At 38.9% G+C, this 144,179-nt stretch overlaps 2 protein-coding genes and 1 non-coding gene across 14 annotated transcripts in view; all 3 read left to right on the forward strand.

Moving 5' to 3' along the window:
- Window positions 1-12,287, forward strand: part of ZNF436 (zinc finger protein 436) — a 13,420-nt gene extending 1,133 nt beyond the window's left edge. The window contains exons 2-4 of the mRNA XM_051988275.1: window positions 2,561-2,645; window positions 5,451-5,577; window positions 7,734-12,287. Coding sequence (XP_051844235.1) covers window positions 2,613-2,645; window positions 5,451-5,577; window positions 7,734-8,983 — 1,410 coding nt within the window. The 5' untranslated portion in view covers window positions 2,561-2,612 and the 3' untranslated portion in view covers window positions 8,984-12,287. The remainder of the gene's footprint in view (window positions 1-2,560; window positions 2,646-5,450; window positions 5,578-7,733) is intronic.
- Window positions 12,288-31,770: 19,483 nt separating this feature from the next.
- Window positions 31,771-94,503, forward strand: HNRNPR (heterogeneous nuclear ribonucleoprotein R). 12 transcript variants are annotated; one of them, XR_007952266.1, is made up of 16 exons: window positions 31,772-31,883; window positions 34,732-34,897; window positions 37,234-37,352; window positions 37,870-37,977; window positions 42,003-42,116; window positions 46,588-46,764; window positions 48,586-48,721; window positions 52,205-52,410; window positions 55,351-55,500; window positions 58,289-58,410; window positions 58,551-59,095; window positions 63,316-65,034; window positions 84,844-84,890; window positions 87,005-87,125; window positions 92,227-92,536; window positions 92,932-94,503. XR_007952266.1 is itself a non-coding variant. In XM_051988279.1 (12 exons), the coding sequence occupies exons 2-12, from the start codon at window positions 34,741-34,743 to the stop codon at window positions 63,327-63,329; spliced, it is 1,848 nt and encodes a 615-aa protein (XP_051844239.1). In that variant the 5' UTR covers window positions 31,772-31,883; window positions 34,732-34,740; the 3' UTR covers window positions 63,330-66,294. The 12 variants fall into 12 exon arrangements, 4 of the variants coding, with proteins under 4 accessions (XP_051844240.1, XP_051844239.1, XP_051844237.1 ...); XR_007952265.1 differs by having other exon boundaries at window positions 93,000-94,503; XR_007952268.1 differs by lacking the exon at window positions 84,844-84,890 and having other exon boundaries at window positions 93,000-94,503.
- On the forward strand, window positions 47,667-47,772 carry LOC127558459 (U6 spliceosomal RNA). Its single transcript, XR_007952846.1, has one exon. It is a non-coding gene; the product is annotated as a U6 spliceosomal RNA (small nuclear RNA).
- Window positions 94,504-144,179: the final 49,676 nt, after the last annotated feature.

Raw genomic sequence — 144,179 nt, forward strand, 5'->3', positions numbered from 1 at the left:
ATTTACTGGAAAAAAGATGGGGGGGGGGAACTGCAGGGGAAAGGAGGGACCAGAGACAGGAGACCAGGGCAAAAAGGACATTATTGGGCAACTGATTAGATGTGAGGGGCAAAGGAATCAGAAATGACTTAGAAATGACAAGTCTGGGCCACTGGGGAGGGAGGAGCAGGTCTCAGCAGCAGAGAGGGTCTAAATGGGAGGTCAGACCATAGAGGGGGTTGCGAAGTCCAGAATGGGGGACCTCAGAGTGGTCTAGGGCTTCCTCATCTTATAGATTAAAAAACAGAGACTCAGAGAGATGGACTAAGAAACCAAAGGCAGCCCAGTGACCCCGGAGCAGGGAGAGACTGGGTTTGACTTTGAGGTGCTGGAGAGAGAACTCATGGTTCTTTGTCTCTTTGTCTCTTTCCCCACCTGTCTCTATCTCTTTCCTTCCCTTCATCTGTCTGTCTCTATCTCTTTCTCTGGAAATCTCCATCTTCTCTCTTTCTCTCTGTGTCTGCATCTGTCTGTCTTTCCATCTCTCTGTCTCTGTTCACCTCTGTGTGTGTGTGTGTGGGGGGGTCTCTTCATCTGTCTCCCTCTTTTCCCTTTGCTATTTCTTTCTTTCTCTCTTCCTCTCTCTCTCTCATCTCTCTCTTCCTCTGTCTCTCCATCTCTCTCTCTCACTGTCTCATTTCTCTTCCTCTGTCTTTATCTGTCTGTCCATCACTGTCTCCATATCTCTCCATCTGTCTCTCTTTGTCTTTGCCTCATCTCTCTCTCCATCTCTGTCCATCCCTGTCTCCCTGTGTCTCTCCATCTCTCACATCTGTCTCTCCATCACTGTCTGTCTGTCTGTCTCTGTCTCTCTCTGTGTCTCTCTCACATCTCTCTCTCCATCAGTTTGTCTCTGTTTCTGTCTGTCTGTCTCTCTCACATCTGTCTCTCCATCACTGTCTGTCTGTCTGTCTCTGTCTCTCTCTGTGTCTCTCTCACATCTCTCTCTCCATCAGTTTGTCTCTGTTTCTGTCTGTCTGTCTCTCTCACATCTGTCTCTCCATCACTGTCTGTCTCTGTCTGTCTCTCACATCTCTGTCTCTCCACAGTCTGTCTGTCTGTCTGTCTCTCTCTGTGTCTCTCTCACATCTCTGTCTCTCCATCACTGTTTGTCTCTGTTTCTGTCTGTCTGTCTCTCCACCACTGTCTGTCTGTCTGTCTATCTCTCTCCTTTCTGTCTCTCCATCTCTGATTTCCATCCCTGTCTCCCTGTGTCTCTCCATCGGTCTCTCATCTTTCTCTCTCCATCTCTCTCTCTCTCTGTCTCTCCAACACTGTATCTCTCTCCTTTCTCTCTCTCCATCCCTGTCTCCCTGTGTCTCTCCATCGGTCTCTCATCTTTCTCTCTCCCTCTCTCTCCCTCTCTCCGTCTCTCCATTTCTGTGTCTCCGCGTGTCTCCCCCCCTCTCTAATCTCTCACTCTCGTCCCTTTTCTCTCCACCTCCCTTTTCTCGCCCCTCCCCCAGCCCCGCCCCGCCACTCCCCTCCCACGGCCGCCCAGAAGATTTAAGGCTTGGGGCAGGTTCAGGGTTTCTCTGTACAGACTCGGGGCACTCAGGCTATTATTGTTTCTGCCGCGCTGCCCCAGCGGCCCCACCACTCCCCGAGGCCTCTCCCTTCCGGCCAGGCTCCGCCTCCTCAGGTCAGTCGCCCTCCCCAACACGCCCCCGGCCCTCAATCTCCGGCTTGACAGCGAAGCGGGAACTCCTGGGATGTGTAGTCGGGGGAGGGGATCGTAGGGGTAGCCGGGATCTGTAGTACGGAGGCGGAGCTCCTAGCCCCAGCAAGTGGCCTCCGGCTTGGCAGAGCGGGTGAGTGGGCGTTGGCCCTAGTAGCTGTCCCTCTTTTCTGCGGTCCCTTCGCTGGGCCGGTGGCTGAGAAACGGGCTCACTTGGGTAAATAAGGGTGCCCGCCATAGTGCTGTAGGCACATACCTAGGGCGGCTAAGCCTGGGCAGAACGAGAGGAAAGCCTCGGCACCTTGGGACGTCCAAGAGTTGAAGCATCTGAAATTATTAGCTAACCAGCTGCAACCTATCCTTTAGGGGCACTTGGCCTCAAGTCGGCCTTGGCTTATCGCTGAACTACCGTTCCCGGCTGGCCCCGGGACTCAGCGCAGGCGCAGGTTTCTTTTTAGCCGCACTGGCTGAGGGGGATGGAAAAGACCTTTGATCCAGGCTATGATTGGTCAAAATTTCCTAAGTCTCGATCTATGATTAGCTGGATTTGGAAGCCGGAAGGGGCCGAGCCGTGGGGGACAGCGGCCGGGCGGAGGCTTTGGGAGCTATTGGGGCGGGGACTACTTTTGAGACTGTCGGAGCCCTGTGAGAGCCGGAGCAGCCTCTACCGTGGAGGACTAGCCTCGGTACGTGTCTCTGGACGCCCGGGGCGGGGCCGGTGCGCTGGCTTCACTGGGGCGGGGATGTTTGGGCGCTGCCCCCGCCCCGCCCGGCCGCGTCACCCCAGGGAGTGGGCAGGGCCTGCTTTTCTGTAGCTCCCAGCTGTCTCCTTGTTTCTCCTAGAGCGCTGCCTGTGTCTGCCCGCTCCGAACGGCCCAGAGCCCGAGCCGCCGCCATGGCGGCCACCCTCCTCATGGCTGGCTCCCAGGTAAGTTGAGAGGGAACGACTCCAAGCCCGGTCAGACCCAGAGGCCCAACGGGGTGGGCCCCGAATCGGGGACCCGTGGGGAAGGGTGAGAACCGAGGATGGCCAGGCGGGGGAGGGGGTGTGTGTCCTAGAACCCGGGATGTCAGAGCCGGGAGGGGCCTTAGAACACGGGATGTCAGAGATAGGAAGGATCCTTAGAACCCAGGATGTCAGAGCTGGGAGGGCCCTTAGAACCTGGGATGTCAGAGCTGGAAGGGCCCTTAGAACCTGGGATGTCAGAGCTGGAAGGGCCCTTAGAACCTGGGATGTCAGAGCTGAGAGGACCCTTAGAACCCGGGATGTCAGAGCTGGGAGGGCCCTTAGAACCCAGGAGGTCAGAGCTGGGAGGGTCCTTAGAACCCAGGATGTCAGAGCTGAGAGGACCCTTAGAACCCGGGATGTCAGAGCTGGGAGGGCCCTTAGAACCCAGGAGGTCAGGGCTGGGAGGGCCCTTAGAACATGGAATGTCAGAGCTGGAAGGGCCCTTAGAACCTGGGATGTCAGAGCTGGGAGGGCCCTTAGAACCTGGGATGTCAGAGCTAGGAGGGCCCTTAGAACCCGGGATGTCAGAGCTGGGAGGGCCCTTAGAACCCAGGAGGTCAGGGCTGGGAGGGCCCTTAGAACCCAGGAGGTCAGAGCTGGAAGGGCCCTTAGAACCTGGGATGTCAGAGCTAGGAGGGCCCTTAGAACCCAGGATGTCAGAGCTGGGAGGGCCTTAGAACCCAGGATGTCAGAGCCAGGAGGGCCCTTAGAACTCAGGATGTCAGAGCTGGGAGGGCCCTTAGAACCCAGGAGGTCAGAGCCGGGAGGGCCCTTAGAACCCAGGATGTCAGAGCCAGGAGGGCCCTTAGAACCCGGGATGTCAGAGCTAGGAGGGCCCTTAGAACCCGAGATGTCAGAGCCAGGAGGGCCCTTAGAACCCGAGATGTCAGAGCCAGGAGGGCCCTTAGAACCCAGGAGGTCAGAGCTGGGAGGGCCCTTAGAACCTGGGATGTCAGAGCTGAGAGGACCCTTAGAACCCAATGTCTAATTGGACTGGGAGGAATATTACAATAGGAAATATAAGAGCACAAAGAAAGCAGATCTGGAAAGGCCTTTAGAACTTACTACAACTTGGAGGGACTTTTCAACTTAAGTTGTCCCCTCATTCTTCTGAAAGGGCTTCTTTGGGCCCCAGAATGTCAGGGCTAGACTGAGCCATTCAATTTAGGTATGTTATTTGTCCTTCATTCTCAAAGAGGACCTTTACATTAAAGAGGTGATGCCATAACAAACAAGTGAATTGGATTTAAGTGAGGGAGGGCTGTGCAGGGCCATCTGCCTCACTTTCCCCTCCAGAACCATCTGGGTACAGTGGCCAGAAAGAGATCAGGACAGTTGGAAATGGCCCTGGTTTCAATGGGAGATCTTGACTTTTAAGCCAAGATCTTCAACTAGTCTCAGTTTGACTGAGGCCACACCTATTCAGTGATTAAGGCTAGGTAAGAATTGAGGCAAAGAATCTCTTTCACCAAGTAGAGCAAATTTTGAATATTGGCCCAGCAAAGTAATGTGCCTGTCTGTAATTCACCAGCCTAGCCAAGAATTTGAGACTTTTCACCACAAGTTTGGTGACTGACTGACAGGAAGACAAAAACAGTCCTCTTCAAAGAGCTTCTAGTCTATTGGAAGTGTGTGTGCAAATCATGCACAAATTATAAATAAGTGCAAACCAATTTGGAGACAGAAGTAGCTGGGGAAGCCAGGGGACGGTTCCACAGAAAACTGGCACCTATGCAGCTCATGAAACCAATCCTAGTAAGGCTTGGAAAGGTCTTTATATGTCAAGAAGATTGGGTGGGATGGAGTGGGGTATGGGGAATGACAACAAAAATCAAAGTTCTTTTCATTTCATGGAAGCAAGACAACTTTTACACTATTCATTAAATATAGCAGCTTCCCTAGTTCTCTAATAGGTAAACCATTTTGATAGTTTTACAGTTTCTCTTTTTAATAGATCTTTTATTTCTGACCAAGAAGTGTATAGCAGAGAGGGGAAGAAGGAAGGAAAGATTAAAGATCTTTCACTTATTTCTTGTATAAATATTAAAGTTATAAAATACATCAGTGCAAATTACCTCAACAGCTTTATGAACAAAGTGATATTAAGAATAAACCAAAAGCAAAGAATTAATCCTCATTAGATTTCTGTTTCTCAGAAAAAGCTGAATCAATCAAAGCAGATGTGTCATGTCTTATTTTAAAATGGCAAACCCAACTCTGTTTGGCAAACATGAAGCCCACCAAACCTTCCAGTTTTCCAGCATCCATTGTCTTCTTGAGTCTCTGGCCCACCTCTGAGCGGGAAGCTATCATAACTCTCAGCATGTCCCCTGTAGCCAAATGGCAACAGCTGAGGAAACTATCCCAGCATGGGAAAGTGACTTGATTATACTCTATGAATAAGTAACTCAGCTAAAGCTGAAACCTACATTTTCTGCCTTCCCATGTCATGGTTCTTTCTTCCACATTAGGCTCTTTCCTTTCCTGTTCTGGATTTGTACCATTTTGTCCAGCAAAGGTATTCATTGATTGGTAATTTCTAGGACATCAATTATCAACATCGGTGATGATTTCCTCACAAGTTATTTACAGCTTTACTTATAACCTTCTTCTTGGCTTTAGCTGTACCATACATATATCCTTTCTCATTTTTTATTATTTTCTACATATAGCATGGTATTGTCCTTCAGATAGCAAGTAACAGTAGGGTATGTTTCATTTCAGGGGCCTATGACATTTGAAGATATGGCTATGTATCTCACTCGGGAAGAATGGAGGCCTCTGGACCCAACACAAAGGGACCTTTATCGGGATGTTATGCAGGAGAATTATGGAAATGTAGTTTCCTTAGGTAAGAATTCTGACTTGGTTCCATTTCCAGATTTATAACTTAGATCTTTTGAGCTGCAAGGGACTCTGGAGCTCACTTAGTCTATCCTATCATTATCATGAGGCTTAAGGAGAACAAATGACCCACCTTGGTGAGCACAGCTGAACTCTGCCCAGATTCTCTATTCCAAATACTTCTTCACAGCTGATCCCATCTCCATTCTCAGCCCTTGGTAAGTGTGTGACTGGTGGAGTCCTCCCTGGGACTTTGTCTCTCGTGGACTCACAAAGCTTGGAGAGTGCATATATCCAGCCTCATTTCAGCACAAGAGAAGGAACTGCTTCTGTAGATTCCAAAATTTATTTAGAATTTTGTGCCATCATCAGTCCTTTCTTCTTCCCACAGGGTTTTTTTTACAGACTGAAGACAAACTATATCCCTAATAGTTTGAATGAATGTAGCACTTTAAAGTTTTCAGAATGTTTTCTTTTTTCTTGTTCTTATTATTACAAGTGAACTTGTCCCCATTTATATATATGGATATTAAGAATCTGAGGAAAGGTGACTTATCCAAGGTCCCACAGCTAGTAAATAATTTGTTAATGCCAAAACATGAATCTCAGTTTTCTGACTCCAAATCACAAGCTCTTTCCATGATAGTAGAATGTTTTAGAGTTTGTTTTCATAGTAATGAAGACCACAGTATAAAATATTCTAGCAAATGGTGTCCCTTTATTTTTATACTAGAATGTAACTGTCTTTTTCTACAAGGAAACCTGTGGTCAGAACCATGTTGCTAAGGTATAAATCTAGGATTCATAACATTCATTTTCTCCTTGCTTCTGTTCCAAGAACTCAGAATGGCCCCAGTATGCTTCTTATTAGAGCATCTCCAAGATTGGAAACTTATAGAATCTTTTATTTATAAGCAGAGGCAGGGAAGGGATAGAAAAGATTCTTCAGTGGAATCTTGAACTAAAATACTTGAGAAAGAGGATATGTGTAATGTGAAGTTCAGTGGGTTGTTTCACAGGATTTCTACATATGGAAAGCACCCTTTTTTACCTTGGATGCTTAAGTTATGGCTTTTTGGTAGTCATATGTTCTGTAAATCACTCCCTCATAAAATCATTCATGATTAAATGGAGACAGGCTCATCAACTCTTAGTGATCTAAAGGCCTTTAGTGATCATTTGGCCCAATCTTTTCCTTTTTACAGATGAGAATATTGAGGCCTGAGAGAGGGAAAATTATTTAATTGAGATTGCAAAGTCATCAAGAGGGTTGACTGGAAAACAGATTTCCTAGCTCCCTAGTTTGTCAATCCTTTCACTATATTTTGCTCTTCCCCAATGATAATAGTTGACATAGAGTATTAAATGTCTGTGTATATTGCTTCATTTGAGTCTCATAACAGCTCTATGAGGAAAGTACAAGTATTTCTTTTACTTTATAAATGCTTAAGTTCAGTCAGTGAGGTAGTGACTTCTCCAGAATCATTCAAATTATGTCAGTGGTTTGATTTGAAATCCAGTGCCCAGTACATTTTTCATGAGATCAGTTGGTCTTCATGAAGACCCTTTAAGAGAAAGTGTGGAAAGATGCAACAGTAGAGATCCTTGGCCAGGTTTAGGAACTGATCAGATGGTTGTTGTGAGAACAAAGAAAAGACCTAGTGCAGTTAATGAGAGAAATCTTTCAGAAAGGTCATCAGTCTCTTCAGACTCTAGAAGTGTCTTGGGATAGCAACTATGTATTTGGTATAATCTTTATAGCGGTTTGGCATTGAATAGGCCAATATTGTGAGAGATGCCATACTGTGCATTTTCTCTGACTTCCTCTTTTCATAAACTTAATTTTAAAAAATAAGCTGAGAAGGAATAGGGAATCTTTGACAGCTATTTTTCATGGTCTTATCTTTGACTGACTTGTAAGAGAAGTTAGCTGACAACAAAAAAATCTATTTTCTTCTTTGCCTGGTTAGTTCAACACATAATTGATCTTCCATAAATATGTACTGATTGTGATGAGAATAGTATAGACTCAAAACTTAAAATATATAAAACATTAACCATTATGTTTTGACTTCTAAGGATTTTATCTTTATTTTTCTTTAACTCTTTTCTTCCTTCCTAGCATGGAGCCTGTATGATATCTACATTTACCTTTTATTTCAGATTTTGATATCAGAAGTGAGAATGAAGCGAATCCAAAGGGGCTATCTGAAGATATAGAATTTGGGGACATATCAGGAAGGCCAATTGAGAGTGTTCATCAGAATCCTGAATGCGAAGAAGGCTTTGAAAGTGGGGACAAGTCAGAAGAACAGTGGGGAGATTTAACTGGAGATGAGTGGGTAAATTATCCTCTTCAACAAGTTACAGATCTCCTGGTCCACAAGGAAGTCCATGGAGATATAAGATTCCATATATGCTCTCAGTGTGGAAAGGCTTTCAATCAAATCTCAGACCTGAATCGACATCAGAGAACTCATACTGGAGAAAGACCTTATAAATGTTATGATTGTGGAAAGAGCTTTAGCCGAAGCTCCCATCTCATTCAGCATCAGAGAACACACACTGGGGAGAAACCCTATGATTGCAGTGAATGTGGGAAAAGCTTTGGTCGAAGCTCACACCTCATTCAACATCAGACAATTCATACTGGAGAGAAACCCCACAAATGTAATGAATGTGGCAAAAGTTTCTGCCGGGTCTCACACCTTATTCAGCACCAGAGGACCCACAGTGGAGAGAAGCCTTATGAGTGTGAGGAATGTGGGAAAAGCTTCAGCCGAAGCTCTCACCTGGCTCAACACCAGAGGACACATACTGGTGAGAAACCCTATGAATGTAATGAATGTGGGAGAAGCTTCAGTGAAAGATCAGATCTTATCAAGCACTACAGAGTCCACACAGGAGAAAGACCCTACAAATGTGATGAATGTGGGAAAAACTTTAGTCAGAATTCAGATCTCATTCGCCATCGCAGAGCCCATACAGGAGAGAAACCATATAGATGTAATGAATGTGGGGAAAATTTCAGCCGGATCTCACACTTGGTTCAACATCAGAGAACCCACACTGGTGAAAAGCCCTATGAATGCAATGAGTGTGGTAAAAGCTTTAGCCGGAGTTCCCATCTCATTACGCATCAGAAAATTCACACTGGAGAGAAGCCCTATGAATGTAATGAATGTTGGAGAAGCTTTGGTGAGAGATCAGATCTTATTAAACACCAGAGAACACATACTGGAGAAAAGCCCTATGAATGTGTGGAATGTGGAAAAGGTTTTACCCAGAGCTCAAACCTTATCACACATCAGCGAGTTCATACTGGAGAGAAACCATATGAATGCACCGAATGTGACAAAAGTTTCAGTCGGAGTTCAGCTCTTATTAAACATAAGAGAGTTCATACAGACTGAGTCCCTTACTTGAGATTACATGGGATTGAATTTAGCAAAGAACAAAAAATTTGAAAGTAGTGAGCTCCCTTTGAGTCAAGCTCCTTTCACTATATTGAATTTTCTAGTTGTGAGTCATAGTTTAAATTTCTAAGAAGATGAAGTCATTTGGAGCTCTGATCTAAGGCTTTGGAATCTTGATTTCTTCCTTAGAAATAACCAATCATAATCCTTTTAAATTCAACATTAATGAATTGCTCAGTTAAAAGTACAAACCAAGTGACTGAAGATCTGTAGTCCCAGGAAGAAACACTAGCTACCATGGCTATTGGGACCAGGGACTGCAATGACAGTGTTTCAGCAGCTCTTTGTCTCACTCCTCTGGCTCACATTTATGCCCGAAGGAAAGCGTGGAATTGTAATAGGTGTTGAACTGCCTTAGAAGAAGGCGATCAGAAACTCTTCCCTGAATAACCATGCCTATACAAGCCTTGTTAATTCAGCATACTCATCCTCTCCTATCAAGGGCTTTGTTCTTGAATTGCCCATATAGCCATACATAAGGAGTTTTTCTTCTGCTTTCCTGAGAGCAGGACTCTGCGCAATGGATGCAATTATTGCAGCATTTGTCCTTCCTGTTTTCATTTCTATTTATTCATTGTAATATTTTAACTTTTGTTAAAACACTTTTAAGGAAAAAAAGATCAAAAGGGAAAGTGAGCAATAGGGTTCAGGAAAGATCATCTCTTTCCTGCTCCCATTAAGTGACTCTGCCAAAATTTGCTCTGTGTTGTTATCATCATTAATCACAATTTGCTAATTATCTTTTGGGATGACTATAGGGTATAGTTATGGGGGCGGGGCATCATCTTCAAGGAAGACAGGGCAATGGAATCTAACCACAGTCGCCCTAAGAGGTGAAAATGGACCCTTGAGGAAAAAGGAAGGAAGGTGTCTGCCTTCTCCTGTGAAGTACTGGTGTTTTCTGCTTTATTTCTTCCACCCTTTCAGATTCCTGACTGTTGATTGATCTAAGAAGTAAGGAGCCTGGATTCCCAATGTCCTCAGTACTAACTAGACCTTGAGAGGGATGGTTTCTAGTACTTCTTACATAAGGCCTTATAGGCATACCATCAACTATCTATGTGGGTATGATTCTACAAGATAATTGAGACGTCAGGATCACACAGTATCAGCATGGTTTGAAACCAACATGCTTTCATGTGATGGATATCTGAATTTAATCCACAGGGGTGAGAAATTTTATGGATTTTTTTTTTTTAAACACTGGTGCCCTAGGACTCACTCTTATGTAAGAGGCTAGCATATATTTTTGTTTGTGTAGCTAGATTGTTGGGGGGATGACTACCTGAACAGATTGATAAAGTACTGTAATTGAAAACAGAACAGGAAGCTGGAAACATCGTTCTGGTAGAGAAAAACAGGTAAATCAAGGCAGGCCTTTTTTATCTGTTACTGTCTTAAATGAAAAGCAAATACAGATGGATAGAAGAATTCTATAACAGGTGGTGTGAGTTTCCCTCTCTCTCAGGGTGAGATTTTAGAGCCATTCCTAAATCTCAGGCATGGCACTGGGGGAGAGGTAGGAACTGAGAAAAGGAAAGATTTGGATTCTTTTTCAGGAATCCCCCTAACTTTTTATGTTGTTCTATATTGTGACCGTTGTACTGTTTTTTAAAACTTCTTTCTGTTCTATTTGGAGTATTCTAGGGGCAAGTAAGCCCTTTGGAAATGAAATGCTCAACTGAATCATTGTGACCTTGAGCTTTAAGGGCCTGGGGATTCTGTTGCTTACAGCCACATATAGCCTAGCTTCATTAAGCATAAGTTCCTAAAAGGTCAGGAATCCCATTTTATGGGTTGGTTTTGTTGTTTTGTTTTGTTTTGTTTTCAAGAAACACCTAGGTTGTTTGGGGTGCCACTCAAGTATTTTAATTATTCTGGGAGATCTCTGGTTCTGACACTAAAGCTAATACATTTTGTCCCATATCAGTGTTCCTGATAATTGTAATGAAAATCAAGAATTCTACTCCCCCCCACCGATCATTTTGGGGGTGACCAGAATCTTCACTTCTACATCTTTCCCTCCTCCTGCTGCTGCTACTGGCTTCTTGCTGGAGGTGAGGGGCTTGGAAGGCTCCAGTCATTTCGCATAGTTTGTGCATGCCTGCTGGTGAGGTTTTGGTTTGGGGGAAAGGGGTAGGGCAAGGAATAAGAGGACAGGCCACTCAAACTCTGTCCCCTACCACACCTCCCTCTGCCAGGTGCTGCTCCCACCATTGTCGTCATCTGCTTTCTTGAGTAGAAGTTTTGCATTAAATTTCTTCTGTGGTGACTTCTGCATGCCCTGTGCTCCCCAAGCTCCTAACTGCCTCTGCCCACACTCTGAACACTTTGTGCCTGTTTTCTCTAGTTGTGGAGAATAAGTGAGCCAGTAAGTAGGGCAGTTTTTGCTTTTAAGGTATTGGTAAAAAGTTATCCTAGTGTTTATCTACATTTGTATTATTCTAACAATACTCTATAATGGAAAATATACTTTTTAAATGCAGAAGATGTTGAAAATCATTTTAGTAACTCAGCCCTGGTTAGTATTATCTGCTTCAAATACATTAAAGCTCAGCATGAACACATCCAGATGCTAGGAACTTCAAAGATTAGACCTGAAGAACCTTAGAGGCTGTGGTCCAAACCCTTTATTCTACATATGAGGAAACAGGACTAAGAAGGTGAAATGATTTGTCCAAATTCACATAGCCAGTAAGTAGCCAAGTCCAGGATTTGGATTAAGGACCTTTGATTCCAAATCTGCTGCTCTTAATAATACACTAAGTGATTGGCTGTTCTACAGAGGTGCAATGTGGACACCAATTTTGTGGAGATTTCCAGAGAATACTATCTTTGGATGAATTACTTTTTAAACTTGGGAAACTATTGCCTTTTCTCAGGCAGCTTGCAAAACCTGATAAGATTTTGTAAGGCTGTGCTAGTGGCAAAATCAACTGGAAGAGTTGGGTATTGGAGATTCACCATTTAGGGGGAAAGGGGAGGAAATGATTAAATTTGCAAAAGAAAGGTGTTGCTGTTTCAGGAAGATGCCTAGGAATACCAGCCTCCAGCACTAAAACCTAGGATGTATGCAAGTAGGACCCTTGAGCACTAAGACTGAGATGGTTCATGCAAGTGGGAAGGGCACTGTGCACATCCAGAGATATGCAGGCATAAGGTAATGCCCAATCCTAGCTGTGCAGCACCAGGGACTTGACATTTTCAAAATATTTTTTAAAATTAAAATTGTCATATGAAACTTCCTGTTTGCTTGCCTTTTTTCCCCTCCCTTTTTGGTGTGGATAGGAAACAAAAGATATATTCAACTCTCAGGTTGGTAGTGTGATTTGGCACTTTGAAAAAAAGCCTACGGAACACAGTACCTATCAACACTATGGGCTCATTTAATCCAACTTTCTCATTTCGTCCATGCAGCAAATGAGACCTATGGAAATGATGTGTCTGGGTTTAAATGTGATTCAAACACAGCTCTGACCTGCCCCATCTCCAAATACAGAGACCCAGAAAGGTGGTCATTTGTAGAATTTGTAGTCATAGACCTTTAAATCAAGGGGCAATCAAGGTTTTATTATACTACAAAAGAGCAGGCTACATCCTTAATAGTCTATAACAAGGAAAGGGTGTTTTAGCAATTAAGGGAAAAGACAAGTTCCCTAGAGGAAGACCCAAGCCGGAGGGAGATCCTATTAAATCATAGCAAGTGGGAGATTATGGGTAACCCGAAAAGGAATTAGGGTCCTAATATGCATTAGCTATTAGCAGGGGGATTAACCCCTAAATGGAGTTAGCTTTATCCAGGGGAAAAGTCCTAAAGCGGAGTATGCCATTGACTGACCAGCTAGCCCTAGAAAGAAGTTAGTAACTTAGTAAGGTAAAGTCAAGTTCTTTTATAGGAGAAATATAGCCGGGGGTGGGGTGGTAAATTGACTTTCTGATTGGATGGAGTAAGGATGAGAGTTTCCAGTGATCTCCACCTGGGCTGGGACTCTTAACTAAAAGGCCCACTTAAGACTGAGGAGTTCCTGTCTCAAAGCCTCCCGACTTGCCTCAGGGAGTAGCCAGTAATTCAGGCTCTCTGTCAACACCTCTCTAGCTACCCAGGACCTCATCAGTTTCACCAAAACAAATTTGAAAATACTCCTATTTGTATGTAGTAACCCCGTTTTGCACATGCGGAAAGAGTCTGTGATTTACCAACGTTCTACACTACTGATCATGAAACCCATCAGATCAAGACATTTGATTTCTTGGACTCAGTGCTCTCCATTACTGGACCCATTCCTTTCTCCAGAATGAAAAGCTTTGATTCTAGTGGGGTGAAAGTGGAGAGAGTCTGGGAGAGGGGGAAATAGCTAATTAAAAGTCTGCAGTCAAAAGCCTATTTGATGTGTTAATTTTTGGTTGTTTGTAAATGTTGTTAGTTAGGAGCATTCAGTCTAATCCTTTGGGCCATTAGAGACCCATTTACTGTTAGAGGAGTGGTAATTGGCTAATGATACCCTAGGCAGGAAAGGGGGAGTGTGGCTCTCAAAGAGTTTTTCTTAAAGCCTAGGAGAAAGTGAGCTATTCTTATATTCCTAAAACACAAGGAGGAATGTTCAGTTAACCTCTGCCACTGAATATAACACTCCTGCCATTCTCCATGTTTTTGTTGTTGAAGAAAGGTTTCAAAGTCAACCTAAGAAAACCAATAGAAATGATCTTACTCTAAACTGCAGAGCTGAAGAAACCTCAGGCTTCATTAAGTCAAATGCCTTCATTTTGTAAATGAGATGAGGAGAGAAAGTAATTTGGCCAAAGTCACACAGCTAGTAAATGGCAGAGCCAGAGGTTGAACCTGAATCTGACTCTTAAGTTCCATAACAATACCATCCAGGCCAGCAGTTTCTCTGGTTAGTTTTTTGTTTGTTTGTTTGTTTGTTTTTGGGGGGGGGGAGATGCTAGAAATGGGGGCCTGATTCAGACTTGGGATTTTATCAATTTAGGGAACCTCCCAGTGATGGAACTTCCTCTCAATGCAGATTAGTAATTTACCTATAGTTAATAGTCATGTAGAGCTGCCATGGTCACTGCCTTGTCCAGCATCAGTCAGGAAACACTAAGTGCCTTCTACAGGCCAGGCATTGTGCTAAGAGCTAAGGCTCCTCAAGCCAGACTTTGTCAGTGACATGAACTTTCCTAATTTTAGCATGACATTGCCTATATCAGGCTGCTTTATATGACCAAGGCATTTATGAGGCTTTAAAGTTAGTGAGGAATCTGAAGCAGAAAGGTCGTATAGCTCAGGTATTCCCCATTTATTTACTTATCTAGTATCTCCCAGCAAACATCCCTCTATCATTTTTTCAAAGGTACCACGAAATAAGAATTCAAAAGGACCACTGGAGACACTCCACACTACTCAACTAAGGTGTGGCAAGCATTTCAAAATAATTCAAATGAAAAACTTCACCCATGTATCTGAGAAAGTTTTAGATGCATTGGCTATTTAACAGCACTCCCTCACCAAACAAAGAACAACGACAAAATAAAAATAAACTATTGAAATTGTGTTTACTGCTGTAAAAATGACATTTATGCTTATATTTATAGATATTTACTTCTCTGAAATGAACTGGGTACTGTGTTAGGTGTTGGGGGTGGAGGAAGGACGGAAGTGACAGAAACATAAGGTGGACCCACAGAATCCCTTATCTTCTGGGAATTTACTCATAGCCAGGAATGGGTGTGGATAGGACTCTCCCCTTTCCCAAAGGTCTTCTGATTCCAAGGTTTGACTTGTGCTCTTTTCCCCATTAGGATGGATTTCTGCAATATTTGGCTTTTGTTATATACTTACTGAAAATAAGATTTTAGGAATCCACTATGTTGGGTCACAGCAAGGATACCTAAAAAATACAGCAGAAAACCTGAGGGGAACATATTTTCCAATCACCAAGAAAATGACCTCTGAGTATCAATAATAATTCATAATTTCGATAAGAGATTAAGTTCTATAAATCTTTTTTTCCTCATAAAGAGCTTGTTGTTTTTTCCCCCAGAAATATCACGACAAATATGGTTTTTTTAAAGACCTCTTTGGCTTTACATTCGATCAGCTGTTACTTCCCTCTGCTAACTGTGATAGCCTCTTCTTCACCCTCATCCTCCTTGGCCACGGCCGCCTCTGACACCCCCAACTCCCCAGAGCTCTCCCTTAGTTGCTGCAACTCCATTTTCTCCTACTTGTCTAATGGCTCCTTTGATCAACTGTTGTCCACCCTCCCTCCCCATCTCTTCCCTGTAGAAGTGCCTCCAGGTTAGCCCCGGACCCTCTCTGCTCTAGTCATCTGGTCTTTGAGAACTTTTTTACTACACAGGATTACCTCCACAGAAATTATTTCTAAATCTATAGATCAGGACCTACTCATTCTCCTAAATTCCCATCTCACTCCTTTATCAATATCTCACCATCCATATGAATGTTCCATTATTAACTCAAACTTGGTATGTAATACAAAACTCTATCTCTGCAGTGTTTCCTTTCCAGTTTCACCAAGAACTTTCCTGATGAAGCACTGCCATTTTCTCAGTTACCCTGGTTTATAACCTTTGAGTTATTTGCCACAAAGCAGACTTTAAATTGGTGGTTCTTTTTTTTTAAATTTAAATTTTATTTTAATTAATAATAACTTTGTATTGACAGAATCCATGCCAGGGTAATTTTTTACAACATTATCCCTTGCACTCGCTTATGTTTTGTTTTTTTCCCCTCCCTCCCTCCACCCCCCCCCAAGATGGCAAGCAGTCCTATATATGTTAAATATGTTGCAGTATATCCTAGATACAATACATATTTGCAGAACCGAACAGTTCTCCTGTTGCACAGGGAGAATTGGATTCAGAAGGTAAAAATAACTCGGGAAGAAAATCAAAAATGCAAATAGTTCACATTCGTTTCCCAGTGTTCCTTCTTTGGGTGTAGCTGTTTCTGTCCATTATTTATCCATTGAAACTCAGTTAGGTCTCTTTGTCATAGAAATCCACTTCCATCAGAATACATCCTCATACCATATCGTTGTCAAAGTGTATAATGATCTCCTGGTTCTGCTCATCTCACTTAGCATCAGTCCATGTAGGTCTCTCCAAGCCTCTCTGTATTCATCCTGCTGGTCATTCCTTACAGAGCAATAATATTCCATAACATTCATATACCACAATTTACCCAGCCATTCTCCAATTGATGGACATCCATTCATTTTCCAGTTTCTAGCCACTACAAACAGGGCTGCCACAAACATTTTGGCACATACTGGTCCCTTTCCCTTTTTTAGTATCTCTTTGGGGTATAAGCCCAATAGAAACACTGCTGGATCAAAGGTTTTGCACCATTTGATAATTTTTTGGGCATAATTCCAGATTGCTCTCCAGAATGGTTGGATTCGTTCACAACTCCACCAACAATGCATCAGTGTCCCCGTTTTCCCACATCCCCTCCAACATTCATCATTATTTTTCCCTGTCATCTTAGCCAATCTGACAGGTGTGTAGTGATTAAATTGGTGGTCCTTAACTCTTCTGTGTGTCATAGACCTCATTGGCAGTTTGGAAAACCTGTGGAGCCCTTCTCATAACACTGTTTTGTTGTCTACATTCATTTCAGGAGATTAGTGAAAATAAAGATGTAATTTTTCCCATCCAAGTTCATGGCGCTCCCTATAACCATGGACTCTTGGAATCTATCTGTGAACCATTGTTTATTTTTAAAAAATAATATTAAAATATATACAAAGTAAATACATACAAGTAAACATATACAAAATATATACAAAAGTAAATACAAACAAAGATAATTCACAACATTCACCTTTGCAAAACCTTGTGTTCCAAATCTTTCTCCCTCACCTCCTCATTTCCCCCTCCCCAAGACAGCAAGCAATCCAATATAGGTTGAATATGTATAATTCTTCTAAACATGTTTCCATATTCACCAGGCTACCCCCAAACAAATCAGATTCAAAAAGGAAGAAAAAAAACAACAAGCAAACAGACAACACCAGAAACAGGTGAAAATACTATGCTTTGAGCCACATTCTGTTTCTATAGTTCTCTCTCTGGATATGGATGGTGCTTTCCATTACAAATGTATTGGAATTGCCTCAAATCACCTTGTAGTTTAAAAGGGGCTGTTCTAAACTGTCTCAGGCAACAATCTCAGACACCAGAGGGATAGATGACTTTCTCAAATAAAGGCCTTAAACTCACAATTATCCCAGTCTTCAGCAAACCAAAGGTAATGTAGCTGCTTCCTGAGAGATTAGGAGGTGAATGCTTTGTGCCTTGTATAGGCTAGTTTTGGGGATGGCAGGTATCACAGTGGGTAGATCACTGAGTCTGTGTGACCCTGCGCAAGTCACTTCACCCTTTTGCCTCAGTTTTCTCATCTGTAAAATGAACTGGAGAAGGAAATGGTAAACCATAGCAGTATCTTTGCCAAGAAAACCCCAAGGGTCACGGAAAGTCAGACAGGACTGAAAAACGACTTAATAACAATAAACTTAATGTCCTCCAACATCTTTTGATACTCTGGGAACTTGAAATTCAGCTCAGTCTCCCTGAAGTGAATCATCCTCACTTGACCTCCAATTTCCCACAATACACAGTTCTTTCCCAGGCTCTCTCCTTTATATTGTAGATATTTCCCTGACAAGCCTCAGCCCAGATTTGTGACATCATCCACTGCCTTTGCTCTTTCACACATGTTATTGAACTAAGCTGGAGAAAACCATGACCCCAAGCTGTCTCACATAAAGAGGCGACTCTTCTTTACCAAAGCAAACCCATCTACGTCTACAAGGGCTCCCACTCCATTCCAGCAGATTGTCTCCTCTGTCATTCCCACTCTGTCAACCCACTCTCTCAGGTTAAATCCACCAAACTGTGCAGCAGAAATGTCAAATAAAAGGTCAATAAAACAACTTAAATTGCAATTGGGAAACATTTAACAAAATCAATAAAAACATAATCAAACATAGATAATGTTCATAGTGATTATCTAAGTCAATATGTAGTCCACAGGGATCTTTACATATGGTTTAATAGAAATTGGATCTCTGTGGCTGCATAATTAGAAAACCACAAATTAATGTTATCTATGCTGTATGCTATTTTTATTTATTTTTTAATGTATTTATTTGTTTAAAACTTAAATTCAAAATAAGAAAAAACAAAGACAAAAAAAGAAAACATTGTCATGAGCCCAGCAGAACATAAGAAGGATTCAAAATATTTAACAATAAATTTCCATTTCAAGAGAGCATATATAATAACAGAAGATATTGTATTCATAACTGCCCATCTTTGCTGCTTCCTTGTAGATTTTCTTTTGTTTTCTGCTGTGCACTTTTTTCTTCTCCCCTCTCCCCCCCAACAGGCTATAGTTAAACATGGATATATTTATGTATATAGTCACATATATGTCACTTATCTACATACCATATCCATGCATATACACAAACATACACATAGATCTAAAACAATATTAATATGGCTGATATATAATGTAAATTTCTCTTGATTGAATCTTTTTTAAGTTTGACTTTGTAATCAGTTATTACTACCCCTATTTTTTTCTCATAAATTCTACTCTTGATCATTGTTGTTTGTGTGTATCTCTTTTTTCCTCCCTGCTAACTCTTCTATTTTACTTCCACACTTGTTAAGCTATTAGCTTCCCTACTTAACTTCTCTACTATACCCCCTCTAAGCATCTCTCCCTTATCTTCTCTCCCCACCCTTTCCCTCTCTCTTTATTCCATTACCATTAATCTCCACACCTTATTTTACTTCCATTAATCTACACACCTTTCTATACCCTACCACATCCCATCCCAACTTTTTCCTCCCTCTTTATCTCCCACTAATCTATGTACTTTCACTCCCAGTAATCAAAACACCTTTCAATAGACCCTTCCTTATCCTATTACCTCCCCCACCTATTTCTTTGTAGATTTTGGAGGATGTTAATCCTTTGTGGATATATAGGTATTGTTCCCTCTTTAATCCACTCCACAAATGAGTAGGATTTCAGAACTACCAGCTCTCCTCCCCCATCTAATTCCTCTGTATCTTTGCTTTCCCTTCTCATTCATATAACATAATTACATTTTTTATATTTTCCTACACATTTTTGTTTTTTACAGTGACTTCATACTCAGCTCTTCCCAGTCTTTCTTTTGGATTACCCAATTATTAATGACAGTTTTAGACATGTGGTTTACATTTCCATGTGTAAAACATAAATGGTTTATTCTTATTGAGTTCCTTGAAATTAGTCTTTGATATTGGCTCTCATGTGTTAAATTTTCTATTGAATTCAGATTTATTTGAGACAAAATCCAGAAAATCTGATAGTTTTTTGAATGTTCATTTTAAATATATATACTTAATTTTGCTGGACATAATATTTTTGGCCATGGCCCTAGTTCTTTTGATTGTTAATATATAGCATTTAAGAATCTGTGGTCTTTTATTGTAGTCACTGATATGTCCTATGCAATTCTAATTGTAGCTTTGGCATACTTAAGTTGTTTTGTTTATTTTATTACTTGTAAAAGTTTCTCTTTGATCTGGGGATTTCCAAATTTAGTAATAATATTCCTGTATGTTTTCCCTGTCAGTTCTTTTTGAGGTGGTGATTGGTGGATTTTTTCTATTTTCCCCTCTTGTTCCATCACTTTAGGACAATTTTTCTTTTCCTTCCTTCCTTCCTTCCTTCCTTCCTTCCTTCCTTCCTTCTTCCTTCCTTCCTTCCTTCCTTCCTTCCTTCCTTCCTTCCTTCCTTCCTTCCTTCCTTCCTTCCTTCCTTCCTTCTTCCTTCCTTCCTTCCTTCCTTCCTTCCTTCCTTCCTTCCTTCTTCCTTCCTTCTTCTTTCTTTCTTTCTTTCTTTCTTTCTTTCTTTCTTTCTTTCTTTCTTTCTTTCTTTCTTTCTTTCTTTCTTCTTTCTTTCTTTTCTTCTTTGTTTTTTTTCTATCTTTCTTCTCTCTCTCTATCATATTTTTTCAAATACATGCAAAGATAGTTTTCAACTTTCATCTCTGCAAAATCTTATGTTCCACTATATTCAAAGGACTAACAAACTGTATATGCCCTTTGATCCAGCAGTACCTCTACTGTATTCCAAAGAGATCCAAAAAAGGGAAAAGGACCCACATATCCAAAAATGTTTGTATCAGCCCTTTTTATAGTGGCAAGAAACTGGAAACTGAGTGCATGCCCATTAATTGGAAATGGTTGAATAAGTTATGTTATATGAATGTAATGGAATATTATTGTTCTGTAAGAAATGATCAGCAGAATGATATCAGTGAGGCCTGGAGAGTCTTACATGATCTGATGCTGAGTGAAGTGAGTAGAACCAAGAGAACATTGTACACAACAGCAAAGTTATATGATCTATTCTGTGCAAGAAAAATCAGATCAAAGAGAAAAACATTATGAAAAATAACAAAAAAAGCAAGCAAACAAAACAACAAAAGGTGAAAATACTATGCTTTGATCCACATTCGATCTATAGTTCTGTCTCGGGATGTAAATGGCACTTTCCATCACAAGTCATTTGGGATTGCCTTGAATCACCTTGTTGAAAAGAGCCAAGTTTCAGGACAATTTCTTAAAATTATTTCTTGTATTATTGTGTCAAGGTTCTTTTTTGGTCATATTTTTCAGGTAGACCAATTATTCTTATGTTTTTTCTTCTTGATTTATCCTCTAGATCTGTTGTTTTACTTGAGATATCTTATAGTCTCTTCTATTTTCTTCATTTTATTTTATTATTTCTTGATCTCTTCTAACTTTATTGGCTTCCTCTTTCCTAGTTCTAATTTTCAAAGAGTTATTTTCTTCTTTAAGACTCTGTGTTAGGATTCTTACAAAGTGATAAGTCAGTTGCCTAATTTTAGCATCATGCTTAGCAGTTCTCTAGTTCAGAGTTCACATCCTTCACACCTTTAAGAGTTCACACATTAGTTCACACATTAGCAGTTCGAGAATCACACAAGTCAGGATCCCACAATCCCACTCTTGGAGGAGGAGTCAGCCTTTGAGTTCTCACCTCTAAAAGAGCATATAAAAGAACGCACTAGAGACTTTTAAGAGATTGAGAAAGAGGAGTGAGTTGGGGAGATTGAGAGCCATTCATTGGAGGAGATTCAGAGGCAGGATTTAGAAAGAGCTGGAGGCTGAAGCTGGCAGAGGCAAAGGATAGCAACTCTCGGATCCAAGTAAAGCTAACTAGGCTATTTTGGAAGAGACAATAAAGGATTTGAACTTTTAACAGCTGGCTGCATTTGAGGTGATTATTACTTTGAACTGAAACTTAGGCTGCCTCCAGAAGCCCCACAGGAAACCTGCTCCCAGAGAACGATCGTATTTTAGAAAAGAATATTGCAACTCTGGATCTTCTTTTCTAGTTAGTTGATTTTCTTTTCATAATCTTGTGTTTCTTGTGATGTTCTTATAGATTTTTTTTTTTTAAGTTTTCAATCTCTCATTAGATTTTTGAAGTCTTTTTTGTTTTTCTCTAAATTCTTTTTGGGCAATAACTTTAACAATTGGGTTAGGAGAGACTTTTTTTTTTTAATTTCAGTCAATTTTATTGTAATATGGTTTGGTAAAAGTGTGTCACTTGCAGGCTATCTTTGCTGAAGAAGATATCACCATTTTCCCAATCACCCAGGCCTGTAATTTAGGTGTCATCTTTGACTCAAAATATCTCTTGTATTCCTTTTCTTCTCTAACATTATTTTTATTTTGGGGTAGGAAGGAAGGAAATAAGCACTTAAATGCCTACCTATGTGCTAGACTGTGATTAGTGCTCTTAAATTTCACAAATATTATCTTTTTTGATCATAATAAACCAGGAAATTGTTACTATTATCCTTGTTTGACAGTTGAGAAAATTGAGGCAAACAGAGGTTTATTTTGTTTTGTTGTTCTGTTTAATTTTGATCATTTGCCTAGGATCAGACAGGTTTTCCTAAATTCAGGTCCAACTCTCTGTTTTGTCACCTAGCTGCCTCCATCACCTCCATCATTCACTATTGGAATAATCTGCTAGATGATCTCTTTGCTGTAAATCTCCTTTCATTACACTTCATTTTCTACTCATTCATTTAAACTTACCTTTTTAAAGTACAGTTCTGACTCTATCACTCCTCTAATCATTAGATACCAATGGCTCCCTATCATCTTTAAGATCAAATATAAAATCCTGTGGCTTACAAAGCCTTTTTTAACTGGCCTCTTCCCCTATCACTTCAGCCTTTTTATCCCTCAATTCTCTCTCTCTTTCATGTTCTCTGTGATCCAACAACTATAACCTTTTTGCTGTTCTTTAAACTCCATCTCAGAATCCAGGTAATTTCCTTGGCTTCTCCCACTTTAATGAGAAGTGTTTCCTGATTTCTTTTAATGCTAGTGCATTATTCCTTTTTTGTATTGACTATTTCCAAATTATCCTGTATACATTTTATTTGTACATAATTATTTTCATCTTTTCTCCTTTATTAGACTGTGAGTTCCTTGAAAGCAGGGATTATGTTTTCATCTTTTTTTAAATTTTGTTTTTTGGGAGGGAGTTGATTTTACTTTGTATTTCCAAGGCTTCAAGTAGTGCCTGGCACAAAGTAGGTGCTTAATAAAATGACTCAGCAGAAAAAGACATACTTTTTTTGGGGACATGGCCAATATGGTCATTTGTTTAGATTTAGATTGTGTAGGCAAATTGGTTATAGGAGTTTGGGTTTTCTTTTTTCCCTTTTTTTTAAATGAGAGAAGAGGCGGGAGGAAAGGGTGTGTATTAAGGACACAAAATAGGAAAGAAAAGAAAATAATTGGAGCATTTTAAAAAAATGCACAGAAGAAAAACAAGGCCACAGAATAACAGACAAGCTAAATAATTTTGAGCATTGCATATTAAATTTATTACATAATTAAAAAGACAAGCAAGCTCTACATACATAACAGAAATCCTTTTCTGTTTCACTACGTATATAGAAATGTACATTTTGTTTGCCATTAAGTTTAAAATTTTTTAAATGAAAAAATTTATCATTTAACCTATATACTATAAATTAATCTAAAGTGGGCTTTCACTACTATAGGGCAATCTTTTTGTTTTTCCCTGGTTGACTTTCTTTCACACACTCTCTACAGCAGCTACTCTAAATTGCTTCTCTTCTCAATCAACATCACTCTTCTACTAGCCTTCTTATCAAAGGACTTTGTCTTCTACTTCATTGAAAAAAAAATTAGAAGAGCATCTGTCAGAGTTCATTGTTCTCTCCTACTCCATGTCTCAAAAGCTCTCTTCATCATTCTCTATTCTGTCTTTGTTTCAGTCTCTGGGTAAGAAGTGGTCCTTCTCTTTGCCATCTTATTTAACCTCCTTGTCCCCATCTTCTCTATAAACTTGCTCCTTCTAGTTTTCTTTCTTTCATTTTCAATCTCTCAGCTACTGACTCCTTTTTTCCTTGCCCAGGTCTCCCCACAATGACTAAAAAAATTATCTTTATTTTATCTTTTCATCTCTATCACCTCCCTCTCTCCTCTTCATAGAAAGGGCAATTTACAAATTTCCATTTTCTCATTCTCTTCTTAGTCCCTTACAATCTGGTTTCTAGCCCCCACCATTGGATGGAAATGGCTATTTCTCAGTTTACCCACCAGCTCAACTGCTCTGCCCAATGACTTTTTCTCCTTTCACATTCTACTTTCCCACTCTGAAGTTTCCAGCACTAGGACATTATCCTACTTCTGTGATACTGCTCTCTCCTAGTTCTCCTCCTCTCAGTCTGACATTCCTTGATTAGATTGTCATTTGCCTCCCGCTTCTTGGGCCTTTTTCTCTTTCACACTATTGCCTTTGGTCATCTTATTGTTCCCATTGTTTCTGTAGATGTATGCATAGATCTGTATGAGTTTGTGATCTCCTGTTCATTCAAGGGCAGGTCTAGACGTAATGATTTTATTGGTGTAGGTAACATTTGGTGAGGAACCTCCCTCCACCAATAAAAACAGGTACTAATATTTAATATGTTTTTTTTTAAGAGGTTAAGTGACTTGGTTAAGGTCACACAGTGTTTCTAAACTTGAACTAAGTAAAGTCTTCCTATCTCTGATGTTAGCTCTTTAGCTCCTATACTACACTGCTTTTATAAAAGAGTTTGGATATATCGATCCCTAGTTTGGATATATCGATATATTTTGGATATATGGAATCCCTGAATTCCAGCCCTATCTGTCCCTTGGATATTGAGGTTATTGTTTATCCTTTGTTCTTGACCTGTGTGGAAATTGGTTTTAAGGGATCTGGATGTCATCATAGGCATCTCACATTCAACATGTTCAAAACAGAACTCATTGTATTTTACCTCAAACCTACCCCTTTCCAATTTCTGTTGTAGGAATCCCCTTTTTGTAGTTCCTTATATTCATAACTCTGAAGTCATTTTAAAATTTCCCCTTCTCCCTCACTCTTCATATCCATTCAAATCCTATATTTTTTAGCTGTCACAACATTTTACACATTGAGGAGGGAAGGGATATGTTAAGTTTATGTCATAGATTCCTTAGACTAGTGAAATTCTTCTCAAAATAAGGTTTTAAAATGCAGGTTTAAAATAAAATCTATAGAATTACAAAGGAAACTAGTTATATTGAAATAAAGTTATCAGAATATTAATTGTTGGTATTTACATAGAGCTTTAAGTTTTGTAGAGTACTTTGCAAGTATTATCTTATTTAATCCTCATAAGTTTGGTACCATTATTTCCACTTTTATAGATGAGGAAGCTGAGGCAGAAAGAAATTAATTGTCCAAGGCAGGATTTGAGTTCAGGTTTTCCTGAGTCTGGGTCCAACATGAGCCATTGTACCACCCAGCTGCCCACAGATGCCTTGAAATCTATCTATGGACCTCAGGTTAAGATCTCTGTTGTACAGGGCAAGGTGACACATATCTGGAATCTCTGCTAAGTAGAGAATAGTGAAAGAGGCAAATTATAAAAGATTTTAAGTGTCAGACTGAGGATTTTAAATTTGATCTTAGAAGCATCAGGAAGCCACTGAAGTTTATTAAACAGGATGGAAACATGATACAAATTGAACCTTTAAAAGATCACTATGACACAAGTGGACGATGGACTGAAACAGGGAGAGGTTGGAGGCAGGCAGACCCACAAATAGTCCTGGTGGGAGATAACAAGGGCTTGCCCCAGGGTGTTGATAGTGTTGGAGAGAGAAGGGGGCATATATGAGAGCTGTTGCTAAGGTAGAAGTGGTAGACCTTGACAACTGATTGTATATGGTCAGTAAATCAGTCAATAAGCATTATTAAGTATGTCCTCTGAGTTAGGCACAGTGCATAGCACTGGGAATATGAAGCATGGCAAAAGACAGTACCAAGATTGGCTGAGTAGTAGGAACTAGTTTAGTGGGGTTTCCCTCCACAAACTCCTTAAAACAGATTTAAAAAATGAATACTAGAATTTAGCCCAGACAGCCAAGAAACAAACCAGGCAGGAATCCTAGAGTAGAAAAACCTATGAGAATGCTACTCTGAACTGTGACCTTTCAGAACTTTCCAGCCAATGATAGGACTAGAGTTCAGTAACAGTCTACTCTTGTTTAGTCCCAAATCCAGGATAGGTTTGAGATAGAGCTCAAACCAGAGGGTCAGCAATCAGACTCTGGTCTGACTCAGATCACTTTAGAACCATTGAAAAGTCTGTAAGATCTTGAAATAACACAACACCTAGTAGCCCAAGAAAGCAGCAACAGGACCAGCCCAGACCTTCCCTAAAGTGGTGCTCAGGGCTCAGTCCTGATGTCAAGTCTGAAGACAAGAAATAGGCTGGATGAATACACAAATAAAAAAAGAATCCCATCATAAATAATTTTTGTGGTGGCAGAGAAGCTCAAGACACAAAACCAGAAGGAAAGGATGACTAAAACATCTAGGAGCAAAGCCCCAAAGAAGACCACAGTTTGAGCAAAAATTCAATTAGAATTCATAGAAAAGATGAAGCAAGAGTTCAAAAAAAGTTTAAACATATTTTATAAAGTTAAAAAAATTAAAAATATTTTTATAAGTGAAATGAGAGCACTTGAGGGTAAAATTGGAAAAGAAATGAGAGTTATAGGAAAAAGAATTGAAAAGGTAATCATCAGCTTGGCATAAGAGGCATAAAACTTTGTACCAGCTATAAATTCCTTGAAAATTAGAATGAACCAAATAGAAAATATTCTGCAAATAGAGAAAAATGTAACATATCTCAGAACAAAAACAAGTAAGCTACAAAAAAGATTGAGAAGAAAAAATTGAAGAATACTTGATTATTCACTTCAAAATGAAGAATTCAATAAGATCCAGGGTCAGAGATAGTAATCTAAAAGTAAATCAGACATGTGTATCTTTATTTTTAAAAAGAAATATAATTTTAGAATGTAGAAAATAAGGTAATGGTACTCCATAGTAGCCATATATCTTTTGGATAAAAGGGTAAATGATGAGCTATTCCTTTTTAAAATAGTATTTTATTTTTCCAAATATATGCAAAGATAGTTTTCATCTTTCACCTTTGTAAAATCTTGTGCTCCAAATTTTTCTTCCTTTCTTTCCTCTTCCCCTCCCCAAGACAGCAAGCAATCTGATATATGTTAAACATGTGCAATTCTTCTAAACATTTCCATATTCATCATGCTGCACACACACAAAAATCTGATCAAAAGGGGAAAAAAAACCATTAAGAAAGGAGGAAAAAACCAAGCAAACAAAGAACAACAACAAAAATGGTGAAAATACTATGCTTTGATCCACAGTCAGTCTCCATAGTGCTCTTTCTGGATGTGGATGGCTCTTTCCATCACAAACCTTTTAGAATTGCCTTGAATCATTTAATTGTTGAAAAGAGCCAAGTTCATCAGAATGGATCATCCCAATCTTGTTGCTGTATACAATGTTCTCTTGGCTCTGTTTATTTCATTCAGTATCAGTTCATGGAAATCTTTCCAGGTCTTTCTGAAATCATCCTGCTGATCATTTCTTACAGAACAATAATATTCCAATACATATTCCAATTCATATACCATAACTTATTCAGCCATTCCCCAATTGATGGGTATCCATTCAGTTTCCAGTTCCTTGACGCTACAAAAAGGGATGCCACAAACATTTTTGTGCATGTGGGTCCTTTTCTCTTTTCTACAATCTCTTCAGGATACAGACACTGCTGGATCAAAGGGTGTGCAATTTGACAGCCTTTTGGACATAGCTCCAAATTGTTCTCTAGAATGGTTGGATCATTTCACAACTCCACTAGTAATGCATTAATATTCCAGTTTTCCTACATTCCCTCCAATATCCATCATTATCTTTTTCCTGTCATTTTAAAGCAATCTGAGAGGTGGGAAGTAGTATATCAGAGTTGGTCTTAATTTGCATTTTTCTAACCAATAGTGATTTATAGTATTTTCTCATATGACTAGAAATGACTTTAATTTTTTCATCTGAAAATTGTTCATATCTTTTCACCATTTATCTATTGGGGAATGGCTTGTATTCTTGTAATTTGAGTAAGTTTTCTATATATTTTAGAAGAAAAGAGCAACAACTGATAAAGATGAGTGAAGAAAGGGAAAGAAGTTTGGTTTATAGTCTATAGATTGTAGCACAGAGGATTTAGGGGGACTCATTTTCAGGACAATTTAGGAGTAGATAATCTGAAAAAAAATTCATTTAAGATACTTGTGGATGATGTTCTAATAATAATAGCTATATTTCTTTTCTTTGCCAGGATGGCAAAGTTCCAGTGAATAGACATTCACCATATTCATAGCTAGACTCATCCCAAGAGTTTTGTATTTGTATGGAATTCTGTTGATTTTGAAATGTATTTTGTTCTGCAGAGGCAAATAAAAATTCATAACTTTGATCATAACTCGACATGACTAGTGTCAGGGTTGGAAAATAAACCCAATTTTCTTGACCTCAAATCTAGCACTTTTTCCATTGTGCCTCTCCTACAAAGTTCTGGCAACAGGTAGCATAGAAGAGAGAGCACTGAACCTGATTAAGAAGACCTAAGTTCAAATCTTGTCCCAGATGCCAGTTGTGTGACACTGGAAAAGTCACTTAAACTTTACCTCAGTTTCCTTAAATGTGTAAAATGAGAATAATAAGAGCATCTACCTCCTGGTACTCACCTGGGGTGTTGTGAAGATTAAATGAGGTACTATTTGTAAAGCACTTAGCACAGTGCCTGGCACATATAAATGCTAACTATTATTGTTATTATTAAAGTAAAATGGGACTAGGACAAAGGAGAAATTCAGAAAACTTCAAAACATAACAGGGCTCTGCATGGGGAAGTCAGACAATAATTATTTGTTGAATAAATGAATCCATTCAGCATTGAGCTAATTGTGAAGTAGCTACTTAAAAGAAATACTTCTTGGGTGTGTTCTCTTGGTAACTTGATCCTGAAATGGTCTTGGAAAAGAAGTCTAGCTTGATTAGGATCATCTTTCACCTACATGCATTGAATTACAAGTGAAAGGAAGAAATGAGGTCAAGATTCTACAGAAATTACTAGATTTTAAATTCCTTAAGGTCTGAGATTTTTATATGTAGCTTGGGGCTGAAACAGGTTTTGGCAAGTAATAGCATTCAGTTATTGAACAAGTGTTTATTAAATGCCTCCTGAATATATGGCTCCATACAAAAAACATTGGTTTCAGGGACTTTTACATTCTTACATGTCACCAAGACATGAAAAAAATGAACTTAGGCTAAGTGGGAGTTTGTAGTCTTTGTCTACTCAAGGTGCAAAGAATTGTGCAAGATTCTTTAATTTTCAAATTGATTAAAGCTTAAATCCCTAGGAAAGGATGGGGAGATGCCAAGTACAGATAATTTAATCAATTTAAACTTTAATCAAAACTCCTATCTATGGTATTTTGCACCTAGTCCATCTATTTTGTAATAAAGTTCATGGACCTCTATGTAGCCATCAAATATATACTGTAGATAATAGAGAAAATTAGAAATCATCACTAGAAGGCCAAAGAAGGTAGTTAAATCATTTTGATCACTCTCTGAGGGGTGATAATTATGAGAAACAAAAGGGTTTTGAAAATGGTCACTTTTAAAATTTTTCTAGATATCCTGTACCCCCAACATAGTTTTTTTCCTGATATTGTTCATTTGTATTTCACTGTAGTGATGCCATTGGGAGTTTTCTTGATCAAGATACTGAAGTGGTTCTTTCTTTCTTTCTTTTTTTTTTTTTTAAATAATTTTTTATTGATAGAACGCATGCCAGGGTAATTTTTTACAGCATTATCCCTTGCATTCATTTCTGTTCCGATTTTTCCCCTCCCTCCCTCCACCCCTTCCCCCAGATGGCAAGAGTCCTTTACATGTTGAATGGGTTGCAGTATATCCTAGATACAATATATATGTGCAGAACCAAACAGTTTTCTTGTTGCACAGGGAGAATTGAATTCAGAAGGTATAAATAACCCGGGAGGAAAAACATAAATGCAAGCAGTTTATATTCATTTCCAGTGTTCTTTCTCTGGGTGTAGCTGCTTCTGCCCATCTTTGATCAATTAAGGCTCTCTTTATCAAAGAGGTCCTGAAGTGGTTATTTCTGTCTCCATTTTGCAGATGAAGAAATTAAGACAAACAGTGAAGTGACTTGCCCAGGGTCACACAGCTAGGAAGTGTTTGAGGCTGAATTTGAACTCTACATCAATCTTCCTGGCTCCCAAACCAGCCCTCTGTGCCTTATGGGGCCTCCTAGCTGCCCTTCATAGTTTACCTTTGATTATTCACCACAACGGCTTCCCTCACTCCTTTCTTACCCTTCACAATATCCTACTCCCACAGACTTTTCATAACTATATTTGTCCTTTTTGAACTGTGTTTTCCCTTCCTTTTTAGCTGAAACCTGACATTTCATGGGTTTAGATGCATCCATGCACTAATACAGACGTTTCATGTATAGATGCACCCATGCACCAATGCAGATCTGTAATTTGTCACTTATCCAAGTGGACTGGCTTCTATAGCAATACAAAGTTAGCAGGTGTCAAGAGGGAGGGCTTAAATTTAAGTCTTCTCCACTAGAAGATCAGTTCTCTATTCACTTAACCATGGACTCCCAATCCTGTTTCAGTTATTTTATGTTGAGGTTTTATCCACACTTACTTTACTGAGCACAGAGGACAGAAACTGTCTTATTTACACTTGGCATCTCCCTAACCTTTCCTAGGGCTCTACAACGATCACTATGTGTTTTTTGAATATTTTCGGTAAACCCCCTAAAGGCATAACAATTGTAGCAGTTTTCATCTTTCACTTTTGTATCCCTTGAGCTCAGCTTCAGGACCTGGCATTTAATTGTTCCTTCTACAAGTATTTATTTTTATGCACATATTTTTTTGCTTCAAGAAGGCAGGGACTTAAGTGAGTTTCTCACTTTTCATAATACCCAGTGTCTAGCTGGCAAGGCCTGGCACATATTACTCTGATTAATCAATCAATCAATCAATCAATTAATAAACGTTGACTTTTCTATTCTTGGGTATATTGTGTCCTCAAAGTAGACTGCAAGGTCCTCCAGGGTAGGGGCTGTGAGTTCTCAAACTTGACCCCAGTGCCCAGATCTAATTAGTATTTAGTAAACCATTGACTGTTCTGTTCTTTTGATCAATGCCAGTGCCTTCCCTTTGTGGATTATCTACAATTTACTAGTTATTGCTTGTTTGTACACTTTTTTGCATGATGTCTGCCCAATTAATAGTGAATTCTTAGACAGCCCGGAGTTTTTGCCTTGCATTCAGGCGCTTTGCACTGCCTGGCACATAGTAGGCGCTTAGTCCATGCTTATTGCACATTTGTGGTGGACCTCCCAGTGTGGGGACAGGGCCTGTGTCTGCTCCCGTCTCTTCACCTCCAGCACTTGGCCAGGCAGACCGGGGCATTTCATGGATGTGGACAAGAACAGCGCGATGGTGAGTGACAAAACCAAGAGCTCCAATTTTATCACTGGAAACTACAGATCCGAGGACAGAAATGGGCGTCACATCCCCCACCAGGCCTCTTTCCGCCAACGTTTGTCGAAGCGGTCACAGATAGAGCAAGTTCGGGTCCGAGAGTCTAGTAGGTCCGCCCTTGGGGCCTGGGACCATGTGGAGATGGAGGCGGTCCCAGGCGTCAGTCGCATCTCGACGGGGTGAGGCAAATTGCAAGGAGGCCAGGCCGCTCACTTCTCCCGTACTCGCCTGCAAGGGAGAGGGCGGAGATCTTGGGCCTTCAAAAGGACTCCCCTACCCCGTACCAAAAGAGTCCAGCTGCAGCGGGCCTCAGCGCACCCTTTGTGTGCCTCCCTCCGCCCCCGGCTTCTAGTCCGGCGCCGCTGAGCTTTCCCATTGGTTCAGCAAAGGCCTTCGGTCATTGGCTTTCAGGTTGTCCCGGCTCATCGCTTCCAGCTCACAGTCCCTTTGCCATAGGTCTCAGCAGCCGCCTCTCGGGCCTTCCCCAGCGCTGATTGGTTGTATCGGAGAGCCGAGTCCCTGGAAGCAGTTCCGGGAAACCCCGCGTGCTGCCGGGATCTCGCCGCCCGTTCCATGAGGAGGAGGAGGCGGAGGAGGCGGAGGAGGCGGCGGCCCTGGGGGGGGAAAGGGCGGGGGGAGACTGAGAGGGGGTGGCGCGCGCGCCATTTCTAGTCGTTTTCAAAGAGCCTCGCGCTCGTTCTCACGGGCCCCCATCGCCGGCGCCCGCTTTGCCCTGGTGAGTCTCGCGCCCGCCCGTGGGGGGAGGGGCCGGCCGCCCCGATTCGGCCGGGCCCGGGCCCCGCGCCACGTCCCCGCTCTGGAAGGGGCCGCCGGGCGGGCCGGCCGGTGCGAGCGGGAGGTGGGGAGGGAAGGAGGCAAAGAAAAGGGGGGGCGGTTCTGGGCCGGCACCCGGCGCGCGGCTTCGGGCCTAGGCCGGCCGGGCGCCTCCCTCCCCCGCAGCGCGCTCCGCTCGGGGCCGCGGGCCGCGCCTTTCCCGCCTCCGAGGAAGGCCCCGCCATGCGCGCCGGGAGGCCGGAGAGGGGGGGGGCGGAGGCCGGGTCAGGCTAGGCCGGGCTTCCCGGGCCTTAGGGAGAAAGAGGCCCCCCCCATAGTTCCCCCCTCCCTACATGATACGGTGCCATCCCTCCCACCTTCCATCCATCCCCAGCAGACTGAGAGGCAGTGGTAGTGGTCCGGAGAGTGAGAGTAAGTTACTCCCCCCCTCCCCACGTGGTGTCCAGGTCAGGCCCTTGCCGGCCTTTCGGCCGCGCTCCTGGGTCGCTAATGTGAGCATTAAAAAAATCCGGGAAAAGAGGGGCCAGGTAATTTATCCCATCCCCTGCGTAATCCCTCCAAATTTAAATGGTCTTCTTGGCCCCTCCCCCTAAAGAAACATCTCTTCCCCTCTTCCTCTCCCCCCCCCCCCCCCCCCCCAACAAAAAGCTCTCTAGAGTGTTTACTATCTCCCGAAGTTTGCTCTGGCTGGGTGGTAGTTTGCCAATTAACATAATAGGCTTAGTTCTCCAGCCTTGGGCTTGAAAGAGAGGCAGGTTTTTCTTTTGGAATCCCCTAGACCTAGTCTGTAAAGCTGCATTTTTGGAAAGTTTCAACTTTTTTTTTTTTTTTTTAAGTAAAGACCCTCCCTCCCCCTTTCCTGTCTTTTCTCCCCTCCCCCTCTCTGCCCCTTCCCCTCCAATATCTGCTTATTTTAGGCATGCTGAGTACATCTGGTACTAATAGTATTCATGACTTTTTTTTCCATCTTGTGCTTAATAGGCAACCTGTCTTATGCTTTACCCATACTTTGATAATGATACTTCTTAACAGAAATGTTCACATCTGTTAAGAGTTTGCTTCCATTCTGTGACTGCAAAATGTTGCTTTGCTGCGAAGGTCTTGTGATGATGTGTATAACTTTGGAATTTTGAAGATTTCCTAGCTGTTTTGAGGGGGAGGTATGAAAATTCAGGAGAATGGGGAATCTATAGGATGCAGTCATGTGTAGGAGTATGGTCTGATTTAATAATGTGCATATGCCCATTTTTCGTGATAAACAGTTGAGCACAGTACTGTGTAGTTTTGAGTGTGTTAGCTTTTAGCTAGTCCATCAGATAGCGTTTTGAGGCCTGCATTGAAAAGCATTTACCCATGTAAATAAGAGTTCAACAGCAAAATATGCTCTGTCTGTACACAACCTGTACATATCACCAGACAATCAAATCTTTAATACTGTTCTTTGACCATAACATATCCTGACAGCTTTAGCTCTTTCAGAATAATTCATCTATGCTGAATTTCCTCATTTCCTCCTCTCTCCCTTTTTTACCCTAACTCCAACTTTGGTCTGTACTATCTTCTCACATTATCTTCAACTGGATTTCAGTGGTCTTTGAAAGAAATCAAGTTGTTTCAAGTGGGACAATTGCTCCTGGTGTTTTCCCATGTCTGGTAGCTAGTAGTGTGCAGAGGCAAGAGTTTTTTGGGAGACTTGTATTTTCTTGATAGCTGTTACCTTGAATTTTCTTCAAAAACCAGGCTTATTCTTGATACCACCTTCATATCCTTTATTTCAGTATATGTTGCAATGTCTTTCTTCTGCTGCATATTATCTTCATCAAGTTGTCATTTCACCACAAACAAATGCACCTTTAACTCTTACTGCTTTTGTGAGGCAGGTACCTTTTCATCTATGCTGGTCTTTTAGAGCTTTCCATTTAAACTCTCTTCCCCAGGTAGTTAGTCCATTTCAGCAGTACTTGAATGGTGGAATATACAGAATGTTTGCTGGCTGGTTAACTGAGTTCACCCTTAACTAGGCCCCATTGATTGGAACTCTTGGAAAGAAGCTAGCTTGAATATGTATTTTTGCAGTCGTATAAACTGATATGGAAAATTCAATATATTGTAGATTTGGGTTTCCTTTTTAAAAAGTTACCTTTCCAAATAACTCATTTTAAATGTTTTAAGTTTTTTTCTCATAAATTTATAGATGGGAAGAATGAAATTAATTTTGCTAGTGATCTTAATGTGATCTTAGTGAGTTAGGATGGAGAGAATCACCCCTAAACACCACCAGCATGTTGAACAGCTATACTTCTGTCACACCTGTATTGGAATGGAAGGATGACATGGAAGGCAGAGAGCCAGGGATCTTTGAACATTTTCAAACCTTGAGTGTTTGGTTTGTTTAAAAACAAGATATAATTGAGTTTGTGTAAGAATGGGAGCTACAGAGCTTTTAGGCCTTATAGTGGTGACTTGTTCATCAAAATATTTCTTTTTGATAACTTGATCACCAGGACTAATCAGATACTTTCCTTCTGATCAGAAAGTTTGAGCTCTTTGACCACCGTGGTGTACATGAAGTGTTTTAAAACCTTATGCTTCCATGTACATTTTCCATTGTTTTATCAGAATGATTTTATTGCAAATTTAGGTCAGCTACCTCACAAAAAGGCATTAAATATGATTTTGATAGAATATTAGCAGCATGTGTACAAGTTAGTTTAGATAAGTCATGCATTGTCCTGCAAACTAGTTATTTCTGGCTTAATGTAATATAGCTCCTGAATTTTTTCCAGCAGCATAATAAAATGGCTAATCAGGTGAATGGTAATGCGGTACAGTTAAAAGAAGAGGAAGAACCAATGGACACTTCCAGTGTAACTCACACAGAGCACTACAAGACACTGATAGAGGCAGGCCTCCCACAGAAGGTGGCAGAGAGACTTGATGAAATATTTCAGACAGGTATAATATGCATTTCTTGTTTCTGACCGGTTATGAAAGTGAGGGCAAACCACTTTGAATTGTATAGCTTTTTAAGGTTAAATAATACTACTGTTTCTGATCTGTCCGTGTAGAGCTGAATATATATGACTTTTCCATCATAGAAGGCAAATTGGGTTTGACTTTGACACTGACTCTTATTTCATGATTTTGAAGCCTTCTTAGTGTTGAATATGCAGTCTTAGTTGCTTCAGACTAGTACATCAATTTGTCTTAGATTTGTCACAAGAAAAATGTGTATTCCAGCATTACTAAATGTTACATTTTTTTTCTCAATCCAAATCAATCATCATTTGCTTTTACTTTTCTACTTTTAGCTTCTTAATGTGACTCTTAAATCAGTTTAGCTCTGAACTAGGTGTCATAGTGAGGAATAGTTAGGATGTATTATTGCCTGAAACTATAATAAATGTCCTTATGTGAGTTTTGTGGCCTGTCTACTTTTCATTGGACAGTAATCCACATCTCTCAGCATCTCATGGAAGTGTTTGGTTTGCAATAGTTGGCTGCTTTTTTATCCAGAAGTCCCAGGGTTAAGTGCTTAGGAAAATCTGAATATATTAAATAAGGTTTTGGTTGTAGGTGGTTTCAGGTTTTAAAGTGGGAGAGAAATGTTTACCCTTAGGGAATCTTGTTCATAAATAAATATATCCTCCCCCTTTGATGACATAAATGGATGGAAACCTTCCTTTTTAGAGCTTTTAGGGATCTGCAGTCAGCTTCTGAGAAAGAGAATTTGAATTGTATTATAAATCTTTCTTAAGTACTGTAAGTTGTAAAATAACTTTTTGTCCTTTAAAAAAAAATCAGGACATAAATGTTAGATGTTAAAAATGATTTCCTTAAATGTCTCCTGGGTTAAGGTATCCATTTGGAAATAGTCCTAAGGAGCTTTTTGTGCATTTCTGCCATGGGAACAGATAGTGATCTGCTTAAAGATGCCCTCTTGAAGAGTCTTGTTTAGTAAGGATGGTGAAGCTTATGGTTTGAGCATAGGCCTGGTTGGACCAGAGAAAGGTCTGATGGACCTCTGGGACTGTGGTGTTTGGGTGGCGCTATGGAATTTTACATGTAAGGAACGCCAAACTTATTTAGACATGATCATTTGAGGACATTTTAAAATAAATTATGCCGGTGCATTAATTTTCTTACATCAGCAACTGCAAATGGCACTATATTTGTTAAATTTTTAACTTCAGTTTAAAATGAAATTGTTTGGTTTGCTTTGCTACTAGTGGAGTCACTTTTTAAAAAAAGTGCTGACTGTTTAAATTTCCTAACAGTCTTTCACAAGCTCATCCATAACAATTGTTATAATACATTTAGATTAAGTTAAAAGAGCTATATTTTATTTTTTAGTAGATAATCTATATGTTAACAGTTCATGTTTAAAGTGCTGGGAAGAATTAAAAAAAATTTTTCAAGTAGGTCTCTGCCATATAATTATAGTTCATTTGGAAAATGTCATTGTTGACTTGTCTCAGCATTCCTTAAAACTCAAAATATCTCACGTTCAAGAAGAAGCTGCTAAAATGTGGCTTTCTGAATGTTTTTCCAAGCTGTAAATGCACCTATAAATGATTTTTAAAAAATAAGTATTACAGAAGAGTGATATATTGTGCCTTTCCTTATTTGACTGCAGCAAAATCCGTCTATAGACTCAAAAAACAATTGTCAGTCTCTCTTTGGCCCTAAGAAAGGGAAAGCCTTTGATAAACTGGGACTGGAGTCACTAAATAATAGGTGGCTTTTATACCCCCCCCATCTCCCAGTTGGTTGGGTGACTGGTTACACTTGAATGAAGATTGCAAAACTCTCTAAGTCCATAGTTTTGGAGCAGATAGATCCTTGAAGAAGATAGTAGTGTTCACATGAATACTACTTAGAAATGTGGACCAGCATTGATGATTGCAAGCCTCAGTCTGTTGCACAGTGTGTACAGCAGATTTAACTCTTTCCAAAGCATTTGAAACTCCAGTATTCTTTTTTGAAGGGTGGGGTGGGTAAATTTGTATTTATGTGTTTTTGTGGAGCAAGGGTGAGATTGAGCGTGGAAGACTTAGAATAAATTCAGTTTCCTAGTAAAAGTATTTTATTTTTAAGTGTTTACATTTTCATGTCCTTTCATATAGTATTTGTATAGTTGCATGTAATTAAAAATAAGATAATTTGTTAGTAATAATAATAATAATAATGTAACTATTTGTGATTAAAAGTTAATAATAGGACAGGTTCATCAATTTGTGTCCTCTCTAGATTTTTGAATAATGTTACCATTTTTCAATTTAAATTTTTAGGGTTGGTAGCTTATGTCGATCTTGATGAAAGAGCAATTGATGCTCTCAGAGAATTTAATGAAGAAGGCGCCCTCTCTGTCCTCCAACAGTTTAAGGAAAGTGACCTGTCTCATGTACAGGTAAGACTAAGAATCAGAAGAGGTGTTGAGTGAGTAAACATAAATGGAGCTTGCTGGTTGAGTTCCATGATGCTTGCCTTTAGTTACAGTGATATGCTGGGCTCCAGGTGTTTTTTAAAAACCTGAAGTTGGTATACTGCCAAAGTTGAAACTCAGAGCCACATCAAAAATAGCTTATTGGCCATTCATTTTACATTACTGACATCCTCAGGAGATGTTACCAATGGTATGGGGAGCAGACTGCTCATAATATTGAGATTGACTGCTACATTACTGTGGGGGGAAATATTCAGGTAGGAGGGATTTATGGATTAAGAATAGCAAATGATAAAGCCAAAGGTAAAAGCCAAGAAAGGCTTATTTGGGTTCTTTCTGATGTTTAAATATCGGGGGGAAAGAAGGGAGGGGAGAACCGGAATGGGGATGGGGATGAGGATGGGGATGAGAACGAGGAATCATTTATTCATTTTGTTGATACAAATGCTTCCGGCAACTCCAAATGATTTTTCTTTTATAGAACAAAAGTGCATTTTTATGTGGAGTTATGAAGACCTACAGGCAAAGGGAGAAACAAGGGAGCAAGGTACAAGAATCAACAAAGGGACCTGATGAAGCAAAGATTAAGGTAAAGCCTATTTCAATTTACCACAGTTAATGAGGTTAATTGTTATATTTTCCAGTTCACCTAGCTTTTTTAAATTAAGGAGATTTTTCATGAAAGGTAAGAGTTTCTGCTCAACTGTGCTTTTCTCCCTTTCCCGTTGCTGAGGGGCATTGAACTAGTGATAAGGGCCCTAGATTTGGAGTCGGGAAGACACAGGTTTAACTTTGGACACTTGTGGGCTCTGGGTTTGGGCTGTGTCTCTCCAGACTTCAGTTAGCTCATTTTCAAAATTCAGGTATTGTCTGGGGGAACCTTCTTCACAGGGTATTTGTAAGAAACAGATGAGAAAATTATATTGTTTGTGCTTTAACATAGTGTGATGGAAAGGGCACTACAAAAGTCCCTAGTGTTAAATTCTCTAAGCCTCAGTGTCTACATCTGCCACTTGGAAAGGATGGTGATATTAATAAATCCTAATATGATATTTACATAGCCAAATACTTTTACACCTATCATGTAATCTTCCAGTAGCCCCATGAGATAAATAATGCAAGTATTATTATCATCCCCATTTGACAAGAAAGAGCCCAGAGTCATACAACTAGGAAGTATCTTGAAATGGACTTAGAGAATCCATTCTTTTGAGTTTAATTTCAGCATATTTTGTCCCCTGTGCTGTCTTGCCATTGTTAGGCTTGCCCTGTTTGCCTCCTAGTTTTTTGGAGCTCACATGAGTTTCTGTGTAGGTGCTTGGAAACTTTGCAAATGTCAGATTGTCATCATCATAATGACACCTGAATTTGTATAGGGTCTTTCTCAGAACATTTGTTTCTGTTTCTTTGGGCCTTCTCCATGTATCTTTCGCTCTTCAGTCACTCTTCTTTCTTTTGATTCTCAGTGTGCCTTCATGATTAAAAAGAGGACCTGATAGTGAAATGGGAGATTAGTGTTGATTAATGAAGATACCTGGCTAGATTTTATGGTTTTTTTGACTACTATTACCTTACAATCTTGAGCAGGAAACAGACTAACACTTTGCTAGCATGATAGAACTTCTTCCTCCTATCAATAGTATTTTATTTTTCCAAATACACGTAAAAATAACTTGTGTTCCAAATTTTTCTCCCTCTTTCCTTTATCTCTTCTCACCCCAAGTCAGCAATAACTCTGATATAGACTAAACATTTACAATCTTTTAAAATATATTTCCTTATTTGTCATGTTATGCAAGAAAAATCAACCAAAAAAAAAAAAAAAAAACTAACCCCAAACCCAAAAGGTGAAAATGCTGTGCTTCAATCCACATTCAGTCCCCATAGTCCTCTTTCTAGATGTAGATGGCATTTTCCTTTATTTTTTATTACAGCTTTTTATTTATAACTTATATGTATGGATAATTTTACAGCATTGACAATTGCCAAACCTTATGTTCCATTTTTTCCCCTCCTTCCCCCTACCCCCTCTTCCAGATCGCAGGTTGACCAATATATGTTACATATGTTAAAGTATAATAAATTAAATACAATATTAGTATACATGTCCAGTTATTTTGCTGTACAAAAAGAATTGGACTTTGAAATAGTTTACAATTAACCTGTGAAAGAAATCAAAAATGCAGATGGACAAAAATAAAGGTATTGGGAATTCTATGTAGTGGTTCATAGTCAGTAGATGGCATTTTCTATTCCAAGTCTATTGAAATTGTCTTGAATCACCTCATTATTGAAAAGAGCCAAGTCCATTACAATTGATCATCATATAATCTTGTTGTTGCCGTGTACAGTGTTCTTTTAGTTCTACTCACCTTATTTAGCATCAGTTCATGTAAGTCTCTCCAGGCTTCTCTAAAATCATTCTGCTGATCATTTCTTATAGAACAATAACATTCCATTGCATTCATATACCATAACTTATTCACCCATTCTCCAGCTATTGGACATCTACTCAGTTTCCAACGGAATAATAAAACTTTGAAGAAACCTGGAAAAAGTATATGTCTTGTGTTGTAGGTTTTTTTTTTTTAAAAATAGAGGTTGAATTTGGATATTGTATGAGGAACAGTATTGCATTTCAAATTACCTTGTATTCTAATTACTTTCAGCATCATTTTTTTCCTAAGTCTTAGGACTTTTCTGTACTTCAGTTTTGTCATTGCCAAATGGAATAATTTCACCCATTTCCCTTCTTCATAGGCCTATTAGTATGGAGTAGTAGAAAGAATTTATATTCAAGACCATGACTGGGAGAGAGAGTAGGACCATTTAAGAACCCACTTAGAAATGTTATTAAAGCAAGCCTGCTCATAAACTTGGTGATCTTGGCCAGATTACCTTCTTCCTGGTTTTTGGTTTCACTTAAAATGAGGGAAGTATATTACAATCTCTCAAGGTCCGTTCTAGTTCTGAGATACTATGATCCTTAAATGGAATCCTTGTTTAATGAATGGTATAGACTAAACTATATATGCTATTCAGGGCTTCCATTCTTTAGGAACTTTTCCTGTTTCTACTTCATAGTGATGGCACATTATCAACATTGGTTGTTACTGTTTTGTAATTGTGTCATTTGACCATGTTTCATACAGTAGAGTGAGACCAGGGATTATAGGTTAATAATTTACATTTGGATAGTGTTTAAAGTTTATAAGACACTCTCTTGAAAAGCTTGTGAAGTGTAGCTAATGATACATCATTCTCATTTAATAGATGAGGAAAGAGATAGAGATTTTGAGTCCTTCCTCCCCAACCCCCCCAAGGTAGCAAATGTCCAAACTGGGAATTGTAATCGTGTATCTTGAGTTAGTGATTCATTATTGGCTCCTATATTACTCATTGCATGAAATAGTCAATTTTGTAGAAACAAGGACTGCCTGGCTCAGTGTGCCCAAGCCCACATTTCGGTCCATTTAGAGGGGTCTCCTGCATGTTTTTTTATGTGGATTTAACCACAGTAAGGTCTGAGGGAAATACATTGACTGCCTTTACCAAATTCCTGGCTTAAACAAAACTGGACCAGATAACTAAGGGCTAGATTGTGGTACTAATCAGCAGTACAGGAAGAAGTTGGAAAAAGCTTCTTGGAGGAAATGGAACTTTTGAAGGGTAGAGTGAATGGAAAGAGGACATTTCAAAAGGGTAGGACAAAGATGATAATGAACAAGGGCTTGGTCATGCTGCACACTAAGGACCAATTGGAACAGAAATTCCTTATTGAAGAATAACAATAAATAAATTTGGACAGCTATTGGTAACTTAGAACAAGAGTTGGGAGTGCCCCTAGCAGATATTTAGATCAGTCTCCCCCATCTTAAGTAAAAAATGCTTTTAGAGATTGCCATCAATTGGGGAATGGCTGAACAAGTTGTGGTATATGAATCTAATGGAATAATCTTGTTCTATAAGAAATGATGAGAAAAAAAACCTAGAAAGACTTACAGGAACTGATGCTGAGTGAAGTGAGCAGGAAAACATTTACATAGTATCAGCAACATTGTATGGTAATCAGTCATGAATGACTTAGCTTTTCTCAGCAATACAATGATACAAGACAGTTACAAAGGATTCATGAAAATAGCATCCATGTCCAGAGGAAGAGTTAATAGAGGCTGAATGCAGATTGAAGCATACTATTTTCACTTTATTTTTTCTTACAGTTTTTTCCTTTTGTTCTGTTTCTTTTATAACATGATTAATACAGAAATGTTTTATATGATTGCACATGTATAACCTATTTCAAATTGCTTATTGTCTTGAGGGGAAGGGGAAAGGAAGAACAATTTGGAATTCAAAATCTTATTATAAAGTGAATATTAAAAATTATATGTAATTAGAAAAATAAAAACAATACTAAAAATCCCCTTTGTACCATCCTAAAATGGTGATCATCTCTGCTTCCTGGTTAGCTGGAGTCGAATTTTGCAGAACCCTTTAAAAATCTGTCTATATAAAGCTGTTTTAGGATGTGAGTTGGTGAAGATCAATATGTCAGAAGAATAGTTTTTTTGTATAACATCCATTTAATTTTATAAGCTGTATTATCCTTTTTAGGCTTTGCTCGAGAGGACTGGTTACACATTAGATGTAACCACAGGTCAGAGGAAATATGGTGGTCCTCCTCCAGATAGTGTGTATTCTGGTGTACAACCTGGCATTGGGACAGAGGTGAGTTTGATGGCTTTCTTCTTGGAATCTTTTCTATATTAGAGATATTCTGGCAAATGTCTCTGAGTTTTTTTTAAATTCATTTTAATTTTGCTCTTAGAAGGTATGTAAGCATGGAAGATGAGTAAATCAAAAAGGTTTAGAAATACAAGTTTCTAAATCCATGACCTAAAAGTCCACATTCTAAATTAGAATATAGATTCTGGATTGTGTCTTTAAACTTAAGAAGACATTAACAGTACTTGTTAGGAGCTGAGTGGGAAAATATCCTTTCTCAGCTTCTCAGTATATAGTTCTGTAGGAAGTAGCATGGTCCATTGGAAGATGATGTAATCTTGGGAGGCAGGTTCTGGGTTTAAATCCTAGCTCTACCAGAATTAGTAGTTGTATCATCTTGTGTAAATCTCTTCTCTGGAGCCTCAGGTTCCCATATTTAATGAGAGGGTTGGATTAGATGAGCTCAGGTCTCTTTTAACTCCAGTATGTCAGGCTTTAAGAGATGAATATAGCAACAAGAATGAAAAAAAGAATCAACAATGAACATAAACATACTATGCAAGCTGCAGAATTAAGCAAGTTGAAAAATTGCCATGTTGTACAATAGGAAGAGCATAGTATTTGGAGTCTGGAGAACCTGGGTGTAAGTCTGGTTTGTGTGACATCACGCACATCATATCAACACAAGGCGAATGTTCCTAGTTTCTTTCAACTCCTAAATCCTCTGGGCCTATAGATTGTAAGGAAGAGAAGCATAGCAGTTGTGTAACTCCTGGAAAAGAAAAAAATAAATATTTCTAAGTGGAAGAAGCAAAAAAATAATGTACCCAACTTCCAACATTCTGTATTAATTCCAAGTTAAGTTGTTGAATACCTTATTCTTTACAACATTAACTAAGCTTACTGAGGGCATCTTTCACAACTGGTTCTCAGTTAAAAGATTGGTGTGTGCCCCTTTCTGTGTCTTTACTTTAATATAAACTTAAACAGCATTAGGTGGTCATATCTGTCTGATGGCAAATAGTTGCTTTAATTATATAGAAAAAGGGCTTTGTGGGCATTACATAATGTACTATCTTCAGCAGTGAGAGCTATTAATTTTTCTGCTTATAAAACTGATGTATTTTGGCATTTTATTACTAAATCCCAAGAAACAGGTTGGTGTAGTGGATAGAAAGGTAGCCTTGGAGCCAGGAATACCTGGCTTCAAGTCTCCTTTGTCATACAGTGGCATTTAGTTTACAGCTTCCCTGGCAGTATAAGTGGCAGAGAAGGTGCTGATTGATGAGTCAGGAGTTCCCTATACTAGTGAGATCACAGGTTCAGTTAAAAAGTGGCCAGATGTTTCTGCACTACCTGTGGTCCTGAAAGAGTGAAATTTTCTGATTTCTAAACACAAGCAGGTCTTCCTCCATTGATGTAAGTTGGAATCTACGAGAACTTACTCTATTGCCTCAAGCTGGGTGCGATCCTGAGTTTTTTGAAGGCGTTGCCAATAGAGTATGAGTTGTGGTTTTATATACTATATGGGGATGGTAACAGGCATAGTCTTGGTAGTAGTTTGTTAGACTTAAGAAGAGTAGCTTTGCTAAATGTGGAGGCTCATTAGGAGTAGGTCATTCGATAGGGATGGAGTCCTTTGGCCACAGCAACCCATGAAGCAATTTTGGGCCCTCTGAGAGTGATTTAGGTTTTTTTGACTGTGATGTTGAATATATATATGATAAATGATTTGGAGGAGAAGAGATAAAAGTTAGAGGCTATTTCTGTAGTCTTTGGTGGTTAGGACCAGAACAAGGAAAGTAGCAGTAGTACAGGTACAAAATACATTTTAAATGAAGAATCTAGAGGATTTTATAGTATATGGAGGGTTGGGAAAAAATAATTTTGAAGTTTCTGGGCTAAGATGCTACTCCTGTTAAGAGTTAGAGGAAGGCAGGTAAGAGAATAAATTTTTTTTTTTGAGCAGTAGATGATTTTTATTTTATTTATTTTTTTACAGTATACTTTTAAATTTAATTAGTATTAATATTTTCTCCACCATTTTGTTAAGTCTAGAAACTTAGTAAAATTATAAGTTAAACCTTAATTTGTAATATTGGCTGACTTCCAAAGAGAAAATTCTCATCCTGAAAAATTTAACAAATGGCTCTTTAAAAAAAATTATTACATATTATTTTATTATTTAAAATTATATTATCATGTTCTTTTTATATTATTTATCCCGTATGAGTTCCTTTTTTTTAAATGCTGTTTCCAAATATATGCAGATAGTTTTCAGCATTCACCTTTACAAAACCTTGTATTCCAAATTCATTTCTCTCTTCTCCCCTTCGCCCAAGACACCAAGCAATTTGATACAGATTAATGTGTGCATTTCTTCTAATCATATTTCCTTATTTGTCATTGTGAGAAAAAAAAATTAAATCAAAAGAAAAAAATGAGAAAGGAAAAAAAAGGCAAACAAATAACAACAAAAACGATAAAAATACTATGCTTTGATCCACATTCATTTTCCACAATCCTCTCTGGATGCTGATGACACTTTCCATCACAAGTCTATTGGAACTACCTTGAATCACCTCATTGATGAAAAGAGCCAAGTCCATCACAGTTGAGGTGATTGCTATTTTAAACACATCGAAGTGACAAATACTAAACTGGCCAAGATGTAAATTGAACAGAGGCTGGCAAATTGGCCTTTGAGTAAACCAAATCTGACTTGGTCCATGAGATAAGAATGTTTTCTTTTTACATGTCTCTCATCTTCTGTAGCAGTTGTCCCTCACTTCTCTGTTCCCTGGAGGGAAGTGCCTGCTGTTGAGGAACTCTTGCAGAGGGCTCATCCCCAGTCTTAAGGGTGTTCAGTCGGTAGTTACTAATAGCACAGCTATAACATGGCAGTGTGTAAAATGTTTTGACCTTGAAAAGATTGGGAACCATTGTTATGTACTGAGCCCAGCACAATGCTTTATGTAGGAGTTACACTGAGGATGGCTATTTAGGTTAAGTGAAGGTTTGATTTTTTTTTTTAAGCTGTGGGAGATTAGCTATATAGAAATGGAGTAGAACTGCTAAAGTAGGAGACTGAAAATATTGAAAGGGAAGAGCTCATTGAAGGAGCAAGATCCAGGAAAAGGTGGGAGTAGAAACTTGAGACAAAGGAGGGAAACTTCTAGATTGAGAGAGAAAGAAATTAGAGTGAGTCTAGATGTAGGGGTTCTCAAACTTTTTAAATAGGGGGCCAATTCACTGTCCCTCAGACTGTTGGAGGGCCGGACTATAGTAAAAACAAAAACTTTGTTTTGTGGGCCTTTAAATGAAGAAACTTCATGGCCCTGGGCGAGGGGGATAAACATCCTCAGCTGCCACATCTGGCCTGCGGGCTGTAATTTGAGGACCCCTGGTCTAGAGGATGGTTTTTATGACCTCCATACTTCCCAAAAATGGGGGAAGTAAGAGAGTCAATGGTTATGGAATGTCTGGGAGTAAATGGACCAGAATCAAGGAAAGATTCCGTTTCTGGCCTGCTATGAAGATCTGTTGAGTGAAGGTTAAATATTTTAGGTTTATCTAAAGGTAGGTGGAATAGCTATTCTGTTGCTATAAAACTGTAGAAAGAAATTTCTGGAAATGAGAGTTAACTTCTTCATCTTTATGCCAGCTATTCATTTGGTAAGTTTTTAAGAATATGAAATTTTATCACAGAAGATGAGATTGTCATGCTACAATTTTTCTTCCAAGTCTTCAATGTTTCACTTTAAGCAGAATTCTGAGCACAGATAACATTGTTAAAGGATGAAGCTACCTTTGATATATTCTTTAATTTTGTATTTTAATTGTCCTATTTTCATGCAGTTTATGAATCATTTAGAAATTTTATTAGATTTATTTACAAAGTTGTTTTAGGATTCACTGGGATCCGAACTGCATACAGTTTGGGGTGCCCCACAGTTACTGAATATCCACAGTGGCATAATACAAACATCATGGGTTACATAGTCCAAAAACCTTGAGTCAGAAGATCTGAGTTTGAATTCTGAGTCTGACACTTATTAGCTTTTTGACTGTAGGCAGATCATCACCTTATTATGACTTGTTTTCTCACCTGTAAAGCAAGGTAAAAACTATTACATGCATGAAACCAATTTATATTTTCAAAGCAGATTATAATTGAGCTTAGTACTTATTTTTCTGAGATATTTAATCATTAAAGGAAAAATTGTGTATAGCAGAATGCCTAAAAAAAAAAGTGTTAATATGCTAATAAAATTTGGAAAGCTTTTTGTTATAATGGTTGAAACAAAGGTTTGTGTTATAATTAAGCATTTATCCTGCCCTCTGGTCATGCCAGTTAATCATGTATATGTAACTTTTTTTTTTTTTTAAGAATCGATTTTTGTCTACAATATGGCTTTTGAATTTATATATTTAAATTGGATTTTAATGAACTATTTTTTAAAAATTCCTTCAGGTTTTTGTAGGTAAGATACCAAGAGATCTCTATGAAGATGAGTTGGTGCCACTGTTTGAAAAGGCTGGTCCCATTTGGGACTTGCGTCTTATGATGGATCCTCTGTCTGGTCAGAATAGAGGATATGCATTCATTACCTTCTGTGGAAAGGATGCCGCACAGGAAGCTGTCAAGCTGGTATGTAAAGGGGCCATTGTGGCTAAACTCTACAGTTCAAGGATCCTTTGGAAACAGTTCAAATCTCTGCTTTTAATGATCATTAATTCCTATTAGTTCTGGATTGAAAACTTTAGTGGGTGACCTTTTTTTAGTTGGGGGATGTACTTAGTAGACCACTTGATTTTAGGAGTTTCATCTCCATTTTGGCTTTGGCTGGTCTGCACTGAGAGTAAGAAGAGGTCCTCAGTTCTGCTGGTGCTTTCTGGCCAGAGTCTAATTGGAAATGAGAGCTTGGCTTGACTTAGAAAATATTTTACTCCTTTAGTCTCTCATGTCTACCATGCTCTGCTCCTGTGACAGATGGCTTCGGCTCTCTCATTCTTAGAAGTATCCTTGGGCCTCCTTTGTTTCTTGTTATCTTTTTGTCTTAGGTCTCAAGAACTTTTGCCATTCTTGTTCTGTCTCACTTCCCAGTCTTGTCTGTTGGGTACCTTCTTCCCTCTGTTCCCTCCAAATAACAACAGTAAGCAAGCAGTGGCAAAGTCACTCAAGCTCAATGTGTCCTAGAGTTGGGAAATTATGTCTTGTTATCTTCTTAGCACAGTGCTACATAGTCAGAGGCCTGAGACTTCCCAGGTTGGGGTAAATGTCTTCATCACTTTGCTCCTTTTCTCCCTTACAGTTAGCTGATTCATTGAGGGGCTCCAGTTTCCTTCTTTAGTGTTAATGCCTCCTTTCCTAGAGGGAACCTAGAGGTTGGTAGCTCAGAAGCATTCCCTTTCTTCTCCCCTCTCCTGCTTCCTTCTCTCCTCTCACACGCTTCCACCCCCTGTTGTCCATAGCATCAGGAAATTTAAACTACAGATAAGTTATCTTATTGAAATGTGGGTATTGAAAGCTTGTAAAAAATCACTAGTATTGTGCTCACTTTGGCAGCACGTAGATGAAAATTGGAACAATACAGAAAAAATTAGTGTGGCCCTCTACAAGATCGACATGCAAATTTGTGAAGCATTTGATATTTTAAAAATCATTGTTATGATTTGTTGAATTTCAGACCCACAAATTTGTGTACAGGTATTGCATATTATATGCCATTGTGTTTCTAATTGTAGTGTGTTAGGTACAGTATTAAAATGACATAGAAATGTTGAGTTATTTTTTAAGAAAATTTTTTTTCTCATTTGTTATGTATCATCACCATACTTTCATATTCTTGGGGGCAAACTGTGCTTGATTTTATCCTAGGTCTCTTGAATAATTTATCTCAGTTGACTTGTCTGAAATAATGAGAAAAATTTTTGAAGTAGATTCAATTTTGTTTAAATGGGCCAATCTCTCCTGTCCTCAATTTTGAGTAAGTTGAAGACAAAAGGAGGGAAGTGACAAAACCAAATGGAATTGGGGGTTGAAAGCATTTTTCTTTAAGGTAATGACATTTAAAAAATAATAGCATGGCAAGCATTTATAGGATATAATGAATAATTTAGTTCTAATGATTCAAGTTAGCAGTTCTCCAAATGTGGTCCAAGGAGTAGTCAGTAAGGGGCCCTCTCAAAAGTCTGAGGAGTTAAAATTATTTTCAAAATAATAATAATAATAGGACAATTCAGTTCCTAATATGATAAATATCAGTAGTTTTTATCCACATAAACAAAAGCTCTTTGAACAAACTTCAGTAGAAGAGTATCAAAGGGTGCTGAGACCAAAAAGTTTGAGAACTGCTGATGTTAAAGAAATGCCTGATTTTATAAAGTTATTAAATACTTTAGAATTAAAGTTCAGTATCCTGAGTGTGGGGTGGTTTTGGGGTGTATTTGGGTTTTTTCTTCCTTGCAGTGTGACAGCTATGAAATCCGTCCTGGTAAACACCTTGGAGTATGCATCTCGGTGGCAAACAACAGGCTGTTTGTTGGATCGATTCCAAAGAACAAAACCAAGGAAAACATATTGGAAGAATTCAGCAAAGTCACAGGTAAAAAAAAGTAGTGTTTGTAAATTAGTTTGGGGGGAATCAGAGTTATCATCTTAGCTTGAAAGGTCACTTTAGATCCCAGTGGTGTCAGACTTGAGCCAGGTATTGATTTAGAAAATCTCAAATCAACATGTTGTATCATATTTTTATTTTTGTTAAACAAGTGTCAAGTACATTTTAATCTGGTTCAGGCCAGGTGAAAGTCTGATGTCTTAGTCTTTGAAATCAGAGCCCTATATAAAAGTGAAAGGTCTTGTTTTCCTCCTCCTTCCTCTGTTTTTTAAAACCATCTCTTTATTTCTAATCATCTTTTGATTGATTTGGATTCAGTTTGGTTATTAATGAATATTGGTAGTCACTTTTGTGAGTCACTGTGATGGGCATCATTTTGGCTCTATCTGATGAATTTATTTCAGATCAGGATAGAAGGACTAAAGTTACACTGAACTTTGGGGAAACTCAGCCTATCAATGTAGGATACTTTGAGGCCAGGCTTCCTTAACAGGAGATGACCCCTCTCTTAGTGTTTTAAAGCCTGGACCCATATGTTAAGGGAGCTGGGCCATGGGGCTAGATTGGATTGATTGTGCCCTTCCTGTCCTAATTCCATTTAAAATACAATGTACATGCAGTTCCAGGTGTCTATTCTTTGTTTTTAAGATGCTGGAACACATAAATTGACCTAGGTCATCTCTTGCATCTCAGCAAGATTATGTCTGTCATGGTTAACAGATGTTAAGGATCTTTAGGAAGGGAGAGTCCACATTCTTTTTTGGTAACCTAATACAAATAGCCCGGACTGGTAGATTTTTCTTAATGGTTCAGCTGTATTGTTGTTATTGCAACTGAGGTGGAGTTTTTCTTTGTTTTTTCAGTCAGATTTAGAACAGTTGTTTAATCTTTGAAGAGGAATATTTTAGATATTTGGAGACTGGTCATTCAGGCCACAGAAGTCATTTAGGCTAGTATAATGCCTAACATGCTTTTATAGGCATTCAAAATAAGAACAACTAGCAAGCTAAATAAATTATTTCTCTTTTCATTTTTGAAGTCGTTTCCAATCTATCAGGAAGCCTTTATTAATCTACAATGTGCCAGATTATGTGTTGGGAATAGAAAGATACCAGTGAGACAGGTCCTACTTTTTAAGGAGTTTACATTCCAGAATGACGGGATGAGAATAAATTGTTTTTTCTTTTTGTCTTAGAAAATGCACAAAATAAAGTTGGCCGTGATCATTGTAATTTTGCTATTTGTTTTCAAGATCTAGAATTATGTTTGTTAAAACCCTCACCTTTGCTTTAATAATATTTCCTAATCAAATGAATTCTTGCTACTCACTTTGTACTAAGTCTATGCAAATTACTTACATTCTCTTGGAGCCAGTTTTTAGTTTTTTCCTATTTCATTACTACATAGGAGGCATTGTAATTTAGACGAATTTGGTGGTAGAAATTAAGCTTCTAGACTTCCAAGAATCATTGCAGCTGTTCTAAGTAAAATAGAAGCACTCTAAACAGTAGGGAGACAATACATTTTCATACTCCATGTTGTCACCCTCACCTCATTGTTCCTTTCAGTTTCCAAATCTTATGTGGGAAGACATAGTTAATATGAGGTTTGTTTTTTTTTTTTAAATTAAATTTTATTTTATTTTCAGTTCCAAATCATCTCTCTCATTTCTCTTTCTCCCAACCATTGAGAAGACAAGGAAAACAACACCTGTGACAAATATGGATAGACAAGAAAAACATTCCCACATTAGCCCTGTTGCTCCCTCCACTCACCCTACTCTCCTTTAAAAAAAAGAAAAAGATACATTTCATGCCACATGCAGACTTCACTGGATCTCTGTTTGGATGGTGTTGGATAGCGCATGGTTCCTCCTAAGTCCTTTGGAATTCTGGTCGGTTGATTAGCACTAATGAGTCAGAGTTGTTTGGCTTAGTTTAGAGCTGTTGAATGTCAACATAGCTTTTTCATTTGGGGAAGGCCAAGGGTTATCTTCAGAGGAATTTGACTGGTGCAGTGAGGTCCAGTAGTTTGGCTTTTGTGTAGTGCCTTGGATAACTTTTAGGAGCTAAGACGGTAATGGAATATGTATAGCAGAGGACTATCTTGAGTACTTTTGCTCCCTCCTTACCTGTGTTTTGATGGCTTTTTCTTATTGTTACAAGAAGGCAAAATAGGCCTAAAAATGATGTAAATTTTATGGTGTTAAAAAAGTTCTATAAAGATCTTTGGTAATTAGTTAGAATGAATTCTCTCTGAAACATTTTGTTGATGGTCTTAATTGGCTTTGAAGATTTAGATCTGTGCCCTTAAATGAATGAATGGTTTAGAATTTCAATTGTTAGGATAGAGATTTCTGTCAAAAAGCAATGAAATATTGTCAGTTTTCAGCAGCATATTTGGATTGCTGAAGCTCCCTGATGTATGACGTTATGAAATCCCTCATATCTTTATCTCTTGAGCAGTCTTGTTTCCACCTCAATTGTTAGTATTGTCTGTTGGATTGGGGGGATGGCCCTTTCCTTTTCAGGTTGTTTTATTCTAGATGGGCTTTTGGAATTTATTTCTTGTATGTCTTTTGTGCCTCTGAACTGATTTTTGTTTGAGCTTTGCCTTCCATGTTCTCGGCTTCTTTTCAAAAGTCTTTGATCATATTGTTTTGGATTAATTCAGCTTCAGCCCCATGTTTCCAAGTTGTGACTGGTTATTCAATTCCTTCTTCTTTCTGTCCTTTTATTAAGATTACATTTATTAAACCACAGGTAACTATTTCATCCTGTGAATTGTAAAACTTTTATTTCTGGGTAATTCTTTTCTGTTAAGGTTAACATTTTCCGTAGTCTTTTTCTGTTTCTGTTTGTTTTTGTTGTTAATTGGTAAGAGTGATATATGGGATTTCTTGGAGAAAAGGCATCTGAAAGGATGTAGCAACAGAGAGGCTACTTTATCAGTAGTGGACTGCACAAATATAAGGAGGGCAGGACTGCTGGAGTAAAGACCTTGTAGGTTGGGGGGCAGTAGAGATGGAAGATGGGAGAGTAGTAGGCAGAGGGAAAAGGACAAACTAGAGAGACATTGTGGAGGAGGAAGAGACTTAATTTAGCTTACTCCTCGTTGTAGACAATAAAGAACAGAAAACTGAGTTCTATATTTCTAGTTTGGAATGTCAAGAAATGATTTTTTTTTTCAGTGAAACACTTTCACAAATGTTTCATGTTGTGTAAGTGACATTGTTGAAGACTTTGGTGGAATCTATTGCCTTTGATTACAGGACCCCTTAAGTTAAAAGGACTATGATGACCTTAATCTTCTCTCTTGGATCTAAAGCTTAATTACTTAATAGTAATTAGCAGAGTATTCCAGGCTGATTTTTCTTTTTTGGTCATGGGCAAGTGGATTTAGAACATAGGTCAGCTCCCTAGCTGTGTGGTGGATGCTTTTGGCTCATCTCTCTGGATGTTGGTTTAACAGAGGGTTTGGTGGACGTTATTCTCTATCATCAACCCGATGACAAAAAGAAGAATCGGGGGTTCTGCTTCCTTGAGTATGAAGACCACAAGTCGGCAGCACAAGCCCGGCGCAGGCTTATGAGTGGGAAAGTCAAAGTCTGGGGCAATGTTGTGACCGTGGAGTGGGCCGACCCTGTGGAAGAACCAGATCCGGAGGTTATGGCCAAGGTAAACGTAAAAATTTGTATTGATTATGGTTGAATTCTGCAGACCATAGAATGCCTGCATTGTTGTACCAAGAACACCAGTGAGGGCTTAGTTCTTACTAGCCACTCACCATAGCAGTGTCTTAACCTTAAATGAACTCTCTTGGAGGCCACAAGCTTGGCCATCCCTGTGATCGTCGACAGAGGGAGAGCTGGGATTCTGGGCCTGCCTCCTACAGAGATTGTGGAAGCCAAGAAAGAACCAAGTTGACAATGTGTGCTAGAGCTCGTGTTCTCTTGGCCTAAGTCTTCGAGGATTGGGGTGGTGAATGCTTCCCCAGGCCTTGGGCTGGCCTTTACACTGAAATTTTTTTTTTTTTAATTTTTGGTTTGTTTGTTTCTATTTATTTATTTATAATAACATCAGCTCCCCTTATCTGTACAAGGGGCCTGAGAAGACTTGTAAAGTCTATTCCAGTTCTGATTCCTGTGCTCTTTAGGACAGTGACCACCTTGAGAAAAGATGAAGATGGAGAACATTGCTATTCAGTAAGATTGGATTTGCCGGTCAAGACCTATTTATATAGAAGCTGCTTGTTTTCTCCTACTTCCCATGCATGCAGCCCCACCAGCTCTCACCAGTGTGAATGGTGGTATCCTGGCATGTGGTGCCTAAGCCTTGGGATTAAGTCATTCCAAGTGTGAGTCTTGGGATATGCTAAAGACAGGACAAGGATGGTCCCTAATAGGATATTGAGGGTTTAAAAGATGGTGGTACTTTTCCTTTTGGGAGCCATCATCCCCTCAGGGAATATTTTCCTCTGAGTTATCAGAGGCAGGAGTTCTCTCTCTGGATTTTGGGAAATTGTGTCCAACCTCACTCTCTTGGGTCCTGAAGGACAATTCTGATTTTGAATGAATGAAAAAAGCATCTACTAAGTGCAAAATGCTTGGGGTCCAGGTAAAAGTAAGACAGTCCCTACTCTCCAGGAGCTCATATTCTAATGGAACATAGAACATATAAAAAGTTTCAGCTGCACATCAGGCAGAAAAGTCATTGAGTCCTAGGGTACTACAGTAAAGCAGATGAGAATGCCTCTCATTTAATGTTTTTCCATTGATAAAAACCTATCCGTTTTTTATGGCAATCCCTTTGATAATGCCAAGGATTTTAGGTCATGAGAACTTTTTTTCTGGGTCTTAAAGAGTTATGACTCTTAGATCTCCATAGGGCTTATTATGGTAGATTTGATCACTAACTGGAAATAGCGCTGTCCCCAAGGCTCTTGAGTTCTGGGTCCTGAACTGTCTCCATTGGAGTCTGAGGGGAGATGGTGGTCAAGGGGGTGGCAGTTTGACTGACTGGTTGCTTCCCATCTCTTCCTTACAGTGCCTTGCTGCTTCAGCCAGGCTGACTTTGAGTCCCTGGGTGGCCTTGGGTGGGGATGGTTGGTCCCTTCTACTCCAGGGGCCTGTGGGATGGAGATGGAGGTGGGAGTGTATTGGGTATGTATGTAGCTTCCGGTCAGATCTGACCTTTGCCCTCCTCCACCAAGGGTGGCGTGGTGCCTGTGAGAAAACTCTGAAACCAGAGTCAGGAGACCTGCACTCTTAGGCCCTGGTTTACACTCTGCCTGAGCAAATTACGTGATGTTTCTGGGCCTCCAGTTCCTTCTCTGAATTGCATCAGTGAGTCCTGGAACATTGATTAAGGCCGAGTGTGTGTGCCACAGAAGGCTTTGAGTGAGCACTTAGACCCAACCAAAGCCAGCACCCGTACTGTTTTCTCTCAGTTCAGCTTTAGCTACTAGTTATCCTCAATTGATCCCTCTTCCAAACCCAGCCATATTCTGAACTTCTTATGCCGAGAAATTTCCTAGTGTTTTCACCTACACAAATTGGAAGTGCCTCCCTTTCTGATGTCCAGAGAGCTTTGGGGGCATATGTCTCTGGCACTCCGCTTTTACCTCCTTTTAGATTTCTTGCTGCAACTTCCAGTAAAAGAGCTCTTCCTTGAAAGGTGCAAACTATTTCTTCATTAAACACAAATTGAACACAAATGGGAGTTTGTAATCCATTTTATTCAAATGAGGGGAGGGAATGGTGCTATGAATTGGCATAAATGGAATTTAATGACATTTTAAAAAACATCCACAAGCTGACTCCCTGGTTTTACTATCACCTATGTGATCACATATGCAAGTCACATAAGCCCTTCTGTAAACAGAGTGGAAGGGGTAGGGCCTTAACTCATAGAATTAGAGCTGGAAGTGAACTTGAGAACACTGAATCCAGACCTTTCATCTTACAGATAAGGAAACTGAAGGCCAGAGGGTTTTGTTCAGGCTTGCCTGGCTTGCCAAAGATTGATGTAAGCTGCAAATTCACACAGAAGTCTAGAATCCGTTCTAGTCACCACACTATGCTGCCCCTTGGACTGAATAGTCTTTATCAAACTTTTTAGTTCTTCATTATTCTGCCAGCTTTCCAGCGACTGCTTATTATGGAGTCCCGTCCTAAACATTATAAATAAATCTTAAATAAAAAGAACCAAATATGGAAATATGATTAGAAATGAAGAGTTAGATTTTTCTTTTACTCTAAAGCACTGTTTTTCCCATATATATCCATTCACTCTGATAATTAATCTTTTTCTGGCATGGAAAAGAAAATATCAAGCTTGCTTTTTGCATCCCTCCAGCTGGGCTAGTCTTGCTGGTTTTTTGTAAGTTATGTGCTTGAAATAAATGATAGGAAATAGCAACAGCCAATTACATACCTGAAAACAGAGATTGTCAGGTAATTCCTTCTTTGTAGTGGTTTTCTGTAATTATATTGCAAAAATGTATGACTTGTGTTTGACAGAAGAATAAGTATCCTTTGCATTCTTAAACGTTTTCAGAGTAGGTTTCATAAAATGTTTGCATCATGTATCTAATCATGCACACTTTTCTTTCAATAGGTGAAAGTTTTATTTGTGAGAAATTTGGCCACTACAGTGACAGAGGAAATATTGGAGAAATCCTTTTCAGAATTTGGGAAACTAGAAAGAGTGAAGAAACTAAAAGATTATGCCTTTGTTCACTTTGAAGACCGGGGAGCAGCAGTTAAGGTAGAAATGCAAAGTTTAGTGTCCTGTATTTTGAAAGGGATCTTTGAAGTTAAGGAAGCTCTTTTCAGAGGATTGATGTTTCTCTGTTGGGTTAGTGGCATTTCAGTTTATTTGCTGAACTTTGAAAGTTCAGTTTTTCAATGCTTTGTAAAATGTAGTTCAAAGGACTCATGGAAGCTCCAATTTTTTAACTCTTGACTCTTAGTAACTTGCTGTGTGATCTTAGGCAAGCCACCTTCTGGAGTCTTGTTTCACCATCTATAAAATTGGTCCCAGTGGACTATGAAGCACTAATTCAGCATTGTTGTAAGTATATCAAGTAACATGTGGTTTGCTCCTTCAGCATTTTGTGGGTAAAAAGGAAAGCAAGCATTCTACAGCTCTAACCTGCGTACTATTTCTGGACTGATATTTTACACTATTGTTAATACACCTTAATCAGCTCATTGTAACATGGGGAATCTGCCTTAATAGTTCAGCTTAAGGTACAGATTGAGTAGTCAATTTCACTGATGATCTGAATGAACCCTTAGTGCTTCAGCCCCAGTAGAATTAATACTTTGAATGTCAAGTCTTCTCAGTGTTATCATATGGCTTACTTGCTGTGTGTACATCAACATTGCTCCTGTGGAGCTGACTGGATCCTGGAACATGGTTTCATCTAAGATCATGTTTTCATGGAACCATTTAATGATGGTTAATTAAGGTAGGTATTCCTTGTTCTCTTGACTTTCTATAGAATAATATAGAGTTCTCAGGTAATTTGTATTATATTGTCATTGAGCACTGTGTGCTGAGATGTTCTATATGTTCGTCCTTCTATTCTTTAATTTCTTACTTTTCTTGATAACAGGTGTAAAGTAGTAAAGTAGATGTAAATAAATATGGGGCTTGTTAATTTCTTAGTATTTGACTGTTGAGGAGAATGATCTGGGGTTAAACTTAGCTCAGAATCCTTTTAGTGAAAGGTATAAGAAAGGAATTTGAGTTTGCGATTAAAAACATTTAAAAATGGAACAGTATTCCCATAAATTGTTAAAACTACAGAACTGGGCTGTTCTTCAGCTTTCTTTTTGGTTATGTACTACTAACTTTTTGTCCCTTACTTTCAAATACTTACATAGAAAATCAGTATCAAAGATGTTCTTATATGATTAGAAAAGCTGAGAGTTGAGTTTTCTGAGTAAAATGGGGACCATAGCAGTAGGCTACTGGGGCTTGCTCATTAAGACTATGGGTTTTTTGGTCATTTTATTTCTCATAGGTAATTTTTCCTCTTGATATGCAGCCACTGGATATTTCAAACTTTAATTTGAGAATTATTCATTTTTAGTCTATGTCTCTTTAACATTTGTTGTATTAGATTGTGTGAAAGGCTCCTTGAACTAGTGAGGCTATCTCACTTTAAAATTTCCATATTCTGTGTCAGTCTGCTCATCTTGGTCAAGATTCATTTTAAGGTCTGACCTCTGTGCATGCATATGTTATGTGTGTCTCTGTGTGTGCCCTCACAAATCTGTATTTTTGCATATATTTAACTCAATACTGAATAGATTGGCTTGCTTTTTAGTTGATATTCATAAGAACTGGTGGGAGGCTTTTTAAAGAAGAGGAACTTGAGGTAAAATTTTGCCTCTGCTTCTACCTCCTGATCCCTTTGTTAGTTTGTCACAGTCTCCAGGATATTTGTGAATGATTTTTGTAGACTCATTGAGGCTTGAGTCCTAAGCAGTCCAAAAGTGAGGTTTTAGAAGAGATTGTAGAAGAGGTTTGACAGATGTTCTATGGAGAGAGTCTTCAAATACATGCTCTGACCTTCAAAAGCAGTCTGCCTCTTAAAGATTCTTTTTGCTGAAGCTGACCTAGGTTATAACCACTTAAAGTACACTAGATGAGTTATCATAATCAACAATCCCATTTTTTGGGCATTAATTTAGGTGGGTCTTCAGGTTCCCCAATGGATGTTCCATCCCAGGTTTGTTTGAAGACTTTATACTTATTTCTTCAAGAGTCTTTGGGCCAGTATTCCACTCAATTACATTGATGTGGTTCAAATCATTTGTATTCAAAATGGAAGTGAATTTGAACATACATTAAATACAACATCTTTGTATGACCCAGGAATACTTTTACATTCTATTTCATGAAACAACCCACAAGCAGCAGGGTAAGTAAAGAGGAGTCCTGGGCTTTGGAGCAGAAGATGAGGATTCAAATATGGGTTGTGACATTTAGAACATTGATTGTTGGGCAAGTTATATCGCCCTTTTTTGCTTCTCATTTGTAAAGTGGGGTGAGAATGAATATTCATGCTGCCAATCAGATAAGGTGGTAGTCATTTAAATAACTGGGATGTAGTTTACCTTAAATCACATTTCTTTCCTTGGGGTTGATCTGGCTTTAATGTCAGTGAAGGAAATGCTTTGAAGAAGACCATAGTATTAGACTTTTAGGAAGAATGGACAACTTTAATGTTTGCCATAATTTGTACATTGAATTTTACAGGAAAAACCATTTTATTTATTATTTTTAAGTGTAGAAAAAATTGAATAAAAATTTATGTAAAATAAAGATGTATCAGAAGACATTTATCTTCTCTAAAGCTCGTCACCAAGAGAACTAGGTTTCTTTCTACTTTAACTTATCTGTATTTTAAATGTGAAACAAACAACTGTCAACCATATGTGACGCTGTGTTATGTTAATCCTTAGGTATTTGATTGGATGAATTGTGGTGTTTACATATCTTTAAAAGTAAATTTGATTGGTGTTTTTCCATTTTTGTGCAGGCCATGGATGAGATGAATGGGAAAGAAATAGAAGGGGAAGAAATTGAGATAGTGTTAGCCAAGCCTCCAGACAAGAAAAGGAAAGAGCGCCAGGCTGCGAGACAGGCCTCCAGAAGCACTGCGTGAGTCCGCCCTGCTGTGTTCTGTAACCAGGTCTTGGCATTCCAAGTTTGAGCACCTTGTTCTTTGGCTCCTGGAGAGGGATTCAGGGCGAGTCCCCAAGGGCTTCCAGAGCAAGCTAACGAGGGTTATTTTCTCCTAGGTATGAAGATTATTATTACCATCCCCCACCTCGTATGCCGCCTCCTCTGAGAGGCCGGGGGCGTGGGGGGGGGAGAGGTGGCTACGGCTACCCCCCCGATTACTATGGCTATGAAGATTATTATGACGACTACTATGGCTATGATTACCATGACTACCGTGGAGGCTATGAAGACCCCTACTATGGCTACGATGATGGCTATGCAGTAAGAGGAAGAGGAGGAGGAAGGGGTGGGCGCGGTGCTCCGCCACCACCACGGGGGCGCGGAGCACCACCTCCACGAGGTAGAGCTGGCTATTCTCAGAGGGGGGCACCTTTGGGACCGCCAAGAGGAGCTCGGGGCGGGAGAGGGGGCCCTGCACAGCCACAGAGAGGCCGTGGTTCGCGAGGAGCTCGGGGTAACCGTGGGGGCAACGTAGGAGGCAAGAGAAAGGCCGATGGGTACAACCAGCCTGACTCCAAGCGCCGTCAGACCAACAGCCAGCAGAACTGGGGCTCCCAGCCCATCGCCCAGCAGCCGCTTCAGCAAGGTGGCGACTATTCTGGTAACTATGGCTACAATAATGACAACCAGGAATTTTATCAGGATACTTATGGGCAACAGTGGAAATGAAGTAGACAAGTGAGGGCTTGAAAATGATATTGGCGAGATTTGATTGGCTATAGATCTACATTCTTCAAAAAAAATTTGGCTTAACTGTTTCATCTTTCAGTAGCAATTTGCTGCCATTTGTATTGGGCTGAAGAATCACTTGTGTATATACTCAAGTCTTTTTATTTTTATTTTTTTTCCTCTTTTCATAAATGCTCTTGGACATTATTGGGCTTGCAGAGTTCCCTTATTCTGGGGATGCTTTTATCGTTTTAGGCTTCATTTTAGCAGTTTCAAAGCAGTCTGAGCATACTGTTAAATCATGATTTTTGCAGAACCTCTGGTTTTTGGACAGTTCCTTTTTTTTTCTTTTTTTTTTTTTTTCTTTTTTGGATTTGAGATAGACTATATAGGAGTATGAGTATGCTGTAAATAAAAGTACGAGCTAGTGCTTTGTCTTAGTAGTTTTAAGAAATTAAAACAAACAAATTTCAGTTTTCTTGTATTGAAAATAACCTATGATTGTATGTTTTGCATTCCTAGAAGTAGGTTAACTGTGTTTTTAAATTGTTATAACTTCACACCTTTTTGAAATCTGCCCTACAAAATTTGTTTGGCTTCAACGTCAAAGCCGTGCAATTTGTTCCTTGATGTGATTGTATTTCCAATTTCTTGTTCATGTAAGATTTCAATAAAACTCAAAAATCTATTCAAAACATTACCTATTTCAAATTCAATTGTGTCCTAAAACATTATTTCATTCGTAATCCTTGCAAGGAATATTGTTTTCAAAGTATAACTGCCTATGTGAGTGATCAAATTCTTGCAAAATTTCTTGTCTATTCCAACACAGTAGCATTGTGGATATTAGCCTGAGGATTTAGCTCAAATTACGAATTATTCCACATGGAACTCAATTAATTGGTGTTCTCACAATCACTTCTCATTTTGAAATTTTATCTTTTGTTTTAAAAACCAGGTTCAAATAGCCTTTGAACATTTTTACAGGCATGGATTAATTTGCAGTTCTATCAAGTATTAAAGGAGTTGGGGAAGTGGCCGACAGTTCCTTCTGACCCACATTCTTGTTCTGAAGGATAATTTGTGGTTGAAGTGCTTGTTTACTGGATGACAGGGACAACAGTTACTAATAGTGCTGTGGGGTCAATTGCGACCAAAATTCTACTAAAGCGTTTATGAATGTGATTTATTATTTAGCCTTTAATTTAGTCATCAAACTTGTTTTGGAGAGAAACAAAATTTCCTTTCAATATGTAAATTTGCCTCAGAATTTTAATGCCTTTTAAGAAGGCAACTGATGGATCTTATACATAATTTTCACTTTTGATTGACAACTTTATTTATTTATTTATTTTTGGACTATTTTGGTCATCATGCCCTGACACTTCTTTCCCTGTTTAACCTTTGGAGCTGTGACTTTTAGTCTTCAGAAGAATATTTTGCTTTCCAAGAGATGAGCAGAAGGATCTAAGTTTTAAAACTACAAGAACCCGTCAGACAAAATGCTATTTGGAGCTCTATTTAAATTACAATTATTGCTTTCCCCTCTTGCACCATGAGAGATTTCTAAAGCTTGTTTATAAATATGGACAAAATGTAAAAATAATTTAAATGATTACACACACCTTCTTTTTGCTTTTTGTTGCTGTTTGGTGTCTTTTAGAAAAAAATCATTTCAGTAGAAGACCAAATCTTCCAAAAAGAAAATAAAAACCAAACTATTCTCTTGTTGGTTTGGTAGATCATATCTTGGGTTTCATGACTTGTAATTTGATTTGGAGTAATAAAATTAATATTTGCTGCTGAAAATGCATTTCTCATTTCCTTCTCAAATGATTATACTGATAATATCACAGTCTTTGAACAGGCCTTAATCTTTTAGTGTTTAAAATGTTGAATATTTTAAAACTATTATTTGGCCTGATTTTAATTTTGTAAGAGTTGAATTAATATGAGTATTTCATTAAACTTTACCTTTTTTCTTCCAGTAGATCATTTTTTAAAATGTGCCTGTTTCTCATATGTGAAAAGACACTAAAATACTCTTCAGATATTAATTTCAAAATTGGAACATACAGACTTATGGTTAAAATACAAATCTTCTAAATTGGAGTTGGATTAAGCCCTGCTTCTCCTTGGGGGATAGTAAGAAACCTCCAAAAATGCTTGGTTCCAAAATTGTATAAAGTGCAAACTTGTTTGTGTTCTCAAATTAGAATTAGGCATCAGTTAAGTATGGCTTAAGGAATTTTAGAAATACAAATAGAATTCAGAAAAAGTCGATTCTTGTAAGCAAACGAAACAAAACTTTTAAAGTCATTGCAGTAAATAAAATGCAAGTTATTTCAGTGGTTAGTCTCTAAAAGGCAGCCATCCTTCCTCAACCCTGATCAACTCCCTGGGTTAAAGTCCGGTGCCTGTCTGATATAATTGTTTTTGTAATTCATGTGAGTGTTTCTTGAATGGAAAGTGTAAACCATGTGGAGAACTAATATATTTCACTTAGAGACATCCCTTTTTGGGGGAAGTTTCTATCACTCAGTGCTGCAAGCAGCATTCCGTATATAAGACAACAGATCTAAAAGTTTGAAAATCTATCTTGTTTTCACAAAGATACCACAGTAATAACAAAATGTAATTATATGACACTGGAAGTTAAGTAAGGAAAGATGCCATTTTGGATTTTTGTTATTAGCATATTTTTTAAAATTGCAAATTGTGTGATGAATAAATCCTGAGAAATTTGATTTCCTGGTCCTTTGCTGCCTTTTCCTTTTTCTCCCTCAGCTCAATTAAGTTTTAACCATGAATCTACTGCAGGGGGAAAAAAGTGTGTATCTGGTAAATGGTTTTACTTTATACTGAGGCAGATTTTGTTGTATATCTTGAAACTGACCTACAACTCCCTCTAGTAATGGAATGCTAATTTTTATTTGATCACTCATTTATAGCAGTTGTTTCAATGTATGTATATTTATATGAAGGTATTTTGATTTTTTAAAAAAGCAAAAAAAATATTTATTATACTGTCAGATTTCTTGTTAATTCTAAAAGTCGTCTCAAAAGATTTGAATGATAATTTCATCATGTTCCTATAGTTAATTTCCTAATACTGAAATTACTACACAGGTATTTCAGCATAATTGTTTTTAGTTTTCTTAATTTGTTGGGGTTAATCTGCATCATGAAAGCCCATTGCTTTCAATAAGTTTGTACTCAACTTTTCTCTAATGTGACTTTAAACTCTATACTAGACAAATTGACCTTAAAGATGAACCTTCATCTTTTAAAAGTTGAAAGAGTCTAAGAAAGTGCATTTTAAAATCAGTTACATATTTAGATTCAAAAGAATAGGGTCCAAAAATCCCATTCCTAATCTATAGCTATGTGGTGGTGTTATAATTGTATTCCTCAAAGTGCATTACATCTTTTGCCTCTTTCCTATTGGGGTGACGTGCCTAAGTCCATTCATTATATTTTTAACCCATTTACAAAAATACTTCCTATAAGGCTATTGATATGTTAGGTCAGTTGTGAAAAAGACCGTTTGAAACTTTGATAAAAAGCGGTTTTATTATCTACACTTATTAGTGTTTTTTAAGAACACCAGTAGCACTGTAATGTTCTTGGTGAATCTTGAAAAAGAGTTTCATTATGAGTAGCTGAAAAGCCTTATAGGAAGTACTTTGGCTTTAGAAGTGTTTCCATGTTCTCTAAAAGGGGGAGCTTCTGTTAACTTAGGCATTAAGTAGTTTTTAATGTGCCCCAGTGAATTGGGTTAGAGCTTTTAAGAATCCAGAATTAGGTGTGAATGAAATAAGGCACCAGTCTGTTTTGATACTTGAAGTTGACTGCCTTCCTTACTTTAGAAGTGAAAACACTAAACTTTTAAAATAATACATAAATGAGTTTGGTGTTGGCCAGTAACTGAACATCTGATAAGGATTGGATTTAATTTGAAATGGTTACAGCTTTAAAGTTTAAAAAAAAAGCCCAAACTTTTCTTGTTTTGGAGGTTACCAGAAGCTCTGAGTGGTTTACGTTTGTATTTTTAAAAAAATAAAATAAAAAAATCATTTTCAGATGTTATCCAGAAATCTGCAAGTGTACTTTTCCTGTTTTAACTCCTTCCTTTTATCACCTGACTATCAGGGAAGCGTGGTTGAGGCTGCCCTGACCTGACATGTCATGATGTCGACTTGCTAGGTGGGGTTCGCTGGGGACGATACCAATGGAGTTGTTGGTAAGAGCACTTTTCTTTCTCATTTTTTGATCAGTAAAGGGACACAAAGGGTGGGGGAAATACCCAAACCCTTTAAATTGGGTAATTTACATGGGGTATGTAGAAAAATGAGACTTTCATACTTACTTTACTATTCTGCTGTCAGCAGTTTGTAAAAATTTAGTGAGGACTCACACACTATATAATATTGAATGAAGTATTTGCCAATTCATACAAAATGTAGAGTGCTCAGTCTTCAAGAAATTTACAATCTAATAAGCAGTTTAAATAAGGGGCAGAATGGTGATGGAGTCTTAAGACTGGAATTAGAGGAGACTAATCCCAGTACTTTCACTGATGTGCCTTAGGACAGGACATTGATAAACATTTTTGACTTCATGGGCCTCCCTGCTGTCATCCTAAAATAAAAGATGGGATGGAGTAGGGCTGGCGGTGGATGTTCTGCCCACTCAAATGATCTGTGGGAATGGCTTATCACACATTTGCATTATCTTGTGATTCCTTTTTACTTTTCCATTGCTGTTTCATGCAAATGTGACCACTAGCTAGTTATTTTAGTGATATCCTGAAGATTTAGTTTGAGAGACTGGTTTTAAAAGTAGAGAAATTGGCTTTTTGCAGTCAACCTTCCAAAAGGAAGGGATTCTTCATTCATGTTTGTAAGTAGAAATTACAGATTTATAAATTTGGGATTTAGAAAAAGTAGTGTGAATCATCTATATTGAGGACAGTGTGGAAGTTCAGTGGGATAAATTGATGGCATTATAATCACTAATAATAATAATTGACATACAATGCTTTGACATCTGCAAGGCATTTTATATAACTTATAGACAGCATCACAAACTAAACAACTTGTCTTTTCTAGGACACTCCCAGGACACGATGACTATGGGGTATATTAGAATTAACAATGAAAAGGGATCACTTTTTAAATAAGACTTATAAAATGTAAACAGATTTATAATTTACAATATTTAACAGTAATATCATTAATGCACTTTCACCCAGTTTCACTGTAATATTGTCAAATTTTGCTGGCCAATAGGGTAGTTAACTCTCCTAAGGCTCTACTTATCATCTTTTCTGTTTTGTGCTTCTTACTGTTCTTGGTCCTGTTGTGTTTGGGTGGGGGGAGAGGAACCTGTTCATGTCTTCAGGAGGGGAACTCTGAACAGTAAAGCCTTTGTTTTGCCCTCCTAGCAGGACATCCAGGATGGTGATGGGGGACCAAAAAGGAGACAAATCCTGGAGAGGTTGGGGGAAGAGTGGCAACCAAGCATGATTGGGGTTGGGCAGGGCCCACTGTCAGTAGTAGGAGATTCCGTGATTTTGTGGCTGTGGGTACTGTCTCCACCAATGCACATTGCACCTTGTTTATGCTTCAGTAGATGGTCTTCATGAATTGGCGCATTCACGATCACCCTGCGGCTAACCTGGTAATGAGGCTCTCTGAACTTAGCTAGGCGGGTCCTTGGATGGCAGACGCCCAGCTCACCGCTGGGCCCGTGCTCAGTGTTTGCAGCTCGCCAGGACCTTCCGGAGCTTGCACTTTGCCTGGCATTGCCTTCAGGAACCCAGGTCACTTCCACACTACCATGTTGCTTCAAAGGAAGACTTCAATGGAGGTGATTTTGATATCAATACTAATAAAATCACATTTTTGGTACTGAATTAAGATAGCCCTAATGTATTTTCTTCATCTTACCTAGCTTCCTTATTCTGAGATGACTTTCATTCCCTCTTTAACTTATTTGGACATCAGCTCCAAGTGCATATTTCAGTAGGTTTTGGGAAATCCAAGGAGAAGAACCTTGGAGAAGGTTCTGGGAGAGCCCTGGCAGGGTTGTGACACTCTCCTATGCATTTTTGGGACATAGTGGCTATGTACCTGTCCTTTCTTCTCGGTCCACTTTACAGCTCTGTATGTTGTAAAAGGAAAGCTTATAAAAGGCAACTTCTATAAGGAATCTGTTGCTCCTCAGGGATAGTTTTATAGTAGTAGATGGTGGAAATACTTATAAACTTCATGCATTTCAACATGGTTTTCTAAGTATTTTCAAAATATAAGAATGGAGCATTGCACAGTGTAGAAATTATTTTCTAACTTGCATTTCTCTAGCACTTCGGCATCTTCCATAGGGACTCCCTGAAATACACAAAGCAGGAAGCATCATCTCTGTTTTACTGATGAGGAAGCATGCTTTCAGACAGGGGAAGGGACTGCCTGAAGACAATATGGTCAGTCAGAAAACAACATATGTCATGTATGTAATGTTTGCACATAGACAAACATGGCCTTCATCACTGTAATTGTGCAATAAGGTCATTACTACAAGATAAATAAGCTTTGAGATAACAATTCAATCTGCTGACCTATTATTTTGCCTGAGATGGAAAATACAAAACTGTTTTGTTGGGATATTTGCCCTAATAAAATTTCACCTGATGCTGACTATAATCAAATGTTAGTTGACATTCTTGTCATAAATAAAGGGTTTTACTGTATTTAAACAAGCCTAGTAAAGCTATCTTTCTTAAACTAATTCTCTTAGTGGCTTGTAATGGACAAAGCTGTTCAGTAAAGCATTTGTGTTGTAATGAAGGTAAAGTCCTATTTGAGTGTAGTGAAATCATTTCATTCTCTTAAAAAGGCTACTGGTAGGCTGTGGTCCAAAAGCCTATACTAACATAGCTTGACTGGCATGCACACTCATCCCGTGATTGGGAAAGCCTGGAGAGTAAGGCCATTTACAGATGTCTATCTTCTTGGGAGGAAATTCAACAAAATTTGTAGTTTTTGGTAGAGTGTTTATGTATCTGTACAAACTGTATTGAAATACCTGTACAATGTTTAATTTTTTTTAATAAAACATTTTATGTTCAAAGTGTTTGTGCTGGTGATTTGGGGTGGGACAAAGGGTTATTATTTTTTTTTTTTGTAAAGGATGTTTCTTTTAGTGTTTAGGATGGTGGCTTTGGTAGAAATTTCCACTTTCAAAATTTGATTCTGATATTTTTCTTGTTTCTTCTGGGATAAGGCACAGATTTAAGGAGAGGATCTCAAGAAAATCCTAGCTCACCATTCTATATAACCCCACACTTTGGTGAAAACTGTGAGCTAGATAGAATTTTTTAATACTTTTGGGGGTGAGAAGTGTTTTGATATGCATAAGGGGTCAGGTGTGACTTAAACTCAGGTCTCCCAGTGGCAGGCCCACAGCCTTTTCTGCTGTGCCTTATGTTGATCATATTACTGTATTGGGAGCAGAAGGGGAGAGGCCAAGGGTACTTCTCAGAACAGAATGGTCAGCATAGGGGAGTAGCATGGAAAGGGGTGAGGAAGTAGGGATATTTATCAGGAGTAGAGATGTTGCTTTTTCTCCCTCTTGCTAATGGGTAGTACCTTTTTTTTTTTTTTTTTTTTTTTTTAAATTGGTCCTATTATTTCTTTCTATTCAGTAACTAACCCTTGGTAAACATGCTTGAAAATCAGGAACTGGCATAGTGTACTTAATTATTTAAAATGCACTTTAATGGGCTTTAAGAGAAAGAAATTGTCAATGAGTTTAATTTTCGGAATGAAACAAATAAGAGAAAGTGTCCAGATAGAAACCTAGGTAATACTGTAGCAAAGTTGGAATGAAACAAAATTTCAGGGTTAAGTGCAAGATTATAGATAAAATGATGTAAGTTCTAATAAACAGTGTTGGACCTCAGGGGACTGGGAGTGTTTTATTGGACCAACTTGCCATCATGAATCTTGGAGCTGACATCAGGGAGGCAAATCCCTATGGAAGAGGAAGGAAGCATGAATCGGCACTTGAACTATCTTTGGAGCTTCTTGATTCCTTCCTATTTAGACTTTGCCTGATATGTACTGATATTACCATGTCTCCATCTCTCTAACACTTTTCTAGTCTTTTACTCTACATGTATGAGGAGAATGTCTCTAAAACATGCACAGAGAATGTTAACAAAAAGTCCTGTAGCTATGGGCATATGAACATAACCAGTAATCATTGTAGTAGTGGGAAGGAAGAGAGGAGTAGAGCAGGATATAAATAGATTCCTGAAAACCTTGGTATGAATGAGCAGGAAATCTTCCTCCTACTCTGACTCTTGGGAAGATGAGTCCTTCCTCAAACTAGTCCTGGGCTCTATCTTGCTAGTTCTACCCTTTGTTGGTCAATATACCTCATATTCCTTCTCAGCGTGTGACACTGAAAACTGCTGTTCTGGTTCTACTCCTGTCTTTGTTAACAAGTCAACTCAGATCACAGAATTATTGATTAGGAACTGGAGAGTAAGTTTCTGGACCTCAGGGTCCTCTTTTTGGAGGCTGGGGACATTGGATGAGAATAGTCCTCAGAGGCCCTTACCGGGAACAGTGTTCTGAGATTCCTCCTTTACCCCTGAAGATATATAGATTACACCTTCTCATAAGGCAGATGTCCACACCCCTAATCACAGTACTCAATACTTAGAGCTCTACCTTCTCTCTATAGATAACCTCATTAGAGGCCTTAATCTTCTTGTCCCTGACCTAGGCATAATAAGAGAATCACCAACTAATCCCCATAGTGTGTTGTCTGTCTTAAAAGACCCTGATGGAATGAGGTTATAGTCGATTTTGATTTCAGATGAACGTAAACTTTAAATCAAGAATCTTGTAAAATGTCAGATCAGTCAGTGCAGCCTAGCTTTCATTTCTCTCAGAGGTTGCTAGTCAGATCTGAGGTCTCAACTGGTTTTGCGCCATAAAAAATGTTAGGCAAAAGGTAGATAGAATATAGAAAATATTTTTAAGGCTGTTGCAGTTTCAATCAGTTGTGTATCATTTTGACACATCTCTTCTTATTGTAGGTTAGAATGATTTTCTGTTTTTATTTAAATAGATGAATCACAGGGTTAAATGCCATATTGCACATGAATCCAGTGTCATATAGGGAGAAGAATTTTGTCTGACTAAGCAAACATTTTAATGGCAGTTTTTTTTTTTTAAGGTTAAATTCTGTGGAGTATTTATAAAAATAGTGAATTCTCTTAATGCATCTTAGGACACAACCTACAGTCAGCTTACAGGTTTATCCATGTTAACCTTGTGTGTCTTTAGTTATATTTAATGGGAACAATTTAATTTAGATATAGGCAAGTCTTACCTGGTAATGAGCTGTATAATAATGAGATTTTGCTGAAGAAACTGAGGAATCAGTCTCCTTTTATTAATCTAATTTGTCAATTTCTTTGGATCACTAGATGTCCAAAAAATATAGCAAACATCTAGAATTACAACTGACATCTATTTTTATACTAAAGACAAAAGTCAAACAAAAGGAATAGTTGTATTTTGTTCTATCTATACTGTGTTGTATTTTACTTAGTATATTTGAATCAGTATTAATCTTTTGGACTTTTCAGGTCCCTTGAGAATTTTTTTCTCAAGTTCCTACAACTGCTTTTTTCCCTGAGGGGAAACTTTTTTTTTTTTCTAATTTAGTGTAAGGATTCCTAATACTTTGGTACAATACTTTGCTGCCATTTGGTGTTTTGATTTTTCAGATTTTTAATAATTTGAAAGCACATAAATGTTTAGCCTCTTTTTCTGACTCATTTGCAAGAATATGGACCCTAAAAAAAGTTTTCTAAAAAAGAAATCATCTCAAAGTTCCATTTTTCCATATGTATGACTCAGAAAATTGTTTACTCTGAAATAACTCAGCATAATATTTTGCTCAGTGTTCTGATAACCTTGTAAATGTGTCTTTTGGATCCTGTTGTATAATTTGTATAATTCAATATTGAACAGACCTCGTTTTGTAAAATTCTTTTCTTAATTGCTAGTAGTATTTGTAAACACTAAAAGCACTTTGCAGGTACATCTGTAATTTGGGTGGTCTGAATATTACTCCCTTTTTGAAGGTAAAGAAACAGATGTGGAAAGAATTGCCATCCTTCACATTACTAATAAATGGCAAACCTGGACTTGGAACCTCTTTCTCTTTTAACTGTGGTTGCAGGGGATGATGGTGACGATGCATAAGACACAAACTTTGGTGATGAAAAGAGGCTCGTCCTAGGTTGTGTCCCTAGCCTGTCTGTGGGAAAGCCAAGGCCCTCACTCAGAAATCTGCTTCTAGAGAGTCAGGCTTGGATCTGCCCAAGACAGAGCTGATGGACTTGTTTGCTTGAATTTGGACCTTATGCCCCACAGAAATTAGGTCTGGATTGTCTGATAACCCCCATCTGTAGCTTTTTAGTGTTTTCAATGTGACGTGGAGGTGACTTGGATTTCAAAAAGCTCTGCCAATGGGCATATTAATCTGACACACTTCTTCCCAACATAAATATGCCCAAATTATTCTTTAATGTCCAAATGTTACTATGTACTCAGCTCAAAAACATTTATTGGCTCACTTGCCTGTAGGATAAAATACAAATTCCTTATCTTTGCAGCTGAGACCAACTAGGGTTGGACCTGTCCTGCCTTGCCACATTATTTTTTTATAATTTCTGTCACATACTTAGATTCTACCCAGACAGGACTTTCCCCTGCTTCCCAAATTCCTCCTAAGACTCTTCATCTCAGGCTGTCCAAGGTATGTGGAGTTCACATCATGTAGAAAGCCAGCTCAGGTGCCATCTTTTCCATGAAACCTTCATTGTGATACTCTTTTTCCTACAGGGAAGTGACTTTCCCTTAGAGTTTCTCAGAATATGTTGTTGGATCCCTCCTTTGCCTCTGTCTCTCTGTCTCTTCTCTCACACATGCACGTACACGCACACGCACATACACAGATTATTGGTGTTTAGTTGATGTTTGTCAAATTGACCTGGCCATTTTGGAAAGCTTTCCATTTCAGATCTAGTAATGGACTCTATTCTTTTGGACCATACTTTGCTGACTGCAGAGGCTCATCACCAAATGCTTAGTCACCAGGTAACTAAAGTTATTTTGCCTCAGGAACTTTAAGGTCTAAAGTACGAAGAAGTTGCAGAATATCCCATTTAGTGCCCATAGCAAAGCTGCTCTTCCAGAGCATTCAGGCTCAAGGACTTTGTCCAGAGGGTGGTCTGTATACAGTTTCTTCCTCAGTTCTGGAAATCAAATGAGATCTTTTTAAAGCACTTCATACAGGACGTGGCACATAGTAAAGTAGGTACTTCTATGGCTTCCTAAGCTCAATTCTTTGCTTAAGAGTTGAAGATTTTAAGGAAAGAGTGTTAGGAATTTCCATTCACTTGGATTCATTATTCAGTACTGAAATTGGAAGGGCAGTGGATATCCATGGAAGCTGCTAAGGGTTTTTCAGGAGGACATCAAGTATGATCAAATATTATCTCAGCATTTCAGCTCTAGAACCAAGTGGTAGCCCCTGGGAAAAGCAGCTTATGCTTTCCAAACATCCGCAGTTGCATTTGCCTTCAACAAATGATAAGTTCCTTCAGGGGTGGAGATAGTGTGGTGAAGGCCTGGGCTTAGATTTTAGAACTTGGCCCCAGCTGGTGTGCAATTAGGAGAGTCAGTGTTGGGAGATCAGGGAATGAAAAGCAACAGTAGCTTCTCACTCTCACCATTAAGTTGTGTTTGCTTTTGTATCTAGTCTGTGAGACTTGGGGGGAAGTGCTGCCATGGTAAGACTGCAGCTGCTGAGCACCCCCTAGAACCAAAACCAATCCCTAGCATAGATTTTGATAGTAATTTTGGGGAGGGTAACTCAAGATTCCAAAAGTAACGTTCTTTTCCAGTAAAACCTTCCAATTTAAATAGCCCGAGTTGTGAGACATCTTGTCCTTACTAGCAAATTATATTGGGTTCCATTTTAATCGAAAGTATCAATTTTGTTGCTCTGAAGGATAATGTTCTCAGCACCAAAACAGCCTGATTTGACAACCTGAGATAAAGTGTAGCAATGGCCACCAGGAGTATTTACCTTTACTATCTTCCCAATAGAAAAGTAGATAGTTTGTTTTCTTCAGAAAGGAAGTAGTCTCTATGTTTGATAAGTGGTTTCATGCCCACAAAATAAGGACACAGATGTGATACGTTGGCAAAGGGACCTTCCTAGGTGAAGAACTCCTTGTGTAGGTCAGAATCTCTGCCACTTGTGGCTTTGAGAAGAGATGAAGAAGAGAAACTGCCTACAGTTACCCAACCCATTGTTGCAGAGACAGGATTCGAACCCAAGTCTTCCTGCCTCTTAGGGGGCCTCTGGCACAGTGTGATTCCTTCCAAACTCCCCCCCCACACACACACACACATTGCTGATGCTAGTGGGATAAAAATGGGACCTATTGTGCCAGTCTTAGATAAGAAGGGAGTAAAGTAGAGAGAGAGAGCTGGCCATTTACCTTGCTCAAACCACATCTGAAATATTTGGTGCATTTTAAAATGGATGTTCATTGATAAATTGCTATTAAATCAGAGGAGAAAAGCCCTAAATGGAAGGGAACTGTAGCTGGTGATGTGGAAATTGGTGGAAGGAACTGGAAGTTTATCCTGGAGAAGAGAAGGAAATGGTAATGGTAAGGGATCTATCCTAAAGTAGAATTTGAATGGGCTGCCATGGGAGAGAGTCCATTTGTTCTTTTTCTTGAGCACAGAAGACAACTTGAACATTGGGTTGAAGTGTAGTAGAGAAGTGGTTTTTCAGCTTATTCTCAGGATAAGAAATGATGGGAATAATTGATCGCTATAATATTTCAAAGCACACTTCACATAGATTTTACTATCATCTCATCTCCATGGTACAGGAAAGGAAACTGAGGCTTACAGATGTTATGATGTAGAGTTGCCCCCAAACTGAATGGACCCATTTGGGAAACAGTGAAGACCTCTTTTTGGAGGTTTTCATGTGGAAATGGCATGAATTGCATCTTGTTGGGGTTCTTGAAGGAGAAGTGTCCATTTCTGGAACATGTTTTGCACTAGGAGGTCTTTGAGAAGTCCCTTCTGATTCTGAGCCATTGCGATATGTGGAAATGCAAATATTTAGTTGTCTTTTTTTTCCCCTTAGAAATAGACATGTTTTGTTGTACACCTAACAAATATCCAAGATGACTCTTGAGTCAGGTGCTTTTTCCTCTAAATGACAAGTACTGTGGTGCCTAGGACATGGTAATTTACCCTGGTGTTCTGAAGATAGATCCAGGCAACGAATCATCTTTTTGATCTTAAGACAAAGTTCTTCAGCAAAGCCAATTTTGTTTCTAGTTATTCTTTGATCTTCAGTTATTTTGTATACATAATCATGTTGTGTGTGACTGAAGCAACCACTAGAGAGCAGAAAAGTGCCTCCAAAAGTGTTTATCTTATTTACTACAGCCACTGAAAACCAAGTGGAGCTTTCAGGTGCTATGACCTTGGTCATTTGACTTTGAGCAGGAATTTTCCTCTCAAGAGTCCTTCTGAGAAGGCTTCTTCTGAAGAAAGTCCAAAGACTATCTGTTTTGAAAGGTAATTCTTGGGGTAGCCATGCTGTACAGCTTCTAGTATAATGTTGTTGGTTTCTATGTTTATGTGGTTCGTGGTCCATGTGCATACTAGACTCCCCCAGAGTAATGATCACAACTCTTTTACACCTTGTCCTTTGTGAGTCTTGTCCATATTTTACCATAAACCCACCCTCTGTATAAGATCTCTCCCTGTTAGTGCTAGAAGACAGATCTTTTAATGGCCCTATCCTACTGTCTGCCTGTTGATCTGATGATGTCCCTGTTTTCTGCTACATGACTGGTTTATCCCTTTATTTCTGATCATACATTCCCTGGATTCCTGTTTGTGACACTCCTTGCTTCCATGTCATTATTGGTAATATGTTATATTCTGCTTACATTCACCATGTATGTGATGGTTTAAGATTTTTAGCCACAATTAAGAATCTAGTCCTTGTGTAATTGAACTTGGGAAATAAAATGAAAAGCTGGTGGTTGTCAATTGTTCATAATTCATTGGGCTATTTTTTCTTCCCATCGAGGTGTATATTGAAAATGACCTTTTTATTTTCTCATTTTTCACTTAATAAACACTTAAATTTTTTTCTCTTCACCCATCCGCACTTTAAAAGAAAAATAAAACAGCAAAAATATACATAACTAATCAAAAAAATTATCTACTTTATATGTCAAAAATATATCTCATACTTCTTGAATAGATCATCTCTCAGGAGATAAGTATCATCCATTTTCATTAGTCCTAGAATTATTGTTAGACATTTCATTGATCAGCATACTGTCTTTCAAAGTAGTTTGTTTTTATAGTGTTGTTTCTAATTTGTTCTTTCAATCTTGCTCATTTCACTTTGCATCAGTTTATACAAGTCTTTCCAAGTTTCTCTGAACCCTTTCTTTTGTCATTTCTAGGGATGAAATAGTATTCCATTATACTTAGATAACATAATTCTTTTGATCATTCCCTGACTGATAGATTCTGCCTAATCCATTGTTTCTAGTTGTTACTACAAAAAAGATGCTATAAAAATTTCTGTATATATGAGTCCTTTTCTTTTTCCCTTGATCTATTTGTAGTATAGTTGCTGGATTGAAGGGGCACAGGTTAGTCACTTATTGACTATAATTCCATTTTCCAGAATGTCTGTCAACTCATAGCTCCACTAGCAGTACGTTAATGAATGTTCCCTGTTTTGCCAATATGATGGATGTGATATTAGTAATTTGGAAAATTTTTATAGGGTATTAATAACTTGAATGTCTTCCATCGACAACTGTCATTTCATAGCCTTTGAACATTTATCATTTGAAGAAAGGGTCTTAGGCTTTAAAAAAAAAGTTTTTCAATGGTATTTTATTTTTCCAAATTAATGTAAAGATAGTTTTCCACATCATTTTTGTAAAATTTTGTGTTTCAGATTTTTCTTTCTCCCTCTTTACCTTCTCCTTCCCCAAGACAGGAATGAATCTATATATATATATATATATATATATATATATATATATATATATATATATATATATATATATATATATATGTATATATGTATATATATACATATATATACATATATATACATATATATACATATATATATAGGCTAAATATGTACAGTTCCTTTAAACATATTTCCATGTTTGTCATGTTTTACAAGAAAATCAGATCAAAAGGGAACAAATCACGAGTTAGGAAAAAAAAGCAAACAATAGCAACAACACAAAAGTGAAAAACTATGCTTTGATCCATATTCAGTCTCCATAGTTATCTTTTTGGATGTGGATGGCATTTTCCATTGAAAGAGTTTTATTCTTTTAAATTCGAATTACTTCCTTGTCTATTTTGAGAATGATTCATTAGAAACTTGTAGATTTCTTTTCCCTAGTTAATTGGTTTTCCCCCTAATTTTAGCTAGTATTTTGTTTGTCCAGTAATTTTAGTTTGTGCAATTTTACATAAGCAAAATTGACCTTTTTATTCTTATTTGATCATGAACTTTCCCCTCTAACCATAGATCTGAAAGAAAATCTTTTCCTTGTTCCTCCAATTTGTAAATAAGATAGCATTGCTTGCTAAAGCTCTTATAGTCTGAAAGGAATTTTATCTATTCCTTCTCTTTTCCTGTTATTGTGTAAAAAACTGGCAACTTGATGTCTTTTTTATTGGATTTGAAAAAGACGGATTAATTCAGGAGTAGCTCCTGAGGTGATTATAATCAGTAGAGTTAAATACTGATTTGATTTGTATAACACTTGTGTGAAGAAACTTGAAGGTTTATTCTAAATGTGTGTGTGTGTGTGTGTGTGTTGTGTGTGTATGTCTGTATCTATACATGACTATATACTTCTACACATGTCTGTATCTACTAATTTATATCTACTTATAGATACAGACATAGATCGTCTCAGAATATCATATATGATTGATCAAAGAGTTGGCTTTCCTCTCTGGAGTGTATTTCTGGTTTATGAGAAAATATGGAAATTATTCTGCAAGTTATTTTCACACAGTAAGAGGCAGACCATTGACTTTGACATCAGGGGGATGACCTGAGTTCATATCACAACTCTTTACTTACCACTACCTGAGCCTCATTTACTTCATTAATAAACTGGGGATACTAATCTTTGCATTATTCATCTCATAGATATTTGGTGAAAAACATCTTGCAAACCCTAAAGTGCAATGTCCGTAGAGGTGATGTCTTTAGTAAGTCATTCAGTGCTCTAAGTATCTGTCTTAAGACAGGTGGGGTCCTGCAGTGGTGGGCATATCTCCTTACCCTGGAGTTCCTTGTGTTGGTGAAGGTCCAGTATCACTTTCTATCCATTTAAATACTTCTCATCTCCATCCTTCGGACAGTCTTTGACCCCTTTATCTTTCATGAGCTATATGTGGTGACTATAAGTATATAAAGTGTTTTTGGTGCACTGGTTTTTGGGTGTAGTAATAGTTCCTTCTTTCAGATTTTATGTCTTCCCTAGTAATTCCCATTTTTTACATTTCTTTGTTGGTTAAGTGTAGAGGACTGGAATTCTGGACAAGTATACTTGAAACAAGGTGTTAACTCAGTGGAATTGATGAGGTGGTGATTCTTAGTTCACATATATTTAGCATGGTGATTTAATGATTCTCTAATTCACACACAGATAGTATGCTGTTATGATATAATTACAATAAGGTATATAAGGGCTAAGAAGGACTGGAAGACAGACTTTTTGACCGTTCTCCTGGTGGTTCTCCTGCCTCCTCCTAAGATCAAGGTCTCCAGAAAGCTAGCCTGAACATTACAATTAAAGTCATTATCTTCATTTGATACTTCAAGGGGATGAGTCCTGTGAGCCATCCTGGAGATTTTCTCTTCTAACCCTCTTGTTCTAGATCTGGGGGAGCTAAGCCCACAGAGGGGCGAGGTCCCATGAGTCAGTAACAGGTAACACAGCTCATTTCACTTTTCTGTTAAGATTCGTTTGAGAATATCTTCATTGTACAAATGAGTAAACTGAGGCCCAGAAAGAAGTAACTTTCCCAAGATGGAAAAAATAAATAGGCCTGTGCTCAAGATCACAGATAATGAAATAACCAGAATCAAAATGAACTTTATCAAGAGGGAAAAAGGGTGGAGATGTCATAAGGGAGGGGATCTTATTAACTCTCTGTGTCATGAAGTCCTTTGGCAGTTAATCTGGTGAAGCCTGTGGACCACTTCTCAGGAGAATTTTTTTAAATGCATAAAAAACTTATGAAGGAAACCAATCCTACTCATGTGTTATTATTGAAGTATATTTTAAAATTAGATTCATGGATACCCAAGTTAAGATACCGTGATGTAAAGAGGAGTTGAGTAGCAGCATCCTGATTTTTTATTTCTTGAGGTAGAGTACTGATGATCAAAGCTGGAGCTATGCCATCAATGTAGCTATTATACAAACTTATCTTTCCCAAATCATATTTTGCAGAGTTCCTATGAGATTTAACTTTGGTAAACACATAACTTCTCAGGATTTCACTTGCCTCGTCTCTAAAATGTGGAGAATTGGGCTAATGATCTTTAAAGTTTTTTTTTTTTAATTGTTCCAAATCCTATAGTTTCTATATCTCACTATAAACATAGACACTATTTGAGAGTGACATTGTTAATTTTATTCCAGATTGATCCTTCTTAGACCTTTCAGGATTATTGGCTTGCTTAAACTACTGATGGAGATCTGGTTGGTTATCCTCTATTACTTGTAGGAACCAGTCCAGTGGCCTCCTGCCATTCACTCTGTTGAACACAAGTTTTGGGGCCAGGCTTGACAGAGGCCAGGGGCCTGGTAGCTGCTGTGCTGACCGCTGGCATTTTAGGGACTCTCCCAACTTGCTTTCCAGTTGCTGCGTGGCTAACTTGCTGGGTTCCTTGATGATCATGTACATTCTGCATTTGCCGCGGTTTTCCAAGGAGACAGGACAATGGTCAGGGGGTTCCAGCTTGGAAGAACCAGTCCATTTGTGTTCCAATAACGAATGAATCAAAACGCCAACTAAGAGCAGTTAATGCTTTTTCACAGTTAATCATCAATAAACCACAGAACAAAACTGAAACAATGGCTTTTCCCCCTAGTAGTTCTAATCCTTCCTGGCTGTCCCCCATCTGCGTTTAACACCAATGAGCTCTAAATTCTCCTCTGATGTCTTCAGTGCCACATCCTGCTACCTGTCTGTACTTTGTTTCTTCTTGACACTCTTGCTTCCTCGTGACTAACTTTATAAAGCATTTCCCCAAGGCTTTAGGTCTTTGACAGGGAATCTTTCTATGGCCTTCCTTAGAGGTCCCTCCATTGAGTGATGGATACATCACTTTTGCTGCCCTGGATTTGAGTCATGTGGGACTTGGATTCAGAGTCTGCCCAGTCAGTCACTCACTTTTGGGATGAATCCTTTAGATTTCAATTTCCTGGTCTCCAAAATGGGGATAGTAATAACACTTCTTTCATAAGATTGTCATAAGGATCAAAGGAAAAAAGTGTATAAAAAGCAATTTGCAAACCTGTATAAATGCTAGCTGTTGTCATTATCGATATCATTCATGTTATTACCAAGCTCTCATATTCCCTGGTCTACTTCTTCCATCTGGCTCTCATGTTCTTTCTGTTCTGATTGCCTAGAGCAGGACTTAAACTGGTTTTTTCCATCCACCACCCCTTTTTGCCCAAGAAAGTTTTACATACCATCTCTTGCATCTGCTTTGGTTTTAGAGGATGCACGAACCTTAATTTGAAACCAAAATTATTCTTATTTTTCCTTGTTCCCCCTCCCCCACACAATTAGCTTTCTACTATGACTTTACATATGGCATTTCCCTATTTGTGGTCTTCTCCCTTTTTCCTGTGTGCCTTGCTTGTAATTACTACCCAAAACGAATCCTGTCCGAGCTAACCATCTTGCTGTCCCTTACTTAAAACATATTTACTTCTAGTATTGTGCCTTTGTATGTTGTTTCCTGAACATGTGATAATCCCTCTCTTCCATGCCTTCTCTGCTCTGATAGCAGCATTTGTTAGGCACTTCATTGCTTTATTGCCACATTGTCTTTTTATTTTATATATGTCTTGTTTTAATGTGCCTAAGGGGGGAGAGTTGGCTCTTTAGCTAGATTTTCAGGTAGAGAGCCTGTCCTTTCTTCAATGTTTTTCATCTTCCAAAACCCTGAATAGAATTCTCTGCATAAAAGACATCCAGCAAATGCTCATTAACTGGCAAAATTTGAGAACACATTCTGCTTCTGACATGACCGTGATATGTGTGTAGATATAAAAGCCTATTAGCAGGTTGGTGTGGGAGTATAACATAGTGGAAAGAGCTCTGGGTGCACCTTGCAGAGACTAGGTCCCTCCTCCAGTACCACCACTAATTTACCTGTGTGATCCAGAGGAAGATACTTTCTCTCTTAATCCCTCAGTTTCTTTCTCTGTTAAGGATAAATAGATTGGATTGAATGACCAACTTCTCAAATTTCTCACTCTAATGTTGTGTGTAAGTCTGTGATTCTTAAAGTTGGGTTGAAGAATAATCTTACCTGGTCTTTTTCCCTGTGAGGAAAACTAGATGTGTGTGGGAGTGGAGAAGATTGGTCTCTCCTAAATGACTCATGTCTGCCATTCTACTGATACAGCAAAAATATTCAAGTTAGATAACATTTCAACAAATAACATAGCCAGAATATTACTTCCTCTCAAACGACCTCCTACTTCCCCTGCCCCATATTCTTAGTGCCTAATTAAGGCTCATTTGTTTTGTTGTGCTACAAATTCTAGCATGGGAAATGAGTTTAGACAGTTCTTGAATACTTATATGAAGGATTTGATCTATTTATTTGTTTTGGTCTGGAGGTGAAATCTCAAGTAAGTGGTCTAAACTTTTGTCATAAATGAATTATTAAAAGAACTGGGAAATTTTTATTTTGGAAAAGAAAAGGTTTGGGGGGCTGGAGATTCAGTCACCATTTTTCAAATATTTGGAGGCTCTCAATTAGTCATGTTTAGTTCCTACTTAAATGGGCACATTTATGTGGATTCTCTGGAAGAAACATTTGGCTGGTTCTGTGTAAGCATCATTAATGCTTAGAGGAGGCAAATGCTAAAGCCTGCCCCAAGTTAAAATAGCCTGCATTAGGAGATGATGGAACATGACGATGAAGAGAACTATGTTCACGTAATGCTTGCTGTAAGTGCTTTTTCTTTCCCTGTAAAGGAAGTGTACACCTATGGTCACATAGACTTTGTAAGAGTTGGGGTACTTAGGTCTTCCAACTTTTAACACTCATTAGATCCTTGCCGTTGATTATCTTCAAATGGAGGCCAAATGGTTGCTTATCAATTATATTATGGAAGGGATTTCTTTTTTTTTCTCCCTCAAATGGCTAATTTATCAATATTATTTTTTAAAAAGACATGTATGAGATCAAAATGGAATCCATTTATCAATGAATACAGTACTTATAAGTGAGCAGAAAAATGAATACTTTATAATTCATTTTCCTGTATCATTGAGGTGGCTAAATTTTTAAAATTTCCATCTCAGCAAGAGAGAGAGTAATATTCTCCTTCTATTTTCCTCCACACAATTGTGTGTACACAAATTTTCCCTCCCTTTTTTGGGGGAATGTACCTTCTTTGGATGTGACCATCCCAGCTCTAGTCATGGAGCCCGGCAGACTTTGGGGAAGATCCACTCCAAAGATGCTTCAGGCAAGCAAGGAGCTAACCAGTCCGTTTTCTACAGTCTGAAAGTTCCCCATTGACAGCACCCTATAGACACATGCCTTCCTGCTGTAACATGCCCAGTGTCACACAGTGAGAAGGAGATAGATCTGTGACAGGATCCCTTGTCTTATAGCTTCCAGACCATTCATAAGTCAGATCACAGAATCTCTTTTTTTGGGGGGGGGGTCTTAATTTTTAAAATTTTTTATTTTATATATTTTATTTTATTTTATAATAACTTTATATTGACCGAATCCATGCCAGGGTAATTTTTTTTTACAACATTATCCCTTGCACTTGCTTCTGTTCCTATTTTTCCCCTCCCTCCACCCCCTCCCCTAGATGGCAAGCAGTCCTATATATGTTAGATATGTTGCAGTATATCCTAGATACAATATATGTTTGCAGAACCGAACAGTTCTCTTGTTGCACAGGGAGAATTGGATTCAGAAGGTAAAAATAACCTGGGAAGAAAAACAAAAATGCAAATAGTTCACATTCATTTCCCAGTGTTCTTTCCTTGGATGTAGCTGCTTCTGTCCATCATTTATCAATTGAAACTGTTAGGTCTCTTTGTCAAAGAAATCCACTTCCATCAGAATACATCCTCATACAATATCGTTGTCGAAGTGTATAATGATCTCCTGGTTCTGCTCATTTCATTTAGCATCAGTTTATGTAAGTCTCTCCAAGCCTCTCTGTATTCATCTTGCTGGTCATTTCTTACAGAACAATAATATTCCATAACATTCATATACCACAATTTACCCAACCATTCTCCAATTGATGGGGATCCATTCATTTTCCAGCTTCTAGCCACTACAAACAGGGCTGCCACAAACATTTTGGCACATACAGGTCCTTTTCCCTTCTTTAGTATCTCTTTGGGATATAAGCCCGTAAGTAATACTGCTGGATGAAAGGGTATGCACAGTTTGATAACTTTTTGGGCATGATTCCAGATTGCTCTCCAGAATGGTTGGATTCATTCACAACTCCACCAACAATGCATCAGTGTCCCAGTTTTCCCGCATCCCCTCCAACATTCATCATTATTTTTCCCTGTCATCTTAACCAATCTGACAGGTGTGTAGTGGTATCTCAGAGTTGTCTTAATTTACATTTCTCTGATTAATAATGATTTGGAACACTCTTTCATATGAGTGGTAATAGTTTCAATTTCATCATCTGAAAATTGACAGAATCTCTTTTTAAAGGGAAAATGATGTCAAGTCAAAGATCTATTACTCCCAGAACAATTATAAAGACAGAACACAAAAGACAGTTCAAATGCTCATTATCTTACTTGATACCTGAATGACCTGGTGGGAACTTGACTCTGAGACAAGTCCCTCTGAGGCTGAGATGAATAGTTCTTCTGATTTCTGTGGGAGCCAAGACCAGCATTCACTTCTCTTAATTCTCAAACTGATATTCTCCCTGTAAGTAGATGGTTCCATGTTCCAAGAGTTAGTGCCATGAATAAAACCTGGATTTGGAAGAAATATTTGACTTTTGCCAAGAAGCAAAACCTAAGAATTGAGGAAAATGAGAAATGTGACTCTGCTATTAAAGAACTTTTAGTGGGGCTAATGAAAAAGTTCTTATTCTAATGGAGATAACTTAGAAGTAGCCAGTATAAACTATTGAGGAGTTGGAAGATGATCTTGGTCCCCAAGGCCTGCAGGAGGTTATGTGAGAGTTCTGGGGTGGGGGAAAGCCAGGGAAAGGGTGCAGTTTCAGGAGCTTTCAGTAGCATGTTATCATGGAGCGAGCAGTAAGAAGGCTGCAAAGGCAGGGAGGGCGAACTTATGCAGTGCCTTAAAAGGCTGAACCAGGGGGCATGAAAGTTTATCTTAGACACAACAGGTGAGAAGGTCAAACTGTTTTAGGAATAAAAAATAGCAAAGTGGAGGTTAGATTTGAGTGGGGATAACATAGGATAGTGAACAGTTTTTGTAGTAGTCCAGGTAAGAGGTTAACAGGGGCCCTGTACCAGGGGGATGGCTGAATCAGGTGGAGAGAAGGGGGCAAATTAAGTGATGTAAAGGGAGAAGCCATTTGGCAGGTGATGTAGTGTGATGAAAGTGAGGAGTCAAAGACACAAAGATGTGAGCCTGAGGGATTTGGAAGACAGTGGTGCCCTTGGGAGCAAGTTGGGCTGGGAGCATAGTTTGTGAGGGAAGAGGATGAGTTCTGTTCTGGCCATGTTGAATTTGAAGGACAGGCAATTGGTGAAATCCGTGCTGGAAGGCAGGAGAGAAATTGGGGTGGATTATAGAGGTATCATTGAAGGAAGGAAGAGAGGGGATACCCATGATTAGTGAGCATGAAAATAGAGAAAGCAACAACCTGGTAGAGACAGGAGGAGATTCTAGGATTCTGTGCTGAACAGTTGTAGTAGTCGGGAAACAGGAGGACTGAGAAATGGCAGAATTGGCAGCCAAACCACTAGGAACACGCTTTTCCTGACCTCCTTTCTTCCTTTGTTCTTAGCATAATTTTTCCCCATCCCTTTCCTTCATAAAAATAAAGCAAAATGGTTTTCAGACCCTTTTTCTTATTTAACTCCTTTTGTGACCTCTGAAGCCATGAGAGTTCTGAACTTGAGAGAGCAATGTCAGGGAAATGATGGATTGGGAAAGCCAGATTGCAGGGGCCAGAAAAGTGATGTTGCAGGCTGGAGAGCTCTGTCAGCCAACGAGGGCAGAAAAGACAGGATGATAGCAGGGGATGTTGCATCAGGTGAGAGAGTGTGTAAGGCTGGGGGAGGGAGGGCCAGGCTGTGCTTGTAGGCAGCTGAGAGGATAGTGATGATACGACCAGGTCTGGAGCTGCGACCTTGGTCAGGAGAACGCACCTCTTCTGAAGAAGAGTGAGGAGCAGGCAGGGGAGGGATATTTGAGACCAGGTGCTCTGGCCAACATGAGAGAAGGGGATGAACTGAGGATGGAGGAGTTAGGCGATTGCTTTGCTACTTTCTTCTTTGTCCTTTTCTTTATCTTCAGGTTAGCAGTGTTAAATGAGAATCAGTGTTCTTCTCCACCCCTGTGAATTGGTTTTTTTCCTCCTGTGTGTTGGTTTTACTGCCTAATTCACAGGGTTGTAAGAAAAGTGCTTTGTCAACCTTCAGGCACTTATAGACCTGGGCCAGGCTCACTATTTGGCATCTGATAAAGTGGATCAGAGATTGAAAGGATCAAACCATTCTAACAAAATCCTATTCTAGTTCCCTCAGGTAGAAACAGTTCTCAGAATATTTAAAATTTAGTTCTGGGAAGATTAAAAAAAAAATCAGCTTACAAAAGTAAGGACATTTACCTAGCATGTTCCGAGTTCTCCCTTGGAAACCCAAAGATTGCTTTTAGCCCCTTTTTTGCCCAAAGGTCCGGGTCCCAGATCAATCTACTTGGCTGCCAAGGTTAAGGCATGTTGCCCTGCCCCAGGATTGTGGACAGTAGTCCCACCTTAAGGTGGGAACGGTTCCATCAGCATCTTGGTCCTCAGCAAAGTAGGAATTGAACAACTTCAGTCATTCAAAGGATCTTTGTTTTTCATTGATTGGGTGTTCTTTGTGCCTATGAAATCATCACCCTTCTGCTTATGAACTGCTGAAACCTGCAAATTTTTGAATATTGTGGCTCGCTTGGTGACTAATGTTTTCTCACTTAGCCAAGCAGGTCCCTGCATTCCATACAAAAAGTCCACCGCCATGTATAAGCTGGAAACCCTTCCAGCTTGTCCAGAGTGTTCTGATGTCATGATCCCCTTAACGCTGAGATGTACTTAGGTGAAAGGGAGCACTTCAGTAGAGGTTGATTCCTTGGCCATTTTATGAGGGAGGACTCGATCCAAAAACAGATCTCTTGTCTCTAGAGCATTAACAAGCAGGACAGGGAAGGTCTCCCTGCTTTGAGACCTGAAGTGTGTGTAAAGGAAGGTGGGCATTCTGATAAGAGGTCAATAAGATAGAGGGCTGAAATGATAACCAAAAAAGTAACATGAGGAATGCAGAATGCTGATGGATCCCTGATCTTTTTAATACTTGTGTATTAGTGACGTGGAGGGAGAAAGAAGTTTATAGGTGCAAAGCTGTAATCTGGCTCACTAATCTCAAAGTTTTCAATCTCATGGGATATCTTTGCTTTTACATTCGTATTAGTTTTAAAATTTAAAGTGTTAGCCAACAAATTGGTGGTGTGCATATTTGTAAGACTGAATTGAGAGTAAATTTTTTCCTCTAGGAGATTGAATCCTAGCATATTTCAAAAGGCCTAGTAGGAAGTTGAGATCTCAGGGTTAGTTGACAGTCTGAATCCTTGGTTGTATTTGGACCTTCATTGATGTAAGGGGACCCCAGTGGAATCCAATAAATGGTCCTGAGAAGACCTTAGAGGGAAAGGAGCTTCAAAATTTTCTTTTATTTTGTGGCTCTTCCCATCCCACATTCTCTTGCATTTTCCATGGCAGATGTTTGTTGAGATGAAGTGCTTTATTTTCTAATTCTTAAAATTTCTGCCTTTCCTCAAAATGGTATAGCAACCTTTGGAGGAGGAAATCTCCCTGGGAAACCATTCAAAGATTTAAGGAATTTATAAAAAAATACTTTAGGATCCCTAATGCCATTGTGTCAGAAGAGACTATTTCAAGTCTACCTTGATTTGGGAAAATACATTGGGAGTCCTCTAGCTCTGGGGTTTTGATTTGAAAATGTTCTTTCTGTCATTTATTTAAATACATTTTAGGCATCCTTCAGTCCAAGACATCAGAAACTTAGGGATCTAAATAACTGGTAAGTTATTTTGTTTACCTCTTTCATGCTTTAAATCAACTATAGAAGAGTTTTCTGTTGGCTTTTTTTCTTTTTCAAACATCTTGATGTTTTAGTCTGTTTATAACTATTAACAGAAGATCACACTACTAACTCAGTTTTTGTTTAGTAGCTATCTCAGAGTACAAAGTCTTAGAGGACAGCGTTATAGAGCACATAGTATGAAGTATATTTCAGATGACTCTAGAGAGGTCCTTTTTTCCTCTTTAATTTTCTACTTTGCCGCCATTTACTCTAAAAAGTATAAATTGTGTATTTTAAGCATCAGCAATAGTAGATATTTTAATTAACTTCTCTTGTATATCCATGAATGTAGTACCAAATGTCTCAATGAGAAATACCCAGAATCAAGACCTTTTTAAAAAACAAAAACAAATAAAGAAAAAACAAGAGAAAATGTCTTCATATCTTAAAAGGGAATGCTTCTGATCTCTGTTCTGTAAGAACCATAAAAGATTGTGAGAGCTGTTTGAAAGGGCCCAAACCTTGACTGGGAAAGAACTTCAGCTACCACCTACTTCAACCAAACCTCTTGTGTGACAGAGAAAGAAAGTGCCTCAGAGAGGGACAGGTGATAGATCACAAGTTCACAGAGTTGGTTAATGGCAAAGGTTTGATTAGAATTTAGGTCTTCTATCTCCAAGACTGATGCTTTTCAATCACATCACCAGTCATTGTTTGACCTTAAATTATATATTCAGGTTTTGAATTATTTTAAGTCAAAGTGACTGGCAATGGTTAATTTGTGCAAGTTGATTTTTCAGTGTATTCTTATGTTGGCTAAAAAATACGTTGAACCACTAAATTTGTTTTCTTGTTAATTTGAATATAAAATGAAATCTTTTAATGCTGAGACTACATGGCTGTTATGGCAATGACTTAAGTTGTTTGGGTGCAGTTTTATTAAAGTAGATAATTATAGAAATCTCTGGCTTGGGGCAGCTGTATGGCACAGTGGATAGAAAACTGGCTCTGAAGTCAGAAGGACCTAAGTTCAAATCTGGCTTCAGACTCATTTCCTAGCTGTGTGAGCCTGGGCAAATCACATGACCCCAATGGCCTCAGCAAATTAAAAAAAAAAAAAAAGTTTTACCACAGACAGAATTCTGCTTTCAACTTGTCATCTGGGGGAGGGGCTGGGGGGAAGGAGGGGAAAATTTGGAACATAGGGTTTTGCAAGGGTCATTGTTGAAAAATTATCTATCCATATGTTTTGAAAATAAAAAACTTTAATAAAAATAAAATAAAATAAAAAATATATAATAATAAATAAAAGAAGTTAAACAGATTTTAAAAAAATCTCTGGCTTAATTTATATAGAAAGAGGGGCCTAATAGATAATCTGAGATTTAGGTCTTGTGATTCTGGAACAGAACAGAGATCTTAATATCAACCATTTAACATATTTTAGGGCCAGGAACCATTTATCTTCCATCCAGTCCTGCTGATGTCTGTCCTTTAAATGTTTTTTTTTTTTTTTTTTACTTAAAATATAGTGTTTTGCATTCTGATACAAGGGTATAATGGAAGACCCATTAATAGAGATTTGTAGCTTAAGGTCCATGGAGTCAGTGAACTTACATATGAACAAAATGATATCTTTCTTTTCTTTTCTTTCTTTTTTTTTTTAATTTAATTTTATTTAATAATAACTTTGTATTGACAGAATCCATGCCAGGGTAATTTTTTACAACATTATCCCTTGCACTCGCTTATGTTTTGTTTTTTCCCCTCCCTCCCTCCACCCCCCCCCAAGATGGCAAGCAGTCCTATATATGTTAAATATGTTGCAGTATGATATCTTTATTTTCATACATCTTTAACTCATAATTAGGATAAAAAAGTATATAAAAATATAGTGAGAATGAATTTAGATAGCCAAAAGGTCTGTAACCCCTAAAAGGTTGAGAAACCATCCCTAATCTTTATACTGCAGTCTTACCCCTCTGACCTGCTTCATAAAGTTGTATAGATTAGAAATGTTTACACGTAACATATTTAGTGCTTTAGTACTTTTCATGGTGTGCCTTATTTGATGTAGTTAAGTGACATGTCTCCTGAATTCTGGGTTCTAGGATTTCCTCATGGAGATCACCAGCACTACTGTTTCACATATGGTCTGGCAGAATTAAGATGTCAGAAAAATTAATTACCCTGCATTACATTCATGAGGATCTTCTTGCCACATTAGCTAAGGTTAGTTCTTAAATAACATACATTTACTGTTAACTCTGCCCTGGGAACCTTTCCAAGCTCGATATAGGGTCTGCCATATCTCTTTGGTCTAGCCATTGAGAACTCAAGGTCGGCTCTGCATCGTGATTAGGCATCAGAGCAAGACTTTAATGGATTTTTTTAAAAATTGAAATTAATTTATTGACTCAAATTTTAGCACATTTTCCCATCAAGCAAAATACTTTGAAATTTAAATGAACTAAAATCCAAACAAACTCTGGAATTGCTAGATGAGAAAGGTGTTTGAACACATTTCCTTTAGAGTAGAATTTACTGGTGGAAACCCTGAGTGTTTCTTGGAAGAGAATAAAGTGGAAAGAAGACTGCGTTTGGAGTCTTAAGGCTTAGTTTTAAAGCTTGGTCCTGCCATTTACTTGTATAATGTTGGGCACATTCTCTCATCTCTAAAGGAACTGGATTGTCATATATATAAAGATATGTGTGTAATATGTATGTATATATAATATGTTTTATGTATATATATATGTGTGTGTGTGTATGTGTGTGAATGTATGTACATACACACACACACATATGTCCATTTCTCTTTGTTAATGCCTTTGGTTTCATGTAGTATAATGTAGAACATTAAAAGGACCTTGCAGGTAATGCTGTTCCACCCACTTATTGGAAGAGGGGATGACTGAGACCCAGGGAAGGAAGCTGATTTACCTAATGTAGCTGTTCACTGGCAGAGCTCCGTAATGTTAAGTGGATGCTGTGATGCCCACAGGAGGAAGAGGACTAGCTCTCCTCCCTCCCTCCTGCTTGGTGAGCAGCCTCCTTGGACTTAGGTGGCCCGTCACCAGCAGACGTGTGTGTCCATGTCGCCACCAGCCGGGATCTGAACCGGTCCGGTTTGAGAGAACCTGAGCCTGGGCTTGCCGGCCTTGGCCCTGGGCCATCCCCACACCCCAGAACAGATGAGTGGGGCAGGAGAGTGGGGAGGGGGCTGTGGTAGCTGTTAGCAATCTGGCCAGTCTACCTGCTGATTCTTGGTTCAGAAGTGATTCTGAGGGTGACTGTGGCCTGCCTTCTATTTTCTTTGCTCCTGGTACTGTGCCCCTGAATACAGCAGGCGCTGCCATTGGTGGTGTAGGGATACGGGAGTGTTGGATGGATAAGGACATCTTACCTTTACTTCTGAAAAACCGCGTGTGGTCAGGTAGCATCTTTGGTAGGTATTGACCCTTCCAGGGGGGCTGGAGCTTGGCCAGAATGTTCTACTTCCTACTTCTGTGATATAATGCTTCAACTGGTCTGCAGTCTCCTGTGCTGCTTCCTTCCACCAAGGCAGAGATTAAGCCCCCATCGTGCTTGCTTTCCTGTCCTGTGTGATCCTGTTCACGCTTCTCCGTAAATGTTTTAACTGGCGCACCTGCTGAGCCTGCTCCAAGGCTTTTCATTTTTTCAAAATGATGGTCACTCAAAATCTGTCCCTTCTTGCTCTGTGACCCAAGCACGTATATCCAAAGTAATCCTTTTATGTCACTTATCTGCAAATGAGTTTTGTGATTTAAGGTCTAAATACATGAATATTAAAAACATGTCTTCAAATTCACTTGGAGGAACTGTCAATCATGGGAGGGCAGGTAATTGCCTAGTTTCAATATTCTCAGTGATGGAAAAGAAAGTGGAGAAAATCCTCAAAGTCCTCGATTTGACTTTGGAATATGATGTTAAAAATTTGTTTTGGGGTATGGATACCATTCTGCATATGCTCTCTGGACAAAAGATGAAGCCCAGATCTCAGGGACCTATGAGACTTCATTTCCTTCATCTGCTATTTGATGAGGAAACCAGACTTTATAGATTGATGAAAAACTTCCTCACACAAAATCTTCCCTGGAGTAGGGAAGGTAGTCTTCCAATTTCCTCCCTTTTCCCCCTTCATTCAGAGTCAATTGAGTCTGTCAAGATGTCAGCAAAGGTGTGTGATTTAGCAAATGAGGTGCTTTCTTTTGTGAGCTTAAGAGCTCAACAAAGCATGTGTTTGGAGAACAGGAGCTGTCACTAGTTTGAAAGCTAGATTTGTTATGGAAAATAACACATACATATAAAATTTTAACATTTACAAAGCACTTTTCCTCATGACCCTATGAGGTGGAGAGAAAACTTCACACTGTCCTGGAAAAGAGCTGTTTCAAACTGTGAATCCCTGAGAGCATCAAACTGTTATTGGAGCTACAGAAAATAAGCCCTTCAGAAAGCCTTCAGTTGCTTCCTAAGTGTCCTGAAAACACTCTCATGAAGAAAAAAGAGCTTCCCCTCTCTCCAGACTGGAGGCCCTTGGGGTAAGGGTCTGGCTGTAGCTATCTTTGGACCAGCCTGACTAAGGTCAGATGCTCATCACTAGGAGGTTTCCTCCAAGCTGATTTTTAAAAAAATTTATTTTTTTGGCCATGTAGCAATTCATGAAGTTGCAAGTATATAGAAGGGGGAGGCAGATGTGAACTGTGTTTGGAGAGAATTGGACAAAAATCACATCTTTCAAGTAGAAAAAATGTAAAACATCAGAGCAGGAAAATCTCCTGAGTTTATTCTTCAACAGCCTTGTATCTGGGACATAGTCCAAGACTGTACTTCATTTATACTCTTCAGCCTTCTTAAGCCAGGTGATCAATCAGTTTCATAACCTATCTTTGGGGAGCGACTAGAGAATTCCCTATTATGAATGGGAAATAGGAAAGGGTGACATTTTGGTTGCCTTTTGTGTCTTTTCATAGATCTGTGGATCTGGGAGGGATGTTAGAATATGGAGTATTAGAGCTTCATAGCATCTCTTTATAGATCCCCTTGTTTAACTCCATCATCATTCTACTGATGCAGAAATGATCTGGAAGTGAGAAAAGTCAGGGTCTGAACTGCTAGTTTCAGGCAGAGCAAAGACTGGGACACAGGCCTTGTGGTTTCTAGAAATGGGCCCATTTTTTGAGAGAAGATGGTCAGCCCCGGATGATCTACAGTGTTGTGGATTCAGGGGTCTAGCTCCCACAGCCAGATCTGCAAAAATTCATCATTTCTTTATACAGAGTTGTGGGTGAAGAGTCTCTTTTTTAAAAATGTAAAATCTTCTTTGCTACTGCCATTTGTCTTTCTATAATTTTAAACTTTTTTTTTCCTCCCGGAACCAAATCTTATTGATTGGTTATTTTTGAACTTGGTTTTTCTTTGTTTCCTTTTGAAAAAAAAATAGGTGAATGCAAATCTTTTCCTTCCCTTTTCTCCTCCTTCACCCAGAATTGACAAAAGGAACAAATTTTATGGAATTCAGGATTTAATTCACCCCTCCTCTCCCTTTCTCTTTTTGGGGACAGAAGGTAGAGAGGTTAAATATTTTAATGAAGAATAGAGTGTAAAACAGTTCCCCAGTTAATAATTTTAGCGTTAAGAGTTTTGGATGACCTTTATATTCATTTTGTCATATCTTGTCTGGGAAGGGCATTGCAGGATGATCTTTCTGAGCCCTTTCTCTCAGAACTTACGTTTTCTTGTGTGTGAAGTGAGAGCATTAGACCAGGCAATCTCTTGAGTCTTCCGCAGCTTGCACATGTCTGATCCACACTTTCCTGGGTGCCAGGCTAAGGAAAGGATTAGGTAACTGGGGGATTGGCAATTTGTGTATGAAATGAGTCAGAAAAAGAGGAGATGGGAGGAGGCAGCATTAACCACGGGCTAGACCGTGTTGCTTTTAGTTGAATCACTGTGGCTCCTATTAATATTCTGCCAAACTTCCTCAGACTTATGGAAATGTCACCAAGCCCATAGTTTCAGATTCTCCTGAGGCATTGATGGTTTTATAGACCAATCTTTTTATTTCCATTTTGAGTTGCTAAAGAAATTCCAGTGAAATGAGCCCTTCTAAATTTGTTACCCTCACGTTTTGTCCTTGGTGGCTATAAGAAGTTAGAGAAAGATGGTCTTGGATTTCTGACTCCAGGATGAGTTGAGCTTCCTGACCCCTGATGCAGAATTGCCAAAACTAGGAAAAAAACGACTTTGTGTGTGCCAGCATCTATATCTATAACTATATATTTATATTTCATGTCCTTTCTGTGCCCTTTCAGGAAAATGGTAGATTATGGAGCTCTGAACTAACAGTCAAGCATTCTAGGTTCTAGGCTTGGCTTTGCCACTAGTTTGCTTTGTGACAAATATGTCACTAGCCTTCACAGAGCCCCTAAAGGGCTTACAGTGATTTTTTTCCCCTTTTCTGTAATTTGAGGAGTTTGAACTAGATGAGTCCAAAGTCTCTGGTTCTAGCTCAAATCCTACATGTTCCAGATTTCTTCCAGTGCTTCTTCCTAGTCCTCCAAACTTCTTCTTTTGAGTTTAAACATAATAGTTTGTCAGTAAGTGAATGTAGGAGCTCAGGTCAGTAAGAAATGAAATTATCTTTCTTGAGATCTTCATTAGCAATTTGTAAAATAGTATTACTCTCCCGGCTGACCTTGTCCCTGAATACAGTGTGAAGTGAAGATGATTCCTAGAACAGTGTGGGAGTGCTGTTACATGGTAAGTGAGGGAATTCTGGCTATTTAGTTAAAATGTGGAAAATGGGATTTTTGATGCACATTTCTTAATTGACAGTTCTACATTGTATATTTGTTTCTCCCCTGTTCTTTTAATCCGAACCAAGGTTTTAGAAGCCATGTGCTGCCATGAAAAGAGAATTCCATAAGAAATTAGGAAACCTGGACTCCAGCCTGGTCTTGTCTTTGAAAGGTTGTCACACTGGGCAAGTCCTTTCTCCCTGGCTCTCAGTTTCTTGCAAATGGGCCAGGCCCTTTCTAGCTCTGATTATCAGTTCAGCTTGACACATTAGAGTTGGTCTTACCTAGGAGGTTTGACTTCTCATTCTGCCAGGTGCATTTAGTTAACTGTATGACTCTGAGCCAGTCACTTAGATTGTTTAAAAAAACTCTATTTTTGCTCTATAAAATGGGAATAATACTGGCACTATCTGCCTCCCTCCCCACCTCCCTCCTTCCTTTTCTTTCTTTTCTGTATTCATTCATCCATTCATTCTTTTTTATTTGTTTTGTTTATTTTGCATATGAAGATACATGCCCAAGGTCACATACCTATAAGTGGCGGACCAAGACTGGACCTTGGAGCTCCTGAGTGCAGGGCCTGTGTGCGTGCTGAGATCGGACAGTTCTGTCCTTGCCTGTCTTTTATCTGGGACCCAAGATTCCTGAGATAGATGCTGCAGGGTGCACCTACGGGACCAGGGATTTGGAGAAAGCCTTCTGGAGAAGAGCAGACCCCGAGGGAAGGAAGGGCAAGCCTGTTTTAGTTTTCTCTCAGTGAGAGAAGTGGCCAAGACTCCACACCTGCCTACAGTAGTTCTAGAAAAGGTTAACATCGAGGTAAGTGAGAGGTTTGTTTGAAGGGAAGAATCTTGTCAGAAATTTAGATTTATTTGGTTCCCTCTATGTGGGCAGCTTCTGTATTTTCAGCTGCAGCAACTGTCATCTTAGAAAAACTTTTATTAGCAGCTGGGAGTGTTGAGCACAGTCTTGAATGTCATGGAACATGCAGACCTCCCCTGCTGCTCTCCTGTCCCCGGGAGTACTGTTATTCGTTCTTTAGAGGTGTCGGGGTAAGGTTACCCAACTTCATTTGTTCTATTTTGGCCCCCAAAAGAATAAACTAGAAAAGAAGGAAACTTGGTGGGAAGGTGGAGTGCCTTTGAAAAGTTTAACAAAAGGCTGAATTTGTATCAGTTTATATATATTTATCATGTTGGCACTCTCTACATCAGTGCAGGTCTCTTTATGACTTGATTGATCTTTCTGTGGCCATTCTGATGAGGAATCTCTCCAAACCTAGCTAGGAGACTGACCCCCAGAAGACAAGCAGTTACACACTGGGCTCATCCTTGAAGACTCTTCCAGCCTGATGGGACAATGAGGGCCCGGGCTCTCTTGGCCTGGCCTCTGAGAAGCAAAGGTGGCTTCTTCCCAGTGTGGGCCGTCCTTCTCTGGTGCCTGTGGTTATGCCTTTTGAAACTTATTCTCTGTTAGCATCCACCTAAACCAGCTCTTCCTGGTCATTTTTCCTGGAATAAAGTGCAGGAGTCCCATGAAAGCATCTTGTGTGCTCCAGCGAACCAGCAGCCTTCAAACATCCCAGCTGGCTGAGAAGGATGAAGCAAGTGCCAATTGAGAAATCCTAATTAAGCAGGTGTGCTTGGAAGACCCTGCCATACGGGCAGTCTGTCCAGCATCACACCTTGTGTAAAGTAATTGTATTCTGACTATCCGGGGATGTTAGATTTTCTTTAAAAACATTGATGTACTTTTCAAAAAAACAAAAAAGGAAAAACAAATCCCCAAACCCAGTTATACAAGTGGAAAATACGAGCTGCAGCAGGAGGAGTGAATGTTGTCGCTAGGGAATCCCCCTTTCCAAATAAGCGGCCTTCTGCTCTCCTGCCTGCTCCTGAATTCATTCCTAAACACTGCCATTTGGGTAGAGAAGCCAGCTGCCTCTCATAATAAATTCCTCATCCCATGGTGTTTGTCCTGAAGTAGCAATGACTTGAGCATGTCACGGTCAGGTAGGCCGTGGGAGCCGAGGGCTCCGCCTGGGCGGATGTGGACGGCTCCGAGCCGCCGTTTCAGCCCTCCGAGTACTTTGTGCAAGAAGCTGGCGACTTCCGCCTTCTCCCTGGGCTCTCTAAGGGGTTCTGCCCATTTTCCGGTCCCCTCTCCCCCCCTGTCCGTACTGAGCTTTTGGGCGCTGCGCATTTCCCAGGAGGGTGCCCCAACCATCGCTCCAGCGCGCATTCGTGCGGTTTATCCCTGCCGTGCTCTGGGAAGGGAGCGACGTGCTGCTGTTTTCCTCATTTTTACAGCGGAGAAAACTGAGGCCGACAGCGTTCAGTGCCGGGCCCAGAGTCAGCGCCAGCGAATGCCCGGGGCTGGCTTGGAACTGGGGCCTCCCAGGGCTCTGTGCCCTGCGCCATCCCAAAGGAGAGCCGGAGACCTTCGTCCCCGGCTGCCGCTGAGGCGGGCTGCGCCCTAGGCGACAGGAGCGGTAACAGGGCCCGAGGCGCGTGGTTCTTCTTGGGTGCGGGAGCCTCACTTCCCTTCTGGGAAGCTCCTCTCAGCAGCTCAGGGAGGCCGGGGCTCGTGCCCCTGTTTTCCACGTGACGAGCTGCCGCCCAAAGAATGCCGCCTGCGGAGATGCCCAGGAAGCCCTGGACAAAGAGGCCAGACTTAGTTATCAGAGCCCAGGTAGCTAACGCCTCCCCTCCTCGGCTCCTCAGGGACCTGCTTTGCGCCACCTCTTTTGTAAACTGGATTAAAAAAAATAAACTTTTCTAAAGCGAGTATTTTTTGTCTTATTTCCATCAGACCCTCTGCCACCTTCTCATGACATTATCATGCCCTTCAGAGTCACTTGGTCAACTTGGCCATTTGTTTATTGTTTTTGTTTCTTGCCAGGCAGTTGGGTTAAGGTGACCTGTCCAGGATTACAAAGTTAGTAAAGTGTCAAGTGACTGAGGCTGGACTTGAACTCGGTTCCTCCTGAGGGCCCGTGTCGCCCAGACCCCGTGGAAAAGATATGAGGAATGTAGATTGAGACTCTTCCCCTTCCTCCTAAATTAGAGAAAGTCCCCTTCAGGAATAAGGCCTTGCTGAAATGTCCACATGAAATGACTAGAAGAATACCCAGAAATTCACGGCTGAATTTCCTCAGACTCAGGGACTTTGCGAGACTAGACTCCCAGGGGGCTCCTGTTGAGAAATCCAGCTTGGGTTATTGTCAGGGTACTTGGCTAGAGAGGTGGTTTATGGGCACACAGATTTCCTACAGATCATCCTGCCCAGGAGCTCTTAAGCTGAAGTCTCGGAACTTTTTTTTTCTAATTAATATTTTGATAACATTATTACAACTGAATTGTTTTCCTTTGTAATTTTACATATTTTTGGCATTTAGAAACTTTGTTCTGAAAAGGGGTTCATAGACTTCCTCAGGCTGACAAAGGGGAAATACAACACTACCCCCTAAAAATGTCTAAAAACCTCTTGGTCTATTCTATTCCTTTGGGATAAGGAAAGTGAGCCCCGGAGAGGGCAGAGTTCTCGCCGATGGCCCAAATCTCTGCCCTCAGGAATCCTGCCTCTGGTTGAGGAGAAAAAAATGGGGTCATCTTAACTTCCACATAGATCCTGTCTGCACAAAGGGGCAAAGAATACCAACGACAGTCGTAGCAGCTAGCATCCATTGATGCTTTCCTAATATCTAATCCTCCTAAATGGGAGAGAAGGGGCTAATATCCCTGTTTTACAGCTGGGGAAACTGAGGCAGGCAGGTTTGGTGACTTGCCCAGGAGTCTGCAGTAAATGTCTTGGGCAGGATTCGAACTTGACCAACCTCAGGTGTGCCACAGACATCCCTGGAGGATCCAGGATTTCACCTAGACCAATTGTGGCCCTCTTTCCCCCTCGAGCATTGCCCCAGATCTTCATGCATTGCTGTGGACGGCCTGCATTGTGGGCAGGAGCTTTGGAGGGACATTTGGGGCTCCTCCTAGTGTGCCTTTGGAAGCCAGGCTCACCCCCTACTAATTGAGACTCAGGGAACTTCTGCCTTAATCTTAGTAACATGGTGATGCTTGACCATAGGCGGCCGGCTCTGAGGACGTTAATCTGAAATGACTATTTAAAACTTAGAGCATGGAGGAACTTTCTGACGTGGAGGCGATGGGATGGCTAGATGGATAGGGCACCAGCTCGGGAGGAAGAAAGCCCTGAGTTCAAATCCACCTTCAGATACTTGACGCTGACTGGTTGTATGATCCTGATTGCCCCCCCCAAAAAAAAAAAAAAAAAAAGAAATGAGGGGGTGGGAGTGGAATGGGAGGATGAACAGAGCATGAGGTAGTAGAAGATGGCCTGACCTTGGAATTGGGTCCATCACTGGCTTGGAACAAAGTTAAAGCCCTGCCCTGGGCATCCTGTGCTATAAGTTACAGGGCTGGATTCCGAGGTTCCTGAAAGCTAGTGGTGAATTCAGGGCCTGCCCTCTGGGGGCTGGGAGGAAGGGGGAAGGAAGGCAAAAGGGCAGCATCTCTGTGGTGCCTCCTTTGTGCCAGCTCTCTGCCAAGCAAAGGCCTCATTTGAGGCTCACATCACACATGGGAGGGAGGTCTGTATGAGCCCTATCTCAGCAGATGAGGAAACTGAGGCAGGCGGCGGTTAAGGGGCCAACACACAGCAGGGAGTAGGGCTAGATTTGAACTCTGGCCCTCCTGATTCCAAGCTCGGGGTTCTATATGCTGTGCTGCCATCTGTTTGAAAATGTACAAGTGTACCGGTGGTGTAAATTAAAACTTTAAAATGATCATCATAGGGCATGCATAGCATTTTAAGGTTCACAAAGCTCTTTACAGATACCTAGTTTGATTTTCAAAATAAGGAAATGGGCAAGTGTAGACTGCCAGGATCAGCTAGTAAGCCTAAGAAGCAGGATTCAAATTCAGGTTATCCTGACCGCCAAGTCTAGAATGCTCACCCCTGTCCCACCTGGCTGTCTCTGGGTTCAAAGGAGGAAATACCCAAGAAATGGGATGCAGGATGCCTTGGGGACAGATGTAGAAAGTCCCCCTAGAGCTGAGAAGATAAGAGCTTGGGGCAGGTGGGGAGAGCTGGGCCAGTGAAAACCATGTATTACTTTTGGAGTATGTTTTATGTGAATGCACGCTTAAGAGTGGGGCTTTAAAGCCAAGACCCTTTATTATTATCCATTCCATTAGGCAACAACTCTTCTTCCCCCTCCCTCCCTCAGTGATTTTTGTCAGCAGATGGGAATTTGTCTCCTCGCCCTGTAGATGGGGAGATTGGAACTCTGGGAAGTATCTCAGCCAAGGCCTTGCTTGAAAGTCTTCCTGTTCATCGAGTAGCTTCTCTCTGTCTGTCTGTCCCTCTTTTTATTAAAACTTTTTATTTTTCAAAACCTATGTGTGGACAATTCTTCAACATTAATCCTTGCAAAACCCTGTGTTCCAATTTCCCTTTCCTTCCCCACACCCTTCCCTGGATGGCAAATAGTCCAATATATGTTTAACATGGTAGAAATATATGTTAAATCCAATATATGTATATATATTTATACAATTATTGTGCTGCACAAGAGAAAAAGAGAAGCAAAACAAAATGTAAGCAAACAACAAAAAGAGTGAGAATGCTGTGTTGTGGTCCATACTTGGTTCCCACAGTCCTCTTTCTGGGTATAAACAGCTCTCTTCATCCTTGAACAAGTGGAACTGGTTTGAATCATCTCATTGCTGAAGAGAGCCACGTCCATCAGAATTGATCATCATATAATCTTGTTGTTGCCGTGTACAATGATCTCCTGGTTCTGCTCATTTCACTTAGCATCAGTTCACGTGAGTCTCTCCAGGCCTCTCTGAAATCTTCCTGCTGATTATTTCTTACAGAACAGTAATATTCATAACATCATATACCACAATTTATTCAACCATTCTCCAATTGATGGGCATCCACTCAGTTTCCAGTTCCTTGCCACTATAAAAAAGGCTGTCACAAACACTTTTGCACATAGGGGTCCCTTTCCCTCCTTTAGGATCTCTTTGGGATATAAGCCTGGTAGAGACACTGCTGGATCAAAGGGGATGCACAGTTTGATAACTTTTTGAGTTTAGGACTAGCTTCTCTCGTTGTGTTACATGTCTTTGCTTATTTATTGAATTTCTGATAAACAAATCCTTATCTAGTTGATTAATACTGTTGGCTGTAAAGGGGTAAAACTCTGAAAAGGTGTACTTGAATTAGATAGCAGAGCATTTATGGCTAATTACCTATCAATGTGAGATAATGGCTCTCTATACATATATTTTACATGAGATGGTGATGTGATGGGTCTCCTCACCATTGTCTTGCTGAATGTGTGGTGGTAAGGTAATCACAGGCAAGGATTCAATCAAAACAAATCAGAGATGGTATACATGCAAGGAAATATATATTTTATTTTACAAATCTTCAGATCCAACAAATCTCATCCACTCAAGAGGAAATGCTCTATGCCCTTGCTGTCTCCAGTGTCTGGGATGCTCTCCCTACCCAAATGAATTTTGGATTTTCTGTTTTCCTTCAAGACTCAGCTCAAATCTCTCCTTTCCTGGTCCCCTGCAAATATTAGAACCTTTCCCTCTGAAACTATCTTCTATTTCTTCTGTATACCTTACAGATACCCAGGTATCTGTAAGATATTTTACAAATTTGTATTTTTAATAGTGCTTTGCTTAATGCCATCTTTTTTAATCCTATAATATCTGAAAGCAAATTAGAATATCTTTGACATGTGGTCACCCAACCTTTGGTGAGATGAGCCCAGTGCCTTGAGGTAGTTCATTCTATTTGGGAGAGGTACCATTGCTTTTATGAACTGTAAATTATAAGGATTTATTTGCCTCTTGACCTCACACCTGTTATAGCTACTTTTGCCCTTTGAAACCATAAGTCTAGTCCCTCCCCAGTTATTTTGATTCCCTCAAACTCTTATCTTACAATCGGAGACACCTTCAGCAAAGTAGGAGATGTAAATTGGGGACTGGTGGTCAGCAGGGTGAAGTCAGATGGTGGGCTATTTTGAAAGCCAAGTAGAATTCAGATTTGAAGTGATAAGGGGTATTGGAATCCTTTTTATTTCTGTTTTTGGGAGGTCTTTTATTTGAGTTGACAAACATTTATACCCCACCTACTCTGGGTAAGGCACTGTGCTAAATGCTGGAGATATAGAGACATAGCACAAACGTCAATTCAACAGACATTTATTAATCACCTGTGATATGTCAGACACTAGCACTAAGGAGGTAAAGAAAGGCAAAATTAGGTCCTGCCCTCAAGAAACTCGGTCTAATGCAAGAGGCAACAAGCAGAAAAATACAGACAAGAAATTGAAGATAATCTCATAAGTTATGAGCATTAAGGGGCACTTGGAAAGACTTTTTGTTTGGGATTTTACCAGCAACTTGCTAGAAGCCAGGAAGAATGGGGAAGAAGAGGGAAGAGGATGATTACAGATGTAATGATGTTCATTATTAGTACAGTAAAGGGGAGAATAGCATTTACCTAAAAGATACTTGGGTTCCAATTAATCAATAGTATGTGCCAGGTTCTGTGCTGGGCACCAAGGATACAAAGAAAATTAAAAAACAATCTGTTTTAAGGGACTTATTTTAATATGATTCTAATACCTGGGTTTCTGTAAGGTATACAGAAGAAATAGAAGATAGTTTCAGAGGGAAAGGTTCTAATATTTGCAAGGAACAAGGAAGGAGAGATTTGAGCTGAGTCTTGAAGGAAGACAGAAAAACCAAAATTCATTTGGGTAGGGAGAGCATCCCAGACATTGGAGACATCAAGGGCATAGAGCATTTCCTCTTGAGTGGATGAGATTTGTTGGATCTAAAAAGTGTGAATGGAGGGGAGCAAAGTGTACAAAGACAGGAAATAGAGGAGGAGGCAGGCTGTGAAGACTTCTCAATGTCAAATGGAGAATTTTAGATTTGATTCTGAAGATTATAGCTACTGGAGTTTATTGAGGGAGGGGGGAGAAGGTTGGAGTGATCAGACTTGTGTTTTAGGAAGATTTCTAACATTTTTGACAGGTTCATCATCTGCTGGAAGATAAATCTGGAAGATAAAAGATAAATTTGTCAAGTTTGTTTTTTTTGTATCCACAATGTCTTGGTCATAGTATGTACTTAATGAATTTTTTTTTTATTTGTTGAATTGGACCCCATCACTTCCTGAATGAATTCATTCATTTTACTTGCAGCAACTCTCATTAGGGAGATTTTTCTCTTATATTGAAATTTGCCTCTCAATTTACAAACATTATGGAGGTCTCATTGGGAATAGAAATGAAGGGATGATCCTAGAGAGACATGCTTGCAATTATCCTTAATCTGAAGTCCATGAATTTGTTTTTAAAATATTTTAATAATTATTTTGATAAAATTGTTCCTTTTGTTTTAATTCCTTTGTTTTCCTATGTATTTTATTAATTATATAGTTGTTTTTTGAGAAGACTTCACCAGTATGCTCAAGGAGTCACAGGCACACCCAAAACTAAAGCCTTTTGTCTTGGTGACAGATTAGACCTAGGAGGTAAAGGTTCAGAGATGTTGAAAGAACACTTTAATTCATTGAATCTAGACATGGAAAGCATGGTATAGAGCTAGCACAGCCCCATTGCTGCCTGGCCCAAGGAGGTAAAATAATCAATTGAATGTCACTCAAGTAGTAAGTAGAAGTGAGATTTGAACCCATGATCTCTTACCATTAAAAGATAGAAATGGAGGATTTAAGTCTAGAAAAGTTTGGGCATGCAGGAGTTTTAGCGATAGAACATCTAAATATAATTTCAACAAACATTGTGTCTGCTAAGTGCACTATGATAAACCCTGAGGAGATAAAGAATGAAATCAGTCCTACTAAGTAACTCCCACATCCCTTCTCTTACATCCAATAATGGATGGAGTGGTATAATGGAAAGAGTGAAGTGGTATACCCATTTTACAAATGAAGAAATTGAGCCTCTGAAAGGAGGTCATATAGTTAATAAGAAAAGGAACTGGGATTCATTTTCCCCTTTATCCTGTTAATTTTTGGAAAGACTAGTCTAACTACAAAAATCATCAAACGTCAGTCATGCTGTTCAGCTCTTTTTGTGGTGGCAAAGAATTGAAAAGTGAGGGGTTGCCTATTAATTGAGGAATGGCTAAACAAGTTGTGGTATATGAATACAATGGAATACTACAATTCTATAAGAAATGTTGAACAGGATGATTTCAGGAGAACCTGGAAAGACTTTTATGAACTGAAGCTGAATAAAGTGAGCAGAACCAGGAGAACAATGAATGTACCCAGTAGCTGCAACATTGTGCTATGATCAACTACGAGAGACTTAGCTACTGTAAGCAATACAGTGATCCAAGACAATTCCAAAAGACTCATGATGGAGAGTGCTATTCACATCCAGAGAAAGAACTGTGGAGTCTGAATTCAGATCGAAGCATACTATTTCCATTTTTTTTCTTGTGGTTTTCCTTTTTGTTCTGATTCTTTTTTCACAGCATGACTAAATATATTTAATTGTACATGTACATGTCCAACATGTACAATCTATATCAGATTGATTGCCACTTTGGAGGGGGGGAAGGGAGAGAGGAAAGGAGAAAAAAAAATCAAAATCTTATAAAAGCAAATGCATTTGGGAAAAAAATACAATTAAGTAGGGGGAAAAAGCTTCATGCTATTAAAAAAAACATCAAGAGGAGATAGAAAAAGAAATTCAATTAAAAATAACCTCAAAATTCATAGCTGTGGGTCAAACTACCAAGACATGTTATGGATTTACATAAATACTATTTTAAATAGCTTCAGAGAAATGGAGTAGGTCAGCCTTATTAAACAAGAATCAAAAATAGTTTCATTAGCCCAGTATCTGGTAAACCCAAAACATAAGTCACTTAGGACTACATATTCAATAAGATCTCCTAGGAAAATTAGAAATCAGTTTTGTTAAAAGCAAGTTTATATCAGCATTTTACGACATAGAGCACAAAATTATCCAGATGGATACTCTACCTGAAATATAAAAGATAATAGTATTTTTTTAAAACCAGAAAAAAAAGGGAATACTTCTCACAATTCTGGATAGGGGGGAAAAAAAGTTAAAATAAAATTTGATTACCAGAAATTAAAAATATTTTGTACTATCAAAATTAAGCTAGACTGAGTAGAGCAGGAAAAAACATTTTGTATAAACTATCTCTGATAATGGTCTGATGTTGATGATATACAAGGAATTTGATCAAAGTGTTTTAAGACCAAGAACAATTCTTCATTATATAAATGATCAAAGAATTTGAAGTTTTCCAAGAACTGTCAACAAATAATTATGAAAAATTGCTCCAAATTTCTAAAAGTAAGATAAATGAAAGTTAAAACAGCCCAGAATTTTTTTTGCCACACTCAGCAAATTGGCAAGGTTAAAAGAAATAGGGAAATGGTAAATATTGGATAATATTAATAATGTAAAAGACAGGGTGCTATTGTTAGAACTGTGTATTGGTCCAATAATTCTGGGAAATGATTTGGAATTAAATAAAAATAAAATCCAGCAAGTGACTTAAATGGTCATAGCTCCTGACCTTGAGAACTTAGTGTTAGGCACCATGGAGGTCAAGATCAAAAACAATGATCCTATATATACCAAAGTATTCTTAGTAGTATTTTGCAGAAGCAAAGACCAGGAACAAAGTTGACGTCCATTAATTAGTAAATGGTTAAATAGATTATTGAACATAAATGTAATGGAATATTATTGTGCCACAAGGAAAATAATAAATATGAGGAAATAAGAAAAATTACAAGGACATGAATGAATGATAAAACATTATTAATTTCTTACCATGATAGGAACTAAACTAAATACTAGGGATAGAAATGGAAGAAAGTAAGACTTTTTTTGCTCTCTAGGAGTTTAGTTTCTCATGGAAAGAAAACATAGAGAAGCTACAAGGGGGAGGGAATAGCTCTTGAGATATTATGGTATCTTGATTCAGGGCAAAATAAGTGAAAGCCCACTTTTCAGAACCCAAGATAGTTTCATGATCAACAAAGTAAAAATTTAAGAAATAGGGGCAGCTATGTGGTGCAGTGGATAGAGCACCAGAGTCAACTTCTCCTGTAAAGCAGAATTTATGAAGGAGAAGATATGTCTGATTTTATAAACGCATATCCTGTGATTGAAAGGATTGACTCTTCAGGTCAAAAAGAGAGAAAATACACTCCTTTTAATTTGGGAAAAATTAAAGATTTGAAAAAGGGTTGCACTCTTTATGGGGCTACATCATCTTATGTGAAGATGTTACTGGATAATTTGTCTTATGAAATCCTAACCCCGAATGACTAGAAATCCATAGTGAAAACTTGTCTAGAACCGGGACAAAATTTATTGTGGCTTTCGGAGTTTCATGAATTATGTAGGATTCAAGCCCAATGCAATAGGCAAACAGGAGCTATTGTACAAGTTGCTTTTGACCAACTAGCTGGTGAAGGTCAGTATGCAGAGAGTTCAGAACAGATTTATTATCCCATAACAGTGTATGAGCAAATTTCTAAGGCTGCAATAAAAGCTTGGAATTCTCTCCCTGGACAGAAAGATGGAAATAATGCTTTCACAAAAATAGAGCAAGGTCCCAATGAACCTTTTGCAGATTTTGTGGGACGTTTACAAACAGCTGTAATAAGAACCATTGGAGATAATGCTGCCACAGAAATAATGACTAGACATTTGGCTAAGGAAAATGCCAATGAGGTTTGCAAGAGAATTATATGGGGGCTAGACAAAAATGCTTCTTTAGAGGAGATCATTAGACGCTGTGCCACAGTGGGCACAAATGCTTATTATGCCCAGACTATGATGAACATGGAAAGACAAGGTCCTTCTTGGCAGAGGAATTCTAGAGAAACTCGTCGATGTTTTCATTGTGGAAAAATTGGACATTTGAGAGCCCAATGTAGAAATGGAGATAGAGTGAGAAGACAGGGTGAGAGAAAACCCAAAACCCCATGTCCAAAATGTAACCGAGGCTTTCATTGGGCCTCTAAATGTATATTGACCCAGAGGAAGGAGAAGCAAGGCCCAGCTCCAAAGTATCAATCAAAGGACCGGTGGGGCATGATAGCAGCTGAGGTTACACCCAGAGAGACTTTAGAAATTCAGAACTCTGATGTCATCAACCAAAAGAAAAGCAATCAGGATTACAGTTGGGAAGAATACAGGCCTTTTAAGACAACAAGACAATATCCAATGCAAACAGCTTCAATGTAATTACCAGATGATGAGGAGAAATCCCAAAAGTGGTAAATAGAAGAGAATTAGATAGGTTAACTGCTTGGGGAAGAGGATCTGCTTATATTTCCACAGGTGGAAAAGGAATCAGATGGCTAACAATGAGACTGTCAAAAGAACTTTAAAATCTTCAGCTTTCAGTTCCTGAAAAACCAGCAAGAATCACTGGATTCCCTGAGATGAAAAATTGTTGATGAGACTTTTTGCAGTACTTCAGAGCTTACAGGAATTATTAGATTCCTGGCGCATGAACTAATGGACAATGGATTCCTTACGGACTATTTCTGGGACTTATGGACATTTGTAAATTTTCAGGTCGATTTATGTTGTTACATTACTACTAGCCTGTGTTATATTACTATGTGCTTATGTATTTTAAGCAATTGCAAGAATCATTGGATTTCTTGAGATGAAAGATTGTTGATGAGACTTTTGCAGTAGTTAAATGTTCATGTTGATTCATGTTATTTGTTACATTACCACTAGCCTGTGTTATATTGCTGTGTGCTTTTGTAAATTATGTATAATGCCTCCCATATTGATGGATTTATGTATACCATGTATATCTGTTACAAAGTTCTGGCCCATATTGGTGGATTTATGTGTACCCCCTCAGAAACCCCCTATGTTTTAAAACAAAAGAAAGGGGGAGATGTTAGAATCCTTATTAACTGTTACAAGAAGATGTTTTGGGCAGAACCTGAAACAAGGTACTAAGTAGAACTAATTAATACAAGGCTTGTGTTCACACTTTTACTCATTGGAGTTCAATGAGTTCATACCTCCCTTCAAGCTCTTTGGGCCAAAGAGCACTATGGGAGAAAACCCATAATCCCTCTCTCTGGAAGGAGCATAAATAGGCCAATGGGCCAGTCGAAGAAGTTCTTGAGAGTGAAGACACTACAAGTCGAGATTTCAGCGGAATGACATGAAGAGTTGGAGCTGGCTGGAGGCTGAAGAAAGCAGAGGCAGAGGCTGAAGGACCAGACCTTTGGATTTGGTGACATTCGGAGAGAGCTCTTGGAACCAAGCAGAGAGATAGGCCTCTAAGCTAACCGGGCTATATTGGGATAATAAAAGATCTGAACTTTTATCACCTGGCTGCGTTTTGAGAAGAAAAAGCTCACTACACACCAGCCCTGAAGTCAGGAGGACCTGAGTTCAAATATGACCTCAGTTAATATGTCCTAACTGTGTGACCCTGGGCAAGTCACTTAACCCCAATTGCCTCAAGGGAGAAAAAAAAGAATTACTTGTGGTTCGGTTACACTAACATGATAAAGTTATGCTAATTTAATTTACAGATTTAGTGACGTCAATCAACCATGATTAGGACTAGATGAAACAGAATTTACCTAGGGAAACACAAACACAAGATCAAGAATCTTTTTTAAATAGTGGTTTTTTTTTTATTTTCAAAATACATACAAAGATAGTTTTCAACATTTACCCTTGCAAAACCTTGTGTTCCAAATTTTTCTCCCTCCTTTCCTCCATTCCCTTCCCTAGACATATAATCCAATATATGTTAAACATGTGCAATTCTTCTATATATATTTCTACATTTATCATGCTGCACAAGAAAAATCAGATCAAAAAGGGAAAAAAAAAGAAAACAAAAAGCAATCAAACACAAAAAAGGTGAAAATACTATGCAGTAATCCACATTCAATTGCAATAGTCCTCCCTCTGGATGCAGATGGCTCTATCACAGGTCTATTGGAATTGACATGAATTGCCTCACGTTGAAAAGAGCCATGTCTATCAGAGTTGAAGATCAAGAATCTTAATGGAGAAAAGACAGAAATAAAAGAATTTAGAGGATGTAATACTACCAGATCTCAAACTGTAGTATAAATCAATAATTACTGAAATTATTTGGCTTTGATTTAAAAAATAGAAAAGCTGAGTAACAGAATACACTAAGCAAGCAAGATCCAAAAGCAACAGATAGAGTAGCCTAATTTTGAATAAAATAAAAATATAAGATCCCCTTTATTCATAAGAACTGCTGGGGAAAAGATAATGTAGCTTGGAATTAGGTTTAGACTAACTTCCTGCATCATCATAAGCTCTCATAGAATATGAAACATAAAAAAATTAGAGGAAGATAGAAGGGAGTACCTTTCAAGGCCCAGGAAGAATTCTTAAGTAAATAAAGGATAGAGGTAAAAAAATAAAAGGTAAAATAGACTCCTGATTGCATAAAATTAAAAAGATTTTGTACACATAAAATTAATCCTCCAAGAATAAAAAAGAAGCTGTTGATTGGGGGAAAAATGTTTGCCAAAAAAATAACAACTTTGCTAAAGGTCTAATATTCCAAGCATTGATTGAAATGAATATATAAAAACAAGGCCTCTCCCTCAATGGATAGGTTGTCAAAGGATATCAACAGTTTTCCAAAGAAATGCAGACTCAACAACCATATGAAAAGTGATCAAAATTTCTTTTTTTTTTAATTTTTATTTAATAATTACTTTATATTGACAGAATCCATACCAGGGTAATTTTTTTTTTTACAACATTATCCCTTGCACTCATTTCTGTTCCGATTTTTTCCCCCCTCCCTCCCTCCACCTCCTCCCCTAGATGGCAAGCAGTCCTTTATATGTTGGATATGTTGTAGTATATCCTAGATACAATATATGTTTGCAGAACCGAACAGTTCTCTTGTTGCATAGGGAGAATTGGATTCAGAAGGTATAAATAACCCGGGAAGAAAAACAAAAATGCAGATAGTTCACATTCGTTTCCCAGTGTTCTTTCTTTGGGTGTAGCTGCTTTTGTCCGTCATTTATCAATTGAAACTCAGTTAGGTCTCTTTGTCAAAGAAATCCACTTCCATCAAAATATGTCCTCATACAATATCGTTGCCGAAGTGTATAATGATCTCCTGGTTCTGCTCATCTCACTTAGCATCAGTTCATGTAAGTCTCGCCAGTCCTCTCTGTATTCATCCTGTTGGTCATTTCTTACAGAACAATAATATTCCATAACATTCATATACCACAATTTACCCAGCCATTCTCCAATGGATGGGCATCCATTCATTTTCCAGTTTCTAGCCACTACAAATAGGGCTGCTACAAACATTTTGGCACATACAGGTCCCTTTCCCTTTTTTAGTATCTCTTTGGGGTATAAGCCCAATAGAAACACTGCTGGATCAAAGGGTATGCACAATTTGATAATTTTTTGGGCATAATTCCAGATTGCTCTCCAGAATGGTTGGATTCATTCACAACTCCACCAACAATGCATCAGTGTCCCAGTTTTCCTGCATCCCCTCCAACATTCATCATTAATATGTCCTAACTGTGTGACCCTGGGCAAGTCACTTAACCCCAATTGCCTCAAGGGAGAAAAAAAAGAATTACTTGTGGTTCGGTTACACTAACATGATAAAGTTATGCTAATTTAATTTACAGATTTAGTGACGTCAATCAACCATGATTAGGACTAGATGAAACAGAATTTACCTAGGGAAACACAAACACAAGATCAAGAATCTTTTTTAAATAGTGGTTTTTTTTTTATTTTCAAAATACATACAAAGATAGTTTTCAACATTTACCCTTGCAAAACCTTGTGTTCCAAATTTTTCTCCCTCCTTTCCTCCATTCCCTTCCCTAGACATATAATCCAATATATGTTAAACATGTGCAATTCTTCTATATATATTTCTACATTTATCATGCTGCACAAGAAAAATCAGATCAAAAAGGGAAAAAAAAGAAAACAAAAAGCAATCAAACACAAAAAAGGTGAAAATACTATGCAGTAATCCACATTCAATTGCAATAGTCCTCCCTCTGGATGCAGATGGCTCTATCACAGGTCTATTGGAATTGACATGAATTGCCTCACGTTGAAAAGAGCCATGTCTATCAGAGTTGAAGATCAAGAATCTTAATGGAGAAAAGACAGAAATAAAAGAATTTAGAGGATGTAATACTACCAGATCTCAAACTGTAGTATAAATCAATAATTACTGAAATTATTTGGCTTTGATTTAAAAAATAGAAAAGCTGAGTAACAGAATACACTAAGCAAGCAAGATCCAAAAGCAACAGATAGAGTAGCCTAATTTTGAATAAAATAAAAATATAAGATCCCCTTTATTCATAAGAACTGCTGGGGAAAAGATAATGTAGCTTGGAATTAGGTTTAGACTAACTTCCTGCATCATCATAAGCTCTCATAGAATATGAAACATAAAAAAATTAGAGGAAGATAGAAGGGAGTACCTTTCAAGGCCCAGGAAGAATTCTTAAGTAAATAAAGGATAGAGGTAAAAAAATAAAAGGTAAAATAGACTCCTGATTGCATAAAATTAAAAAGATTTTGTACACATAAAATTAATCCTCCAAGAATAAAAAAGAAGCTGTTGATTGGGGGAAAAATGTTTGCCAAAAAAATAACAACTTTGCTAAAGGTCTAATATTCCAAGCATTGATTGAAATGAATATATAAAAACAAGGCCTCTCCCTCAATGGATAGGTTGTCAAAGGATATCAACAGTTTTCCAAAGAAATGCAGACTCAACAACCATATGAAAAGTGATCAAAATTTCTTTTTTTTTAATTTTTATTTAATAATTACTTTATATTGACAGAATCCATACCAGGGTAATTTTTTTTTTTACAACATTATCCCTTGCACTCATTTCTGTTCCGATTTTTTCCCCCCTCCCTCCCTCCACCCCCTCCCCTAGATGGCAAGCAGTCCTTTATATGTTGGATATGTTGTAGTATATCCTAGATACAATATATGTTTGCAGAACCGAACAGTTCTCTTGTTGCATAGGGAGAATTGGATTCAGAAGGTATAAATAACCGGGAAGAAAAACAAAAATGCAGATAGTTCACATTCGTTTCCCAGTGTTCTTTCTTTGGGTGTAGCTGCTTTTGTCCGTCATTTATCAATTGAAACTCAGTTAGGTCTCTTTGTCAAAGAAATCCACTTCCATCAAAATATGTCCTCATACAATATCGTTGTCGAAGTGTATAATGATCTCCTGGTTCTGCTCATTTCACTTAGCATCAGTTCATGTAAGTCTCGCCAGTCCTCTCTGTATTCATCCTGTTGGTCATTTCTTACAGAACAATAATATTCCATAACATTCATATACCACAATTTACCCAGCCATTCTCCAATTGATGGGCGGATATCCATTCATTTTCCAGTTTCTAGCCACTACAAATAGGGCTGCTACAAACATTTTGGCACATACAGGTCCCTTTCCCTTTTTTAGTATCTCTTTGGGGTATAAGCCCAATAGAAACACTGCTGGATCAAAGGGTATGCACAATTTGATAATTTTTTGGGCATAATTCCAGATTGCTCTCCAGAATGGTTGGATTCATTCACAACTCCACCAACAATGCATCAGTGTCCCAGTTTTCCTGCATCCCCTCCAACATTCATCATTATTTTTTCCTGTCATCTTAGCCAATCTGACAGGTGTGTAGTGGTATCTCAGAGTTGTTTTAATTTGCATTTCTCTGATCAATAGTGATTTGGAACACTTTCATATGAGTGGTAATAGTTTCAATTTCATCCTCTGAAAATTGTCTGTTCATATCCTTTGACCATTTATCAATTGGAGAATGGCTTGATTTCTTATAAATTTGAGTCAGTTCTCTATATATTTTGGAAATGAGGCCTTTATCAGAACCTTTAACTGTGAAGATGTTTTCCCAGTTTGTTGCTTCCCTTCTAATCTTGTTTGCATTAGTTTTGTTTGTACAAAGGCTTTTTAATTTGATGTAATCAAAATTTTCTATTCTGTGATCAGTAATGGTCTCTAGTTCATCTTTGGTCACAAATTTCTTTCTCCTCCCCAAGTCTGAGAGATAAACTATACTATGTTCCTCTAATTTATTTATAATCTCGTTCTTTATGCCTAGGTCATGGACCCATTTTGATCTTATCTTGGTATATGGTGTTAAGTGTGGGTCCATGCCTAATTTCTGCCATACTAATTTCCAATTATCCCAGCAGTTTTTATCAAATAATGAATTCTTTTCCCAGAAGTTAGGGGCTTTGGGTTTGTCAAACACTAGATTGCTATAGTTGACTATTCTGTCTTGTGAACCTAACCTTTTCCACTGATCAACTAATCTATTTCTTAGCCAATACCAAATGGTTTTGGTGACTGCTGCTTTATAATATAATTTTAGATCAGGTACAGCTAGGCCACCTTCATTTGATTTTTTTTTTCATTAATTCCCTTGAGATTCTCGACTTTTTATTGTTCCACATGAATTTTGTTGTTATTTTTCCTACATCATTAAAATATTTTCTTGGAAGTCTGATTGGTATAGCACTAAATAAATAGATTAGTTTAGGGAGTATTGTCATCTTTATTATGTTCGCTCGGCCGATCCAAGAGCACTTAATATTTTTCCAATTATTTAAGTCTGACTTTATTTGTGTGGAGACTTTTTTATAATTTTGCTCATATAATTCCTGACTTTCCTTTGGTAGATAGATTCCCAAATATTTTATGCTATCAACAGTTATTCTGAATGGAATTTCTCTTTGTATCTCTTGCTGTTGGGTTTTGTTGGTGATGTATAAAAATGCTGAGGATTTATGGGGATTTATTTTGTAGCCAGCTACTTTGCTAAAATTATGAATTATTTCTAATAGCTTTTTAGTAGAATCTCTAGGTATACCATCATGTGATCAAAATTTCTACTAACAAAGTCTTACCTCATATTCACCAGTTTGGCAGTGGGGATTAAACACAAAAATCATTAATATTAAAGAATTCTGGAAAGACAAACACAGCAATGTCTCACTTAGAAAAGCTATGAGTTGATCAGTTGGAATTAATTCAGAATAGTTAATCAATTGGCAGTTTTACTAGAAAAGTCACTGAACTGTACCCTTTGATAGGCACAGATCTCAAAGAAGGTAAAGATGAGGGAAATGGCCCATATATAAAAACACTACAGCAGCAATTTTGTGGGAGTAAGTATATAATATATGAATTTATGTATGTATACATATGTGTAAATATATAGGGACACTAGGTGGGTACCATGGTGCACAGAGAGCCAGGCCTGGCGTCAGGAAGGCTCATCTTCCTGAGTTCAAATTTAACCTCAGACTTTTGGGAGCTATGTAATCCTGGGCAAGTCACTTAACCTGATTTGCCTCAGTTTCTAAATCTGTCAAATGAACTGGAGAAGAAAACGGCAAACTACTCCAGCATCTCTGCAAAGAAAACCCCATAAAGTCAGATAGAACTGACTGACTGGTGTGTGTGTGTGTGTGTGTGTGTGTGTGTGTGTGTGTGTGTGTGTGTGTATGTGTGTGTGTGTGTGTATGTATGTGTGTATAAACATATTAAGAATTTAGAGAAAAAAATAGTTCTTCACAACTTTACCATTTTTTTGTGGAAGTAGGAACAAGAAACAAAGTGAGTGACCATAGATGAATGGCTGAAAAAAAAGTGTTAATATATGAATGCGATGAAATGTTACATCATTAAGAAAAGAAAAATATAAAACATTCGGAGAAATATGGGAAGACTGTGAACTCTTTTGCCCCTTTATTGTATCCCCAACATTTAGGATGATGTCTAATACACTTAATAAATGCAGGTTGACTGTGTGTTCATACAAGACAATTGTATGAACACATGCCATAAAATTTTCCTGAAAATCTTAATAATGTAAAAGAAAATAACAGTGAAAGACATCAGAACTTTGATCAATGAAGACTAAATGACTAACAATGAAGCACAACTCCTTTCAGCAGAGTCTCTATGACACATGCATTGTCAGACAGAGCCTGTTTTGAGAGGAAGGAAGTGATTCCCAAGCATGTACAATATTGAAGGCTGGGGATACCAATGCAAGCAAAAGACGGTTCCTGTCTTCAAGGAGCTTACATACTAATGGAAAAGGATGACCAAAAAAAAAATAACCCAATAAAAGTGCTGAGGGAAAGTCCCGCCCTTAGAGAAAAGGTAAAGTTTAGAGGTTCATTAAACTAAACATTAAAGCTAAAAAAGGAGTGAACATCACTGCTTCAGGTATTTCTCTAGCAGAGGTTCTGGGGAAGCACCAGTGGGAGGAGGAGGCTAAAAATGGAGGCATTTTTCCAATGTGAGCTAGCTTCTGAGATAGAGGCGCACTGTAGGACGATGATGTCCAAGCCAAATAGAAATAGATCCCTGTGGGGTTCATATCAGCTTAGAAAGCCACAAAAATAATATTCTCTGTGTTGTATTTGAACAACACTGGTTCATCTACACCTTTATGGGAGTTTTATTGACCACTGCCCATGGTTTGATACCTCTACTCTGGGGGAGAAAGATTTGCTTGGTTAGGGATATCTTCAGAGTGATAAATTCTGCTGGGGAAATAGTGGGAAAATTTGGAGAATCAGGAGTGGATATATATATTTTGCTGAATTGAAAGGGAAGGTTCCATCAATAGGAAGAATAACCAGAAAATTGTAACAGTGTTTTTCTTAATCACCAATAAAACATTTATTTAAAAAAATAGTAACTTATCCTTGCTGCTTTCATTTTCTCAGTTTCCACTTCTTGATCCTGCAAGCTTTTATTCCCACTATTCCATTAAAACCATATTGAACTTCCTAATCATAAAACCCAAAGAAGAAGGTTCAGTCCTCATTCTCATGTAATGTAACATTTTTAGCCATTGTTTCTTTCTTAAAACATTGTTTTAACCCTAAATGTAGGCTTCCCCATTATACCAAAGTTCAGCTCTTTAAAGGAGTATATTTTAGAGGGGAGGACAGAATTCCCATCTACCTCCCCACGTAGCTCAATGGTCACTGCTATGTAGATGACACACAAATCCATATTTAGCTCTTATATTTTTCCCCATCTCCAATTCCTACTTCATTGCATAAAGGAATATACTTTGCCCTTCCCCCATCCCACCACAATTGAAATATCTTGTCCATGGCTACCCAGATAACAAGTGGCAGAGCCAGGATTAGAACTAGATTGTTCTAACTCCACATTCGTATTTTTCCTATCACCACACTGAAGGCATAAGGATTTTTTCTTGGGAGGGGGAAGAGAATTATAGGGATCTGAAAGTGGGGTCCTCAGGAGTCTCATTCCCAACCCCCATGGGGCTTTGAGTTTCTCTAAGGAACACTTGCTGATTCCCACGTGGATCTAGGAACAATATCAGTTCCCCCTGTGGAATAAGTTACCATGGCAACCTCAAGTTATGCGGGAGTTGTGGAATGATGGAGAGTAATAAGCCACACAACCCCCCCAAACACTCCGTAATTGTCCCAGGGGAATAATAAGGTGAAATGTTTTATTCTTAGATGAGGGAATTTCTGAGCTTTTGTCCTCGGGAGCTGGGGAGGGGGGGTGGGATACAGCAAGTTGCTGCTAAGGGGCGATGCTTTATACTTAAAGACAGAACCTGCTCTCCTGGCCATTTGAAGGAATCCCCACCCTCTGCCCCCTGAGGTCAGGATTGTTGGAATCTTCAGAGATTTGAACTGGTAGTTAAGAACTCAGTGCCCAGCTCAACAACCATTCATCAAGTGCCCTATGCTGGATGCTGGGGTCACAGAGACAAAGAGAAACAGCCCCAGAGCTCAAGGATCTTATTTCTGTTGGGTCTTACACAGATAAACAAAAACTAAGTCATTTGGGAAGGGAGAGAATACTAGGAACTGATCAGATCAGGAAAGATTTTCACAGAAGAGGTGAAACCTGAGCTGGGTTTTAAAATAAAGGGTTCTGCCAGGAGCACAATTTAGATAATATGAGCAATATTGAAAAGACAAATAACTTTGAAAGGTATAAGGACTCTGATCATCACAGTAACCAATCCCAATTCTAAGGGACTGATGAAGAAGCCTGCTCCCCATCTCCTGACCAAGAGGTGACAGGCTCGAGAGACAGAGGCAGACATATATTTTTGGCCACGGCCAATGCCGAAATTTATTTTGCTTGACTGAGTATTTGCTATAAGATTTGTTCCTCCCACCCATCCAGGATGGGAGAGGAGATGGAAGAGAGAAAACATGAATGCTTGTTAATTGAATTTTTTTTTGATAAATGAGGGATTTAAAAAAGATAAAAGAGTTATGAGCAGCTGTGATGAAGAGAGAGTGAATCCCCAGCATGAGGAATGGCTTGTACAAATGCATGGGAGAGGGAGGTTTGGGAAACAGTAAGTAGTTCAGTTAGGCTGCAGAGTCTAGTTCATTAAAGGGAAATCATGTAAAAGGAGGTTGGAGAGACAAATTGGATCCTGATTATGAAAGTTCTTGTACACTAGGCTGAGGATGTTGTGTCTCATCCCAGAGGCAACTGGGAGTCTGCCTTTGAGCAGAGGCATGGCTTGGTCAGACAATATTGCCTTAGGAAGGTTCTTGGGGCAGTCCTGTGGGGAATGATTCAGAGAAAAGAGAAACCAGAAGCAAGAAAACCAATTGGACAAGTATTAATATAGTACATAAGAAAGGGCTGAAACTGTAGGAGTGGAAAGAAGGAGATATGAGAGATGTCAAGGCAGTGCAATCAACAAATGATTGGATAGGGACAGTGAGGGAAAAGGGAAAAGCTGGGGTGATGGAGGTTAGATTTCTGGGTTTTTGGAGAAAGGATAAAGGAGATGTTAGGGAGTTTAGAGGGATAGATTTAGGAGAAAAGATGAGTTCTGTTTTGGGAATGTGTTTAAGATTCCTCTGGGGCATCCAGGGGGAGAGCTGTCCTGGCAACGTGATCCTGGATAGAATTCAGGAGAATTATCTAGAATTAACATAATAAATTATGTTAAAAATAAGCATAAAAAATAACAAATAGAAATAACATCATCATTATCTAGAATTAACATAATAAGTAATAATAAGGATAGTAAATCACATAAAGAGATTTGGTGAATAAGGAGCTGTCCTTGAAGGCAAGAAGATCTGAGTTCAAATTCTGACTAGCACATCTTAACTCTGACCCCAGGCAAATGACTTAAATTCTCAGTTTCCTACCTAAGTCGCTCTAAAAATTACAGAAAAGGTGCAGATCTGTATTGGAAGAGGAAATGTCCTCAACTGGGATTTCCCCAGATCAAAGGAATCATAAGTCCAGTCCTTATCCCTAACATGTATATAAAACTTTAAATTTTGTAAAGACTTTCTATGTCCTATATATACGTATATACATACATATGTGTGTGTGTTTATATACAAATGTGTACGCCTTCATTTGGTCCTCACAATAACCCTGTGGGAGGCAAGTGTTATTAGTGTTCCTATTTTACAAATGAGGAAACACGCTGAAAGAGCTTGCCAATTTTTAATCATTTGTGTAGAGATGATCAATGAATCAATGGGAGCTGATAATTACACTAACGTAAGAAGAGAAGAGGGTTCAGGCTAGAACCTCGAGGGACTCAAACTCTCAGGTTTGGGATATAGATGACAATCCAGCAAAAGAGACTGAGAAAGAGTAGTAGGGGGCAGGGAGCCAGGAGAGGGCAGTATCAGAGAAGACAAGAAGGAGAGTGATTGACAGCATCCAACTATGTTGAGAGGCAGACTGAGAAAAGGCTAGTGGATTTAGCAGTTAAGAAAGATGTTTGGAACCTTTAGAACACAGAAGATCAAAGGTGGGAGGACCTTCGCCCACAGGGTGGCAGAGTTGGGAAGGACCTAGAACATAAAATGTCAGAGCTAGAAGGGCCTTTAGAGATGATCTAGTTCGGGCTTATATCCCAAAGAAATCTTTAAGAAGAGAACTGTATGTGCATGAACGTTTGTGGCAGCCCTCTTTGTAGTGGCCAGAAACTGGAAACTGAGTGGATGCCCATCAATTGGAGAATGGCTGAATAAATTGTGGTATATGAATGTTATGGAATATTATTGTTTGGTAAGAAATGACCAATAGGAGGATTCCAGAAAGGCCTGGAGAGACTTACACGAACTGATGCTGAGTGAAATGAGCAGGACCAGGAGATCATTATATACTTCAACAACAATACTATATGATGATCAATTCTGATGGACCTGGCCATTTTCAACAATGAGATGAACCAAATCAGTTCCAATGGAGCAGTCATGAACTGAACCAGCTACACTCAGCGAAAGAACTCTGGGAGATGACTAAGAACCATTACAAAGAATTCCCAATCCCTCTATTTTTGTCCTCCTGCATTTTGCATTTCCTTCACAGGCTAATTGTACACTATTTCAAAGTCTGATTCTTTTTGTACAGCAAAATAACTGTATGGACATGTATACTTATATTGTATTTAATTTATATTTTAACTTATTTAACATGTATTGGTCAACCTGCCATGGCGGGGAGGGGATGGGGGGAAAAGAGGGGAAAAATTGGAACAAAAGGTTTAGCAATTGTCAGTGCTGTAAAATTACCCATGCATATAACTTGTAAATAAAAAGCTATTAAAAAAAAGAAAAAAAAAAAGAAATTGTGCTGAAATTGTTAAAAACAAGCAAACAAACAAAAAAACCCCAAACCCCCAAAACGAACAAACAAACAAAAAAGAGATGATCTAGTTCAATTTCCTTAATCCAAGCCTGACAAAAATGTTAAATGGTAGGGCAGACCCTTGGGGCATTCCAAGTGAAGACTTCTTTCCTAGTTTGCATTTTGTCATTAACAATTAGATTACTGGGGCTGTTAGTTGGTGCAGTGGTTAGAGACCCAGCCCTGAAGTCCGGAGTACCTGAATTCAAATCTAATCTCAGACATTTAACGCTTCCTGGCTGTGTGACCCTTGCAAGTCACTTAACCCCAATTATCTCAGCAACAAACAAAAAACCAAAAAAAGAAACTGCTACTACTCCCAACCATAGAACAAGTTGAATTATTGTCTAGTCTACCTGATTGCATTATTGTCTGGCTTACATGTTTTCATAAGAATAGCATAATAGGTTACTAGATTCTTTATTAAAACGGCAACAAACTATATCTACAGCAAGGCCAATTCGGGAACTTTGTCAGAAAAGGAAATAAAGTTTTTCTGGAATGGCCCTTCATACTGGTGTAATACCCATTTACAATGACTTTTTAAAAAATCTGGGACAATACTTGTCCTCTGCTGTTTTTTTTTTTTTTTGAGGGGGTTATATCAGATAAAAACTTGAGGAAAATCATAATCACTATGAATCCCTAGATCAGAAAACTTCTTACCATGAAAGGTTTGGCTATCTGTCTTACATTTTTAACTATCTCTACCTTTTTTTGGTAGTTGAGACAAAATTCAGATTACCCAAAGTGTTTGGGTAAGTTAAAAACAGCATAGTATGTTATAGTATTTGTTGATAGAATGGAGAGGGGAAATTGGGGAAAGAGCAGACCTTTTCTTGGAATTCCCTCTGGTCTTGGAGTTGGAGAACAATTTGTTACAATGGTGATGAAGGCCACTGAAGCAGGAACTGTGGAGCGTGTAGAACTTAGATATCCAAGACACCAAGTTCATCCACCATGTCTTGGGCCATTGCTAGTCATTTTGATTTCACCCTGCCACTGGACTTCCATAACTCTGGAGGAGAAAGTGAGACTGAGGGGACTTTGTGCAACTCTGCCTCACTTAAATCCAACTCATAAACAAGTCAAGAAAGGAAAGAATAACAATAGTTGGTTGTATCTAATGGCATCAGGCTTCATCTTTTGCTCCAAGACATCTATAGATCATATGTCCCTCCTCAATAGCTCCCTTTTCTTCACAGCTTAGTCCTATTTTCTCCAACTCTTTTCTTTGACTGGCCTTCTAGGGTTGTGCTCTGAAAGCCTCTGATTTTTCCATTCCACTGTTAGACTCTTGAAATCCCTCCTCTGCCAAACACTCACATAACCTAAATTGAGGATTCTCCTAGTTTAAGCAACTAAGTAGCTAGCTTGACCTTAAGTCAAGAAACTCTGAATTCAGAAGAAATTAAAACCATTTTTAGTCATATGAAAAATGCACTAAATCACTAAATCACAGAGAAATGCAAATTAAGACAACTCTGAGGTACCACTTCATACCTCTCAGATTGGCTAAGATGACAGGAAAAGATAAATGTTAGGAGAGATATGGGAAGACTGGGACATTAATGCATTGTTGGTGGAGTTGTGAACTGATTCAATCATTCTGGAGAGTAATATATAACTCACGCCCAAAGGGCTATAAAACTGTGCCTGACCTTTGATTTAGCAATGTTTTTAATGGGCTTATATCCCAAACCCATATGTGCAAAAGTGTTTGTGGCAGCCCTCTTTGTAGTGGCAAAAAACTGGAAACTGAGTGGATGCCCAACAGTTGGAGAATGGCTGAATAAATTGTGGTATACGAATATTATGGAATATTATTGTTCTATAAGAAACGACCAGCAGGATGATTTCAGAGAGCCTGGAGAGATTTACAGGAACTAATGCTGAGTGAAGTGAGTAGTATCAAGAGAATATTGTACAAGGCAACAAGATTATTGGATGATCAATTCTGACGGACGTGGCTCTTTTCAACTATGAAGTGAATTAGGGCAATTCCAATAAACTTGTGATGGAGAAAGCCACCGCACCCAGAGAGAGGAGACTGAATGTGGATCACATCATAGTATTTTCACCTTTTTTATTATTATTTGCTTGCTTTTTTTGTTTTTTCATTTTTTCTCCTCTTTGATCTGACTTTTCTTGTGCAGCACGATACACGTGGAAATATGTATAGAAGAATTGTACATGTTTAACATATATGGAATTACTTGCTCTTTAAGGAAGGGAGGGGGGAAGGGAAGGAGAAAAATTTGGAACATGTGGTTTTGCAAGGGTGAAATTTGAAAACTTTGCATATATTTTGAAAATAAAAAAGATCATTTAAAAAAATCTGAGTTCAAATCTAGCTTCAGACACTTACTAGCTATGTGACTTTGGGCAAGTCACCTCCATTTACCTTGATTTCCTTAATTATAAAATGGAAATAATAATAGCACCTACCACCCAGGATTGTTGTAAGAGTCAAATAAAATAATATTATAAAGTGTTTACCACAGTACCTGGTAAATAGTATTTATATAATCAACAGATCATAACTAAGTTTCCTAAATTAATCTGAATATTCTTCCTATCAAAGGTCATTCTAGTTCATCCATGGACTTTTCAGGCTTAAAACTTATTTTTATCTAATAAATATATCCAAGCATATCCTCTTATCATTTACTTTATTATTTTGATTTTCATTTTATTATTGCTAGCATATTATATTATTATTGTTTGTTTTTATATTTTCTTATTATAAACACATTTATTTATTTATTATTGGAGGTGACTGGAGTTAAAATGACTTGACCAAGGTCACACAACTTGTAAGTGTCCAAGACTGGATTTTAACTCAAGTCCTTCTGACTTCAGGGCTAGTATTCCTTTCACTGAGTCACCTAACTACCCTTATCATTTATTTTAAATGGGCCTTGAACCTTAAAGGATCTTTTTTTTTTTTAAATCAAAACTTTTCTTTCTAGATATTCACTAATCATCCCCTTAATAACTGCCTGGAACATAGTAATCATTTAATAAATGATTATTGACTTGACAATGACTTAATTATTCCAAATTCCAAAATTTTGCCAGGAATCGAGATGAAGCTGGACTCTAGTTTGCAGACTTCCTTCTCTTCCCTTTTTTGAAAATGAGGATATTTGGCTTTCTCCAATGTTCTTGTATTTTTTCAAGCTCTTTCAGGGATCACTAATAGTTTAGTAATGGTATTGACCAGATCTTTTGATGAATTGAACTCAACAAGAGCTAAAAAATATCAACCAGTCAATGGACAAGCATTTATTAAGCACCTACTGTGTGCCAGGCATTATGCTTAGCACTAGGTATACTAAGAAAGGCAGAAGACAGTTCCTACTCTGAAGAAGCTCAATTCTAATGGGGGATTGAGGGTACAGAAAATTATGTACAAAAAAGCTTTGGACAGGAAAGAAGCTGGCATTAAGGGGTATCTGGAAAAGCTTCTTGTAGAAGGTGAGAAGGTTTTAGGAAACAAAGCCAGGAGGTAGAGATGAGGAAGGAAAGCCTGCCAGCCAGGGGGGACAGCCAGCAAAATGTTTAGACTTCAGAGATGGAGTGTAGTGTGTGAGGAATGGCAAAGAGACTAGATCTTAGAGTACATGGGAGTTGAGAGTGTAGGATGTAAGAAAACTAGATATGTTCAGATATCAAACAGATGGTTTCTTATTTGATATTTGATTTTTTCATTTGTGCTTAATTCTTCATGGTGCTATTTGGGGTTTTCTAGGCAAAGACACTGGAGTCATTTGCCATTTCCTTCTCCAGATCCTTAAGTACATGAGGAAACTGAGGCAAACAGAGTTAAGTGCCTTGTCCAGGGTCACACGGCTCCTAAATGGGTGAAGCTCGATTTGGACTCAGGGTCATGTGTCTTTCTGACTCCGCACTATGGACTCCAAGTACAATGGTGCCGCTAGCAACCCGAATAGGGAGCTACTAGACTTTATTAAATAGGGAAATGACACGCTCAGACCTGCATTTCAAGTGGTCACTTAATATGTCTCTGCTTATAGAACAGGGTATCCTCTTCTTATTAGCCATCTTTTCCAGTCTAAAGATCACTCCATTAGAGCAATTTGGAACTAGCTCAAAAAGTTATCAAAGTGTGCATACCCTTTGACCCAGCAGTGTTTCTACTGGGCTTATACCACAAAGAGATCTTAAAGGAGGGAAAAGGATCTGTATGTGCATGAATGTTTGTGGCAGCCCTGTTTGTAGTAGCCAGAAACTGGAAACTGGGTGGATGCTCATCAATTGGAGAATGGCTGAATAAGTTAGGGTATATGAATATTTTGGAATATTATTGGTCTGTAAGAAACAACCAGCAGGATGATTTCAGAGAGGCCTGGAGAGACTTACATGAAGTGATGCTGAGTGAAATGAGCAGAACCAGGAGATCATTGTACACGGCAACAACAGGATTATATGATGATCAGTTCTGATGGACGTGGATCTCCTCAACAATGAGACGATTCAAACCAGTTCCAATTGTTCAGTGATGGAGAGAGCCATCTACACCCAGAGAGAGAACTATGGGAACTGAATGTGGACCACAGCATAGCATTTCCACCCTTTCTGTTGTTTGTTTGCATTTTTGTTTTCCTTCTCAGATTTTTTTTACCTTCCTTCTTGATCCGATTTTGCTTGTGTAGCGATAACTGTATAAATATGTACACATATATTATATTTAACATATACTTTAACAGATTTAACATGTATGGGACAACCTGCCATCTGGGGGAGGGGGGTGGGGGGAAGGAGGGGAAAAGTTGGAACAGAAGATTTTGCAAGTGTCAATGCTGAAAAATTCCCCATGCATATGTTTTGTCAATAAAAAGCTATAATAACCAAAAAAAAATGTAGGGAAAAAAATAATGATCACTCCATTGATAGAGAAACGTAAAGTGGAACAAAAATGGCACATCCCTGCCTTCTATCTATCATTCATCATCCATTCTTCCTTCACCATCTTCTCCTGAAGAGCAGGCCTGTTTTTTCTTTGACTATCATCTCCCTCTGCCTTCCATTCTCCCCAAAACGTCTTCATTCCCCATCATCCTTTTGTATCTTCACTTCCTTCACCTCATTCAGGCCTGTTGGCCCTCTGGACCTTGCCATGCTTTGTATTAACCACCCCCACCCATACTACCCTTATTCCCATCTATTCTACACATCTTGATAAAGTCTAAGGGAAGTTGCCCATGCAGCCAATCCCCTGTGTGCAAAGTAACGTTAAGGATACACAGGAAAAAATAGCATTGTCTTTGCCCTCAGAGAGCTGAGGTATATAATATATATGAGCTACAAATATGATAGCAAATAGAATGTGGAAAGAGGGGAGTCCAAAGATACATAATCTTTCCAATATACACTCTCATCAAGTCCTGTCCATCCTCAAAAATTTTCAATGATTCCCTTTTACTTTTCAAATAAAGCTTAAGCTACTGATTCTGGCATTCAATGTCTTCTAAAATCTGGCCCTAGTCTATCTGTCTAGTCATGTTTCATAGTAGCCTTTTCTTAAAGTCTATATTTAAGAGGATGGGTCTATACTCCAACCCAAAGAGATCACCACACACCTAGGACATGAGCCATCACACCATTCTCTATGCCAGAAATGGATTTTTCCCAATCATTGAAATGTTTCTTTTTTTCCAAAACCCAGCTCAGGTGCTACATCCTCCAGGAGACTTTCTTGACTGTTCTCTCTTCCTCCAGTGAAAGTGATTTCTCTCATATCTCATTTTTCATAGTACTTTACCTGATTCTCTTTTGTACTGAATGTGGAGCCCTTTGAATTTGGAATCATGGGACCTAAATTCAAATCTCGGTTGTATCAATTAAGAATAGTGCAGTTTGATTCTCACAACAGCCCTGGAAGGTAGGTGCCATTGTTATCCCCATTTTACAGATAAGGAAACCTAGATAGACAGAAGGTAAGTGACTTGCCCAGGATCACACAACTAGTAAGTGTCTGAGGCTGTTTATAAATTCAAGTACTCCTACCTCCAGACCATGTACTCTGCCCACTATCCCACCTAGGTGCTTTAGTAGATTGTGACTGTGCGCAAGTCTTGAAACCTCTCAGAACCTCAGTTTCCCCATTTGTTAAATGAGGACACTTTGAACTCTCATGAAACTGTTCCCTGAAATCTTCTCCTCCCTCTTTGCCCCACTGAAACATTATCTTCAAACAACTCCTGGGGTTACCTTGGTCCCATTCCCATCATCCTCCATGAGAGCTGATGAAGGAATGGGGGCCAGTGGGAAGAGCCCTGGAGACCTGGATTCTGCTTCCACCTCTGCTGCTGCTTGGGTCTGTGACTTTTGGCAAAGTTTTCTCCCACTCTGGGTCTCAGTTTCTCGGTCTGTCATTTGTGTGTATATGTGTGGGGGGAGAGTTTCAATCAGATGATCTCTAGGACCCTGGGAATAACCCGGGACTTGCTGAAAATCTTTGCTAAGCCAAGGAAAGCGTTGGGAAAGTCAGTCTGACAGGATGTGAGAGCCCCGTTCCACTTAGCACAAATGGGAGCTGGAGTGAGATGTATTTCTGGGCTGACATCTGAAACGGAGGCTTAATTGCTGATAAGTGGCTGACAACTGGCAAATGCATTTGGGGGAGATGAGAGGAACTAAGTCTATAATGGGCCTCGGAAGCTGCTTCACAAAGTTGGGCTTTTACTGAGAACGTGGGTGTTCTGCAGGTGCGGGGGAGAAGGGAGGAGCCCCAGCTCCACACCAGCTTCTGCAGTTGAATCAGGGAGCGTTTCTGGGGAGCCAGTGCCTATGGGCTGAAGGACAGGACGGGGCTGGGCTGGGGGAGACCCTGATGCAAGACCAAATCAGGCCTGAGGTGAACGCAATGACTATTCTTGATTCCAGAAGATAAGATCTCTCATATTTCCTGCAGGGGGACTACGGGTGTGAAACGGGGCATACACTAGTATCACTGTGGGTGCTTTAACTGTACTTCTTTGGAAAGGCAGTAACAAAGTAATGTTGTTCAGACATAATCACTCATGACCCACTCTTTGTGATTCCATTTGGAGTTTTCTTGGAAAAGATATTGGGGTAGTTTTCCAGTTCCTTCTCCAGCTCGTTTTACAGATGAGGAAATTGAGGCAGAAAGAATTTTTTTTTGAGGCAATTGAGGTTAAGTGACTTGCCCAGGGTCACACAGCTAGGAATGTCTGAGGTCAAATTTGAACTCGGATCCTCCTGACTTCAGGGCTGGTATTCTATCCACTGCGCTACCTCTCTGCTCCCAGACAGAATTAAATGTCTTGCCCAAAGTTACTCAGCTAGTAAGTGTCTGAGGCCAGATTTGAACTCAGGAAGATAAATCTCCCTGACTCCAGGTCTGGCACTCTATGCACTATGGTACAATTTAGACCCTTAAAAAGTTACATTGTACCTCTTTTTCATACATACTTTATACATACTTGCTTTCTCTCTCCCAGTAAAGTTAAGGGAGTCACTATGATATTGTGGACACAATTGAATTCAAAGCCAGTTCCAACTGTTACTCATATGATCTTGGATAAGTCGATTACCCTCTATATAAGGACACAAGTTCCTTCCAAATCTAAATCAGGGACTCTCAAATTGTGTCTTTTCAGCCCCAGTGCCTGGACATAGTAGGCATTAAAATGACTGAGTAGGTTCTTTGTGGGGGTGGTGGATGGTATGGTACTGAGAAATTACAGCTGTGGGTTTTTGTTTTTTTTTGAAGCATCAGTAAAATATTTCTTAAAAAAAGATATGATTCATCCGTGGTCTGGGGGAGGTTGTATAGAATCACAGAACATTTGATTTGGAAAGGACCTTGAAAATTACCTAGTCAAACCTGCTTATTTTATAAAGGAAGGAAGGAAGGAAGGAAGGAAGAAAAGAAAGAAGGCAGAAGGAGGGAATAGAGAAAGGAAGAATTAAGAAAGAAAGAGGAGGGAAAGAAGAAAGGGAGGGCAAAAAGGGAGGGAAGAAAGAAAAAAGAAAACAAACATTTATGAAGTGTCTACAAATATTAGCTCATTTGATCTTTGCAACAACCCTGAGAGAAAGGTGCTTATTATCATCCCCATTTTACAATTAAGGAAACTGAGGCATACAGAAAGAAATTAAGGGACCTGCTTAGAGTCATACAGCTAATAAATGTCTGAGTCTGGTTTTGAATTCTGGTCTTTTTGAGCCCTCGCCAGGTATTTTTAGCCTCTATGCCATTTAGTTGCCTCCAAGAAGACAACTGAAAACTGAAGCCAGCCCATGAGGAAGGATTCTCCCCCCAAACATACAGCAAGCTTGTGGCCAAGAATCAGAACCTGGAAAGCCTGATTCCCGCCTGTCACATTAAGCAGGCGAGAGAAAACTCTCAGTACAAACTCAAAGCAGCATCTAATGGTGTTCCAAGTTCAGTGAGTCCCTAGGGGATGATAAGATTTGAGGGGACTTATTCTTCGGACCATTAGGCAGGACTCAGGAGAGGGCTTGCAGGGAAAAGGGAGGAAGCTCCCTAGCCACTCTTAAGGAACCGAAGCTCACAGACACACACGACTAGATATCCCCTTAAAGTGGGGGCTTCTAGCTTTTTTGGTACTGGGAATTTTTTTTTTTTGGTGGGAGAAGCGAAGGAAGAATGGAGCATTTATTAAGCACTTATTGTGGGTCAAGCATTGTGTTAAGCATTTTACAATAATAATATCCTTTGATCTGGTGATACCTATGGATCCCTCTCAGAAAAATTTTTTTCAGAAGAGTGTTTTTAAATGAATAAAATAAAATAAAGAGAAACTAAATTTTATTCAAAATGTTAAAGAAAAGAAAAAAGTTCATAGTCCCTGAGCCAAGAACTCTTATCTCATCAATTTATACAAAGACCTGCTTCTACCCTACTGATCTTTCCTATAATCTCTCAGATTGTCTTTTGCCTTTATGCTTCAAAGGATTTACCTTTCAAATGAATATAGAGGTTGGGGAAGAGATCATAAAAAATGGGAAAGGACCCACACGGGTAAAAATGTTTGTGGCAGCCCTTTTTGTAGTGGCAAGGAACTGGAAACTGAGTGGATGCCTAACAATTGGAGAATGGCTGAATAAATTATGGTATATGGATACAATGGAATATTATTGTTTTATAAGAAATGATCAGCAGGATGATTTCAGAAAAGTCTGGAGAGCCTTACATGAATTGGTGCTGAGTGAAGTGAGCAGAACTGGGAGATCATGGTACAGGGCAACAACAAGATTGTATGATCAACTCCGACAGATTCTGCTTTTTTCAGCAATGAGGTGATGCAGGTCAGTTCCAAAAGACTTGTGATGGAAGGAGCCATCTGCATCCACAGAGAGAGCTATGGGGACTGAATGTGGATCACAACATAGCATTTTCACCTTTTTTGTTGTTGTTTGCTTTCATTTGTTTTATTTTTCACCCTTTTGACCTGATTTTTCTTGTGCAGCATGATAAGTGTGGAAATATGTACAGAAGAATTGTACATGTTTAACATATCTGGGATTTCTTGCTGTCGAAGGAAAGGGAAGGAGAAAAAAATTTGGAACACAAGGTTTTGCAAGAGTGGATGTTGAAAACTATCTTTGCATATATTTTGAAAATAAAAAGCTTTTATTTTAAATATATATGTTGGGGAAGCAGAAAGTGTGATTTGTCCCAAGTCAAACTTTCCAGTCTGGCTAGTGTGATTCCTTGGCAGTCAGTGGCTGCCTGCTGGGAGGGAAGCCCCCCTTTCCCTTCCCAAATATATAACCACCACCTGTCATTGTGCCTGAAATCCCACTTTTTGTGATTCACTCCTTTCATGTTTGAAAGATTTTGAGCTTCTGGAGGTGTCTCTGAAGTAGGAGGCAGACTGGTTGAGTGGAAAATATACTGAACTAGGGGGAGGCATCCTGGATGAAAATGGGGTAAGGAGAGAGATATTGGAAATCACTGAAGAGCACTCCTACTCACAGAAGTGAATCCAATCTGAACCACATGTTTGGGTCCAGAGTAGAAAGGCCCTACAGCAAGAGGGAATGGGAGTAACACTCCAGCCTGTTGGGTCTCGGAAGTAACAGACAATCAGAAAAAGGAAATGAAGAAGGTGAAGGAGATTAACTAAGAGAAAACTGGGTCAGGGGGATAAAAATATAGAAAGAAGATCATATCAGAGGGAGGAGGTGGGGAAGAGCCAGTTAAAGATGAGCACCATTTGTGGTCTGGACTACACCATCTAACTTTTCATTTGGTCTAGTCTTGTCCTGGTCTCCATTTGGTGCTAGGGGCTTATCTCCCCAACTGACCTATAAGCACTTATAAGTCAGAGGGCTTGTCTCATTCGTTCTTGTCCCCAAGGATGCACAAGACTTGTCCTTCATTCTTAGAGAACCAAAATGATACTATAGTTGAGCATTAATTTATCCCTCACTTTGTGCCCGGCACTCCATCATGCACAGGGATACAAATGGGGAAGGCAAGATAGTCTCTACTCTCTAGATGCTTATGTTTTAATAGGGGAAGACAGCACCTATAGGGAAGTGGTGGCCAGGAAAGAAAGTCCCAGTGATGGGGAGTAGAAGCAATGGGCCATATGTTTGCCTGCCCTTTCCATTCCAGGAATGTTAATGTGCTATTGATTAATGTTCCCAGAGTAAGAGATGGGTTGAGATAAAGGAAGGAGATAAAGCAAGAGTGAGTCTGACACTGGGGAGAATGGAAGAAAAGTGGGGAACCAGAATGGTGAAGAGTCATCTGAGCTCCCTCTTGCCTCCTCTCTGAATTCTCCCATGCTGCAATAGCAGGGTCTCCCAACTCTGCAGAGCATGCTGTCTGAGAGCATTTGGCAGAGAATCCCAGGTGGGATTGGGCACTAAGCCGTGGTACTGGCTGATGGCAGGGCCTGCAGCCTGCCTAGGTCTTAGGACCCACAAATGAATGAAACTGCATTTAATAAGTACTTAGCACACACTAAGCGCTGCCTCTTGGACCATGAGTACCTTGAGCATTGGGATGTTCCTTGGTCTTTCTTTGTAGCTTCAGTGCTTAGCATAGTGCCTGAAATACAATAAGTGCTTAATAAAAGCTAAGTGGCAAACTGCTAAGCATTGGAAATACAAATAAAATGGCAAGACAAGAACTCACACTATAACTGGGGGAGACAGCACATGAAACTAAGTTCAGCTGCAAGAGATGGAACTTGATAAGGCCCAGAGGTTATTAGGTAATGCTGGAGATTTTATGACAGGTGCACAGGTGCGCAGGTGTGCAAGAGTTCAGGGATCAGGGGAGGCCTCTCCAGGTGGGTGACCCTGACTAGTCACATCTCAGGTCATGGCTAGGCTGAATCACCTTTTTGGAAAGCCCTCCAGCAAAGCAAGAGCCTCCTGGATCTCTGCTCTGTGGACATTCTAAGTGGACATATCGCCTCTGAAAGGTTGACATAAGCCAGAGGATCCAAAATCCAGACCCAGATTTTTTTGGAGAAAGAAGGGAGCACCATCCTCCACAGGTATTTTCACGGCAGCCCCATCATCAGCTTGCTAGAATTAGGTCTCAGATGTTTTATCTGGGAATGCATACAGAAGTAAATGGGAAAATTCTTTTCTGTATGGAAAATTTCACAAGGAGTCTGAAAGACCTGAGTTTGGGTCCCCGCTTAAATATTTATTATCTGTGTGACCTTTGATAAGTTACTTCACTTCTGTCTGAGTTTCCTTATTTGTAAAATGGGGATAGGAATAATAATATTTATCTCCGGTTGTTGTGAGGATCAAATGAAATATTATTTGTAAGGCATTTATAATACTTATTTGTATAATAACACAGGAGGCTCTTGTTGTGAGGATCAAACAAAATATTATTTATATTAACATTTAGCAACTAGCAATTAGCATTAGCAAATCTTTAAAAATGCTCTTAGCTATTATTATTATTATCAAAACCTTTTCAAGAGCAGCTTTATTCCATGTATTGAAGGACACCTGTTTTGGTACAACTCTGACATAGAGTTTTCTTAACAGCCTTGGAGGATCTTGTCATACTGTGTTAGGGAAGGTCAGGTTTGTAATTGGGAAAGGAAACTCGGTTGCTTTAAAAACCAGGGAGCAGATGCATCTGATCTCATGTGTGATGGTTGCCATGGAAACATTTCGATGTAAACTTTTATACTATGGCAATGCAAGCTAAATAAATGGTCAGGAGGGAAGGATGGGGAGTGAGGAGAGCAATTTTCCTCACAAAAGAAATAGGAAGTAAAGAAAGAGTCAGCCAGCCAGACAGGCAGGGAGAAATCTTTTCCCAGTTGAAAGATAGCCATGTTTTGGTTCATGGTTGATAAAGGGATACACACACACACACACACACACACACACACACACACATATGTGTCATATCTACTGTCTTTATTTTTGTTTTCTATCTATAAGATATAAAAAAATCTAGGAGCAGAAGATCCAAGGAAATAAATTGTTTAGAAGAAATAGGAAGGTTTCAAATCCTGGCATAATAGCTTCAGAGACAGAAAGGTCATCTAGTCTAACCTCCTTGTGTTAACAGTGAGGAAAATGGAGCTTCAAGGGATGAAATAACCTCTCCAAGATCACACACAAAATAAGGAGCATAGACAGGTTGTGGTCCCAAGTTTCCTGACTCCAAACCTCAGTACTCTTTCCGTGGCATTGTACTGCTAATTAATAACCCAGAGAGTACTTGGGTTCAATGAGCCACACCAATCAAATAGATCTCATGGCTGGGAAAGAAACTGTTATTGGAATGTAAGTTTTATGAAGTTACTCATGATATAATTTTCCAATTTTGTATTCCTAGAACCAAAGTCCCATGTGTATAGTAAGAACTTAATAAGTGTTTGCTGAATTTAATTGAATTACAAAAATCACCGACAAGAGTTTTTTGATGTCATGATGCCCTAAAATATGTGTTCCAAGAAGTTTCTAATGCATGTAATTGATTCACCTTAATAGAATAGGGTTGAATTGAAGGAAATACTCTTATGTCTGATAACAGTGAAAGATTGAGAACAATCAATCAGTCACCAAGCATGTATTAGGTGCCTCCTATGTGCCAGGCGATAGGGATACAAAGACAATAACTCAACCATCTGACTTTTAGGAGCTTGCATTTTATCAGGGAAAATAGCATATATACTTATAAATAGTACAAAATATATTCAGAGTTAATGCAATGTAATTTTGGTGAAAAGCCATCAGATCACTTAGATATGAACTAAATAACATCCCTTATGAATATAAAGTGAAAATGAAGACTGGATTTGAGGGATTAGATCTGGTAGATAGAGTTCCTGAAGAACTATGGACTGAGGTTTGCAAAATTATACAGGAGATGACAATCAAAAAATCCCAAAGAAAAAGAAGAGCAAGAAAGCATAATACCTGTCTTATGAAGCTTTACAAATAGCTGAGCACAGAAGGAAATTGAAAGGCAAAGTAGCAAAGGAAGGACATATCCAACTGAACGCAGAATTCCAGAAAATAGCAAGGAGAGCTGAGAAGGTTTTCTTAAATGAGCAATGCAAAAAAACAAAACAAGACAATAGAATGAGAAAGACAAGAGATCTAGTCAAGAAATTAGAGATTATCAAAGGAATGTTTCTGCAAAAATGGGCTTGATAGAAGAGGGACTTAACAGAGACAGAGGAGATGAAGAAGTGGCAGGAATATAAAAAAGAACTATTCAAGAAAGATCTTAACATCACTGAAAATCACAATGGCATATATTTAGATCCAGACATCCTAGAGAATTAAGCCAAGTGGGTTCTAGGAAGCATTGCTAACAATAAGACTAGTAGAGATGATGGAATACCAGCTGAGCTATTTAATATCCTAAACTTAGATGAGGCCGTTAAAGTGCTGAACTCACCATGCCAGCAAATTTAGAAAATTAAACCATGGCCACTGGCTTGGAAAAGATCAATTTATGTCCCAATTCTAAAGAAGGGTAATCAGTGCTAAGAAATATTCAAGTTGCTGAACAATTGCATTCATTTCACACACCAGCAAGGTTAGGCTTAAGATTCGGTATTATAGGCTTCTGCAATATGTAAATCAAGAATTACTGGCACAGCGGGCTGGTTTTTGAAGAGGCAGAGGAACTAGAGACCAAATTGCCAACAATTCCCTAGATTAGAGGGAAAACAAAGGTGTTCCAGAAAAACATCTACTTCTGATTAGGCTAAAGTCTTTGACCATGTGGATCACAACATCTTACTTGCCTCCTCAGGAGCCTATATGTGAGCCAAGAATTAACAGTTAGAACTGAACATGGAACAATCAACTGGAAAAGAAATACAATAAGGCTGTATTTTGTTACCTTATTTATTTAATATATATGTAGGGTACCTGATGCAAAATGCCAGGCTGAATGAATGAAATGCTGGAATTAATGTCTCTGTGAGAAATATTGGCCATCTCAAATGTGCAGATGATACCTACGGATGGTGAAAAGTGAAGAGAAATTAAGAAATTTCTTGATAAGAGGGTAAAAGAGGAGAGAATGTAAAAGCTAGCTTGAAGCTTAACTTTGGAAAAAAATAAAAACTAAGATTTTGGCAATTGGTTCTATACTTCTGGTCAAATAGAGGGAGAAAAAATGGAAATAGTGTCAGATTTTATATTTTTGAGCTCAAAGATCCCTCTGGACGATGACTACAGCTACAAAATTAAAGCTGAAGGAAATCTGGACAGCATACTAAAAAGCAGAAACATCACCTTACTGACAAAGGTACGTATAGTCAACGCTCTGGCTTTTCCATTAGCAATGTATAATTGTGAGAGTTGGACTATAAGGAAAGCTCAGCATCTCAGAATCGATGCTTTTAAATTGTGGCACTGGAGGAGAATTTTGAGAGTCTCTTGGGCAGCAAAAGGATCAAATCAGTCAATACTTAAATTAATTCAGGTTGTTACTGCAAGGTCAAATAGTGAAGCTGAAGAATAGTGAAGTCACATAATGAGAACATGGGATTTATTGGAAAAGACCCCGATGTTGGGAAATATTGAAGGCAAAGGGAGAAAGGGATGGCAGAGGAAGGGATGGATGGATATGGAAACAATATGAACTCAGACAGACTTCAAAGAAATAGTGGAAGATAGAAAAACCTGGTATAAGATGGTCCAAGGAGTTGGACACAAATGACTGACTGACCAACAATAACAGCAACAACAAATTTTGATGGAGAGGCACCAGCAACTAGGAAGATAAAGAAAGATCTCCTGTAAGAGACTGCATTAGAGCTTAGCTTTCAAGGAAGTTAGGGATTCTAAGAAGTAGAGGTAAAGGAATGCTACTTCTGGGGATGATGTGGTAAATAGGATGCCATGTGTGAGGAATGGCAAGAAGATCAGTTTGGCTGGACCACAGAATGAATAGGAAAATGTAGCAAAAGGAACCAAAAGGATTCATCACAGGACCAAGCACAGTCCAACAATTTGTTCCAAAAAGTCCTAAAACAAAGTTTAGAATTAGGAAATAAGGCTTTTAAAATGAAGAAATAAAAAGAATTCCGTCATAGAGAGTTATTTTGGTGACAGGAATACTCAAGAAGTCGAAAAAGAGAATAACTTCAAAACATCTATAAGCAAATGCTAAAAGAAAGACACAACCTAGTCACAAGTTTAACTAAAATTCCTGGAATTCTTAAGGAATAAGAATATTTAAAAAGTAAGAGTAATTTTATAAATTAAATAGAGCTCTAGAGGAAGTAATTAGGAAAAAAACCAAAATTATGAAAGAAATAATTGGGAAGAAAATTAAAGTTTTGCACAAGATGTAAAACATTCCTTGAAATTTAGAATAGACCAAACAGAAGTCAATAATTCCTTGAGATAAATGAGAAATATTAAAATTAAAAGATTAAAAAAATAGAGCAAAGTTTCAAATAAAAAACAACTGACCTGGATCTACTTGAAAGTTAAGATAAAAAAAAAAAAGAATCTACACATGATTTTAAAAAATCATTTTCAAAACATATGCACAGATAATTTTCAACATTTACCCTTGCAAAACTTTGTGTTCGTGAGTGCAAGGGATAATGTTGTAAAAATTACCCTGGCATGGGTTCTGTCAATAAAAAGTTATTATAAAATTAAAAAAACAACTTTGTGTTCCAGTTTTTCCCCTCCCTTCCTCCCATCCCCTCCCTTAGACGGTAAGTAAGCCTATATATGTTAAACATGTGCAATTCTTCTATACATATTTCCACAATTATCATGCTGCACAAGAAAAATCAGGTCAAAAAGGAAAAAAATGGGAAAGAAAACAAAATGCAAACAAACAACAACAAAAAGTGAAAATATAATGTTGTGATCCACCCTCAGTTCCACAATCCTCTCTCTGCATGCAGGTGCTTCTCTTCATCACAAGACTATTGGAATTGGCTAGACATGATTTTTAAAAATTAATAAATAAAATCCTTTAGATCTCTAATAAAGTAAAAAATATAAAAATATATTCATCAACTCCTAAAAGAAATCCCCAAATAAAAATTCTTAAGAACATTATGGCCAAAATTCAGTTTCCTGGATCAAAGAAAAATTCTTCAAGCAGTCAGAAAGTAAGAATTCAAATATCAAGGCACTACAATCAAGATCAAATAGGATATACCAGCCACCAATTATCTCAGATCGAAGAGTATGGAATAAGATATTCCAGAAGACAAAAAATATAGAATTATAATCAAGAATAACTTACCCAGAAAAACTAAGTATAATAAAGGAGGGAATTGGATCTTTAAGGAAATAGAGAACTTTTCAAGCATCTTTGACTAAAATAGCAGAGCTGCATAAAAACAGCAACAAAGAGAAACACAAACACAAGAATCAAGAGAAACACGAAGAGACAGGAAATTCTAATCAATACAATGACCAATCATAATTCTGTAAGATTTGTGCTGAAACATGCTACCTAAAAACATGCTGACAGAAAGTAATGGTCTCAAAATATAGATGGAAACATCTATTATTTTTGTCATGGCCAGTAAAAAGGCTCATTTCTTTTAATTTTGCATATTTGTTACAAGGTTTTGTTTTCTTTATTTTTCATTGGTTGAAGAGAAAATGGATTTTCCTCAATTAAAAAATAAAATAAAACTTTAAAAGAGGCTTTAGGTTGAATGTTGCTAAGATGAGAAAGGAAATGGTTAACTGGAAAAAATCTTTGCAATAAGTTTCTATGATTCAAATTTATAAGAATATTATGAATTCCCCAGGTGATGAAATAGTCAAGGGATATGAACAGGCAGTTTTCAAAGTAGAAAATCCAAGCTATATTTTATTTTATTTTATTTTATTTTTTTATTATTAAATTTTTTTATTTAATAATTACATTATATTTACACTCATTTCTGTTCCGATTTTTTTTCCCCTCCCTCCCTCCACCCCCTCCCCTAGATGGCAAGCAGTCCTTTATATGTTGGATATGTTGCAGTATATCCTAGATACAATATATGTTTGCAGAACCGAACAGTTCTCTTGTTGCATAGGGAGAATTGGATTCAGAAGGTATAAATAATCCGGGAAGAGAAACAAAAATGCAGATAGTTCACATTCGTTTCCCAGTGTCCAAGCTATATTTTAAAAAGGCTTTGGACTTATAATTTCTGCAGAGAACTTTTTTAGTATGGAATGAGAATAGCCTGGGATACTAAGAGGTTAAGTGACTAGTAACAAGGTCACACAACTAATCTGCATTGGAATCAGGATTTGAACTCAGGCTTTTCTTATTTCAATGTCAACAGACTCCTATGTGCTGTTCTCCCTCTATGACTGTGTACTAGGGAGTCTTTAAATCATCAGTCTTTGGGCATGGGGAAATTCTAAAGAAATCATCCAGTCTGACCCTCTTACTTAACAGATGAAGAAACAGGTTATAAAGCAGGTAGATGAAACACTGGATTTGGTACCAGAAATGTGCAGCTTGAGCATAGCCATTGTGACATGGGATACCAAGTCATTTCTCCTCTTTGTAATTTAATTTCCTCAACCAAAAGATGAAGACATTGGGCTCAATGATTTCTAAGATATAAATTTTTGGCTCTCTTTGTATCCCCTACATTTATCACATGCCTAGAATATTTTATAAATGTTTGCTGACTATTGATTCTAAGGTCTTTCTGTCTTCACTATTCTGTATTTTAAAGGCGCCCCCCCCACCCAGCTCTGACCTCCTGGGTTCTAAGGGCCCTCTCAGCTCTGACCTCCTGGGTTCTAAGGGCCCTCCTGACTCTGACCTCCTGGGTTCTAAGGGCCCTCCCAGCTCTGACATCCTAGGTTCTAAGGGCCCTCCCAGCTCTGATATCCCGGGTTCTAAGGGCCCTCCCGGCTCTGACCTCCTGGGTTCTAAGGGCTCTCCCGGCTCTGACATTCTGGTTCTAAGGGCCCTCCCAGCTTTGACCTCCTGGGTTCTAAGGGCTCTCCTGGCTCTGACATTCTGGTTCTAAGGGCCCTCCCAGCTCTGACATCCTGGGTTCTAAGGGCCCTCCCAGCTCTGACCTCCTGGGTTCTAAGGGCCCTCCCAGATCTGACATCCTGTTATAAGAGCTCTCCTGGCTCTGACATTCTGTGTTCTAAGGGTCCTTCCAGCCCTGATGTTTTATATTCTCAAGTTCCTCCTAACTTTTACATCTTATATTTTAACATTCTATATTCTACAAATTTTGTTTCTTTGCTTTTTGTCTCAAGGTCCTCTTTCTTGTTTGACCATCTTACTGCCAACAAATAGCCTGAAATTTTACACTTCTTTATTTTCTAGTAATTAATTGTATGGGATCTATCCTCCAAGCTAGACTTGAGAATCTTTGAGGTAAGAGACCCTTTTCTGGCTCCCTGAAACAGCTCTCCAAAGATGGGAAGACATGGTCTCTGCTTGTTAAAAAAAAAAAAATCCAATCATCCCTAGTGGGTAAAACTGGCAACGATTAGAGAGCATCTGCCTCTCCCATTTTATAGAGAAGAGCACTGAGGCCTGAAGAGAGAAAGGGGCCTGCCTAAGATCACACAGCTTAGCAGTGACAGCTGTAGAATCCAGGTCTCCTGACTCAGTCCTCAGCTTTCTCCCTCTCCCCTCCCATGTGCCCCAGGAGGCCACTTCTGGTGATTGACTGGCAGGTCTGTGTGCCTGGAAAGTAATTAAAAGCGACTGGGCACTAATAGCCTTTGTGATTTGGCCAGTGAGCAGCCGAGCCAGCTCTTTTTGAAATAATTAATCGTTGTGCACGTGTGATCTCGCCCGAGGTGTGAGGAGAGGCAGGAGGGTTGCTGCTTCCACCTGGCCAAGGAATTAGGAAGAGTATTTTTAAATCTGTCCTAAGAGAGGATGCTGAAACGTGGCCGCTCTCCACACTCGGCTGGGCAGCCTAGAACTCCCCAAGTCAATTCTGCTGGATTGTGCCTCAGAGACAGTCATACAGATGCCCGCTTGCTCAGAAAGAGCTATGTGCGCACACACACACACACACACACACACACCCCACAGCAATGCTCTGCCTTTTATAATCACACTCAGCTCAGTGTCTCACACAAAACCACCCACAAATGCACCGGTTCTCCCCCCCCCCCCCTTCACACACACAATTGTCTACCTTTTGTCTCTTTGGGTGAGACAGCTAGAGACAGAACTAGGGCAAGGTCGTCAGAAATTTGCCCCAGAGTGCCCAAACTGAGAAAGGCAAATGTCCTCTCTTTGTAATACTGCAGCCCAGTTTTCCTGAGATTCTGCTTTTTATTGGTTCCGCATCAGAGACTTCTCTTTTATTAGATACAAATACCTCTCTTTTTTTGCTCAAGTGACATTCCCCCCTCAGTTGCCCTGGACCCAGTGACCTGCCCATCACAGTCCAGCACTGGCTTGTATTTCTACTGGCCTTTGTTCTTTCCTACCTATGCTCCCCACACACAAACTTTTGAGGACTGGGAAGAGGAGAGGATGAACTCAGAACTGGTGGAAAGATGACTAGATTTAGGATCTGGGGTCCAACTGAGGCTCTGTTACCCAATTTTGTTCTCTGGATGGTCCTCTCCAGCTCTAATATTTTATGAATGCTTCCATCAATAACATTCACAGAATCAGAGAAAGTAGATTGAGGGCTGGAAAAAAAAATCACAATATGGGCTAACCAATCCATTTTATAAATGAGAAACCTGAGGTCCAGGACTTGGCTCAAGTTTTCCTAATAAATAGTAAGAATCAGAATGTTTTCACATTCTATGTTCCATTATTCTATATTCTAAGTCCCCTCCCAGCTCTGACCTCCTGGGTTCTAAGGGCCCTTCCAGCTTTGACATCCTGGGTTCTAAGGACCCTCCCAGCTCTGACCTCCTGGGTTCTAAGGGCCTTCCCAGCTCTGACCTCCTGAGTTCTAAGTATTCTCTGAGCTCTGACAATTTCTATTTTAATAATCTTTGCTCTTCAATCCCTTCTAGGGGCAAATCCATTGATTCACTCTGAGCATAAGTAATCCTTGAGTCCTGTACCATTGTCTATATTAGTCAAACACTCCTCAGCATCTAAGTCCTCAGGGAATCCTTTCTCCTCCCTGCTAGAAAACAAAACTTGCTGAAGGATTAGAGGACCACATCTCTGTGTTTCTGCTCACCCGGCCTCCGCCTGAGAGAAGGCCCTCACTCCATGGCCTGGTCCATGGCACGAGCCTCTTTTTCCATCTCCTTTGCCGAATTTCCCCCTGGCCCCTGCTGGCTAACCATGAATGCTCCCCAAAGCTCTGTAGTGAGCCCTCTTCTCTTCTCCTTCAGTACCATTTCACTGAGTGACTTCATCGGCTTCCATGGATTTGAGGATTATCTCTTTGCTGATGATTCTCAGAACTGTTTGCTCAGCCCTGACCTCTTCCCTGACCTCCAATTGCCTATCAGACATCTCAAACTCGACATGTTCAATACCAAACTCATTGTCTTTCCTCCCCAATCCTCCCCCATTCCTAGCTTCCCTATTACTGCCAAGGGTACAGCCACCCTCCCAAACATTTGGGCCCACGACTCTCCCTCTGCCCACCCCCATCCCATCTTTGCCCAGGACTGTCAATTCTACCTTAGCCACATCGATTGTCTATATGCCCTTCTCGTCTGACATTTCTAATGGCCCTGTGTGGGACATCGTACGATCGCCTCACACCAGGACCATTGCCCTAACCTGCTGGGTGGACTCTCTCTGCCTTATCGCTCTCCATTGCAGGTCATCCTTCATTCTGCTGACAAATTGATCTTCCTTAAGTGCAGTTCTGACCACAAAAATCTCCCCCCAACACACACTCAATAAGCTCTAGTGCTCCATAACTTCCAAGAACAAATCTAAAATCCGAACTGACTTTTGAAGCCATTCATTATTTGCTCCATCCTGTCCTTCGAGAGATTGTTCCTCACCTAAGACAGTCCTCTCCACTCTGGACTTTTCTTCCGGCTGCCCCCCATCCCCTTGCCTCGAGTGTTCTCCCTCTTTGCCTTCCTTTGAGTCCCAGCTAAAGTCCTATCTTCAGCAAGACCCCTTTCCCAGTCCCTCTTTCCCTTTATTGATTACTTCCAATTTATATCATATCTTGTTTGTACATAGCTGTTTATGGGCTTTTCCCTCCATTGGACTTGAATTCCTGGAGAACTGAGACTGTTTTTGTCCTTTCTTTGCATCCCCAAAGTTTAGCATACAGTAGGTACTTAATATTTGGTGACTCATTTGATCTCTTTGACTATTCTTTTCTCCTTCCATTTCTTCCTCCACTCAGCTATGATAAAAGCACCTTTATTGCCACAATTCTCTCCCCTCATTGCTCCTGCTGCCTATCTGAAATCACTTCCAGCAGAGTTTTTCCTGTAAGATGAAAGGGCCCCCTATCTCCAAAAGACCCCTAAGGAAGTAAACATAATTCTCATATAAAAGAATTTGGTGCAATGGACAGAGAACTGAGCAGGGAGTCAGAAGACCTGGAAAAGTTCTATCACTTGCCAGCTGGGTAAGTAGCCTTAGGAAAGTCGCTTCTCTCTGGTCCTCAGTTTTCCCATCTGTAAAACGGTAATGATAATACTTGAGTTACTGAGAATCAGGTGAGTTGACCTACACTAAAAATGTCAAATATGGAATCTGGTGTTAATAGACAACATGGAATTCTTAGAGGGGGCAGCTAGGTGGTACAGTGGATAGAGCACTGGCCCTGAATTCAGGAGGACCTGAGTTCAAATCTGGACTGAGACACTTAACACTTCCTAGTTGTATGATATTGGGCAAGTTATTTTACTCCAGTTGCCTCAGCCAAAAAAAAAAAAAAAAAAAGAAGGAAGAAAAAGAAAAGAAATTCTCAGAAGGGAGGCTTCCTGTTGATCCTTTTCCTTTTATTCTCTTAAATATATTTTTAAGCTTCTTTTTATTGACAAAACATATGCATGGGTAATTTTTCAATGTTGACCTTTGCAAAACCTTCTGTTCCAACTTTTCCCCTCCTTCTCCCCACCCCCTCCCATAGCTGGCAGGTAGTCTCCTACAGGTTAAATATATTAAAATATTAAATATTTTATTGATGACAATTCCAATAAGCACCCTCCAACAGAGAGAGAACTATGGAGACTGGATTTAAAGCATAGTATTTTCTATATATATATATAATTTTTTTTAAAATACATTTTTGAAGCTTTTTATTTTCAAAACTTATTCAAATAATTTGTCACCACTGACCCTTGCAAAACCTTGTGTTTCAATTTCCTTCCTCTCCCTCCCCCCTCTCTCCTAGATGGCAAGTAATCCAATATATGTTAAATATGGTAAAAAAATATGTAAATCCAGTGTAGGTATACATATTTATACAATTATCTTGCTTCACAAGAAAATGCAGATCAAAAAGGAAAAAAAATGAGAAAGAAAATAAAATTCAAGCAAACAACAAAAGAAGTGAAAATAAAGCATAGTATTTTCACCTTTTTTTGGTCTGTTTGCTTGCTTGCTTTTTCTTTCTCCTGTTTTTTTCCCTTTGGGTCTGATTTTTCATGCATAATATGACAAATATGGAAATATGTATAAAAAGATTGCACATGTTTAACCTATATCAGATTACTTTCTATCTTGGGGAAGGAGGAGGTAAGAGTGGGAGGGAAAAAAATTTGGAACACAAAGTCTTACAAAAATAAATGCTGAAAACTATCTTTATAAATATTTGGAAAAATAAAATATGATTGAGAAAAATATTTTATTGATGTTCTATTTTTCTTCTTCCTCTTCTTCATCCTCCTTCTTTTCTTCCTCTTCCTCCTCCTCCTCCTCTTTCTTCTCTTTCTCCAGTGAATTTCCATATTCTAACCTAACTCTATTAGATTTTAAGCTCCTCGAGATAGGCTCTATTTTGTCTTTCTTTTCATTCTCCAGTCCTTAGGATAGTGCCAGGCACATTTTAAGTAAGTGCTTAATAAATACTTTCTGACTAATCATTCAACATGAACAGACTGATCCTAGAATCCTTCCTTTTATCAAGTAAATACAGTTGAGAAAAACAGATCAAATCATTGGTCATATCTGAAAATATATGCTTCATTCTTTCCCTCTAGTTTACCACCTCTCTGTCAGGGAGAAGTGGATTTCACCATCGGTACTCTAAAATCACAATCAGTCACGGAATTAGGGAGAGTTATGAAATTTTTCATTGCTATTTTTGTTTATACTGCTTTCACTGGCTTCCCAAAGAATTCTCATCATCTTATCTAATACAGGAGAGGTGACAGCTACGTCTCTAGGGATAGTCATAAAATCATGGATATAATTGTGGATGTAAGAATATAGGATCCTAAGAATATAGGATGTCAGATTTTAGAACATAGAAAATAAAAAATGGAAGGGGCTTTAATACACAGAATGACAAAGCTGGGAGGACCCTTAGAATATAGAGTCAGAGCTGGGAGGGCCCTTAGAACCCAGAAGGCCAGAGTTGGTAGGGTCCTTAGAACCCAGGAGGCCAGAGCTGGGAAGGCTCTAGAATACAAGATGTCAGAACCGGGAGGGTCCTTAGAATATAAAATGTCACAACTATAAATAGAATTTCAAAGCTTGAAATGACCTTAGGACACAGAATGTCTTAGATGGGAGTACTCTCACAACACAGAATGCTAGAACATAGGATTATAGGTACACGAGATTTTGGGTCATCCAGTTCAACTCCCTCATTTTATAGAAATGGGAAGTAACTTGCCTAGGGTCAGGCAGGTAATAAGCGGGTGAACTAGAATTTGAATCTAGATCCTTTTGCTCCAGTATTTTGTCCAGATTATATTATCCCTCACAGATAACCAGAAATCAAAAGAACAAACAATTCTCAGAAGAAAAACTGCCTCATGAAAGAATGCTCCAAATCACGAATAATAGGACAATTGCTGATCAAAATAAAGCTGAGGTTTTGTTCCAAACCATCCTTGCAAATTGGCAAAAACAGTAAAAGACAGGAATGATCAATGTTATGGAATGTTGTGGAAAGATAGATACACTGGTACATTGTTAGTGGAGTTGTAAATCAGTACAACCATTTTGGAAAGCAATTTGGAATTATACAAATAAAGTTACTAAAATGTTCATGCCATTGGACTCAGAGGATATAATAGACATATCCCAGGGATAATGTCAATATGGAAAAAAGTTCTCATATACATCAAAATATTTATAACTACATTTTTTGTGATGGCAAAGAACTGGAAACAAAATAGATGCCCATTGGTTGGGGAATAGCTGAACATGGGATAACTGAATGCAATGGAATATTTTATTGTCATAAGAAATATGGCGACTACAGAGAAACATGATAAAGATATGCGTGAACTGATGCAAAGTAAAGTAAATTGAACCACATGAAAACAGAGAGGCTTGGAGAGACAGGAACTGATGCTGAGTGAAATGAACAGAACCAGGAGATCATTATACACAGCAATAGCAAGACTATATGATAATTAATTCTGATGGACATGATTCTTATCAACAATGAAATGATTTAGACCAGTTCCAATGATCTTGTGATGGAGAGAGCCATCTGCACCCAGAGAGAGAGGACTGTGGGAATTGAGTGTGGATCATAACATAACATTTTCACTCTTTTCATTGTTGTTTGCTTGCTTTTATTTTCTTATTTTTTCCTGTTTGATTTGATTTTTTCTTGAGCAGCAAGATAATTGTATAAATATGTACACATATATTGGATTCAGCATATATTTCTATTGTGTTTAATATATATTGGACTATTTGCCATCTAGGGAAGAGGGTGAGGGAAGGGGAGAAAATTGGAAAACAAGATTTTGCAAGGGTTAATGCTGAAAAATTTTCCATTCATATGTTTTGAAAATAAAAAGATTTAATAAAAAAAAAGTAAAAGAAAACCCCAAATGGAATCACAATGAGTTGGAAATGCTTGAATGACTCAACAACCACAAAAATAATTGTAGGAAAAATACTTAGAAAATAAAAATTATTTTCTTCTTTACAATCAAGCTCACAGCTGCCTGACCCCTTGGGATCCTTTTAGTCTGAGATAAGAAACCATGATCCAAAGCTAGAAGATGAGCCTGAAAGTCATTTAATATAATTGTCTTATTTCATAGGTGAAGAAACTATGGTCCAAAGCAGTCAAGTTGGCAAAAATGTCCCTGTCTTAGAGGAATGTCAATTTTACTGTTGTAGAAAATCTACTAGACTTGGAATCAGAAAGGTATGGGAAGAAATCTCAGCTCTGACCCTTATTTGCTATGTGTACCTGACTACTTGATCTCACTCAGATTGTTTTTCCCAACTTTAAATGATGATACCAAAATTTGGTGATTGTGAGGCAAGTGCTTTGAATTCAAGTACTATTTAAGTATACACTGTTCTTATTAGACCATGTCAATTTTGCCCAGCCTCTTAAAACTTTTCCCTTTCTAACTATAGCTATGATGACCCCATCTTTTGCTGCTCTCCATCTTGGTGGGATAATCATAGCTATTTGTGATATACACTGGGAAACTGAAGCTGATGTATATTGGTGTTTACTCAAAAAAGCTTCTTTTAAATGTTGCATGCTTATATCTTTCTTTTTAAAGTTGCATTCAATCTACTCAGTTTGTATCCTGAATGTATCTATTATATAATACATAACCATTTTTGCTTTTTCTTTGTATCTCCAACATTTAGCAAATAATAAATTAAAAATGCTTGCTGATAAAAAAAAAAAAAGAAATCTAAGAAGATCTCTTTCTTCACTCCTTTGCAATGGTGCATCCATGCATGAGGAACATGTCAGGATATTTTTTGATGTGTTGATTAGTTTTACTAGTTTTTTTCTTTTAAAAAATGAATGTTAATGTGCAAAAATGTTTGTGGCAGCCCTTTTTGTAGTGACAAGAAACTGGAAACTGAGTGGAGGCCCATCAGTTGGAGAATGGCTGAATAAGTTATGCTATATGAATATTATGGAATATTATTGTTCTGTAAGAAACGACTAGCAGGAGGAATATAGAGAGGCCAGAGACTTACATGAATTGATGCTGAGTGAAGTGAGCAGAATCAGGAGAATATTGTACATGGCAACAACATTATCTGATGATCACTTCTAATGGACATGGCTCTTTTCAACAATGAAATGATTCAGGCCAGTTCCAATGGTCTTGCGATGGAGAGAGCCATCTACACCCAGAGAGAGAACTGTGGAAACTCAATGTGGATCACAACATAGAATTTTCACTTCTTTTGTTGTTGTTTGTTTGAATTTTATTTTCTTTCTCATTTTTTTCCTTTTTTGATTTGATTTTTCTTGTGCGGCAAGATAATTGTATAAATATGTAGGCCTATATTGGATTTACATATATTTTTACCATGTTTAACATATACTGGATTACTTGCCATTTAGGGGAGGGGGGGGAAATTATCCTTGCCTATGTTTTGAAAATAAAATACTCCAATTAAAAAAAGAAAAAAATATCCATGTGTATGTTTTGAAAATAAAAAGCTTTAATGAAAAAATAAATATTAAACTTATTCTGGGGGAGAAATTTTGTTAAAATTGGTTAAAGTTAAAAAATAAAATATTAAAAAACTTTTTTGTTATAGTAGATAGCTCCGTGGGAGTATGAAGGGAAGGGGAGGAATACTAGTAAGGTATAACATAAGATATTAATAAAAAATTTAAGAGAAACTTGGAGAGTGAAGGAATCTTAGTAAATGGGATGTTGAAGCTAGGAAGTTAAAATATAGCTTGTGAAAACTAGAAGGAGTCTTAGAGCATAGATTAATGATCAAAATAATTCATATTTATATAATCTTCTAACATTTGGAAAGTGCCTTTCTTCTGAATATGTGAGGCAGATAGCTCAAGAATTATTATTCCCATTATATGCTGGGAAAACAGTGAAGATAAGGGAAGTTGAGGAATTTTCCCATAGTCATAATTAGTATATATCAGAGGCAGGGTTTGCATCCATGTCTCTGGTCTCCTGACTGCAGGTCCAGTGGTTTTAAGAGACCTTAATGACTATCTCTTCCACTCTAATTCCCATTTTATAGATCAGAAAACTGAGGCACTTAAAGTGGAGACAACTTGTCCAACATG

This window comes from Antechinus flavipes, chromosome 3 (genome assembly GCF_016432865.1).
Source record: "Antechinus flavipes isolate AdamAnt ecotype Samford, QLD, Australia chromosome 3, AdamAnt_v2, whole genome shotgun sequence".
NCBI lineage: Eukaryota > Metazoa > Chordata > Mammalia > Dasyuromorphia > Dasyuridae > Antechinus > Antechinus flavipes.

Coding starts and splice junctions, on each gene's coding strand:
- HNRNPR (XM_051988277.1), top strand. CDS start 34,741: ATGGCTAATCAGGTGAATGGTAATGCGGTACAGTTAAAAGAAGAGGAA. Junction 42,117..46,587: donor AACCTGGCATTGGGACAGAG/GTGAGTTTGATG, acceptor AAATTCCTTCAG/GTTTTTGTAGGTAAGATACC. Junction 48,722..52,204: donor AGAATTCAGCAAAGTCACAG/GTAAAAAAAAGT, acceptor TTGGTTTAACAG/AGGGTTTGGTGGACGTTATT.